The sequence below is a fragment of the Hyperolius riggenbachi genome, chromosome 3, assembly GCF_040937935.1.
Source record: "Hyperolius riggenbachi isolate aHypRig1 chromosome 3, aHypRig1.pri, whole genome shotgun sequence".
NCBI lineage: Eukaryota > Metazoa > Chordata > Amphibia > Anura > Hyperoliidae > Hyperolius > Hyperolius riggenbachi.
Genome location: NC_090648.1, coordinates 264,165,162 through 264,280,789, shown reverse-complemented (window position 1 = coordinate 264,280,789; position 115,628 = coordinate 264,165,162). Strand labels below are relative to the sequence as shown.

Here is a 115,628-nt window from a genome sequence, read left to right as displayed (position 1 = left end):
TGATTCATGTTTGTGGCAGTAATATGACAAAATGTGGAAAACTTCAAGTAGGCCGAATACCTTTGCAAACCACTGTAGCTAATCCTGGGGACGGCACTGGAATGACGGGCCAGAAAGAAGAATGGAAAGGCTCTTTGCTATTCAATGACTTCCCTCCACTTAGCTAAATATCAAATACTTCATGTCTAAATAATGGGGGGGGGGGGGGGGGGGAGCAAGTATCCAAGTAAAAATTCTTAACATTACACCATACTTTATATGCAACAATGGTAGCACAGATTAGAAGGAAACACACACTTATTGATGGAGAGGGAAATCCTCTTCACTGCTGCTGTCGATCGCCGGGACCCTCCAGAAGATACAGGACTTCCCTATTCTTCAGTATGTGTTTTCATACCCAAGGTTAGCCTCAGGTATACTTTAAATCACCCTCACTTCAACAGGGCTCAGTGTGATGTCAGGACCTCAGAGCTACTGAGCCTGCGCAGTACAGCCCGGAGGACGTCCAATGACGTCAGCGTGCCGGCATGGAACGCACAATAGAGCGCAGAAGAGGCCCGACCTGGCCGCCGGCCTGGCCAGGTCGGGTCGGCCACCGGGAGCCCGCGGAGCGGCACCGAGGGCACCTCCTGCCTGCCACGGGCTGGAGGAAGCCCAGGTAAGTGGATAAGGATTTTTTTTTTTTTTCATAGTCCCTGAACCTTCCCTTTAAGCTCAGAGAGCATGACCACATACTTGTACCCACTATTTATACAACTTGAGTCATCAAACATAGCAAGAATTAAACACCTTATCCCAGCTGTAGACCTACCAGCACTACTTCATGCATTTGTATCCTCTCGCCTGGACTACATTGCAATGCCCTATTCATCAGATCCAGATCCCCAGATAAGGTTCTGCATCCCTTACAACTGTTACAGGATGCAGCAGCCAGACTGCCAGCCAATGCCCCCCCCCCCCCCCCAGCTCACACATCTCCCCAGTAACGCAAACACTTTCCTGGTTGCCATTAAAATGCAGAATCCATTTTAAGATCTGCCAGCTGACATTTAAAGGACAACTGTAACGATTGGGATTTGGAAGCTGCCATATTTATTTCCTTTTAAACAATACCAGTTGCCTGGCTGGCTATCCTGCTGATCCTCTGCCTCGAATACTTTTAGCCACAGACCCTAAACAAGCATGCAGCATATCAGGGGTTTCTGACATTACTGTCAGATATGACAGAAATAGCTGTATGCTTATTTCTGGTGTGATCCAGACACTACTGCAGCCAAATAAACCAACAGGGCTGCCAGGCAACTGGTATTGTTTAAAAGGAAGTAAATGTGGCAGCCTCCATAATCGCTCTCATTACAGTTCTCCTTTAAGGCTCTAAACCACATGGGACCAAAGTACATAGCATATCTGTTGGAGCTATACGTCCCTCCACTCTGCCAATCAGATGAATCTGTTAATTCCCAGGCTCCAATTAAAAACATTTGCTTTTTCTATTCAGCCCCTACTCTATGGAACTGGGGGCATAGTTTCAGCGCGGTGAGAGCTGAATGACGGCTCTCATCGCCGCTGCTAAACTCCGAGGCGGTGTTAAAAACTATTCCCCCTCCGAGTTGTCGCAACTCGGAGGGAGATGTAATTCGGGGTCTGGCAGCCGCCAGAGCCCCGAATTACCGCTACGCGTCCTGCGCAGCATAGCTGCTATGGGGCGCCCGGTTTTGGCACTCTGCTCTGAGAGCCGCGCGCCGAAATAAGCTGATCCGATGGAACTCACTTCCACAATCCGTGAGAGAGGCTCCTTCTCCGGACAGTTTTAAGAAAAAGCTAAAAACCCACCTCTTTTCCCAAGCCTTTGAGACTGCATAATGCAGGTCACAGCGCTTTGAGTCCCCAGGGAGAAAAGCGCTATAAAATTATTATTATATTTAATGTTGCAAACTAACGAGGGTGATTTACTTCAGATGGCCATAAAACATGTATTTTTCTGCCTTGGTGATTTTTGACAGCTTTGTAAATTTTAAAAACTATTTTCCTTTCAGTCCATATGAGATACTGTCCCCAGATTTATTTTATACAGATGATAAAATGGACTAAGTTGTGTAAACAGGGTGTTAGGAGTTACGTTAATACAATCTATTTCGGGTGGAAAAAAAAATGTTGCTGCTTTGCTGCAGACTAAACAACTGTGTACTGTAATTTATATAGTTCCTGGAGCCAGAGTCACAGAATTTGAAAATGTATAGGGCTATGTAAGAGATGAAAAAGCCAATCAAACCGGACACTGAACAAAGTAAACTAGTTTTACAATTGGAACAGTTTTCGAAGTTCAAAAAAAAAGCCATGTTGTACCTGTACACCTATCCATAAAGGTTTCACAGCTCCAGAGCTCAAGTCATTTTTGCTCTAGATCATGATCTTATAAATGTTCATGTTTTCTGTGAACAAGTCTGTATCCCTGTGTAGATGACATATTTACCGTACTATGATAATCCCATGATGTGGATATGTAGTCTAGCAACCATAGCTCTTTTTATTTTAGGTGACACAAGGCTGGACACACCCAGCACCTGCAGACATGCAGTGCCATTTGGGAGGTATATGTGAATCACGGAACAGATATTCTGTCCACAACTTTTCTTCAATACAATGTTGATATTTGCATATAGTCCAAATTGCTTGATCAATTTTGGGTTCAGTTTGACTTTAAGACATTAAAAAAAAGGTTTAGTACCGCATGTGTATATGTGCACAAACAAAAATAGTTATAGGATTAGCGTCTCCTAATCAATGCAATGAAATAGCACAATATAATGCCTGTCCACTTCAAAGAGGAGTGAAAGCCAGCATTGCTGTAGCGTGCCAACGTGCACCAAATGCAGAAATGTATCATAATTTTGCAGACTCCAGTTGACAGAAGAACATTAGAAAAGATAATGGGTTACCAAGAATCCAAATATCTGGAATACAGCAAAAATTAAAGCGGATCAGAGATGAAAAACTATCTATAACAAGTAACTTGTCTATATATCTTATCTAAAGTTTAGATAGTTTACACAGCATACCTAGCTGCAAGCAGCTTCAAAAGTTTATGATTATGTATTCCTGTGATACAATGAGGGCAGCCATGTTCTGTTTGTCACAGGCTGGAGATGCTATAAGCTTGCCTGTGTGTAAATGCAGTCCCCTTTCCTCCTCCCCTCTGCAATCTCTGGCTAGTAACCTCCTCCTCCTCCTGCCCAGACTGAGCTCCCATAAGCCCTTGCTACAGTGCCAAGCCATAAATGGAGCGGTGGGCAAGGCTTGTTTAGTTTATAGGGAATTAGAGTATTAAAACAAAAAGGTATTTGGCTTGAGGAATGCCCTAAAAGTTATATGAAAGGAACACAATTATGCAATGAGTAAAAGTTTATCTCAGATTCACTTTAAATGCAATAAGTACATATTTTAACTTTAGCATATATCATTCCATCTTTACTTTCTAACAGGGGCTTTACAACTTAAATATGATATGAATTATTCCATTATCATTTAGTTGAAGTTATGGTACTTGAACTAAAACAAATGTGCAAAAGAGAGAAAACTCATAGGAATAGTTTTTATTTAACCCACTGGTAAAAATACCAGACTACGGTATATCAGTGATGTCTGCCTATTATTCACACTATCCTGGAGAGCAAAGGATACAACTGTACATCTAGACATACATTCATAAAAGCATCACAAAGGATACCTAATCGCGTGCTGTAACAAAACATAGGATTCTGAAGCAAAGTGGTAAAAGACGCTGAACTTTTAGTGCTATGCAATGAAATCACAAGAAAAAAAAAAATCACTTGGTATATATACAAAGGTATACTTAAGAAAGAATAGCAAATGTTATAGTATATGCACAGGAATCCTCAACAAAGTTACAATATCTCGATACAGATCAATGTAAGTTTGCAAACAAAGCATAAAAATAAACTTAACAAGTTCAATATACACGGATCATTGATAATATGGCCTGTACCGGGCCTGATCAGGATGGTGTGGTCCAGGAATAGGAGCTTGTGTGGGAGGACCCTGCATTCGTGGAGGTGGCGGAGGTCCTCTAGGTGCAGGCCAGATACCTGGGCTCATTCCACCAGGCTGTGCGAAAGGTGGGCTGAGAGTTCCTTGCTCTTCATTAAACTGCGGTAAAGTGTTTGGATTGTAATGATGTGGAGGAGGAGCACTTACAGGTGGTCCACCATGTTGGGGCGGTGGAGGTCCTGGTGGTGGATGATTCATGTATGGTGGCATCTGAGCTATTATATGCCCAGGTGGAGGGGTAATTGGTGGAGGAGCAGTCGTCATAGGTGGTGGGGGTCCTTGACTATATACCATATGAGGCGTACCAGCACCCTGAGGTGGATGCTGCATTGGATGATTAATAGGAGGAGGAGGTGGAGGAGGAGGGGCATAATGTTGCTGAGGAGGCATAATATGATGAGGGTGACCTACCACAGGTTGACCAGGATACTCAGGATGGTGTAGACCCGGACCAGGTCCTTGAGGAGCTTCCCTGGACCCAGCATTAGAGTCATCCTGAATAGGTACAGTTATTAAATTGCTATGTTTTCTAGTATTAATTCGGAAAGCATCTTGGCTAACAGGACGAGGAGGTGGTGGTGCCATAGACATTTCTGCAGGAGACGCCCGCATATCTTCATGCTGTTGATTAAAATGCTCATGAGGAACATGCTGAATTGGTGGTGGGGGCATCAGTATGTGCTGCTTAGGAGGCATATGAGTCAAATGGTGTTTGTCTGGGGGCATTATGAAACGGTCAGGCATTTCTGCAGGAGGCGGGGCCATTGGTGGATGGATTGGTTCAGGCTGTGGACGATTATTTGGTTTTGCAGCCCTCATGTGACGATGATTTATATGTGCCTGTAGGTCTCTCTGGGACAAATATGTTCTTTTGCATCCTTGCACAATGCTGCACATGAAGAGAGTTCCCCTTGCACATTGCTCGATTCGCTGTACAGGATCGTTGCAACTGCAAAGGAGACAAAAATATGTAAGAAAGTCAGCAATCTCTTTTGTGAATAAAAGCATGCATCTTACAATGGATCATTAAGTGATCTGGAAAAATATATTTTTTGCTCTAAAGCTTTAAACACAGCACAACAACAAGAAAAGTCGTTTAAAGGCATGTCTACACTTCACTCAAGTTAATTGGTTTGCAGGACAAATTATCGTCTTTTAATTAAGTAATTGTTGTGCAAACAAAGTAAAGAAAGTCCTCTGCTGCATTGTTTACCTTCTTAGACTAGCTCAAGTCAATCTGATCATTTTAGTACTCCGGTAACTTGGAAACCATTTACTGTATATATTTTTTGCTTTTACTTTTATGCTGTGTTTAATGCTTCAGACCATGTATGAGATTTGAGTTTCAAGCCCCTTTAAACTCATTTGGCATATTAAACCCCACTCCTGCAACAACTTGCCCCTGCTGCATCACTTCCCCTCCTGATAGGGTAGTAAAAGCAGGATAAATGTTCAAGAAAAAAAGGATAAATGCACAAATTTATTTTCCAGTGCTCCAGTGAGAAGTGTGATAGATCATGACCAAGCGGTCTGTCTCCATCTTTCAAATCGGGGCATGGGTTTGGGCATAGCTGCCACTCAACCTACCTCCCATTTGGATGAATTCATAAGGATAGTTTAGCGGGCAGGGGATTAGCAGCTGGGAGTATGAAGGGGGACCTGCCCCTAAAAGGGAGATATTTCTGCCTATTTTTAAACAGATATTCAGCATGGCAGACATGCTCAGAGGACATTTGTTCTCACAATGGATTCTCAGTCATGACTATAATACCACTTGTGGCCAGTACCTGATGAACCGATGTGCCCTCAGTCACTGTCTACTGCTGATGTGATAACCTACAGGGTGAATGGTTAGATAGCTGAGATTTCAAAATGAATAATTGCACTCTGTGCATGTTGCAAGTTCACTTCAGCAACAAAGGGAATATGTATTCTGATTTTCTCACTTTAAGTGCACCATATACTACAGTGCTGAGGAGGTTACCATACTGAACCCCTGCAAAAGTAAAAAAAAAAAAAAAAAAAGTGTATATACATATACACACTTTTTTTTTGGTTGAGACCTGGGGACTGAGTTTACTAAAGCCAGAGGTTTACTATATCAGATATTATTATGCGATTCTACTCTATTACAGATCACATCTGCATATTTCAATTGCACCTGACCTTTCTCAAGTCCCTGTAGATCTAGGTGGAGTCCCATGCCAAATGTAATCACAGGCCAGGGGCATTCCCCAGCCTGTGATACACTTATTTTTTATTTTTTTTAATACTTCTAATGCCATCTGGATCCCTCTCACAAAGCTTGAAAAGCTAGAAATGGTATCAGCAGTTCATTACATATGAATGGCATGTTATTAGGATGAGATACTAGAAATCAGGGCTGTGGAGTCGGTACAAAAATCTACCGACTCCAACTCCGACTCCTGAGTTTATGAAACCACGACTCCGGGTACCCAAAATTGCCCCGTTTCCGACTCCTTAATCTAATATTTAACAGGGCTGAGGATTTTGTACAAAAATCATCCGACTCCTCAGTTTATGAAATCAATGACTCCAACTCAGACTCCGGGTGCCCAAAATTGCCTCGACTCCAACTCCACAGCCCTGCTAGAAATTAAACTGAATGACTGCAGTATTTATCAAAAGTGGTTCTGTAACAGGAAACAAGACTGCAGCAGCAATAAAAAGTTGACATACAGTATATTCTGTCAACAGCTTGTTCTGGTTTTACTGCATGTATTCTGAAAAAGTACACCTTTATATACTTATTTTAGCTACTGTGCTGTAAACCGTTTATTTTTGTTGTGGGGGGCACTTAAGATGAGCAACCATAGCCTTTGCGATCATAAAAAGTACCAAGATTAAACTAAAAGAGCATGTAATGTAAGGATCTCTTTTACTGCTGCCAAGATCAGAAGGTGTCAGCGTCAATAACTCACCCACTCGCCTGTAATCATTACAGTTCTGAAACTATGCCTGCTTCATTCACAAAACTGATGTGGTAGAATTATTTTCTAAAGCCCTCCGAAGCTGTTGCCACCCCCACCGCTGTTGACTTGGCCTCCTCCCAGCCTGGCAGCCTAGGCCTAATAAGCTGCTGCCGATCTGGGGGCGAGCTGAGACAATGCAGGAGAGGATGGCCAACATATCGGAAGACTTCACATATAAATGGCCATAGTGGCCTTGCCAATGGAGGGGTGTGGGGTTTCAGACAAGCGAGTTATTGCTGTTCATACCCAACGATCCTGGCAGCTCTAACAAAGAGCTTTATATTAAGGACTCTTTTGCCCATATATATCTACACTCTTGTTCCTCTCTAATGCTGGATACACACGGTGCGTTCGTGCACTCGATTTTCCCGTCCATTCCCGTCGATTCGTTTATTTCCAACATGTCCGATTTGGATTTCGATGGATTGTTAGGTCGATTCGGCATACTTTGCATGCGAATCGACCTAACGATCCATCGAAATCCAAATCGGACATGTTGGAAATAAACGAATCGACGGGAATTCGACGGGAAAATCGAGTGCACGAACGCACCGTGTGTATCCAGCATTAAGGAAAGAATTTATTTATTCCAAAGACACCTCAAATTAACACTCCATTATGTATTGAAAGCCTAGGTAAAATGCCATTCTGGTTACTGGGGAGACCAATGACAGTCCATGGAAATTCTAGGTGAAAGAAACCTCATTCTCAACCTTTCCACTTATATCTAACCAAGGAGTGAAACAGTAGGAGCATCCAGATCCACCATAAGTGAGCAGCCAATTCCAGCAGAGAGAAACCAAGGACTCCACATGGATATAACTCCAAATGTAATGATGGTCTACCACAGATAAATGTCCACAGCAGAGTGCTAATAGAGTCCAGTGGTAGAAGACAAGTAAGCCAAATCTTTCTAATACAGAATTAAAGATATCAAAACTGTACTGGGAATAAAAAATCTTCACAAGTCCTTAATCACAGTCTATGATTAAGGACACATTGGGGCTGAAATGTATTCCCTGTTTAGGGAAACATGAACCGTCTATTTTAGGTTACAATTAAAAAAAAATATATGTTTCGAGTGTATCTTTACTTTAATCTAGTTTTACTGGAAATTATGCCTGTATTTTAATACAGTAGAACTCCTTTCTAGTAAACACCAAGGTACCTGGCCAAGTAGTTTACTGTATCAGGATTTGCCACACATTGTATAGTCATACAGGTGCATGGTTGAGACCTGGGGACTGAGTTTACTAAAGCCAGAGGTTTACTATATCAGATATTATTATGCGATTCTACTCTATTACAGATCACATCTGCACATTTCAATTGCACCTGACCTTTCTCAAGTCCCTGTAGATCTAGGTGGAGTCCCATGCCAAATGTAATCACAGGCCAGGGGCATTCCCCAGCCTGTGATGGTGTAATGGAGATGATAAATAGAAGTTTCTCTGTGAATCCAAAGAGAACCAAAATGTGCTTATTTTGTATTTTCTCTAAACTTTCATTGCAGTTCCATTTTAAAGCCTAAAGGCCCATACACACGTCGGATTTTTGCGAACGACCCGTCGTTTGAACGTTCCGCCGGGCGGATCGCTGAAAACCAGTCTTATCACCCGAACGATAGTCTGTACACACGCCGGATTTGACGTGCGGACGGAACGTTTAAATGACGGGTCGTTCGCAAAAATCCGACGTGTGTATGGGCCATAAATCACACTGCAATTTGAAAGGGACTTTCAGTGAGTGTTCCTGATGCTCACTGATTACAGAGAACTGAATTGAGGCTCAGTTCGTACTTCAGCAGCCTATTGGCTGTGCAAAGCAGCACAACTGACCAACAGATCTGCTTGCAGTGGATGTACATTTCCATTAATATCTAAACAAGCTAAAAGGTTAAAACTGGGTGAAGTAAAGGCATTTTTATTTATTTTTAATCTGAATCAAAAATCGGATCATAAAAAAAAAAAAAAACTCAATCACGTGTGCAAGAGGCCTTAGGGCCTTTTTCCACTACCCTGCAATTTGATTCTGATCGCAAATCGCAAGGTACATGAACCCTCCAGCGGCATCCCCCCAGCCTCCGGCGATCGGAGATCCCGTTCAAAGAACGGGATCTCCTGGAGGTCTTCCCCTGTTGACATGGCGACGGGCGGGATGACGTCACCGACGTCGTGACGTCAAAGGGGACTCCGATCCACCCCACAGCGCTGCCTGGCACCGATTGGCCAGGCAGCGCACGGGGTCTGGGGGGGGGGGGCCTGAGGCGCGACGAATTGGCGGGTAGCGGCGGCGATCGTCATGCACACGCAGCTAGCAAAGTGCTAGCTGCGTGTAGGGAAAAAAAAATTATGCAAATCGGCCCAGCGGGGCCTGAGCTGTGCCTTCCGGTGGCATAGCCCGTGCTCAGCACGGGCTTATCGCCAGGGAGGTTAAACTAATGGAAACTGCAGCAGCAATTTCCATTAGTGCGATCCGATTTTGGTCAAAACGCAATCGCCGTCCTGCCGCGTTTTGGGTGTGCGATTGATCTTTACTATAATGAGTATAGTAGCTCAATCACATGGTGGAAATTGAAACGCGGTTGCGATCGCAAACGCAATTGCATTTCATAGTGGAAAAGAGTCCTTAGAGCAGCGATAGGCAAATTTGCCTCTCCAGCTGTTAAGGAACTACAAGTCCCACAATGCATTGCAGGAGTCTGACAGCCACAGTCATGATTCATAAAGGCAAATGCATTGTGGGACTTGTAGTTCCTTAACAGCTGGAGAGCCAAGTTTGCCTATCTCTGCCTTAGAGTATCATGTTTTATTACCTGTCTTGCAAAATTAAAGTCCTGTGTGAGGTGCAGCTTGGTTAGATCATATAGCAGTCTGATCTGTCCACAACCCTCCCACAATATACCATGATAATCCTCATGAAACAACCAGGGAGGTGACAGGAGGGAAGACCAGCTTTCACTGATTCTTTCACTGTGAGAACAGGGCTGACACTGACAATCTCTCCTCAGTGCTGAAGGATTACCTCTTTGTGACCATCACAATACCAACAACTCTAAAGGGGCTCATCAACTCATGTCTAGTTCCTCCCTGTTCAGAGTGTAATAAACCATCTGCCCTTCCTACAGCATGCCCTGTGTGTTTACAAATATCTAGTGAGAAGTGGCTTGTACTGGAGAAATAGCAGGCATGCATGGATTTTATATAGACATCCGAAAGAGTTAAATGTGTTGTTACATACTGAGAATGAAGTAACTGCAGTGCTGACCACAAAGCATGCAGCAAAAGGAGGAGGGCTGGGTCAATTGATGTGCTTTAACATTGACAAGGAACTCCCTTGGCAATAAAAAGCTACTGGATATTTATTGCAAAATGTACAGACATGCAAAGCACAAAACTTTGTGCACTACTGATTAGTGCAAGTTTTCCAGCATTAGCATTACAAACATGGTAGACTGAACTAGAGCTTTTAGATAGAAGTGCAGACCAGGCTCTGCAAGCACACTGCTTAAAGAGACTCTGTATCAATTTTTTCAGCCTTAGTTCTTCTATCCTATAAGTTCCTATGCCTGTTCTAATCTGCTCTGGCTTACTGCAGTCTTTCCTAACTGCACTGTCTCTGTAATAAATCAATGTATCTTTCCTCTGTCCTGTTTGTCGGGCTAAAGCTTGATTGTGTGGAATGTGCAGGGCTGCTTGCGATTGGTAGAAGCGATACACACCCTCTGCAGGCCCCCTGCATACTATGAATGACTCATACACTATGCTTAGCTGAGCCTATTAGAAGCTGGTTAGTTTGTTTGTAAACACTGCCTAAAACTGTTAATTACAAGCCAGGATTGCAGCAGAGAGTGGCAGAAACAGCACAGAGGGGCACAGGAGAAAATAATGAATAGAATGGTATGCTTTTTATTGTAAGAATATTAGAGTACAGATTCTCTTTAAAGCTTAGTGGTATTAATGTAATCATGGCGGAAAGATGGCTAAGGATTGCTGAACTATATGAGAAATGCCAGCATAATACACAGTGGTACTGAAGCTAATCTGAAGTAACTGGAAATTTTTTCCTAGTGTGTCCACAAAAGTTGTGCCAAGGCTCCTCACAACTTTCAGTGATCAATGCACTCTTTTACCCATCATAAGACATAAGTGCAAAAGCAGCATAATACTTCAATATTATTTTAATAGCAGCTCTGTATAGATTTAGATAATTCATACATTTATTGATATAAACATTTACAAACAGCAGATTAGAAAATAAACAAAAGCATAAAAAAATTTGCTTATTCAAGAAAAAGACTTGATACATTTTATCATTTCAATTAAACAAACACTTAAAGGACTTACGAGGCGAAAATCAGAAAAAAATGTTAGTTACCTTATTGTAATATCACACCTCAGGGCAGACGATCAGTGCCTCCCCTGTCAGTTTCAGGCGTTCTGTTACCTAAATCCAGGATACATTACAGGCCCCGACCCTCTGCAGGGTCGCCTGAACTGATGAGCTAAGAATTGCCGCTTTAAACAGCAATGTGAGAGTTACTGGTGGCCGCCACATAGCGGCTCCCTCCCCCGCTGTGAGCCGCTGCTAGGAGGGAGCCGCTGCTATAGTAGGCAACCCTGTCCCTGCCGGTATCATCCAGTCACACGCCGCCGCCTCCCTTCCCCAACCCGCCGAGCAGCCAGCACATCTATTCTACCCCCTTTTGCGGAGGAATTGCACGCTGACATGCTGTCACTGAAGAGCCGCTGGCTCATGAGCAGAGAGTCACTGAGCCGGCTGGTGAGCCGGCTCACGTACGAGCGGTGTGCGGATAACAAAGAACCGCTGGTGAATCAGAATATTCTGATTCACCAGCGGTTCTTTGTTATCCGCACACCGCTCGTACGTGAGCCGGCTCACCAGCCGGCTCAGTGACTCTCTGCTCATGAGCCAGCGGCTCTTCAGTGACAGCATGTCAGCGTGCAATTCCTCCGCAAAAGGGGGTAGAATAGATGTGCTGGCTGCTCGGCGGGTTGGGGAAGGGAGGCGGCGGCGTGTGACTGGATGATACCGGCAGGGACAGGGTTGCCTACTATAGCAGCGGCTCCCTCCTAGCAGCGGCTCACAGCGGGGGAGGGAGCCGCTATGTGGCGGCCACCAGTAACTCTCACATTGCTGTTTAAAGCGGCAATTCTTAGCTCATCAGTTCAGGCGACCCTGCAGAGGGTCGGGGCCTGTAATGTATCCTGGATTTAGGTAACAGAACGCCTGAAACTGACAGGGGAGGCACTGATCGTCTGCCCTGAGGTGTGATATTACAATAAGGTAACTAACATTTTTTCTGATTTTCGCCTCGTAAGTCCTTTAAGGGCTCGTTTCCACTAGTGCGGTGCGATTCGCCGAGATTCCACCGCTGACGAAATCGCATGCGGATGCGATTCCGCATGCGTTTTTCTGCGATTTCGCATAGGTAGGGTATATGCGAATTTAACCATGTCACTGCCTGGTTCAATTTAGATTACTTTTGGTGTGAATTCACACGCAAAATCGTGGCAAAAACCGCATGTGCGATTTCCCCTATTAAATACATTGCCTGCGAAACGCCTGCATTCCACACGCAGGCGAATTCTGCAGGCTCTACCGTGCAGAAAAATCCTGCACAGAAAAACGCACCAAAAAAACTGACAAGTGGAAACAGGGCCATCCACTTGTATTTGTTATGCGAATCCGCATGCAGACAACGCATGCGGATTCGCTCTAGTGGAAACGGGCCCTAAAGGGAACCTTAAGGCCTATTTTCCACGGACTGTTGAGCTGTGTGCTCAGCAAGCAGTTACCAGGCAGCAGTGCGCAGTTTGTGAAAGACAAGAAGGGAGGGGGAGAGAGCGCTCCAATTGTGCATTAACTGGGATGACAATAAAAACACGCTATGTGTTGCACTTACTATTAGTATGTAAGATAAGAGCGCATCAGAGCCTCCGTCTGAGGTACTCCTCTTCATGTAGCAGCCTGGCCAGGGCTGACAGTATGATGGAATGGAGAGGGGAGCTTCTGCTGGCGGGGAGCGATGCGTGGTTGCCGTCTGACGTCACTACCGGTTTCGGAGCTTAGCCGTGCCTTCTTCTGGTTGACTCGTCACCAGAAGGCGTGGCCAAGCGCCGGGACCGGGAGTGACGTCAGACGGCAACCACACATCGCTCCCCGCCGGCAGAAGCTCCCCTCTCCATTCCATCATACAGTCAGCCTTGGCCAGGCTGCTACAGGAAGAGGAGTACCTCAGGCGGAGGCTCTGATGCGCTTTTACCTTACATACTAATAGTAAGTGCAACACATAGCGTGTTTTTATTGTCATCCCAGTTAACGCACAATTGGAGCGCTCTCTCCCCCTCCCTTCTTGTCTTTCACATATAGCTATTGTCACCACCCGTAGGGCTGCACGATTTTAGGGAAAAATTGAAATTGCGATTTTTCTCTCAGAAATTGCGATTTCGATTTTTTCACGATTTTTTTCAAAACAATCTTGAACACTAAATTCACAATGTACAGTAACATTTACAAACATGCACTGACAGAAAATGAAATCATATTATCAAACTGAGTGTAGTATGATGTCATTTTCTGTCATGTTTGTAAATGTCACTGCATTGCTAAATCGAATTTATCAAAACAAATAGATAATCTACTGCAAACAAAGATGAAAACTAAAGGCAAGAATTGGGTTGTAAATGTATTTTTATTAAACAGCAACATGCATGTCTTGCTCAAGAATTCTTGAAAGTTTTTAACAGCAGTTCTTGGAGAGATGCAGTGCAGTGCAGTCAGTGTGCAGTGCACCCCGTCAAATCAATGGCGATGTGCCTGGCTGGCTAATGGATAACCCAATCCAAACATAATAGAAAGAAGCAGCCGACAACTGGACAATGGCAACCAATGCACCATCCATGTATTCATTGCTCTAAGTTTTGCTTTATTTAGATCGGTCACATAGATGCACAATGTTTCAGAGTGACTGTCACTGCTCCTTTATCAAGTTATTAACAGACCGGTCAGTAGTGAGCAGTGCAGTAGCTCCGAAACATTGAGTATCTCTATGCGACAGATCTGAATAAGACAAACTTACAGCTATAAATACATGGATGCCAGTGCCGGCCGGTGACTGCTTCTTCCTATTAAAGCTTTTAACAATTACAAATTAAGAATTAAACAGAGCCATCCTCATTTTAACGCAGTAGTGCAAAAAATCCTTGTTTTCAGTTTAAATACAAAAGATGTACACCATGTTAAAAATCAGATACTCCTTCCTTATTTACCCTAAAGAGAGGGAAGCCTATTGAGGCTTCCCTTGCTACTCCATTGTCACCCATCACTGTGCACGCCTACCGCTGACCCCTCAGATAAGTGAAGGAAGACTCAATAGGATCCTGAGACTTCCCTCTCTTCAGGGTAAGTATCTGATTTTGAACCCGAGCTTCGGCTCAGGTTTACTTTACATATGTAAGAAATAGAAAGTGCAAAAATTCCTAAAAAAAATAATAATAAAGGGTCTTCTTGCCCAACAGTAATGCACACACTCATATAGAAACTTTTTTCCTGAAAAATAACAAATATACCTTATGTAACAAAGGCTGAGAGGCGCCAGCCTGAAACTAATTCGGAGTGAAATACAGAGAAGAACAACAAAAATCTCAAACATAACACAACTGACACTACATCATCATCACTCAAGATTTTTTGTCAAGAAAACCAGCATGTCAACCTTGGATGGTTTTAGACATGAGCGCTGACATGTGACAACATTGCCACTAGCACTAAACAGTCTCTCGGATGGTGAACTGGTGGCTGGTATGCACAGATATTTACAAGCCAGTTTGCTCAGCCGTGGAAAGTTAACTTTGTGCACTCTCCACCAGGCCAGTGGATCTTGCTCTCCATCAATAGTTGGACTCATCAGGTAGTTGTCCAGTTCAGCTTTAAGAGCATCCTCCAACTGCACAGTGAAGGAAGAAGGTATGGTCTGACACTTGCTCTTGAAGAAGCTGCCCAGTGACCGCTTTCCCTTCCCGGTGATGGATGGAGCTGCCTCTGCTGCACCCTGGGACATGGCATCTGTGGTGCTAAGACGAGCCCTCTTCTCCTTTCGTGCCACCTGCTCCATTTGCATCTGCATCTTTTCTTTGACGTCTGGGACATTTTCAGCACTTATGTAGTCAGTCTTGAATCTCGGATCAAGGAATGAAGTTATGTCCAGTAGCTCCTGTGTGGCTGGGTCACTGTATTTATCTTCAATGTATGCAAGAGCTCTGGACTTTATTTCCTTAGTAAGATCTGTGTCCTCATCATTTTCACATAGGGTGGATGTTCTCAGAAGATGGAGAACTGGCTTTACGTATGACACACTTACATATGCTTCACCAGAAAGTGCATCTGTAAATTCCTGCAGAGGTCCAATGGCATTGTTGATTGATTCAAGGACATCTGTGTCCTGCCAAGTGGGGACCAGGTGACGTGTCTTCTTGTCTTCAGATAGAACCTGCGACAATGCCTTGTTCTGTTCAAGCACCCTCTCTATCAATTTTTGCCTTGAACCCCATCTTGTCACGCATTCTGTAATTAGTGAGTGCTCAGGTAAATTTAATTCTTGCTGTGCCTTTTTCAGCACTGTCTTCTTTTTCCAGCTATGAGAGAAGACACCAACGATTTGTTTGCAAAGTCCAGTTGCCCGCTTGACTCTTGCATCATCTTTAACTGCATTTTCAATTGCAAGATGCAGCCTGTGTCCAAAACATTGAAGTCTGGTCCAGTCATTAAGTTCCACCGCTTTGATGACGTTTGCTGCATTGTCGGTTGTGATGCACGTTTGGTCCTCTTCTCTCAGATCCCAACTGGCCAGACACTCTCTCAAACCGTGTGCGATATTCTCTCCGGTGTGGTCAGTGGGAAAGTATGCGGTCTGCAGACAGCGACTTTTCATTTCAAAGTCGTCATTCACAAAATGCACAGTCAAACTCAGATATGGTTCGGTCGTTCTGCTTGACCACATGTCAGTAGTTGTGGCATAATACTGCACATTTTTCAGCTCTGTTACCACTTTTCCTCTACATTCTGCGTACAGCTGTGGGAGGGCAACCTGGCTGAAGTAGTTGCGGGAGGGTATCGCATATCTTTTGTCCAGCGTGCGGAGGAGGTTTGTAAATCCGCCTTTAGTGACCGTGTTAATAGGCACCATGTCCTTGGCAATGTAATGCGTTATTGCTCTTGTTATCTCCTGATGTCTTTTACTGCTGGACTCATACGGCGTCACACTAGCAAATGATTCGGTAATTGTAGATTGTTTACTACTGTGGGCCTAAGCACCACTTTCACTCGACTTTTCACTGGACTTTTTTACCATGCATTCCTCGTGCAAAAGCTTGTGATGATTTTTCAAGTGCCGGTATAAGTTGGTTGGGTTTCCGCTTGAAGTTGCAACTTTAGCACGACAAGTTCTGCACAGTACCTGCTTCTGTTGCACATCTGCGCTCTCAAACCCAAAATACTTCCAAATGACCAAAGTGCTTTTTTTCTTGCCGAGTAAATCTTGTAACTCCGGTTCTGGTTTTGCAGCAGAAGCCATGGCCCAAATGACAAGTTTTCAAAGCACAGGGAGCAGGAGCTATTAGTGAGCTTGGCAGGTGTAGGTCGCGTAATCACGTGATTGCCACAAAAAGACAGCCCCAGCCAGGCCCTAACACAACTGATCCTGGGTCGGTGTCGGTGAGGTGAGCAGCTTGCGGGTCAGTCCAGTCCTTCTCTGAAGCCTGCTGTGCTGTAGGACTGTGCAGTAATAAACTGCTAAGTAACACGATGGTGACCGTTACTCTTACCACTTCTGGACGTAGGGGCAGAGAACGGGTCAGTCAGTGTCAGTTCAGTGACAGTGCTTCCCCTGAAGCCCGCTGTGCAGTAATGGCTCGGCTCGCTGCTCTGTGAACAGTAGTCAGTGTGCCACGGGCCCTCACCACTCCCAGCAGCGGCTCTGCTCACTCTCTCCTTCTACTGCACCAGCCACAAGAATCAGTTTGTTAGCAACTTAGAGCCCTTCCTTAGCTCTCAAGAGTCTCTGCACTGCAGGCCTGTCAGTCAAGCTACAGCCAGTTATAAAGCCTGGCCCTTGAACCACGATTTTGGGATTACTCACAGCTCCTTTGCACAATGCCCAGCAGCAGCAGGCAAGCACACAACACCAGCTTTGCAGCTCACCACATCAAGCTGTGCCCTCATCCACACTGTCTGTGTTACAGGAGGCGGAGTTGTGTTTGTGATTAATCCTAAAAAAAAATGATGCTTACTTTCAGGCTTGATGACTGGCTGATTGGCTGAAGCTTGACTGTAATAACAGCTTGCGCTGCCCAGTCCCACCATTTAATTTGACATAATGTGATTTTTATACATTATAAACGGGGGGGGGGGTGATGATATAGTCATATATGCATGTATGAGGGTGGAGTCAGGGTCTGTCAGGTTGATGGCAGGGGCAGGGCTGAACCATCATGATCTGGACTGGAGCTTATGATGGCGGCGAAGGGGGGTGGAGCCTAGCTGTCAGTTCACACAGCAGGCTAATGTGCATTGCCTTGGTCTAAGATGACCCTGGGCTGGGGGCTTAACAATAAAAAACAATGTGCTTAGAGCCGGGGGGGCATTTCATGTAAAGACGATCTAGTGATCGTCAGTATCCGCACAGTTTTCAGAGTGCCCGCTGCGCTGTCTGTACGCTTTGGAGCCGGACACAGCTTCACCAATCGCTGGATATGAATGGAATGACGGCAGAGGGAGGCGGAGCTGTACTCTCTGTACAGCTCCGCCTACTGCTGCCGTCATTCCATTCATATCCAGCGATTGGTACAGCTGTGTCCAGCTCGCTCGCATGGATCCGCCCCCCGCTGCCCGGCTTATTAACACTAATAACTATTCACTGCTTCTGGCCAATCGGTGCAGCGGTAGGCGGACCAAAAGCGCAGACAGTCACAGCGGGCACTCTGAAAACCGAGGACACTGACGATCACCAGATCGTCTTTACACGAATCGCGGTTTCGGTTTAAAACCGAAAAACCATGCAGCCCTACCACCCAGTTAAGAGAGCAGCACCAAGGTTCAAAGGGACATTCTTTAAAGGGCCACACTGTTCAGCTTAGTGCAGGATTGCTTGCTTTTTTTCTTTCAGCAGAGCAGTTGTGAGAGTTTGAGAGGCATTTCACTGCCTATCAACAGTTCGTGGAAAAGAGGCCTAACAGAGAGATATGGATGTTTCCTTTCAAACAATACCAGCTGCTTGTCAGTCCTACTGATCTCTTTGGCTGCAGGAGTGGCTGAATCACACACCTGAAACAAGCATGCAGCTAATCCTGTCTGACTTCAGTCAGAGCACCTGATCTGCATGCTTGTTGAGGGGCGGTGGCTAAAAGTATTAGAGACACAGGATCAGCAGGAGAGTCAGGCAACTGGTATTATTTTAAAAGGAAAAATCCATATCCTTCTCAGTTTAGGTTCCCTTTAAGTAAGTTTACTCAGGGCAGACCTAGGGCCTATGTGGCATTTCAAAATGTGATCATACAATATTTTCACTGCCAACATACTGCATGCAAAATGCCTGGGCAAAAGTGGATATTTATGCGCTAAACAAACCCTTTATTAAACCGTACTGTCATCATCCTGCCAAGATTTGTTCTACACAAGAAATTCCACTTTCATGCAGATATTAAGCAAACTAAGATGTGCTTTTGTTAAAGCCAAGTGTACATGCAAAAAAGTCCCATAACTGACTTTGGCTCCAAACAGGCAAAAAGAAAAATCTAAATGTATGTAAAGGAACCATGAAGTTAAAGACACACTGAGGCTACAGGGTATTTAACCCTTCTTTAAAAAATGTCAACTTTCTGGCAGTTATGCTGGTCACTGGGTTTCAGTGGTTTTTGAGTGGCACTCCAGACATAGGAAAGCAGCCAGTGATCAGAACACCTGACCTGCATACTTGTTCTGGGTCAAAGATTTAGACCATAGGGATTGTCACAACAGCCAGGCAAGAAGCATTGTTTAAAACAAAATCGGCAATGTCTCCCTCCGTTGTCCCTTATTTCAGGTTTCCTTTAGGGCCCCGTTTTCCTTTTCCGTCCACCAGTCCCACCAAAAGCATCACATCGGCACAGGCGGGTTAATTAGCTTTAATTATTGTGGTTATCCACAAAATATGCACTGTTGGGTAGGACCAGAGGACAGGTTTGGAAAACACTTAAGAAATAAAGGAAAAGTCCATAAAGCAATTTGTCAGAAACCAGGAAAGTAAGTATTATTGAATTTAAGTAGAACTTAAACATAATTATTTCACTTAAAGTGAATTTGTGGTGAAAATAAACAGATACTCACCTAAAGGAAGGGGAGGCTCTGGGTCCTATAGAGCCTTCCCATTCTCCTCATGGTCCCCTCGTTACCCCCACATGCTTCACCGTTCAAAACTCCTGCCACGGGGGACTTCGGAAGCACTCTGGCTTTATACTGCACAAGTGCGTGAGAGAGGACCCTTGTGCAGTACGGAGCATCCAGTCTTCGGAAGCCTGAGTGCTTCTGAAGACTCCCAAAGCCAAACCCAATGAGGAAAAGAGCAGTCTCCGACCTATCGGAAACTGCTAATGGAGGGAGCCTGCGGGGACAGTGAGGAGACCGGGAAGGAGCTATAGGAGCCAGAGCCTTTCCTCTCAAGTGAGTATCTGTTTTTATTTTTATTTTCACTTCAGACTCCCCTTGAACACATACTGCATCCTCAAGAATAGCAATATCCAAACCATAATTGTTACATGTAAATTTCAACTTAGTACACCTGCAGTGTAAATGTCTTGTCAAACATTACTGCACTACCATAAATTCAGCCCAAGGCTCACACATATATAGTTGGTGGCCCCGTCCCTTTCTTGCTGTGGAAGGAAGTTTGCAAAGTTGCCTCCTTCCCTGCTACCTTGATACGGGCAGAGTTCTACAAGTATGGGGGGAGGGGGGGAACTACTCTGCCCATTATATTGATGCAGCTGTAAAGCATAAAAGAACAGTTCAACTGTAGATATCTTTTATGCAGCTAAATGCCTATTTTATATACTGAGCAGTCAACAGGAAATCTACTATCAATGGGCTATGCTACCTTTGATACTAGAGTTCTGATTTAATGTAGTTCCAGCTGTCTAAAGGAGTGGTGATTAAACACTGGATTGCCATAGGCTTTACTAATGGCTGAAAGAGTGTGAATGATGCTGCATCTTCTGGCCACAATCCTCAATTGTCTCCATTTATGGAACTCTATAAACCAGGAGGGTTCCACAGCAGTAGATCCACTGGCAGGAATCCAGCTTTACTGCTGCCAACATAAAATTTGGTATCTACCTTCCTGATATCTGAAGAACACACATATACGGACTTCTCCTTTAGGAGTTAAATATCACAGCAAGTCTACATTATTTCTGAGTAGACGTATTTGTGGTCTACCCTTTTAGTCAGTACAACATTTTTAAAGGACCACTATGGCGAAAAATTGTAAAATATATGTAAACATATACAAAGAAGTAGTATTTTTCTTCCAGTGTAAAAAGGAGCCATAAATTACGTTTCTCCTATGTTGCTGTCACTTACAGTAGGTAGAAGAAATCTAACAGAAACAACAGATTTTGGACTAGTCCATCTCATGGGGGATTCTCAGCAACGCTTGTATTCTTTATAAAGACATTCCCTGAAAAGGATTTATATAGTGATGCAAGCCAACCTCCCTGCTCACTTCACACTTTTTTTGGCAGTTGGACAGAGCAACTGCCATTCACTAAAGCTGGCCATAAACTAGGTAGATTCCCGCCAAATCGACAGCAGATTCGATCACTGGGATCGAATCTGCTATCACATCGTTCCCGCTACACACCGAATTTCGATCCATTTCATCCGATCCCGGTGATCGCTCCATGCAGAAAATTACTGTCGATCGCCCGCGGGTAGGGAGCGCGTCGCTAGCGGCGTTCGAGTGCCCGACGACCGACGCACTAGAGCGGCAATACATTACCTGCTCCGCCGGCGCAACTGCCCCCGGTCACCGCTGCTCCGTCTCCGCTCTGGTCTCCGGGTCCGGCATGCTTCACTTCCTCCTGCCCGGCAGGAAGTTTAAACAGTAGAGGGCGCTCTACTGTTTAAACTTCCTGCCGGGCAGGAAGAAGTAAAGCATGTCGGACCTGGAGACCAGAGCGAAGACGGAGCAGCGGTGACCAGGGCAGTCGCGCCGGCGGAGAAGTTAATGTATGGAGGGGGGGAGCTGCGGCGGCAGCACCACCACAACAGATTGTGAACGGTTTCAGGCTGAAATCGGTTCACAATCTGTTTGCAGTAACGGTAGCCATACGATCCCTCTCTGATCAGATTCGATCAAAGAGGGATCTATCTGTTGGTCGAATCTGATGGCAAATTGACCAGTGTATGGCTACCTTAAGTGATTTTGAAAATAAACAAAACCGTAAAAAAAACCCTATGAGGAGATGGTCAAACTTGAAAACCTGTCGGTTCTGTCAGATTTTTTTACTATTTACTGTAAGTGACAGCAACATAGGAGAAAGGTGATTTAAGGCTCATTTTACTCTGGAAGAAATGTACTTATCTGTATGGGTTTACATGTATTTTAAATACTAGGATTTTCACGGTAATGGTCCTTTAATGATTTGGAAATATGCAAACATTTCTACCACCAACCCTGTGACCTTAAAAGAAAAAAAAAAACAAAACACTAAGCTATAGATCACCTACCTCACACGTTTATAGGTCTCAGTACTTTCTTCAACAAGTGTTCTTTTGGGAAGGGGAAAGAGAGACATTACATGACAAAATAAAATAAAAATAAAATAATGATACAAACATTTTCAAGATCCACTGTTAAAGTGGCAAAACAAAAACCAGTAAATGTGGGTCACATCATTAAACTAACTAGTAAAGAAGTAACACCCACAATGTTTACATTTGGGTCATAATAGACATCTAAATTAATAAAACAGGAGTTTCTTGAAAAAGACTGATATTTAATGCACATAAAATGGGTGATAGATACTGCACATGTGATTTCATGACCAATGCCTCAATATGATTTCTGAACGTAATGTCTAGACATCTGTGAAAGTGAGGAAAATGCACTCAACATAAGATAATTGTTCAAAAACTTAACTTATATTGAGGCTTAGTGTATTTTGACATGACTTACCCTGGACACAGCTTATCTGCCTTTTTCTCATGCAGTAAAGCACAGTCGTAGCAGAAAACATGCTTGCAAGGAATCTGCAGTATAAAGAACACAATGCATTTTGGTCAAAAGAATTATGTTGTACCTTATTACCCAAGTGCTATACATATATCCCTTAACTAGAAATGTAATCATCTTAACCTTTTGGGGATGCACAGGCTCTAGCCCCTTAAAGTGTACCCGAGGTGCACCTTGGGTACGAAAAGACATACCTAAGTTGAGGAAAGCCTCTGGATCCCATAGAGCAGTGTTCCCTAACCCTGTCCTCAAGTCCCACCAACAGTGCATGTTTTGTGGAAATCCACAGAGGTAGTTAATCAGCTCTTCTGAGACACTAATAACCTCACCTGTGAGTGTTTGTGGATTTTTGCAAAACATGCACTGTTAGTGGGCCTTGAGGATAGGGTTGGGGAATTGTGCTATAGAGGCTTCCAACGCCATCCTCCAGTCCCATGTCGCTGAGAAAAGACTGCTGAAAATTAAGGGCTTATCAGTAATCACATCGGGGCCACACTCTTAAGGCACAAGCATGGCTGTACTGTGTCTGCTACAAGTCTCCTTTAAGTCACCTAAACCCAAGAAGAAACATCTTGGGACCTTTAACTTTAGAATCCAACCAAATCTATATACTCCAAAACGAGATTTTCAGTGGCAGGAAAGATCGTTTGTGGAATTACAGGTGTTCCGACACCATAGATGGCATAGTTAGTAATTCCACTGTAGTCCCTGCGGCGGGGCACCTAATTGATCATCCTCCTCTCTTTCCATACTACAGAACAGGCACTGAGTGGTGCATCTGTTCAGCACCCATTCTCAGAACTTTCCCATTTCTAAGTGACAATTATTGAAAGTGCACTTTTTGTAGACGTCAAGTGAAGTCCTAGGAAGTGAAAAACCTAAGAAAATCTGAGGCACCTCTCAAGGAAAACAGCTCCTCTTCATAGGCCGCTATCCCTCAGACATCACTGGTTATACTCCTCCCTATGTTATCAAGGTAGCTACAAGCAGAGTATGCAGCAACATAAATGATTTTGCTAATGTGATTTTATTTTTCGGCAAATGTAGTGCCTGCTGCACCATGTAATAAATAAAATTAAAAAAAATAACAAATAAAGCTAAAAGTAATATTAATGCTACATTTCTCCTGCATTTGCATGGGGTATAAGTCAATGGAAATGCAAGAAAATTGCATACCGAGTGCAGTGCAATTTTTCAGTTTTCATTTTTTTTATCTAATGAATCATCAGAAAAATGCAACTGCCCAATGAAAATAAACAAAAAGACAAAACAAAAAAAAAAACAAAAAACGAAAAATGCTTTTGAAATGTTGCACCATAAAAATGACTGATGTAAAATAGAAAAATCTTAGGGAGTTTGCAATCTTAACAGAAATGGGCCCTTACTCCTTTCGCCATTGCTGCCACCTTGTCTGCATAGGAAATGGAAAAGGTAAACTAAAATACAAAAAACAAAACATTGTAAATAACTCGTACCATACGTCCATATATCTTGATTGGCAAGCCACATTTGTCACAAAAGTGAACAGGGGTGTCATCCTTTTCTCCAATAAGGTTGAGCTGTGAAAACAAACATTTGTGACAATTGTACACAAAATAAGAGGATTAGGCTACAAGGTAATAAGAAAACGTAAGCCTTGTATACATGCTAGATGTCAAGGCCACTGTTAAAGAGACTCCGTAACAAAAATTGCATCCTTTTTTTTTTTATCATCCTACAAGTTCCAAAAGCTATTCTAATGTGTTCTGGCTAACTGCAGCACTTTCTACTAACACAGTCTCTGTAATAAATCAATGTATCTTTCCCCTGTCAGACTTGTCGGCCTGTGTCTGGAAGGCTGCCAAGTTCTTCAGTGTTGTGGTTCTGCTATGAACTCCCCTTTATGCACACTGCCTGTGTGTTATTTAGGATTAGAGCAGCTTCTCTCTTCTCTCTCTTATCTTTTACAAGCTGGATAAATCGTCCACTGAGCTGGCTGGGCTTTCACATACTGAGGAATTACAAACAAGGGCAAAGCTGTTTGGAGGAAGAAAAGAGCAGCCTAAAACTTCAGTGCATGGGGGAAAGAAACACACAAATGATCTCTTGAGATTCAAAAGGAAGGGTGTATACAGCCTGCTTGTGTATGGATGTATTTTCTATGTGTGGACATACTGTACATCAACCTACTTCCTGTTTTGGTGGCCATTTTGTTTGTTTACAAACAAACTTTTAAAAACTGTTTTTAACCACTTTTAATGCGGCGAGGAGCGGCGAAATTGTGACAGAGGGTAATAGGAGATGTCCCCTAACGCACTGGTATGTTTACTTTTGAGCGATTTTAACAATACAGATTCTCTTTAAGAATCTAGCAGGTACACAGTGACCCCCAATGTACCAGCCAGCGATCAGGCTGGCAGATTGACTTTGCCAAAAGTATTAACCCTGCCTGCTCTAACACGGTCCTCGCGTGCCGCTCTGCAGCCCCCCTCCTTCACATAGCAACAGACCGTTTTGCTAGCCGGCAGACTAGTGATGCGTCTGTATAATAGAAAATAACAGACAACACACAAAAGCTTGCAATTAAAGCAGGATGAGGTCATATAAGTTGGAGTGGTTTACCTGTGGGGGGGACACGGTACTGGGTAAACTGGGAGAATTTAAAGTAGTGGTGGTGAAAGTTGAGCAGTTCCTGAGTGAGGCTGCTGAAAAGTTAGTCAGCATTAATTGAAGACATACAGTGAGCTGGCTGTCCAAAACGTATTGAGGCCTTGTCTCTACAGATGTTTTGATCTAGTCGGTATCAGTCATTTGAGCATCGAGACAAATGCCTCTAGTGGTGCCCATACATGGTTCAATTTTTTTCATCCAATCTTATTTCTATGTAGTATAAGGGTAAATTAAGTGATTATACTGAAAGGATAATTTAGGCAGTTCCCTTATATTACATAGAAATGGTAAGATTGGATGAAAAAAAGTGTACCGTGTATGGGCACCATTAGTCGGAGTTCCCCAACCCTGTCCTCAAGGCCCACCAAAAGTGCATGTTTTATGGAAATCCACAGAGGCAGTTAATCAGCTCTGCTGAGACACTAATTACCTCACCTGTGCATGTTTGTGGTTTCCTGCAAAACATGCACTGTTGGTGGGCCTTGAGGACAGGGTTGGGGAGCTCTGATCTAGGTGATGTATCGTGGGGGACCTCAATCTGAATAATCACAAATACCTTCTGTTTTAACAAGGTAAATTTCTTTTTTTGGTCCTTTGTAGCCCCTTACACGCTCCTAGTTTTGGTTCACCATGAGCTTACTGGGCAATATGTAAATTGCAGTTCCCTTACCTTACAGCAATGCTCTATACATTTTGCTATGATACAAGCGAGGACAGTAAAAAATTAAACAATCTAATAGATCTTTTTAAACGTTCCAGTAAAATCTGATTTAACTCAACCCAAACATAATTTACCTTCAAATAATGTTATGTGCCAGAAATATATCTGGGCCATATTACAGTAGATCACAGTGAAGACTGCTGAAAGGTATGTGAATCACTGCTGCAACCCTATGACTGAATGCAGCAAAAGGTTTTAATAAATGCCAGATAGTCTCAGCTTATTAAACAAAATCTCACGGCATGAGACTACATCCACTATTTTAGCAATCTTTCAGCAACTATCACATGACCTATGTACCAGTACCAATCTTTACCCATAAAATACTGCCGTTATTGTTCTTAAATGTCTTCTATGTGCAATTACCTTTCAGAATTTACACTATGTTCTCCCTACTAGAGGGACAGACTAACCAGCAAGCTCATGGTGACCCAGAACTCATTGGAGTGTGTAAGGGACTACAATAGTCCTAAAAGCCCCCTTACTAAGATGTTAAGAAAAACAAAAGTTTGCTTCCTCTTACAATACAAGTTCCGTTTCAGGTACCAACGATATACGGGACTTCTGCTTTCTAGTTTTCTGCTGGACTTCTGCTTTCTAGTTTTCTGCTGTAAAACCTAGAATGCTTTTTCTTCTGTTCTAACATAGGACTACCATAGAAAAAGATATTTTGAAAGTGGGGTTCCATTCTAGTAAGGATAAGTGTAACAATGACAGTCCAAAGCTTCAAATAAACACACCGACACAGACCTAGAGCCTGTTTTTAAACGGGCTTAGATCTACTAGTCCAGTAATAAGAGGAAAGGAGTATTCGTAGCCAGCAGTTACGAATGTGGAATCGGGACTGGCTTGTTTAGGTTCTGTTTTACTGATTCCACCCAACTGTCATTTCACTGTAGTTGTAAAAAAAAAAAAAAAAAAACATAATGGCATTTGGCTTAAAAACATCAGGTACTTATCCGTCAGCCGGGCGCATCCGGCAGGTGGCGCTGTTGATGTTAATTCCAATCATAATTACTTCACGTCAACCTGTGAATGTAAACCACCGGATGCGCCCGGCTTAAACAGATCAAGCCGCCGGCTTGCTTCGTGTCTCGCTCTTCTCCCCCTCTTGCCCTCTCTCCTATAGAACACTGGGGAGGGGACATGCGTGTCCCCCCAGAGTCGTTCGTCGCAATGCCGCGACGAACGACTCTGGGGGGACACGCATGTCCCCTCCTCAAGGCTCATACGAGAGAGGGCAAGAGGGGGAGGAGAGCGAGACACTCACGAAGCAAGCCGGCGGCTAGATCTGTTTAAGCCGGGCGCATCCGGCGGTTTACATTCACAGGTTGACGTGAAGATTGGAATTAACATCAACAGCGCCACCTGCCGGATGCGCCCGGCTAACGGATAAGTACCAAACATCAAGCTGTGTGTCATCTATTTTAGTTATGAAAAAAGTAGAACTGAACGATTACCCTATGCAGGTTATTAAACCCAATACACATAAAAACACTCAGCAGGGTGATAGATTACTTTACCTTAAAATCCCAAAATATGTGTGCTGGAAATCTCCGCTGATTGCCAAACATGTCATTTGCTTTATTCTCATACCGCTCTTCTTCGTTATAATCAAAGCCTTCTTAAAATAAATAAAACACAAAATGTTTGTTTATATGGTACAGTCAAGTTACAAATTACTATTACAGTTAATGTGTCATGTGCATTTGTACACTGCATTAACAGAGCAGGAGCCAGTAAAATATTACATTTCCATCCTATAGTCATTATCTGCCCAGGTGAGAATAATCCCATGTCAGTGTTGTCAATAGTAGCTTTAGAGATACAATACGGTCCTTATGTATAAAATCTATTCTAGCAAACAGCTTACTTGTCTGTCAGTCTGCTTCCAACTTTAGGCTGGTTTCACAGTGGGACGATAAAGTCCCACGTTACAGCAGCCAGTAACGCAGCCTAACTCACAGCACTGTAAAATCAATGTGCTGTTCACAGTGCACACGTTGCGTTACATAGTAACGCAGCACGTTTAAACAAAGTGCTGCATGCTATACGTTATACTAGGCTAAGCCACATTAGACTGTTTGCACATGCTCAGTAATGTTGGAGGAGGAGGTCTCCCCTCCTCCTCAGTGGCCAGCCACATGGCTAATTAATATTCACTGCACTGTGGAGAATGGTGGTGGGACTGTAGTGCTGTCCGGATCATGAACGAATCGTTCATTTGAACCGGATCTTTTTTTGTGAGTCGAATCATCCGGATCACCACAATGAAAGATTCGGTTCACAGGATGTCTGTCTGGAAGAAACAGGAACATACAGAATGTACAGTGCAGGGAAAGTCCTGTCCTGCTAGTCATTTCACCCAGTCTGCTTCCCTAGTAAAATGATTCAAATGATTTGGTTCAAAGATCTGGATCTTTTCAATGATCCAATTCAAATGATCCGAATCCTTAAAAAGATCCGGACTTCCTATCACTAACCTGGAGCGGCTGCTTTGAGAGCTTCATAACGCAGCTTAATCTGACGTCCAACTTCAACACCACCATGCGTTGCGTTAGGGGCCCGTTATGCGACCATAACGTCCCCTAAAACGCAATGTCTTGGTGGGAAAGTAGCCTTAATGTAGCCAAGGATTGAAAGTCAAAAAAAGGAATTTGACTGCTATGTACTAACAGGAATATATTTTTATTTCAGACTCTTTCCAAATACAAGTTTCATTTTTAAGAGGAATACAGAGTTTAAATAATTACTATGTTCACTTTTGAAAACTACTTCTTTCCCTTGCAGTCAAATGTATCTGTCATATATGTGAATAAGGATGGTCAATAAGATGCAAATAGTTCCTACTTGATGCAGGATTTTGCTAATTTTGTGTACAAGTTAGGGGCTGGTTAACACGGGCATCCCACAACATTAGATAAGGGCCAGGGCACACATTGTTTAAACAATGTCCATTTAAATAAACGGATATCGCCGGTACCGTCGCTTGCACAGATGCCACATTTTATCCAGATTTTTCACGTCGTCTGCCCAGCGCTTAAGTGATGCTGGATCGCTTTTCCATGTCCCCCTGCAGGGGTGAAAATATAGTCTTTCTAAACAATTTATTTAATTGCTGCAGCTTAGAAGAACTTCAAGAAATGTTACACATGCAGGCTTTCTGATGTGAAATGTATCTGAAAACAGGTACCCAAGGGGTTGAAAAAAAAAAAACCACAGCCTTGGTATTCTGGGATGCATTTTTTGTTCTGCTCTCACTGCTGCTGCCTGGGAGGTCTGTCCACATTAGCTTGCCTGTTATCGCTGGCTTATCTCCTTTTCCAAACAGTCGGTGTTCTCCGTTCCCATTCCGCCTGCTCTAATCTTTATGAATTAACCTTCAGTGACATGTGTTGTGATAATCTCTGCACAAGACGGTAATTTCCCGCACTGCTCAGGAATTGTAGCTTTTCATGCGGAAACAGCTTTTATGAATGGACACTTTGCTAAATGGTTGGGAAAGTCAGCTGTTTTGAGCATTACCGCATGCGGGAATGCTTTATGAATAAAGGCCATTGTAATTGAAAATCAAATGCGGATCACCCAATTTAACCAGATCCGGACCACGCTAATTGAAATCTACGCCCTGTTTGGGACCCGTTATCCCTGCCAGGGCACAGATTTCAATTAGCTCACCCCATGCTCCCGCCGATCGCACCTATCTCCAGCCCTGCTGTCAATATAATTGGCGGTAGTGGCTTGCTGTCTCTGGTCCTGAAAGGACATGTCCAGGAAGAATAAAAAATCAATTTAACTGGGGCTTCCTCCAGCCCCTGGCAGCCATCCTGTCCCCTCACCACAACTCTGCTTCTCAACGGTGGCCCGAGGACCTCTGCGGTACAAGAGGCCTATTTACAAGAGCGGCTCACGTAGTCGTGCTGATGTCAGCCGGACGCAGGCGCAGTACAATCTGGATGACACGTATTAATGCTTATTGTGCATCCGCACCGGAGGGGACAGGGAGCCAACAGAGCTGTGGTGAGGGCACAGGACGGCTGCCAGGGGCTGGAGGAAGCCCCAGGTAAGTAATTTTTTATTTTTAGCGTTCCCGGACCTTCCCTATAAGTGTCCAGAGACCACTGGTACTGAAGTGGGTAAAGTAGATTTTACTTAGTGTATGGGTGGCAACTGACACAGCGCATTCATTGTAAACCAGCACTAAGGAATACATACTTTATACATGGGAGTACTATCTGAAGTATGTTTAAACACTAGTACAAAACACACACTCATATACCTTCTTCTCCCTGTTGAGTTTTAGCAGGGATTCTGTTCATATTCCTGGGGGGTCGCGGTGATGGCTTGCTTTTGTTTGGATGTTTTGAGATTAGTTTAATTGGTATTCGTCTCCGGACATCCAGCCCGCTCAAGGATCCCATACTGTTTGTGCCCTGTAAATCATTGTCTAAAATAAAATACAAAACATACAACTTAAAGAGTCCTAGTTGAGGCTTGCACTTTAATGCATACTGTGTAGAATACACAATAAGTTGCAGATAATTTTGTGCATTGCACATAAATCATTTTTGCATTCATTTTTTTTAGCAGTGTTCTCCCCAGTGATTGAGGAGTACCCTCAGCAGCAGCCTGGTGCACTTCTCTGGATCACCTCCTGGCTCCAGCCTGTGCTGCTCTTATGCCTTGTGCAGGGCGGGCAGGACATAATGTAAGTTTTGTTACTTTGTATTGAGCATGAAATTGGGCTAATCCAAAACAGCAGGTGTATTTGATTGACCCAATGTCAAGCTGCATATGATATAATCTGTAACAATCATTCAAACACCACTGCAGCCAAATAGATAAGCAGGGCTGCAAGGCAACTAGCAGGAAATAAATATGGCAGCCTCCTTATCCCTCTCTTACCACAGTCTAATGTCAGAAACAGACTGTGGTAAGAATTAGATTGAGAGGTCCTCTGTTGGACAGTCAGGGCTGGGACCCACTAGAGCATTTTTGGATTGCTTTCAATTGCTAGTTATTTTCCAAAAAGGTTTGCCAATGTAAGTGGATAGGACAGATTCTATGATAGCAATTGCAATGAGGGAATTCGCAGCATTTTGGGGAAGGTCCATCCTAATGTGTTGTATAGGAGCAGAGAAATAATTCCAAAATCACTTCCAACACGCTATCACAAATCACTAGAGATTGCTCTTTGTAGTGGTTCCCAGGTCTTAGCACTTCAGAACATTGCTAGTGGATTAGTGGATGACAACCTCCTGTCAGACGTCACATGCAAAGGTATTCAATTTCCTTCAATTGGAGTGATGTTGCCAATACTTGAGTGGTGAGTAGAACTCTCTGTAAGTTCTTACTTCCAATTCTTTCTGCCCAGAAGCAATACAGAGCCATGTTCAGTACATAATGTGTATACCGTAAAAACTCTAAAGTTATTATAATAATAATAAAGCTTGCCGCTCTTGGCACTAATTTGATCAGGTGTTTCTACTATGTGATTCCGTAGCACAGGAAAGGCAGAGCGGCTTCTGATTGCTCATTATTGGACAAAATATAAAGCACCGAGACAGAAGCAAGCACTGACATGGAGTACGTGCAAAGCTCTGCTCTCTCCCCGAGTGGGACAAGGCCCCAGTCACGCATTGCGTACAAGAAGCACACACAGCAGCGGACATCGGAAGTCACAATTGTCGCTGCTGAGAAGGACACAGCGGCAAAAGAACTAATCGTTTATAGTTCACGATGGAATATAAAGGTCCATTTCCAAACACCCCATCCGTTCCCCTTCTACTCACCGCTATGGTCCATGATGCAGCGCGGGGCACTACGGGAGCGGAAGTCATAGAACGTTCAGAGGAAAGGGAAGGAATTGGTGTTCTTGAAATGCGCATGCGCACTCTTCAGAACGATCACTAGGCTATCGGGAGCGCGTGTAGTACAAGGAGCACAAGATAGAACACATTTCGCGTGACGGCGAGAGCGCGCCGAACGCTGCTTCCACTAGTGTGGTGACAGGAGGAGGGTGCCTCTGCTGCTATTAGTAATACTAATAGCAGGCGCGAAGTCAGTAGAGATGGGAAGTCCGGATCTTTTCAATGATTCGAATCGGATCATTGAAATGATCCGGATCTTTGATTCGAATCATTTTGCTAGGGAAGCATTCGGGGGTGAAATGACTAGCAGGACAGGACTTTCCCTGCAGTGGAAAGAGAAGGGGAGGGGGTGGACAGAGAAGGGCAGGGAGTGGACAAGGAAGGGAGGAGGTGGACGAAGAGGGGTGAGCAGAGAGCAGAAATGTTTTTTGCGCACATTACCCACCTGTTGCAATCGTATGTTTTAAATATATTTCACCTATAAGTGCATCTGTATACTTGGAATGCAAACGTCTCACAGTGAAGGAAAGCATACCCCTTTTCTCACCTCCAACACTCATTATAAATGTAGGGAGAAGTTAAAGAGAACCTGTACTGAGTAAAAATATTTAAAATAAACACATGAGGTAACTTCAAATGAACATTGCATAGTTACCTTGCCATCAGTTCCTCTCAGAAGCTCACCATTTTCTTCTGACAATAATCCCTTCCAGATCTGACATTTTGTCAGATCTGCAATATATCAGTTGCTGTCAATAAAATATCAGTTGCTGTCAGTTATAGCTGAGAGGAAAACTGATGTACCAGGTAATGTCCATGTTTCCCTATGGCTCAAGTGGGCGATGTTACAGTTTAACTGTGTGCTGACCAGAAAGCTGTTATGGGTAATGGCCATTTTCAAAATGGAGGACTGAAAATTCCCTTGATCACAGTGGACAAAGAGGACTCGGGACAGGAGAAAGACACTGAGGAGTAGACTACATGGAAGGGAAGTATGACTTGTATATGCTTATTTTAACTTTTAATTCAGGTTTTCTTTAAAGAGAAACTCCAGTGAACATTTTAGTGTTGGCAGGTGATGTAGCTGCTGCATGATTTTTGGCAGTTGGAAACAGCTGTAACAGCTATTTTCCACAATGCAACAAGGTTCACAGATAGGAAACTGCCCAAAAAAGTACGTACTTCTCTTGTGGGAGGGATTTCACCACAATATCAGTCATACAGCGCCCCCTGATGGTCTGTTTGTGAAAAGAAATAGATTTCTCATATAAAAGGGGGTATCAGCTACTGATTGGGATAAAGTTCAATTTTTGGTCGGAGTTTCTCTTTAAGTGCAGCTGTTTAGAGCAGAGTGCATAAGGATCATATTGCACTGCAATCACAGTGCCTGCAATGTCATTCTAGCCCAGCACGCTGTCTGCAAAGTTACTGAGCTGTGCTTCTGAGCCAAAAGTTTCCCATTTGTTCACTATGCAGCACTACGGAACAGACAGCCTAAATCAGCAGCACATTCCAGCCAGTACGTGTGCTCTACACATATCTGGCAGTGGCATCCATGTCCCCTCTCTCATCTACCTGTCCCTGCAAGGCTGGCTGGCTCCCCTCCAACTGAGTGATCCATCTCTGTTCTGCTTCCAGGACTCCCCCTGCCCGCTGAGAGGGGGGTCGTGCCGCTCCTGGCTCCACCCCCTTTGTTATCCGAATAGTTCATTTTGATGATCCGGATGATTCGACTCACAAAGGAGATTTGGATCAAAGATCCGAATCGTTCATGATCCGGACAACACTAGGAGTCAGTTGAGGCGCCTTCCTGTCAGTGGGCCAGATTTATCAAGAGTGTCTGAGAGGACTGTGACCGCTGGCAGCATTGCAGGAGCGCGCCTCTACTGACGGCTTGCTTGTGTATTACAAGTAAATGAACTGCAAAAAAAAAATACAAAAATAATTCATTAAAATTTCTCCTGCTCCTCCTCCAAATTCGTTCAGTTTACTCAGACTATTCGTGACTATATATACTTCTGCACTCCAGATATCTCTGTCAATCACAGCTTCTTTCAGCTGTTGCATAGGCCTGTTCATAGCTTCATGTATGCTATCCCATAGCTCCTAACTGTCTCTCTTTTGGAGGGCCAGTCCCTCTTTGGAAACCTTGTCCTCTTGTCCCTCTTTCTCCCTCATCTGTCCCTCTTTCAGGATTGAAGTACAGATCTGTGTGAATGTACAGTATGTATTTTCTACTGAAAATGTGTTTACCGGTAATTGAAGTTTATTCCCATCCTTTAAATTGATATATTTCTTATTTTAAAATGTTAATATGAAGGAAAATAAGCCAGAATAGAAAGGGCCAGTGTGGTATAAATCAGGGCTGTGGAGTCGGAGTCGGAGCAATTTTGGGTGCCCGGAGTCGGGAAAAAATGCACCGACTCCGACTCCTAATGAATTTAAACTGTAATTAAAATAGAAAATATGATAAAATGTTTTATTTCTCAGATAATAGTCATCATAAATAATTTATATATACAGTAATAGCTGTGCTTAGTCCAAAAAAATTAAACAAACCAATCAAAATTAGTTACTTGTGCTGCTTCAATAAAGCAGTCTTTATGCTGATTTATGCAACTATATGCACTCTCTTTGCTCATGAAATCAAATAATTTGATATGTTGTTAAAATTTGGTTTGGTGATTACGAATTAAAGGGTACCTGAGACGGATGAAAAGAAAAGTGTTATACATACCTGGGCTTCCTCCAGCCCCCTTCAGGCTAATCAGTGCCTCGCTGTCCTCCGCCACCTGGATCTTCTGCTATGAGTCCCGGTAATTCAGTCAGTCAGCGCAGTCCGGCTGCATGCGGCATGCCGCTTCCACAGCCAGGAGCATTCTGCACCTGCGTAATAGTGCTGCGCAGGTGTAGTACGCTCCCAGCGGCGGAGTGTGTGCATGCAAACTAAGCAAGACTGGCTCAAGTACCTGGACTCATAGCAGAAGATCCAGGTGGCGGAGGAGGACAGCGAGGGACTGATTAGCCTGAAGGGGGCTAGAAGAAGCCCCAGGTATGTATAAAACTGTAATTTCATCTGTCTCAGGTTTACTTTGTTACACAGTAGTACTATACTCTACATATGCACTCCCCACAGAGCTGCAGGGAATCCACTGAGAATGTTGCGCACATTGAACACAGAGGTGTTGTCTATCGCCCATAAACCTGGTTCGGATTGTGCATGAAGAATGTGTAATAGAGGAAGAATCGCCTCATTCTCCTGCAGAGTACCTGCACATCACTCTTACATGTACCCACAGTTATATTGCCTATGGCCTGATAGATGTTTTTTGTTCCGGTCTGTGCCTTTTACAAATTCTCTTACCAAGGACTAGTTTTAGTCTATGACTAAAGGGAATAAATATGGCATATGTATGTCTACATATCCTTCTCACTTCAGTTGTCTTTTAAAATTCCTAAGCGTTGGCAGTTAAGAGATGATTTTTATGTTACATACTTTCAATCAACAAGATTGTAATATGCAAATTAGAGGAGTCGGTGGAATCCTAAATTGAGGAGTCGGAGTCGGTGGATTTTTGTACCGACTCCACAGCCCTGGTATAAATTATAAAACAACATAGTTTTCTTATGGAATCTTTATTTTATATGTAACCAGGGGGTGTAGTTAGAAGTGTGTCAGGGTTGTGGCTTAAGGGCCCATTTACACTAGAAGTATACATAGCCGCATCGCACCGTGAGTGTCCTGAACCCAATGCATGGCAATGGAACAGTTTCCATTGCGTGCAGAGCGATCCGAGAATCTGCAGCATGCTGCAGATTCTAGCACAGCCGCATCGGCAACGCATCCGCCCTTTGTCCCCTGCATACACTTCTGCATCGGGAGAAGTGACGCGGATGCCAGCGGAAGTGATTTGATGTGGCTAGGTAGCCCGTAGGGACCCTTAGGCCCCATTTACACTTAATCAGTTGCTCTCAGTTATAACTGAAAGGACAACTGCTTTTCAAAGTAATGTCCATGTTTTCCTATGGCACAGTTCACAGTATACGCGTTTTAACTGAAAGATTTTTCATAATGCACTGCTATGGAGAAGAAAATAACGCGTACCGACTGATTAAGTGTAAATGGGGCCTAAGTGTCCCTCTTTCTGATCTCAAAAAGTTAAGAGGTATGCTATCCATTTTAGCTTCTGTTCTCTACTTTGTTTGCCCTCATTAAAATTATTGCATAAAAACAATTCAATCTCCCAAGTGATCCTATTGAACATAAAAGATGTATTTAAAGCAGAACTGTATTGTTTTATAATGTTAAATAAGAAACATATTACCAGCATTTTCATATTGCAGTCTTCTCCACAGACTCTATTTTGCCACTCCCAGCTGCTCTGTACATTTCAAATTTTAAAGGACAACTGTAATGAGAGGAAAGTGGAGGCTGCCATATTTATTTTCCTTTTAAACAATTCAAGTCTCCTGGCAGCCCTGCTGATCTATTTGGCTGCAGTAGTGTCTGAATAACACCAGAAACAAGCATGCAGCTAATCTTGTCAGATCTGCCAATAATGTCAGAAACATCTGATCTGTAACATGCATGTTCAGGGTTTATGACTAAATGTTTTAGAGGCAGAGGATCAGCAGGATAGCCAGGTAACTTGTGTTGCTTAAAAGGAAATAAATGTGTGTTGCCTAAAAGGAAATAACTTCCACATCCCTCTCGTTACAGTTGCCCTTTAACTCTTAATTTGGGATTTACTCCTCAAGATGGCCGCAACCCAAGAAGTACTTTGGGTCATTGCGGTGTTCACAGAGCTTGTGCATTTCCTAATATGGTAGTGCACGAGAGGGCATCAGCCTTGGGCATGCGTTGTATGCCCTCTCGTACACAGTGCAGTCGCACTGCTAGTTGCAGATCCAGTGGACATTAAGTAAGTGGGCAGATCCAGTAGGCGGAGCAGGAGCGGAACAGCAGTAGCAGATCGGCCTTTTCATTTAAAATAGTTATTCTAACTATTGGACAAAAAAACTATCTGAGTGATCTGCGGCCCGTCTCATCCACCTCTCTTCTAGATCCTCTGAGGCAGCCCCTCTCTGCCAATCCCTCCACTGGTTACCAGTTGCCCAAAGGATCCAGTTTAAACTTCTCACACTTGCATACAAAGCTCTACACAAGCTGTCGCCTCCATACATTTCCTCTTTAATCTCCAGATACCTCCCCGCTCGGACCCTCCGTTCCTCACAGGAGACCCTTTTGTCCTCCAGCCTAGTCACCTCCTCTCACTCTCGCATCCAAGACTTCTCACGGGAGGTCCCTCTCCTTTGGAACTCTCTCCCTCAGCCGGTTCGTCATGCCACGAGTCTGGAAACCTTCAAACGTACTCTGAAAACACACCTGTTCAGAAAAGCCTATAATTTGCTATAGGCAGCACTGAAGGTACACTGGCTCACCCACTAATCCTGGTGTTTCCTTCCCCTTTGTTTCCTCCCCACTACCCTCTAGATTGTAAGCTCGCAAGGGCAGGGACCTCCTCCTAGTGTTTCTCATACTGCTGTAATTTTAACATATGTATATGTACCAACTACATATCAACTATGTATGTATCTGTATTTATTCTATTCAATGTCATGACTGTACAGTGTCTTGTATTTCTTATGTATATTTGTTCCCCATTATTTGTTTGTACTATGTACAGCGCTACGGAAGATGTTGGCGCTATATAAATAAAAAATAATAATAATAAATAATAATAATATGGGACATACCGACTGCAGGGACAAGACGTTCTAGGCAATTAGCGGTATCACTCAATTTGAGGTACATACCGATGTAAGCATTTTTATTTAAAAATCTGACTTTAGATCTCCTTTAAAGAATTAAGTGCTTATTTCTACTTAAACTTTTATTACTGCACTGACGCACAATTTATATTGCAATAATGTTCCATTGTTACAGCTGGTTGCTGAGTAAGTTGTGTGGAAAGTTTAAATAACAATTGAAGCATGCACATTTAAAAATCTATTCTTTGTTTGTGTGGTATTACATTGCACCAATATTTCCTTTATTGCAAGTTCACAGTGTGCAACCCTATGACCAGTTTTTGACACAGCCATATGCAAATAACTTTTTCACCTCGGTTTTCTCCTGGTAATTTTTCATTTTCTCTTTAAAATAACATTTTAGCACTTTTTTTGCTGATGCTTTAAAGGGCAGACAAAAAAACATTTCCCCCCTCTAGATTACCATTCCCCACCCAAGGACTGGAGCTCGTATTCGGGTGAATGTTTTTTGTACCTGCAATTCTGAAGGGGCTATTTAAATGCTCAAATGTCCTTGCGGTCTGGCCTATGTTAGCCAAGCCTTAACACAGGTCCTTGTACAGCTCAAAGAGCATAATTGTAATATGTGTTCCATACAAAGCCTTCTCACACCTACACAGGTGGTTAAGGGTAAGTTGTTTATGGAGGTGAGACTATCTGGGGGAGGGGAGGGGGGGGGGGGGCATGTCAGTCCAGCGCTGGGCAGTTCAGCACAGGAAGAGCCAAATTACAGCTCTCCCTGCTGCCACTAAACTCCCTGGCGGCGTTAAATACTATTCCCCCTCCGAGTTGCTGCAACTCGGAGGGAGATGTAATTCTGGATCTGACAACAGCCGAAGCCCTGAATTACCATTACGTGGGGCGCGCATAGCTGCTATGATGGCACCCAGCTTCAGCGCTCGCTGCCAGGCTCCCAAATAAATTGCTTCAGTCTGAGAAGACTAATCCCACCGGGGCACTACTTTAGACAGAAAGCTTCTGGCTAGAATGCTTCTGGATTTGAAGCCAAATGGTCTGAGTGACAAGTTCAGTTTGAAGTACTTTCTTGATTAATGTTAACCGTTCTCTATCATGCTGTATGTATGCACCTTTAATTAGAGACTTGTCTAGTTGAGGGGTGGTCCTAAGATCTGTTAAATTGTAGGCTTCTTCAGTTGGTGGCTGAGCACTTGATAAAGGGTAGGAGCCCAAAACATTGTGTCAGTCAATTGCTGTTATGACTTATGCTAATCTAGCAATAAAGCAGGAGGAATGCATCATAATTGGTTGAACCAAGGTGTTTGTTTCTTTGTACGCTTTGATAAGGTTTGGATGGATGGCTCTTTGTAATCTGGAGGCTCTCACTGAACACCTTGGCTAATTCATCTAAGTGAGCCTGCAGACACTTGTTGTTTGCTTTGCCATATTAACCATACCAGCCCACATAGGTAGTTACATGGAAGCGGCTCTGCAGGGAAGGTGCAGAAATTCTTCAGACATGCTTCAAACTTAACGAAACCTCCATAGGTTATTTACACCAAATTAAGAATTAGGTGCTGTACCTGTACATTGTGAAAGTAGGTTGCTACATTATCGCAGTGGCAATGAAATTCGTGGCAACAGGTCCAGGCCCAAGCAGGAGACCTAGCGGGATGCCGTCGTTTATCCCTATTCAGTGCCAGGTTGGACAGCTTCCACATCTTTTACCTCCTGCATGCGTAAGTGCAATTGTATGCGCAGTGTGAGAAGATTCCTGTATATATTATGCGCTATGGTGTTTTTATATTTTTGATTTTTAGTGGAAATAAAATGTGATGATCAAACTACAGAGGAGAAGCAGCCTTTACTTTGCAGGAGGGAATAATTGATTTCCATGTGCTAGATCCACCTGTTACCTGAGATGACAACTATCCGGACAGCCCCTGTACATCTGCATAGCCAGTACTCATTATAAGCTGACTTTTCAAATTCTAAAGAAACTAGTCTTTTGCTGGCCAGTTGTTGTATACACGTAGTTTCTATTGGCATGTGCTCTGTTGACCTTTCTCATATCACCTAGTCAATGATCTGTTCTAAACTGATTACATTTTGCAAGCCCTTACACTGAGACCCAATATTTGTAGATGTATGAACATATGATATGATAAATTCCTTCTAAATATCAAGGAGAACCCACAAAATATAATTGGAAAATATTTTTTCCTCAGATAAATGTGGATTAGGACCAAACCGTGGATAACGTGTCTTGTGTATACATTAGCCCACGGATTCTTATTTGCTAAAGTTAAGCTCCCTCAGCCTCCTGTGGGAAGTTTTTAAGAAATGATAAGTGGGCTTTCCTTTCTTCCTGGCAGAGAACCATTTCAGTGCCTAGTTCTGTCATGTGAGGGACTGCAGACTGTGATTTGGAGAATGGGGAGAAAGAACTTTGAGATTGGGAAGAATGTATTGACAAGCATGCTCTCTGTAACCACATCATTCATGAATTAATTATGCTTGTACTTGTTTTCTTGGATAATCTTATTATATTATTAATGTATTATATATGTCTGTAACTGTGTATGTCATTAGTTCTCAGTGTAACGATCGGTGTAACACAGAGAGGGTCTGATTACCGGTGATCTGCAGTATCACCGAGAATGCAGATATATACCCGATTATAGATGATCTGCAGTATCACCGATAATCAGATATACCTCTAACCTCTGGACACCTGAGTAATATATGAGTGTTTGGTGCAACAGTAATACTTTGAGGAGAGCACCCGTACAGTGGGTGCAAGGCAGTAGGAGGTACTGCCCAGAGAACAGATTCCTTCCAATGGCCTGTGGCTCCCCAAGGGGCGGAGCCAGGCTGAGAGTGGGAAGGACAGAACGTGAGTGAAACCAATGAGGAAGTGTCACTGACAGATCTGTGAACTATCTCTTAACAGGAGAGATAGTTCTCAAGGTCGGACAGGCCAGGTCGTTAACACACGGACAGATAAAGTACAGAGACAGTATACAGATGCAGAATCCTAAGACCAGCAGAGTTTGGCAACAGGGTATCAGAATGACAAAGGTACAGAATCAGAGATCAGAAGAATGGTCAGGAAAGCAGAAGGTCATAACAGATAATCAACAATGCCTAGGCTTGAGTGTGAGCTCCAAGATTCTCAACACTCCTGGAACTAGACTAGATAATAATACAGATGGTACAGAATTCCTACACTAAGGTGTGAGTTCCTTGATCATCAACACCCTGGAAACTGGTCTAGATAATAACACAGATAACAACAGAATTCCTAGACTAAGGTGTGAGCTCCATGATCATCAACACCTAAGAAACTGGTCTAATAAACACAGATACTGACATGGTCTGAGTGCTACCACGTAGTGATCGCAACGCCAGACGCCAGAGAAATGACCAGCACCCAGTATATATACACCAGCGCTCTCCAGCGCCTCCCCTAAGTGCTGGACCAATGAAAGCTGCTGAAATTGTCAGCTGACCGGCTTGGCAAGCTGACCCCCTTCTGATTGTCATAAAGGCCCTGCCTCTCTGCGCGCGTCCTCCTGAACCAGTGTGGACTATCAGTCCCAGCCACACCAGACATGTGTTGTAATGTTTCTGCTATGTTGGATGCGGAATCCGCCGCACCGCTGTCTGTGCGTGTGGCGTTTTCTCCGCATTCAGCATTACTGATAGGAGTAGGCCTATGCGTGCAACCTGCCGCGTCGGACGCGGAATCCGCCGCCCTGTTGTCTGGGCATGCGGCGGTTTCTCCGCGCTCCGACTGCGCGCCAGCTGCCATGTTGAACGCGGAATCAGCCGCCTTACTCTGAGTACTAGCGGCGGCTTTTCCGCGTTTCCTCACACTCAGACCATTACAGATCACAGCACACTTTATTTCTTGGTATTTTTCAAGGCATCCTTGGGCATTACCAAAAGTGGGTGTGGTCACACCATAAATTGCATTAGAGCATTTTCGGTGGTTACCATATGTCCCAACTTATTTTTGTGCTCCAAATTCTGCCAACAATAACAGTGTCCCCACTTCCTTTATAAAGTGTCTGGCTCCATCCCTTATTTAACCCCATCTCAATATAGTGCATCCCATGAATGCTCCCCTTATAGTGTCCTCTAATAATAGGGTCCTCCCTAGTGCTCCCTTTATTATAGTACCTCTCCTAATACTCCTTTCATTATTATGCCCCCATTAAGTGCTGCCCTTAACCACTTCCGTACCAGCAGTCTCTGCCCTCCTAAGCGATTCCCCAAAAATTGCCGCACATACCCGCCACTCTAGCCGGTCACGACGCTGCCCCACCGCTGCAGGCCCCTCTCTATGACGGCAAAGTGCTGTCAGGCGGTCAGGAGCCGCTTTCATTGGTTCCTGACGCTATTTATCAATGGGAGCCAATGTAATTGGCTCTCCGTGATCACGCTTTCATTGCCTCCTGACCTGCTTACAGAGCTCTGCCGTCTTATAGACGGCAGAGTGAGTGAATTGCGGCGGGTTGAGATTGGCGGTACTGGTGCTAACGGCGGGGAAGCATCGTTCATTATGAAGTTGAATCTACGTCCAGTCAGAGCAGCAGCAGCACCTGCTGAACGTAGATTCAAACTGCGTCGGTCCGGAAACAATTATGCTGCCCCTTTAGTTGTGCATATTGTTGGTGCTTCCTTCATCGCTCTGCCCTTTCTCAATAGCTCCCTTCATTATATTGCCCACCATAGTACTTCCCTCATTATAATTCCACCCATTAATGAGCCTTCTATTATAGTGCTCCCTTGTACTGCTGCTTTCATTATAGTACACCCAATACTGCTTCTCGTATTGTAACAGCACCAATAGTACTTTTGCATTATAATAATCCCATTAGCTTCCCTGTGTGTCCTCATTAGTGTTTTATCCCTGCCAATACCCCTGCTAGTGACCCCACCATACTAGAGCCGTCATTAATACCTCTTGTTTTACATTGCCTCCATTAATGCACTTTGTAATATATTGGCTCTACTAATGCCTCCTGTATTATAGTGCCCCATAAGTGCTTATTTCAGTTCAGCCTCTGACCTTAACCCCCCCCCCCCCCCCCCCCCCAAGTCCCTTGTGTATTACTGTTAGGAATCTGGTCGTGCCACTTTCTGCCTGCTGGTGGCATCATTGCGTTTAACTTGGATGAACTTCCATTATTCCACCAGCAGGTGGCTCTGGGGATTTTGTGTGTCCTGGACTTACGCTGTTCCACCATTAGGTGGCTCTATGCTGTTTGGAAACAGCTCTGCCATTGCAAAGGTTGCTCTATATCAGGGGTCTCAAACTCGCGGCCCGCGGGCCATTTGCGGCCCTCGATACAATATTTTGTGGCCCTCGCTGGCAAAAGCTTCCTTATAGTTCGCTTCAGTGCTCCCAAGTAATCCGCCGCATCCCCGCCGCTAAACGAGGGCTGCAGAGCCCCCAAATCGCCCGGGGGGCAATCCGCCGGCAGTTCCTGGAAGGGGCAGAGCTTTCAGCTTCAGCTCTGCCCCTCCTGACGTCAATCGCCGCACGGATCGCCGCCTCTCCCCACCCCTCTCTGTGAAGGAAGAATGAGAGGGGCGGGCAGAGGCGGCGATGCGCCGCGATTGTGAATTTCTTTATGCGGCCCAGCCTCATCCTGACTTTGCCTCCTGCGGCCCCCAGGTAAATTGAGATTGAGACCCCTGCTCTATATGGACTATGCATCTCAATTATGCAGCAGGTGTGTCCTCCTTATATTAGGGCCCTGCAAGATGTAACCTGGGCCAGAACTTTGTGCTCACAGATTTGAGTATCTGGACAATCCTGGTTCCTTGTTATCCTGTATTCCTGAATCTGTTATTTTGTTGCTGAACCTATATTCTGTCTGACCTTGATTCCTGCCTGCTCCTTCTGTACCGCGATTGATTTGTTGATTTATGCTTTGTCTGACCGTGATTTCTGCCTCCCTCTTTGTACTGTGATTGATATATATAGATTTATTCTGTGTATATATCCTGCATTTATTTAGTTTGATAGATAGATAGGGTTTTGGGGGTTTGCACTTTGCTTGCTTGTATGGTGTGTATGTATGTGGTGGTTGCAGCGTTGTACATATTTGTATTTCCTGATTGTTTGTATATAGTTTGTTATGCATGCAGTTGCATTGAATTTGCATAATATTGTATGCATAATTGTTAATAAACATTTTTGCACAGTATTTCCCTGCCTCTGTGTCTGTGTTGCTGCAACCTGTGATCAATCCCAGTTTCTCCATTCAGGCTTGTAACAATTACAAAGCCCCCTTTGTCTCCTGTATTACAGTATGTGCCCATTAGCCCCATCAGTGCTTATTTTATCACAGAGCCACCGGTGACGTAGCTAAGGAGCTATGGGCCCGATGCAAGTTTTACAGTGGGGCCTCCCAAGCACTTTACACTCTCACATAACAATTGATACGACCCACCAAAACCTGCCAAGGACAACACAGTGTCAGAGGTGCAAGAAGGGGATGGGGAACAGTGTGTTCATGATTACTACAATCAAAGCATCTATAGAAGTGATTATTACCAGCACAGGACCAATAAAGAGCTACTACTGCTGTTGAGGGAGGGCCCCGATGCTTATACAACCTCTGCACCTCCTATTGCTACACTACTGAGCCCCACCCTCCTTTTAGTCCACCTGTATTATGCCTAATACACGTGATGAGATTTTCTGGCAGATTTACTGCCAGATTGACTATTTCCAACATGTTCGATTTGATTTCCGATCGTTTTTCTATACAAGTGAATGGAAAATCGATCGAAAATTAGAACGGCATGCTGGAATTAGTCGATCTGGCAGTTAATCTGCCAGAAAATCTTGTGTGTATTAGGCATTACAGAGCCCCCTTGAGTACCTCCTGGATTATTGTCCCCATTAGTGCCGCTTTTATTAGTGCATATTAGTAGTTTTCTTAAAGTGTATTTTCCAGCCACAGAAAGACTATGTTGGAGCAAAATTGCTTCTTATTATTAGAAATTGTTTTTATTATATCTTGAAATTTTGATCTTTGCTAATTAGTGCCCTCTCTCTTTGTGATTGACATAATTGTTCTGCCTTGGCTCCTTCTGAAAAGAGCAATTTCAAATAAATGTACTGCTAGCTTCAGCTTTGATTACTTTTTTTATTATGCAAGCCAGAACAGGATTTACATATTTGTTTTTTTTTATCCCAAATATAAACTATTTGCCTTATGCAGTGGGGAGTTAAAGAAAACCTGAACTGAAAATTAAAAGTCAAAATAAGCATACACAAACAGGGACGGATCAAGACCAAGTTGCGCCTGGGGCAAGGTCAGGTTTTGGCACCTAAACTGCCATTCATTTTGCCACCTTTTTAAGAATTCAACAAACTGCGCCTGGGGCAAGATACCCGCTTGCCCCCTCCCTAGATCCGTCCCTGTACACAAGTCATACTTACCTACCATGTAGCTACTCCTCAGTCTCTTTCTCCTCTCCCGCGTCCTATTTGTTCACTGTGATCAAGTGAATTTTCCGTCCTCCATTTTGAAAATGGCCATTACCCATAACAGCTTTCTGGTCAGCACACAATTAAACTGTAACATCGCCCACTTGAACCATAGGGAAACATGGACATTACCTGGTACATCAGTTTTCCTCTCAGCTATAACTGACAGCAACAGAGAGGAACTGATGGCAAGGTAACTATGTAATGTTCATTTGAAGTTACCTCATGTGTTTGTTTTAAATATTTTTACTTAGTACAGGTTCTCTTTAAAAAATCTGCAAAACTGTCCCTATACCTTAACTGACAGTGAATCTGCAAAACTGTCCCTATACTGTCCCTATACCTTAACTGACAGTGAGGCACGTTTCAGAAGCGCTGAGCTTAAGCAATACAGTAGATAACCATATTAGATTCCATCCAGGTTAATTGGGAGCGGAGGATTGAAAAATTATACTAGTTAATAACAGAACGAAAAGCATACCAGTCTGGAAAAAGGAGAGATTTAGACCATTACAAATCTGTGGTTAGCGCTCTCGCCTTGCAGCGCTGGGTCCCCGGTTCAAAACCCAACCTGGTCAGCATCTGTAAGGAGTTTGTATGTTCTCACCGTGTCTTTGTGTGTTTTCTCCGGGTACTCTGATTTCCTCCCACATCCCAAAAAACATACAGATAAGTTAATTGGCTTCCCCCTAAATTGGTCCTAGACTATGATACATGCACTACACTATACATACATAGACATATAACTATGGTAGGTTCTAAATTGTGAGCCTCTTTGAGGGACAGTTATTGACAAGACAATATATGCTGTATAGCGCTATGTAATATGTCAGCGCTATATAAATACTTAAATGAATAAAATTACAAATGTAAATATCTGACATGTTTATTTGAAAACACTATACATCGTGTTCATGGGTAGACAATACTTTGGTGAACAGAAGTACTTTCTTAACCTATCATTTATCACTATTCCCCAAGGTAATGCCTCATCTACACGGGTAGATGAGGCTGCGATCCGGCGGCTCGATTAGCCGCCGGATCGCCTCTTTCGATTCCCCGCCGGCGCCGCTTATCTTCCGCTCGATTCCCTGCCATTGTCCCCTCGCGGGAAGCGAGCAGGGAATCGGCGGAAGCAAGATCCGTCCTGTCGGATCTTATCAATCGAGCCGCACTAGCGGCTCAATTGATAAGGAACATCGCGGCCGCATCTATGCGTGTAGATGCGGCTTAAGGCTGATTGAGGAGTTGTCTGATTTTATTGCAGAAAACACCACCTAAACAGGTACATTAAGAAATACTTATTTCACCACAGCTACACTTTAAAATGTTTATGTTTAAATACTTTTTATGCTGTATACGATTATATAGCTATATACATATTTTTTTTTATTAATGCATACATTTCGTTTTAGTAAATATAATTTCCCTGATGAACAAACATGTTTCCTTTATTAGAAATGGGCCAAATTCTTTAAAAGACCACTATCATGAACAATGTCTAAAATTTAAAATACATGTGTACACATGTCTAGTTGTGTCCGTTGTCACTTACAGAAGGTAGTACAAGTCAAGAGAGATTTGACAGGCTGTGGACTAGTCTTTTTTTCTCATGGGGGATTCTCAGGGCTTTCTTTGTTTTCAAAAGCACTTTCTCAGTCCAACTGCCAAAATAGTGTGCAGCGAGTAAGGCTGGCCTGCATCTTTGCATAGATCTTTACCAAGCAAAGCTCATGTAAAGAATAAAGGAAATACTAAGAATCCCCCATGAGAAGATGGACTAGTCCAAAATCTGTCAAATGTGTCAGAGTTTTACTGTCTACTGCAAGTGACAGGAACGTGAAGGAAAGTACTTTAAAGTGCATTTTAGTCTGGGGAAAATATACTTCTTATAAGCATGCGTACATATGAAATTTAATTTTATAATTCTTTCACAAAAATGGTCCTTTAAATGATGGTGAAAAGTGAAGCAAACAAGGAGCTATTTTATACAGCAGTTAATCTAAACCAGGGGTCTCAAACTCAATTTATCTGGGGGCCGCAGGAGGCAAAGTCAGGATGAGGCTGGGCCGCATAAGGAATTTCAAAATCGTGGCGCATCACCGCCTCTGCCCGCCCCTCTCACTCTTCTTTCACAGAGAGGGGCGGGGAGAGGCGGCGATCCGTGCGGCGATTGACGTCAGGAGGGGCAGAGCTGAAGCTGAAAGCTCTGCCCCTTCCAGGAAATGCCGGCGGATTGCCCCCCCCCAGGCGATTTGGGGTCTCTGCAGCCCTCGCTTAGCATCGGGTATGCGGCGGATTACTTGGGAGCACTGAAGCGAACTATAAGGAAGATTTTGCCGGCGAAGGCCACAAAATATTGTATCGAGGGCCGCAAATGGCCCGCGGGCCGCGAGTTTGAGACCCCTGATCTAAACCCTTCTCTATTTAAAAAATAATGCCTATTTGGCTGAAGAAATACAACTGCTCACTTCTGATTCAGCTTTCATTGTTTTACTTTTTTAATTTACTTTGGTATCTTTATTATTGAACTTGATTCAGACATGTAATCTGCCAAAGAGTATTTATAAGTACATAACATTAGCTATCAGAAATATTATAAGATATGACATTACCTAGGTATTTGCTTGCTCCATTTCCATCTGGCAGCAGTTCTGGCCTTTGTGTGTTGTGCATTTGCATATAAAAATTCAGGGTGTGTCTTTGATTATTTAGTCAATATTTATTATGTTTAGTGTGACGGGACCAGCCCAGTGATAACATGATGTTTTTAAGCAAACGTTTTGGCGTGGCATATCACAGCTTAAAAAAAAATATATACATATTTAACTAATTGATACCATTTATTGGCTAACTTAAAAGAAGAAGTTATATTGGTAGGTGAAAAGAGGCGCTAGAAGGATTTTTATTTTTTTTTAAAATTGCTGGGAGGAAGTGGTGGACTCGCCTCCGTTAAAGCAGACACCAAGGACTGTAAATAGATATACACATTTATTGAAAATACCCCAAAGATGCAACGCGTTTCGCGGGCACAGCCCACTTCTTCAGGCAATAAGCAGGGAACAACAGCAATTCAGTTATAGCAAGCAGAGCGCCTCTGTGTACACTCTGTGTTTACAGAGGCGCTCTGCTTGCTATAACTGAATTGCTGTTGTTTATCCCCTGCTTATTGCCTGAAGAAGTGGGCTTTGCCCGCGAAACGCGTTGCATCTTTGGGGTATTTTCAATAAATGAGTGTATCTATATATTTACAGTCCTTGGTGTCTGCTTTAACGGAGGCGAGTCCACCACTTCCTCCCAGCAATTTAAAAAAAAATGTATGTACTTTTATCCATCTGGCGCCTCTGTTCACCTACCAATATATTTGAGTCCACCCCAGGTGGAGGGGTGATCTACCCCCTTTCTTCCTATCTACAGAGAGCGACTTCTTAATCCTGAGTGAGGACAGGTCTAATCTCCTCACCTGCCTAATGAGTGGTTACCTAGGTGTAACCCGTGTTTGTGAGTATTACCATCTCACTGTTTCATTTATCCAATCAATTTTGACATACTACACCATATTGGGCTCTCGATTTCTCTTCAACTTTAAAAAAATAAGAGTAAGCTTTCGGCTGTGCTGCCTTCGTCAAACTCAATCCTGTTCTGACAAAGGCTGCACAGCCAAAAGCTGACTCTTAGACCTCGATTCACTAACCGCCGCTAAGCCGGTTAGGAGGCCTTAATAGTTTATGGGCGCAAATCACAGCGTTAGGTGGTTTGCGCCCACAGGGCCACTCGCATCACTTGCAGCGCGGCTGGACAGTAATAGTGCGCGGTGCGACATTATCGTCGCACCCACTGCCCTGTAAACGTCTCACCCGGTGTGACTTAAACGGCGCATCGGGTGGCCACTGAAGCGGCACACTGATGCGCCGTTTTGGGGGCACTTGATGTGCCGTTTTCAAGGCAGCGGGTGCGACGATACCGTTGCACCGTGCACTATTACTGTCCAGCCGTGCTGCGCGCGATGTGGGTGGTCTTGTGGGCGATGTAGCTTTGCGCTGCTATTAATGCACGCAAAGCTACATTTCGGGCACTAAGTGGCTGTTCACTCCTGCGCTAACACTTAGCGCCAGTTAGTGAATCAAGCCCTTATTCTTTTAAGTTAACCAATAAATGATATCAACCTGATTCAAAACTTCTTACTTTTACTGATAGCTAACATGGTACAATACACAACTGCTACTACTTAACTAATTACATCAGTATTGTCTTTAAATGCAGAATATTGTGTTCAGTGCAAAGCTATTACACTGATTAGCAATAGCCATTATAGCACATACTAATGGCACAATATCTGTTGGAAATGTGATGCTATGCTCATGTACATGGTCATGTGCTTGTGGAATATTGCATAGTGCTGGAGATTTATTAAAACTGTTGCATGCTCCACATCATAAAGCCTGATTAGTATGCCTCAGATTTACTGTAGTAGAGGTATTCGGTGCGCATATCTCCTACAAACCCTAACCCCTTCATGTTTTTACACCTGCTTCTGTCTCACATACATCACAGGAGTTTACCACAATATCACAGTTACTCTAAATGCAGCTGAAATATAACAACTTGATTTGCATTAAATTAATTCCACTGTCCTTGCATGATCTTGGAATGATAAAAATGTGTGCATCTTTGTGCCTCAGTAGATACCTTGACATCTGACAAAAGAATGACCGCTGTGCATGAACAGGGTTTGCAACACTTATCTGAATAGTGCATGTTCCTTCATTTAAACTGAGTTCAGGTATTGATTGAATAACATAGTACTATATGCAGTGGCATTCCCTTTACTCCCAAACAATATAAACTATGGCGATCAGTAAAATATTTCTGCATTTCAGTTAGCCATTGACTAGTAAATTCAGAGACCATAGTAAAAGAAGTGTCCATTTTAATAAAATTTGAGGAAGCAAATGCTGCTCCTTCCAAGTGAGATACTCCAACAGTCCTTTTCATGATGCAAGTCTTCTGAGAGCCTAAGGAGAGACACACAAAGTGACAAATCAGTTATTTTACCGTATATACTCACATATAAGTCGACCCGCATATAAGCCGAGGTACCAACTTTTCACTTAAAAAACAGGAAAAAGTGATTAACCCGCATATGAGCCCCCCCCCCCCCCCCAGTGAAGCCCCTTCACAATAAAAATGCCAGATGTTCCCCCAGTGTGAGGCATCCCTCTCCCCAATATAAATAGCCAAATGTTCCCCCAGTATTCGGCAGCTTTCCTTCCTATAGCCTGATGTTCCCCCCAGTATGGGGCAGCTCCCCTCCCTTCATGTCAGCAGTATGCAGACTTATGTGGCTCTATAGCCCCCAGCTGTATCTGTGGACCCCCTCGTGTGGAACATCATGAGAAAGGCACAGTGATAATATGACTGCTGACCTGCCGGTGGCTTTGGTGGATTGGAGAGCAGTGGCGTCACATGGAATCTAATCTTCTGGTGGCTTCGGTGGAGTGGAGCAGCGGCATCAGGGACAATGCTGATCTGCTGGTGGCTTTAATAGAGCAGAGGCGCCATGTGCTTTTCCGGGATCCATTTGCCTCTCTGTTCCGCATCACGTGCACTCCTGGGCATCAGGGACAATGCTGATCTGCTGGTGGGTTTGTTATAGCAGAGAGAGCAGTGCCGTCATGTACTATGCCAGGGATCCCCTTGCTCCTCTGTTCCGTGTCAGGTGCATTGCCATTGATCCCTTTGCATTTCTGTCTCGCTCGCTGTGTCTGCTTCAGTGCCAGGCCTTTCCTCGCGAGGCCACAGCAGGTCAGCATTGCCCATGATGCCGCTTCTCTCTCCGCTCCACCGAAGGCACCAGCAGGTCAGCAATCATACTATCACTGTGTCATATTCACAATGTTGCAAAGGAGGGGGCACGGAAACAATGGAGGGCATGGACGCAGCACCTGGATGAAGATGACTCACATACAAGCCGAGACCCCCACTTGTGGGCCACTTTTTTTGGGTCAAAAATGTGGCTTGTATGCGAGTATATACGGTACATCCCTTCTTATAAATAATAGCTCATCGGCTTTAACTCCTAGCCAGTTACCATACCAACATGCTAAACATAAAAGCTGTATACAGTATAGTAAGGCTCTTGTTGGATTGGGTAACACTCAGGATATTTGGAAGAATAATTCTATTTAGTGTTCATAGCAGTTTTTTACAATCTGCTCCTCAGTATTTAGCACTGCACTGGGAGGAATAAAAGGGGAAGCTGCTAGGTTTCCATGAGCAACAAAAGTACTCTCAGACAATTCTATATACATTTATAACTAGTGTTTTGACTCACTGTTTGTTATGTTTTCTTTAGGCCCTTTTCATGACATTTATGAGATAATAACACCTAACAACATCCAATCATTAATATGGTAGATGTACGAGTGTTTAGGCTACCATCCTTACAATGCCTGCAAAGAGGCTATTTGCTGTATTCACAATTATGAAATGTAGCATACAACAGTTTGAAATATGATCAATAAAAAGCTTGGAGGAACGACTTGAAGGGTACCTGAAGCCAAAAAAACAGTAGCACGGGGCCACTTCCTCCACTAGCTTTTTCCTCTGTGCACGAATGTGACTGCATACACAGAGGGGAGTGCGATTGGAATGAAGAAGGGGGTCCTGGCTGGAAGCAAAAGGTTCTTGGAGGATTGGGAAAACCCCTGGAGCATCCCAAAGCTTCCCTCAGCCTTAATAAGTATATAACTTATTTTTTTTTTTTGGGGGGGGGGGGTGTTGCTTCAGGTTTACTTTAAAGTAGTTGAAGTACGCCGTTCATGAAAAAAAAAATGAAAACTGTCATTGCTGTTTGCCTTCAAAAAATGGGAATTTTCGAAGGCAAAAAAATATTGCTGCTCCACTGACTACAATACTTACTACATTTCCTGGAACAATTATGCATGTCAGGTGACTGATTTGCAAATTTATTCTGAGACTCCAAAAGGAACCAACATTACATCTAAACATATAGCACTTTCAGAAGGAGAAAAGTAATGGTAGCTTCTATGTTTCTTTCATGACAGATATTCTTTCACTGCCTGAACAAAATACTGTGAGCTTTGCTATTGTAGTCAGGTGTCTATATTCTGCCATGTGTAAACTACAAATGTACATATGGTACAGCTGAACATTCCTATGATGATAATAAAAATGGAAACAGTATCTCACCTCCTCTTGTGCATCCAGCTCTTGGTTTATTGGCTCCGGGAAATCATATGGTTCTTTAGACTCTTGCATTAATGAAATCTAAGGGTAATAGAAAATACATGTATATTTAATGAATGAGCCAGTATTACTCCCAAGTTAGTTGTTATAAATATTTCAAAATAGATGACAATCAGACTGGTTTTTGCAATGGAAACCAACAGATAATTGGACATGTAGACGGATCCTACGTTATCTATAAGATCAATTCCGACATGTCCATTTTGAACATGTCTGTTGCATCCATTGCGGTAGCACAACACAAAGCCCTGCATGAGTTTTCTGGATAACGCACAGAAAGGGGACATGTCATAAATGGTATCACTTACTGACTATTACAATAGACACAGTGGCGGACATACGGCTGTGCAGGCCGTGCCGCCGCACGAGGGCCCCTGAAGTTCCGTTGCTTCAGGGGCCCATTAAGTATTGCTGTTTTTTTTTTATTACTATTTTTTTTTATTTTTTTCCTGGGGGGCCCCGACTCCAATCCCCCCCCCCCCTCACCTCGGGCCCCCCCCCTCATGCGGCGGGAGAGCGGCAAATACAGGAAGTCTCCGGGGCTCCAGGCAGGCGCTAGAAGCTCAGCGGCCGCTTGGTCTCCGATGTCTCCAACTCTGTATACTGCTCGCTACTAAACCAGGAAGTAGCGAGCAGTATACAGAGTTGGAGACATCGGAGTCCAAGCAGCTGAGCCTCTAGTGCCTGCCGGAGCCCCGGAGACTTCCTGTATGTGCCGCTCTCCCGACGCGCATACCGGGAGGGGGGCCCACGGCTCGAGGTAAGGGAGGGAGGATAGGAGTCGGGCCCCCCACCCGGATAGCTACCCACCCACCCGGCTACCTACCTACCCACCCACCCGTTTACCTAACCACCCACCCACCCGGCTACCTACCCACCCAGCTATCTACCTACCTACCCACCCGGCTACCTACCTACCCACCCACCCGGCTACCTACCCACCCACCAGGCTAACCACCCACCCGGCTACCTAACCACCCACCCGGCTACTTACCTAACCACCCACCCACCTGGCTACCTACCTACCTACCGGGCTAGTTACCAACCCACCCACCAGGCTACCTAACCACCCGGCTACCTACCCACCCACCAGGCTACCTACCCACCAGGCTACCTGCCTACCCACCCGGCTACCTAACCACCCACCCGGCTACCTACCCACCCACCAGGCTACCTACCTACCTACCCACCCACCAGGCTACCTACCTACCCACCCACCAGGCTACCTACCTACCCACCCACCAGGCGACCTACCTACCCACCAGGCTGCCTACCTAACCACCCAGCTACCTACCTACCGGGCTAGTTACCAACTCCGCCACTGGATAGACACTACCAAAAGTACAGTGGACAGACATTATAGAAAAATTCATAACTTAGTACAGAGAAGTGTAAATATGCCTTTACTATTATTTACCAGCTGTGAGATCGGGCAGCTTGGGGGCATAGCGCAAGGCTTTTTGTACCTATAGTCTGTTCCAGTATGTAAATCCATTTCTGGATCTTTCTGCATATTTTCCACTTCAGTGAATAACATGTAATTGATGGATTCTTCTAGTGAATTTCATCCAATTAATAGGTTAAGCACCAAAAATCTGGCTTACTCTTGGGTGCATGCAAAAATCACTTTAATTACTCAAATTGCATAAAATTGTACATAAACAACACATAGGCACATCACATATATTTCTAAAAGGCCGCAAAAAGAACCCAGAGGTACTCAGAGGCTGCACTCCTGCACGTGCAAAGTACAGTACTGCTGTTAATTAGCATGCTGCTAATTAACAGCAGTACTGTACTTTACACGTTCAAGTTGGCTTCTTTAACAGAGGACTGCAGCCTCTGAGTACCTCTGGATTATTTTTGCGGCCTTTTAGAAATATATGTGATGTGTCTATGTGTTGTTTATGTACAATTTTATGCAATTTGAGTAATTAAAGTGAATTTTGCATGAACCCAAGAGTCGGAGATCTGTATAAACAAATTATTTGATTATGATTATATTTACTTGTTTAGTTTTTTGGTTTATTTTGTTTGGGTGTTTCTCTCTGCCTTGGCTCCCTATTATTCCATATTTATCCCCTTTCATCCAATTAATTGGTGTGTTGGCTGATTTCTTTTGTATTTGCATATTTATTGTATATTTATAGCGTATTTGTTTGGGAGTTTAATTGATGAATAGGGCCACGTTCACAGTGGGAAGTTGCACTGTATTCCCTGTATAATAGGAACAAAAAGATTGTACTGCCACATTAGGGGCGCGTTGTGTTTGTATACAATGGGCTTTATTCACAAAGATGACAAAACACAAAAAATGTTACCGAAAAATTTCCGCCAGCGGTAAACACCGCATTTCTCCACATTCACTAATGTTTTCCGCATGCGGGAAAAAATATGCGGTAACAGCCATTATTCATGCGGAAATCATGCAGTAAAAAGGTCGCATGAAAAAGCGTTTAAAAAAAAATGTTAAAGTCCAGCAAGCACAGCCCATAAGCCTCCGGACTTCATTAAAGTCAATGGGATGCGGAATATATCACCTACTACTTGTAGGTGATAAAAAAAATCGGTAAATAACGACAAAATGATGCGCCTGAACATTTTTGAGAATTGATTTTTTTATTGCGGAAAATATCGACTTTTGCGGAAATTTTTCTGCTTGAATCCAAGCATAAGTTCGTAGCGATCGCTATGCTACTCTTATAAGGTGCGCTAACTCTGATAAGGCACATTAACTCTGTTAAGGCATGTTAACTCTGATAATGCATGTTAACTGTGATAAGACACACTATTTGTTATAGTGAATCAACCCCACATGTGCTATTTTCATGGACTTCCCTGCTGAGGATTGCCTAATCACACCACAAACCTTGTTTGAATAAGGAAGGGCAGATTCATAAACCAAGTGTGTTAATATGGACAAAACATTATTTTTTTTCCACAGCGGCTAATGTAAAAAATAAGAGTAAAACTGCAGTATCCTAAAATATGCAACAGGTTGTCAGTTTTTCACCACATGGCAAATATTCAGATTATATGTGGACAAGCACATTGACTTCCATGTAATGTCGGGTGTAATGCACATTCATATTGGGGAAAATGATATGCGAGCCTGTCAAGTGTGAACCCTGGCTTAAGCAACTGTTGCTACTACTGCTCTTACAACTTTTACTTAGTACTCTCATTTCATTTTTTTACCTTCTCAAGTAACGGATCATGTCCATCGCTGAACTTCTTCACTTGCTCTGAATATAGCACAGCATCATGAACAGTTAAGAAGAAAATATCTGGCTTGATCTGGTCATCAAAAAATAAGCATTCCACCATTTTTTTGTAAACATGGTCTGAAAATATAAAATAATAAAAAAAACACATTAAAGCCCATGTGCACATGTACAGTACATTTGTGTCCCTCCCTACCATCTCCTCTATCTAAAATAACCTCCTTTATACTCCTTTATGGAGATCCTTAACTCTGGGCATCACATGATTCACCATTCAGACCATGCTGCTCCATTTTACACCTGACCTAGCTTTCAGCCCTCTAGGTCACTGCCCTGTAATTGTGCTATATCTCCCTCTCATAGGGAAGAACAGAACATAGTTTGGCTGGTATGATATTTTGACCCCCTTTCACAATGCTCTGCTCCTCAACCCAGAAACCTTGGTGCTGTGACCCACAATACTGCACCCCAAGCCATTTTCTAGACTGTGCTAATTAGCTGTAACAGCCAACCCCACCCTCTAAAGGCAGCAAAGGGGTTTTCCATTCCCGGAAAGGATTTCAGGGAGCCAAGCCACTAGTGTGGAACAATGGCCCTATTCCAGAATACATATGGAAGCTTTCAGGGGGCTTTTGTGTGTTTTAGTAGGTGTTTTAAGGGGTGTGGGCCCTCCCTGGTGTATTTTTTGTTGTATTAAATTAAAGGGCTTTTGATGGCATTTCTTTTTTTAATATACTCCGTATTAGATGACTATAACTATTGCTTACAGTTTTAATTATGTTAGTACTGTATTATACATTAAAAAAAAAACTCTTAAAACTCATTACCATCACACGCTGCAATATACAGATCTACATCAATCCTCTTGAATTCTTTATATATCTGAAAAGAAGAATTTCATAAACGTATTATTATCAGAATTGTTATTATTACTTATTTATAAAGTACTGACACGTTTTCCACAGCACTTTTACAGGGTATATTGAACAAGACATGCCACTAACTGTTTCTCAAAGTGTCGCACAATCTAATTTCCAAACTATGGCTACACACAAAAGAGTTTCACCCAGGAGAAACTTGTCATCACAGTAAACATGTTCAACTTTTTTTCCAACAGCATGGAAGGTAGTAAAAAAAATGCTATTACAATAAAGGAGGGCTCAGGTCCAGCTTTGGATCAGGTATATTGATGACATTGATAGTATGGTCAGGAGGTCAGTCATACGTTTTATTATGGGTACAATCCTTGAATTAGTACAGCATTAACCTGCATTTTTCCTCCAATTGGGGAGAAGAATCAATAGAGTTTTTGAACTTAGAAATTGTATTAATTATTAACGAAATTGTAACAGAAATGTATAGGAAAACTACAGCCTCAGAAATGATGTTACTTGCTACTAGTTATCACCGGGGATCCCTTAAAGCAGAGGTCCCCAACCCCCGGTCCGCAGCCCACTAGTGGTCCGCAGGACATTTTACGGTGGGCCGCGGCTTCAGACTAACTTTTAAGCTTCAAAGTGTCATTTTGTTTCTATGCACATCATAGGTCTCCAGTCCCGCCCCTCAATTTGTGTGGCCAATCACCCCCTTCCTGAAGCGGCGGCAAAGACGTGAATATCGGAGGCGCCAGTCCTGTCTCCTCCATGTGAGGCTAATCATCGCTGCTGCTGTGGCCGTTTATCTCGGAGGCCTTCAGTCACGCCTCCTGCATAAGTGTGGCCAATCACCCCCTTCCTCAAGCGGCGGCGAATACAGGTACATCGGAGGTGCCAGTCCCACCATCTCCATCAGTGGGGCCAATCAGCATTGCCCCTTCTTAAAGTGCCAACCTCTAGTCCCGCCTCCTCCATTAATCTGGCCAATGAATGGCTGCATTTATTGCATCACTGCAGCGACTGTTGTCACAGTGTATACAGACAGAGCAGCGTTTGGGCGCCATTAGAAAGAGGAGGTGTGAGCTGACGCTGGGAGCCTGACACAGAGAGCCGGACACTGGAAGCCTGCCAGTACAATTTTCCGCATTACACCCATAACGCGTAAAAATGTACTTGTTAACCACTTCCCGACCGCCTAACGCACAGGGGCGGCCGGGAAGTGGAGCCTGCAAGGAACAGCTCACTCACAGAGGCGGCGGTCCTTGTAAGGGCATGGGCGGAGCGATCGAGTCATCTGTGACGCGATCCTCCGCCGTCGCCTGTCACCGCTCACCCGCCGCAACATCCCGCCGGCCATACGGAAGCGCCGGCGGGATGTTAACCCCGCGATCGCCGCATACAAAGTGTATAATACACTTTGTAATGTTTACAAAGTGTATTATACAGGCTGCCTCCTGCCCTGGTGGTCCCAATGTCCGAGGGACCACCAGGGCAGGCTGCAGCCACCCTATGTCGCACCCAAGCACACTGATTTCTCCCCCCAACTGCCCCAGATCGCCCACAGCACCCCTCAGACCCCCCCACCCCTGCCCACCCCCAGACCCCTGTTTGCACCCAATCACCTCCCTAATCACCCATCAATCACTCCCTGTCACTATCTGTAAATGCTATTTTTTTTATCTGCCCCCTGCCCCCTCCTGATCACCCCCCCCCCCACCCCTCAGATTCTCCCCAGACCCCCCCCCCCTCCCTGTGTACTGTATGCATCTATCCCCCTGATCACCTGTCAATCACCCATCAATCACCCCCTGTCACTGCCACCCATCAATCAGCCCCTAACCTGCCCCTTGCGGGCAATCTGATCACCCACCCACACCAATAGATCGCCCGCAGATCCGACGTCAGATCACCTCCCAAGTGCAGTGTTTACATCTGTTATCTACCCTAAACACCCACTAATTACCCATCAATCACCCATCAATCACCCCCTATCACCACCTGTCACTGTTACCCATCAGATCAGACCCTAATCTGCCCCTTGCGGGCACCCAATCTCCCGCCTACACGCTCAGATTGCCCTCAGACCCCCCTTATCAATTCGCCAGTGCAATATTTACATCTGTGCTTCCCTGTAATAACCCACTGATCACCTGTCAATCACCCATCAATCACCCCCTGTCACTGCCACCCATCAATCACCCCCTGGCACTGCCACCCATCAATCTGCCCCTAACCTGCCCCTTGCGGGCAATCTGATCACCCACCCACACCAATAGATCGCCCGCAGATCCGACGTCAGATCACCTCCCAAGTGCAGTGTTTCCATCTGTTATCTACCCTAAACACCCACTAATTACCCATCAATCACCCCCTATCACCACCTGTCACTGTTACCCATCAGATCAGACCCTAATCTGCCCCTTGCGGGCACCCAATCACCCGCCTACACGCTCAGATTGCCCTCAGACCCCCCTTATCAATTCGCCAGTGCAATATTTACATCTGTGCTTCCCTGTAATAACCCACTGATCACCTGTCAATCACCTGTCAATCACCCATCAATCACCCCCTGTCACTGCCACCCATCAATCACCCCCTGGCACTGCCACCCATCAATCTGCCAGTAACCTGCCCCTTGCGGGCAATCTGATCACCCACCCACACCAATAGATCGCCCGCAGATCCGACGTCAGATCACCTCCCAAGTGCAGTGTTTACATCTGTTATCTACCCTAAACACCCACTAATTACCCATCAATCACCCCCTATCACCACCTGTCACTGTTACCCATCAGATCAGACCCTAATCTGCCCCTTGCGGGCACCCAATCACCCGCCTACACGCTCAGATTGCCCTCAGACCCCCCCTTATCAATTCGCCAGTGCATTAGTTACATCTGTTCTTCCCTGTAATAACCCACTGATCACCTGTCAATCACCTGTCAATCACCCATCAATCACCCCCTGTCACTGCCACCCATCAATCACCCCCTGGCACTGCCACCCATCAATCACCCCTTGTCACTGCCACTCATCAATCAGCCCCTAACCTGCCCCTTGCAGGCAATCTGATCACCCACCCACACCAATAGTTCGCCCGCAGATCCGACGTCAGATCACCTCCCAAGTGCAGTGTTTATATCTGTTCTCTACCCTAAACACCCACTAATTACCCATCAATCACCCCCTGTCACTGCTACCTATCAGATTAGACCCCTATCTGCCCCTAGGGCACTCAATCTCCCGCCCACACCCTCAGAATGCCCTCAGGCCCCAGCCCTGATCACCTCGCCAGTGCATTGCTTGCATCTATTCCCCTCGCTAATCACACCTTGAGACACCCATCAATCACCTCCTGTCACCCCCTAGCACACCTACCCATCAGATCAGGCCCTAATTTGCCCCGTGTGGGCTCCTGATCACTCGGCCATACCCTCAGATCCCCCTCAGACCCCCTTCCGATCACCTCCCCAGTGCATTGATTGCATCTATTTTCCCCTCTAACCACCCCCTGAGACACCCATCAATCACCTCCTGTCACCCCCCTAGCACTCCTATCCATCAGATCAGGCCCAATACAACCTGTCATCTAAAAGGCCACCCTGCATATGACCGGTTCCACAAAATTCGCCCCCTCATAGACCACCTGTCATCAAAATTTGCAGATGCTTATACCCCTGAACAGTCATTTTGAGACATTTGGTTTCCAGACTACTCACGGTTTTGGGCCCGTAAAATGCCAGGGTGGTATAGGAACCCCACAAACTGACCCCATTTTAGAAAAAAGACACCCCAATGTATTCTGTTAGGTGTATGACGAGTTCATAGAAGATTTTATTTTTTGTCAAAAGTTAGCGGAAATTGATTTTTTTTTTTTTCACAAAGTGTCATTTTTCACTAACTTGTGACAAAAAATAAAATCTTCTATGAACTCGCCATACACCTAACGGAATACCTTGGGGTGTCTCCTTTCTAAAATGGGGTCACTTGTGGGGTTCCTATACTGCCCTGGCATTTTAGGGGCCCTAAACCGTGAGGAGTAGTCTAGAAAACAAATGCCTCAAAATGACCTGTGATTAGGACGTTGGGCCCCTTAGCGCACCTAGGCTGCAAAAAAGTGTCACACATGTGGTATCGCCGTACTCAGGAGAAGTAGTATAATGTGTTTTGGGGTGTATTTTTACACATACCCATGCTGGGTGGGAGAAATCTCTCTGTAAATGGACAATTGTGTGTAAAAAAAATCAAACAATTGTCATTTACAGAGATATTTCTCCAACCCAGCATGGGTATGTGTAAAAATACACCCCAAAACACATTATACTACTTCTACACATATGTGGCACTTTATTACACCATAAGTACGCTAAGGGGCCCAAAGTCCAATGAGTACCTTTAGGATTTCACAGGTCATTTTGCGACATTTGGTTTCAAGACTACTCCTCACGGTTTAGGGCCCCTAAAATGCCAGGGCAGTATAGGAACCCCACAAATGACCCCATTCTAGAAAGAAGACACCCAAACGTATTCCGTTAGGAGTATGGTGAGTTCATAGAAGATTTTATTTTTTGTCACAAGTTAGCGGAAAATGACACTTTGTGAAAAAAAAACAATTAAAATCAATTTCCGCTAATTTGTGACAAAAAAATAAAAACTTCTATGAACTCACCATACTCCTAACGGAATACCTTGGGGTGTCTTCTTTCTAAAATGGGGTCATTAGTGGGGTTCCTATACTGCCCTGGCATTTTAGGGGCCCTAAACTGTGAGGAGTAGTCTTGAAACAAAAATGACCTGTGAAATCCTAAAGGTACTCATTGGACTTTGGGCCCCTTAGCGCAGTTAGGCTGCAAAAAAGTGCCAATCATGTGGTATCGCCGTACTCGGGAGAAGTAGTATAATGTGTTTTGGGGTGTATTTTTACACATACCCATGCTGGGTGGGAGAAATACCTCTGTAAATGACAATCTTTTGATTTTTTTACACACAATTGTCCATTTACATGTGTGGCACTTTTTTGCACCCTAACTGCGCTAAGGGGCCCAAAGTCCAATGAGTACCTTTAGGATTTCACAGGTCATTTTGAGAAATTTTGTTTCAAGACTACTCCTCACGGTTTAGGGCCCCTGAAATGCCAGGACAGTATAGGAACCCCACAAATGACTCCATTTTAGAAAGAAGACACCCCAAGGTATTCTGTTAGTAGTACGGTGAGTTCATAGAAGATTTTATTTTTTGTCACAAGTTAGCGGAAATTGATTTTTATTGTTTTTTTTTCACAAAGTGTCATTTTCCGCTAACTTGTGACAAAAAATAAAATCTTCTATGACCTCACCGTACTACTAACGGAATACCTTGGGGTGTCTTCTTTCTAAAATGGGGTCATTTGTGGCGTTCCTATACTGTCCTGGCATTTTAGGGGCCCTAAACCGTGAGGAGTAGTCTTGAAACGAAATTTCTCAAAATGACCTGTGAAATCCTAAAGGTACTCATTGGACTTTGGGCCCCTTAGTGCAGTTAGGGTGCAAAAAAGTGCCACACATGTGGTATCGCCGTACTTAGGAGAAGTAGTATAATGTGTTTTGGGGTGTATTTTTACACATACCCATGCTGAGTGGGAGAAAGATCTCTGTAAATGGACAATTGTGTGTAAAAAAAATTAAAAAATTGTCATTTACAGATATATTTTTCCCACCCAGCATCGGTATGTGTAAAAATACACCCCAAAACACATTATACTACTTCTCCTGAGTACGGCAATACCACATGTGTGGCACTTTTTTGCAGCCTAACTGCGCTAATTGGCCCAAAGTCCAATGAGCACCTTTAGGCTTTACAGGGGTGCTTACAAATTAGCACCCGCCAAAATGCGAGGACAGTAAACACACCCCACAAATGACCCCATTTTGGAAAGTAGACACTTCAAGGTATTCAGAGAGGGGCATGGTGAGTCTGTGGCAGATTTCATTTTTTTTTGTCGCAAGTTAGAAGAAATGGAAACTTTTTTTTTTTGTCACAAAGTGTCATTTTCCGCTTACTTGTGACAAAAATTAATATCTTCTATGAACTCACTATGCCTCTCAGTGAATACTTTGGGATGTCTTCTTTCCAAAATGGGGTCATTTGGGGGGTATTTATACTATCCTGGAATTCTAGCCCCTCATGAAACATGTCAGGTGGTCAGAAAAGTCACAGATGCTTGAAAATGGGAAAATTCACTTTTTGCACCATAGTTTGTAAACGCGATAACTTTTACCCAAACCAATAAATATACACTGAATGTTTTTTTTTTTTAATCAAAAACATGTTTGTCCACATTTTTCGCGCTGCATGTATACAGAAATTTTACTTTATTTGAAAAATGTCAGCACAGAAAGTTAAAAAAAATCATTTTTTTGCCAAAATTCATGTCTTTTTTGATGAATATAATAAAAAGTAAAAATCGCAGGAGCAATCAAATAGCACCAAAAGAAAGCTTTATTAGTGACAAGAAAAGGAGCCAAAATTCATTTAGGTGGTAGGTTGTATGAGCGAGCAATAAACCGTGAAACTGCAGTGGTCTGAATGGAAAAAAAGTGGCCGGTCCTTAACCTCCTGAGCGGTATGGACGAGCTCAGCTCGTCCATCACCGCCAGAGGCTGCCGCTCAGGCCCTGCTGGGCCGATTTTCTTCAAATAAAAAGCAGCACACGCAGCCGGCACTTTGCCAGCCGCGTGTGCTGCCTGATCGCCGCCGCTCTGCGGCGGTCCGCCGCGAGCAGCGGTGAAAGAGGGTCCCCCCAGCCGCCCGAGCCCTGCGCAGCCGGACCAATCAGTTCCGGCCAGCGCTAAGGGCTGGATCGGAGGTGGCTGACGTCAGGACATCCATGACGTCACTCCGCTCGTCGCCATGGCGACGAGGAAAGCCAAACAAGGAAGGCTGCTCATTGCGGCCTTCCTTGTTTATTGTGGGCGCCGGAGGCGATCGGAAGAACGCCTCCGGAGCGCCCTCTAGTGGGCTTTCATGCAGCCAACTTTCAGTTGGCTGCATGAAATAGTTTTTTTTTAATTAAAAAAAAACCCTCCCGCAGCCTCCCTGGCGATCTCAATAGAACGCCGGGGAGGTTAAGGGGGGGTAAAGCCCACGGTCCTCAAGTGGTTAATGTCTGCATTAGTTTCCTGCACCAGCAGGGATGCGTAAAAATGTACGCATGGCGGCCGGCCGACTCCTAGTCGGCAAAAATGAAGTGAAACTAGCTGGCAGCGGGGGACCAGCGGAGCCATGAGTGACTGCAAGGGCACAGGATGGCCGCAGGGGGCTGGTAGATGCCCCAGGTAAGTAGAGTTAAAGTTCTCTTTAAAGGATACCCGAAGTGACATGTGACATGATGAGATAGACATGTGTATGTATAGTGCCTAGCACACAAATAACTATGCTGTGTTCCTTTTTTTTCTTTCTCTGTCAGAAAGAATAAAATATCAGGTATGTAAGTGGACTCAGTCCTGACTCAGACAGGAAGTGACTACTGTGTGACCCTCACTGATAAGAAATTCCCCTTTTTATCTCTTTCTTGCCCTCAAAAGCCATTTTCTGCTAGGATACTGTTTTACAGTTGGAATTTCTTATCAGTGAGGGTCACACTGTATACACTTCCTGTCTGAGTCAGGACTGAGTCAGCCACTTACGTACCTGATATTTAACTCTTTCAGACAGAGAAAGAAAAAAAAGGAACACAGCATAGTTATTTGTGTGCTAGGCACTGTACATACACATGTCTAGCTCATCATGTCACTTCGTGCATCCTTTAACCACTTTGTCCTCCTTGACGTATAAAAACGTCAAGGAAGACAGGCGCGCTCCCGCGCGCGTGCACGGGCACTCCCGGCCGCGGAGTCGGTAGCCACGGAATCAATGTATCGGGCTACGGAGCCCGATCATTGATTCCTCTCCCCCGCTGAAAAAGCGACAGCTTCTCTCGGAAGCTTCGCTCTTTCTGAAGCTGTGTCCCTCTAAGCGTACATTGTACGCTTAGAGTGACGTCATGTAAAAAAAATCGAGATTGCCATCTTGTGGCCAAAAAGTAAAACTACAAGTAAATGCCCAAAAACATTACAATACACCAATATTTCTCCAAATAAAACACTTTTATATCCCACCCTCCCAAAAATGCCCACATAAAATGTTTAATAAAAAAAAACAAAAAAAAACATTACTATAAAAAAAAAAAACACATAAATATTTACCTAAGGGTCTAAACTTTTTAAATATCTATGTAAAGATGAAATATTTCTCTCTTTTTTTTTTTTATAAGCTTGTAAATAGTGATGTATGCAAAACGGAAAAAATGCTCTTTTATTTCCAAATAAAATATTGTCGCGATACATTGTGATAGGGACATAATTTAAATGGTGAAATAACCGTGACAAATGGGCAATAACAATACGTGGGTTTTAACTATGGAGGCATGTATTATTTTAAAACTATAATGGCCGAAAACTGACAAATAATGAATTTTTTCATTTTTTTTCTTATTCTTCCTGTTAAAATGCATTTACAGTAAAGTGGCTCTTAGCAAAATGTACCCCCCAAAGAAAGCCTAATTGGTGGCGGAAAAAACAAGATATAGATCAGTTCATTGTGATAAGTAGTGATAAAGTTATAGGCTAATGAATGGGAGGTGAACATTGCTCGGATGCATAAGCTGAAAAAGACTGAGCTGTTAAGTGGTTAAAGAGAGTCTGAAGTGAGAATAAATCTCGCTTCAGACCTCATAGATAGCAGGGGCATGTGTGCCCCTGCTAAAACGCCGCTAACGCCGCTTAACGGGGGTCCCTTCACCCCCAAATCCCCTACGTACAGCGGGGGAGCGCTTCTGCATTGGGGCAGGGCTAACCGCCATAGCCCTGCCCCACACGCATCTGTCAGACGCGTATCTCCGCCTCTCCCCCGCCCCTCTCAGTGAAGGAAGACTGCGATGCGCGTCTGATAGACGGTGCTGAGAGGCAGGGCTGCAGCCATTAGCCCTGCCTCTAGGAAGAGGATTTTACGACCAAGTTTGCGACCAACTTTTGCGGGGGTGGGTTTGGGGGTGAAGGGACCCCCGTTAAGCCGCGGGATAGCGGTGTTTTAGCAGGGGCACACATGCCCCTGCTAACTATGAGCTCTGAAGCGAGATTTATTCTCGCTTCAGAGTCTCTTTAACCCTCCTGGCGGTTTGTCAAAATCCGCCAGGGGGCAGCAAATACGTTTTTGTTTTTCTTTTTGTTTTTTTTCGAGGTCTCGCTACATGATAGCCGCAGTTCATCCCCCCAGTTCAGCAGCATCCCCCCAGTTCAAAGAACGGGATCTCCTGGAGGGCTTCCCCCGTCGCCATGGCAACGGGGTGGGATGACGTCATCGACGTCGTGACATCAAAGGGGACTCTGATCCACCCCACAGCGCTGCCTGGCACTGATTGGCCAGGCAGCGCACGGGGTCTGGGGGGGGGGCGGCTGCGGCGACGCGTATAGCGGTGGATCGGCGGGTAGCGACGGCGATCGGGCACTGCACGCAGCTAGCAAAGTGCTAGCTGCGTGCAGCAAAAAAAAATTATGCAAATCGGCCCAGCGGGGCCTGAGCGGTGCCTCCCGGCGGCATAGCCCGTGCTCAGCACGGGCTTACCGCCAGGGAGGTTAAGGAAATTCTTCCTTATAGCCAGATGATTAGGATAGGTAGAAATAATGCTACTGAGACCACCAGTGAATTACTACTAGGGGAATTGAAATATAGACTTATTAAAAGAGGTAATAAGGAAAAAAAACATTAAACAAAGTGCTCAGCTTTTATGAGGTAGTGAACGCTAATGTGGATATTGGGAATGCTGTAGATGTGATATACTTGGACTTTGCAAAGGCCTTCGACACTGTTCCTCACAAAAGTCTAGTGCAAAAGTTGAGGATGCAAGGACTGGGGAAGAGTCTGTGTGCATGGATAGGGAACTGGCTAATGGACAGAAAACAAAGAGTTGTGGTCAATGGATCATACTCAAAATGGGAGACTGTTAGCAGTGGGTCCGTACTGGGTCCAGTGCTCTTTAATTTATTTATTAATGACCTAGTAGATGCAGTAGTGAGCAATGTTGCTATTTTTGCAGATGATACAAAATTGTGCAGAATCATCAACTCTCAGGAAGATAGTGTCATATTAAAACAGGATCTGGATAGGATGGCTATATGGGCACATACATGGCAGATGAAATTTAATGTTGAAAAATGTAAAGTCATGCATTTTGGTCGTACCAATGGTCTAGCAACATACAAAATAAATGGGATACAGTTGGGGATATCAAACTTGGAGAAGGACTTAGGAGTACTCATCGACAAAAAGTTAAATAATCGTACTCAATGCCAAGCAGCTGCAGCTAAAGCTAACAAAATTTTGGGATGCATTAAAAGGGAAATAAAAACCTGAGATGCTAGCATAATATTGCCTCTGTTTAACTCTCTAGTAAGGCCACATCTGGAATATGGAATTCAGTTCTGGGCACCACATTACAAAAAAGATATTGCAGTTTTAGAGCAGGTGCAGAGACGAGCAACAAAATTGATACGAGGGATGGCATCATAATAGAAATAATTGTGAGATAAAATAAACATAATAGCTTCCTTTGTTGTTCTACCAGATCCGTCGTCTCTTTCAAAAAATATTCTACCGCTTGTATCCCCAATTTATGATCTCTAAACAGTATATAAGGAACTTATGTCCGCTATTATGTTTATTTTATCTCACAATTATTTCTATTATGATGCCAGGTATTATTTGCAGAAGGTGGGTACAGCCATGGGGACGAGATTCGCTCTGGGGTTCGCAAATTTATTTATGGCATATTGGGAGGAATTTGTATTGGGGGGACCCGAGGGCCCCGTTGCGGATCTCGTCCTGTGGAAAAGGTTTATAGATGACACTCTATTTATATGGAAAGGGGGGGATGCGAAGCTGAAGATTTTTCTGGACTGGTTGAACATTAAGAATGAATATAACTTGACATTTATTTGTGAATATAGTGAGAAAGAGGTAAATTATCTGGATTTGAATATTTTTATCGAAAATATGACAGTAAAGACCAAAACTTATTTTAAAAAAGTGGATACTAATAGTTATATTTATTTAGACAGTTGCCATCTTTTGAAGTGGTTGACCAACATCCCTAAAAATCAATTCACGTGGGTCAGGCGCAACTGCACAGAACTGACAGATTATGAAGCACAAGTAGGAATTTTGAAAACTAGATTTTTTGAAAAAAAGTATGATGTGTGTGAATTAGAGCGCACAATGGAAACTGTGAAAAATTGTCCGAGAGAAAATTTACTGGTAGAGAAGGAGAGAAGTAAAGAGATTCCACCACTTTGCATTAAAATGCAATACAACCAGCAGACGAAGTGTATACGTAATATTGTGGAAAAATACTGGCATATACTACAGCAGAATAAGACCCTAAACGGCATTTTAACGGATAAACCAAAATTTATTTTTAAAAAAGCATCTAACATTAAAAATATGATCGCACCTACAGTTGTGGACTGTAAAAAGGTTTTAAAAAAAGGGCAAGGGCGCTTTAAGGGATGTGGATTTTGTGTGCCCTGCAGGAATATTAAATATGAGGCTCCTATTTCTAACTTTGTATCTACAGCTACCAAGCTGCGTGTGCAATGCGATCGCCGACGCTATCCGTCGCGCCGGTGCGCTGCCTGGCCAATTAGTGCCAGGCAGCGCTGTGGGGTGGATCGGAGTCCCCTTTGACGTCACAACGTCAGTGACGTCATCCCGCCCGTCGCCATGGCGATGGGGGAGGCCCTCCAAGAGATCCCGTTCTTTGAACGGGTTCTCCTGATCTCCGATCACCGGAGGGCTGGGAGGATGCCGCTGAGCAGGGGCTATCATGTAGCGAGACCTTGTTGTTTTTTTAAAAAATGGCTTTGCTGCCCCCTGGCGGATTTTGATAAACCGCCAGGAGGGTTAAGAGGTGCAAAAAAACACTATCTTGTTAAAAGTGAATTTCAAGACCCTTTAAGGGCAAATTGGTTAAAAAAACTGCTTTAATTTGCAATTTCAGATGTGTACATTATACATAATGTGATAAGTTGAGAACAGGGAAGGATTTTGTGTGATTTGGAAATGGTGGATTATGCTATAATCTGTCCTTGTGAGATTGCATATGTAGGGGAGACTACTAGAGCCATGAAAGAGGGGTCTTATGAACAGGTGAAATCAATGAAATCTGGCAAAGGGTTGAAAAGACTTAACCTTCCTGGCGGTAACCCCGAACGTAGTTCGGGGTAAACCGCGCAGGAGGTTTTCTCAGGCCCTGCTGGGCCGATTTGTTTAATTTTTATTTTGCTGAACGCAGCTAGCAATTTGCTAGCTGTGTCAGCACACCGATCGCCGCCGGCCCGCGCTCAATCGCCGCTATCCGCTCCGCCGCGCCGCCCCCCCCCCCGACCCCATGCGCTGCCTGGCCAATCAGTGCCAGGCAGCGCTGAGGGGTGGATCGTGACTCCCATGGCGACGGGGGAAGCCCTCCAGGAAATCCCGTTCTTTGAACGGGATTTCCTGATCGGAGATCACCGAAGGCGATCGAATCGGGCAGGGGGATGCCGCTGAGGCTCGCTACATGATTTAAAAAAAAAAAAAACTGCTGCGCTGCCTCCTGGCGGAAAACATTAGACCACCAGGAGGGTTAAGGTCCGTACACAAAGGCAACGACGGGTCCGTTGTCACCTCCTGCTGGGCGTGTTTTCAGCAGACTGTACAGCGTGTGTACAGTCTGTCGGTGGACTGATAAGGCTGTTTCTGAGCCGGGCGGATCGCTCAGAAACAGCCTTATCAGTCCACCGACAGACTGTATACACGCTGTACTGTCTGCTGAAAACACGCCCAGCAGGAGGTGACGACTGACCCGTCGTTGCCTTTGATCAGGCGTGTATACGGACCTTAATAGTTTCTTTGGGATTGATAAAAGTAGAAATGATATACTGCTACAGATAGAATCCAACTGTTGGATTGGCTTCTTATCAGTCTTATCAGCTGTTTGAACAATAGCAAAATACTTTTTTAGTTGTTTCAACTTGTTTCACAACAAAAGTTGTTTGACAATTGTGTTGCATAAAAGACTGCTGTTGAGCGTGTGTATGGGGCTTTAGATTAGAAGTGTAGTGGCCCCTGGGGTTTAATGATAGAATAGATATGGGTTTATCTAGAAGATGTTGGTCTGTTAATTATCCTGGTATTGTCTACCTGCAATTAGTAAGACTGGCCCCTTCCCTTGCTGTTGCTTACCCTCTCCAAATAAAGTATATTAGATAATGGTTTCCCTTAATTTTGTGTAAAACTACTACTCCACATGTATCAACAAACAGCCAGTATATTTAGTGAGATATTAGTATACAACTGTAACAGGACAGTGTTATTCATATGGGGAGAAAGTATTGCAAGTTGGACCCCTCCTGATTCTTAAGGCATCCTATCTCTTTTTCTTTTCTACCTTTTATTTTCTGCTGTGTTCACCTTCTAAGCTTGAAAAAATATAATTGGGTTTGTTACAAATTGCTTTTAAGCTCAAGTGTGTCTATTGACTGCACTGCATTGGATGCATGGACCACCTGTAGTTAAAGCGGACCTAAACCAAACATTTTTTTAATTAAAAATATTTAGTTGCACCACTCTGACACATACAAAGACAAATAAACACTCCTTCAAACCTATGATCATTTCAGTGCATGCTTTTCACCCTTCTCTTTGTATAGCTAGGGTTATACTGGGGGCAGCCATTAGCAATTCCTCCATTGCCAGACACCATCTACTCCACCAGTTTGCCGGAAAAATCCCGGCAATTTGAAAGGAAGGGAGGGGTTCCTCCAATAAATGTAAAATATTTTATATTTGTCATCATGCAGCTGAAAAAAGGCTGCTATTTATTATTATAATTTAGAAAAAAGATTTTATTTCTGAAATCTTGTATTTTTAATTTGGGTCCACTTTAAGTAAAACATCCACAAGTTGGCATACTGTTAATCATATGTCCTGAAATAGAATGTGGAAGTATTTTGTAGGGAATGCGTTCCAGAATGAGCAGCCTCCCTTTCCTTTGATGTGATCGGCACAACAGAGATAGAGTACGTGGAATTATCTTTCCTGGAGCCATGCAGAATGGCGGGACTAGGTCTGCTTACACTTGAGTCGCTTATTTGCATAATTGTAAGTGGTGTGTTCTGCACTTTTTCTATTTACTTATGTTCCTACTAAAGTACAATTTGGGAAAGAGGTGTATAAAAGCTTTTAGAGGCACCAGGGCGCCTCTTGCCCAAATTGTGCATATAAGACCCCTCTACATATCTTGTTTGAGGGGTGGAGACAGGACACTCGTGGTTCCTTCCACGGTGGACACCTGTCCCCATTTTTTCCAGGAGTGCGACCAAAACCAGGTCCGAAAGGGCCACCCCGAGTGGAGACGGGTTTAAGATCTCTATCTGCTTCCTGTGAGCGGTTGCCCCTCCCTTTGTGAGCAGTACTTCAATTATTACTATTATATTTTTACTCTACATACCACACTATTGGGCTCCCGCTTTTGTTTTCTGTGTCTCTTTTTATAAGGTGTCAAGACACCTCCACCACACTTCCTACGAAAGTAATCCAATCTGAGTGAAAGACTATTAACTTAGCAATATGATTTTGAAATTTGAGAACCTGGGAGAAAATAAAAATACCCAGAGGAAACACATACAAGCCTGATATCTTACTTTTGACCCAACAGTGAACATAAATGTACAGAAAATTGTTCTTTTCTAAACAATAAACTGTTTAAGGGCCATTATTGTGAAAAAATACAAATTAATATGCACTCTCATCACTTTTCTCCTACGTTGCTGTCCTTTTCAGTATGCATCAAAAAGCTGTCAGATCTGACAGATTTTGGACTAGTCTATCTCCTCATGAGGGATTCCCAGGGGCTAAAACATCCCGGGCCCGTCCCTATCTGCCCTGGCAGGAAAAATCTTAGAATCCCTAACTAGTTTTTATTGCTGTACTTTCCTGTCCCAGAACTACCAGTTTTCATAGTAAAGCTGCAAAGCTCCGCAGAGGTCCGAGGGACGGCGGAGAGGATTTTTTTTTTCTTTGGAGACACAGACAGAAGATATATCTTGGCATATCCTAAAAATACAAAGTTTACTCTCCTGCAATCAACACATTGTTTAAATAGTGCTATAACTACATTTATCTGGGGAAATATTTGTGTATTGTAATGTTTTTTTACTTTTACTTGTAGTTTTACTTTTTGCCCAAAAGATGGCAATCTTGATTTTGTTTACATGACGTCACTCTAAGCGTACAATGTACGCTTAGAGGGACATAGCTTCAGAAAAAGCGTAGCTTCCGAGAGAAGCTGTCGCTTTTTCAGCGGGGGAGAGGAATCAGTGATCGGGCACCATAGCCCGATACATTGATTCCTGGGCTACTGAATCCGCGGCCGGGAGTGCGCGGGAGCGCGCATGTCCTCCTTGACGTTTTTATACGTCAAGGAGGACAAAGTGGTTAATCATAGCTTACATAATGTTATATAGCACTGGTTTAATTAGTCTAGTGCCGTCCCCTAAAAAGGGGTGTGTGGTCAATATTCTTAAGGTAACACACACACATATCGATATAAAATGGCTAGGTCAATATACAAAGTTATGTCTATTAAAACCAAAACACAGGAACAATGCCAGGTTACACTTGTATACAAAAACATGTATCCAAATCACAGATGTTTGAAGATAATGCATATAATAATATCAATCAAAAACAGACAAAAGCTTAGATGGAAATCTAATTATAGTGCAGCATTGATTGAGATTAAACTCCAGTGTCATAAATTAAGCTAATATCCAGTCTTGAGTTTAAACCCGCGGGCATGCGCGTGCCCAGCCTCCATATCCAGAAAGCCTGTATGTATCACCCCCTCTGATAGATTGTGTGATTCTCTCTACCCCTTGGAAAACAAAGCCCCTCATGTCACCCTGATGTACATTTAAAAAGTGTTTGGAAACATGGGACACATAGGCTTCATTCCTAAGACACCTAGAGGGCCTGTTGTAGTGTTCAGAGATAAGTTTTCGTAAGGGGCGTGTGGTACAACCTACATACTGGAGTCTACAAATGGCGCAACTAACGAGATATACCACATTGCTTGAATTACAATTAATGTATTGAATTACAATTAATGTACTGTTTGATCTGAAATTTCTTGTTTTTAGAAGTGGATATTATCTCACGGGTTGGGCCATGGACACAACAATATCTGCAGGTGTTGTACCCATACTTAAAAGAACCTTTATAGGTCAGCCAAGTGGGGACCTGTCTATCTGAACTAGAGAAAAGACTGGGGGAAAGTTGGGACCCCAGGGTGGGGGCTCGGCGTGCAGAGAATCTGCAGCCTTCTTCCAGGATTTTGCGGAGTTTAGGAACTGAGTGCAGAATGGGCAAGTATTTTTTAACAATGCTGACAATTTTGTTATATTCCAGGCTATAGGGAATCGTGAAAGTCAACCCCCTATTGTTTCTCGGTCTGCAGCCAGCATCCTTGTGTAACAACTCTTGTTGATTTTTGCACAACACTTGCTCTTTGGCTCTTTTAATAATAGAGTTGCCATAGCCCCGATCCTGGAGCCTCTTTTCCACCAAGTTCAGCTCTCGTTCCATATCATTGGAGTGAGAGCAGTTTCTGGCCGCTCTTAACAATTCTCCATAAGGAATCGCCCTCAGAGTATGTCTTGGGTGGCAACTAGAGGCTAAAAGAAGTGAATTCCCAGTACAGGCCTTGCGAATGGTTCTGGTGACTATCCTATTTAATGCTTGTGAACCACTTAAAGTCAGATCCAAATAATTGATCTCAGTAGGGTCATGGTAACTGGTAAATGACAAATTAAGGTTATTGTCATTACAATAGGATAGAAAATCCAACACAGAGTCCATGGAACCCCCCCATATCAGCAGCAGATCATCTATGTAGCGACCATACCAAAAAAATGTAATTCCTAAAGGGGTTCTCCAGTCCAAAGATGTGGAGCTCCTCCCATCATCCCATTTATAAGTTTTCCAGGGATGGGGAGAATTTGGCTCCTATCGAAGCTCCGCACCTTTGGAGATTTTGAACACCACCTAAAATACATCAGTTATACCAAATAGAGTAGGGTTTAAAAGAGTAGGATTTATAAGATATAGGTAAATATGATGAGTTAGATTTCTTACCACTTTTAGAGATCTTACTGCAACCACATCAACAAATGTTACTTGGCCAAAGTCCAAAATTAGGCTGTGATTGCTGACTTTGGGGATGTTGACTTTTATTGGTAGGTCTGAGTTCCAGTCAACTTTGATCTCAACTTCTCTCACTTGAACTTCCTCATTCTGTTCTGCCTCTGGTTCTTCTGGTTCATCATCTGGCTCAAATGCTTCATTATGAATTCCTGGCTCACTGAGGACACCATTCTATAACAAACAATTTAAATAGTAGTTTAAAATGTCTTAGTGTCTTCTTGTACGGATGACAGCGGATTCAAGATGTTTTAAATTACTTTAAATATCAGGTTATTGGAAGACAGGTAACTTAATTAAGTCTTAAAACCTCTAGGTAGAATCATAGAAAGGCAATTATTAAAAAAAATATTGACATAGTTTTCAATATAAACAGAAAGTTAAAAGCTGCAAGCTGTCATCACTCAATACAGTCACTAAAACTGCTGTGTATTCAGTTGCCCATGAAGGGGTGGGGCAAGGGAGAATCCTAAATTATAAGTAGGGAAGCCCCTGTCATCCGAAGGAGTAATTCCTTTATACCATATTTGGCGACGGGATGGGGAGGCAAAGATAGGTAAACTGCTGGGCTTGTAATGACAATAGAACCTGTCAAATCAAACGGGACTATTCTAACAATGAAGCCAGGAAGTACGCTAAATGTTTTATCATTTAGGCCCAAAAGCCACATTGCTTTACTTTATATTATCACTAATGCTGTCCTTTGTAAGCATATCTGTTTCCTATCTCCACCATTTCCAATTTCTGTATGTGTTCCAAGCCTGTGAAACAGACAGTTGGAGTAACCTCCATAGAAGGACCTGAAAGGCTTAATCAGCCTGGGACAACTGTTGCCGGTCTCAAGTGAACTAATGTGTTCCTGTACCCTTAGTCTGATCTGCCTAATGGGCTTCTCTATGTAATAGTGTGAGAAGGTGCACCACAATACATATACCATGTGTGGTCCTGCATGAGCTCTTCACCCAAAAATAGCAGCTCTGAAACTTTAGCAACAAACACTGTGTACATTGGCTAATGGTTACTGCAACATTAAATAGAGAGTTTTTTTGCATTCACCATGTTTTCATTTGTTCTTCTATATGTAAAGGTCCGTATCCACGCCGGACTGGAGGCAACGACGGGTCCATCGTCACCTCCCGCTGGGTGGGCGTTCCAGCGACAGTCCGGCGTGTGTACAGTCTGTCTGCAGACTGATACGGCTGTTTCTGAGCGATCCGCCCGGCGGATCACTCAGAAACAGCCGTATCAGTCCGCCGACAGACTGTACACACGCCGGACTGTCGCTGGAACGCCCACCCAGCGGGAGGTGACGACGGACCCGTCGTTGCCTCCAGTCCGGCGTGTGTACGGACCTTAAAGGTCAACACACAGAGTGGAGTTACCAAAGGATGGACATAAAACCCTAAACCTAAAATAACCTGGAAACGAGGAGCTGACCGCTACAACCCACCACGATATTCCAGGAGGGAGAAAGGCCACCAGAATCCTCTACAACTTAAGCATGATATTTGGGTACACCATATAAAAACATACAAACATATGCACACATTTCGGAAATAAGTATTTACCTTAGTTGCTGATAGCTGTCCTTTCTTTATCAGCTTGTGTATTTTCCGCAGTGCTTTGGTCCTCTTGTTAAAAACTCTGACGGAATCATAGCCAACCTGTGATGAAATAGGATGTTTTTGCCAGATGCAGAGTTGTTTCCATGACCATCTTTGTGCTAAATAAAATAACTCTTACATCTTAAATGGTAATATACTCACAGCCTTGTTGATACCACTTTTAAGACCATCAATATTTCCATAGAAGATACCACTAGTAAACCGAACTATTTTAACTCCTTCCACTTCCACAGCCTGCAGTGAAATAAAAGTAAATAATTCCAACATTTTATAACATGCAAGAGATGCTTAATATTTTTATACTAAAACCTCAGGTCCACAAAGGAAGCAATGGCAAGCAGTTCATGCTGCTCATCAATGCATATAAAATGCTGCCCATTTATAGCACTCACAAGGTGTCACCATGAACTATTTAGATATTCTTTAGTAGTACTGGTCCGAGCCCTATCCCATAGAGCCATATCAGTCCCTGCCATGCACTGATGAGGTCCAGAAAGTCTGAAACAGGCTGTCTACATGTGGGGTTGATGTGGCTCTGTAAAATTTAAAGCTATAGGGTCACTATACACCAGTGGTTCTGGATGCAAGCCTGGTATCAGGGGCATAAAGAGATAATTTTCATATTGTGAACTGCAATACTTACTAAACATATATTGAATAATAAATCAAGAACTAATAAATGATTATTGTAATAATGTGTCACTCACTAATATGCACATAATGCTAGAATACAGTGATAAAGCTAATCAGTATATTGTAATCACTTCTACCTAATGTATAATCTGTCCCTGTCTTTCATAACAGCATGAAAACTCAGCAGACTGACAACACCCCCCCCCCCCCCTCTTCTCCCTCCTTATAAAGGCCTGTGTTTGGATTTAGGCTGTAATATTATACTGGTTCTTACTGAAAACCACCCACATGGTGAATACAGCTGCCAAATTAGAGGAAATATTTTTACTGCATCACATAGGGGGAGTGGCACCTGTACAATGTCTTTCTGCTGTGTGCAGGTGCAAAGAGTCACTTGGGGGGGCTCTGCCCCCAATGCACATGTGCCAACGTAATGCTTTATTACACAGTGTGGTGCCAAAGATGGTCAAACTCTCTCACTTAGAACAACACTTTGGTCAGAGGGACCGGCATGTCAGGTTAGCATTGAAAATAGTACCATAATTAGGTGAAAAAGTACTTTCAAAATATAACCAATACCAGTATATTCTTATTTGTTGGTGGCTTTAAAGGCATTTCATTTATGAAAAAGGGCCGATGTATCTTATGTGCTACATTAGTGCTACATTTCAAAGAAAATCATTAATAATTATAACATGCTACTCTTTTTCCCTAAAGATTTTCTACTTACAGTTTTGTACACTTTAAGCTCCTTGTAGAGCTCTGTTCCGGGGATGTTTCCAAGACTACCGCATGATGGGCTGAAACAATAAAAAGGATAAATGTAAATGATCAAAGCTCACTTTACCCTATTTTTTGATGAATAAAGATATCCCGGTTACTGATTTTCCTCCAGTAGTAGATATCAGGGCAGCAGCAGTATTTTGTGAAGCAGGCCATCTATCCAGCCCATACTCTGCTGTTACTGGTGCCTTGTTTATGGGTGTTGTACTCCAGGCTGGATTTATGCTCTTTGTGCTCCTAGTCCAAGGATGTTGTTGCTCCCCTTTCTTGTGCAGTAGCGCTCCTTCCATTTTATGTGCTGCCCCCTCTTCCATGTGTCTCATCCCTCTACAGCAGGGGTGCCCACAATATTTCGGCTCGCGAGCTACTTTAAATTTTGCCAAATCCAGGAGATCTACCAACTTTTAGGTAGCTAGGTAAAGGTGCCTTCAGTATAGATAGTTAGGTATAGGGGCCTTCAGTATAGGTAGCTAGGTGTAGGTGCCTTCAGTATAGGTAGCCAGGTATAGATAGCTAGGTGTATCGGGCCTTCTGTATAGGTAGTCAGGTATAGATAGCTAGGTGTAGGGGCCTTCAGTATAGTTAGCCAGGTATAGTGTAGTTAGGTGTAGGTGCCTTCTGTATAGGTAGCCAGGTATAGTGTAGTTAGGTGTAGGGGCCTTCTGTATATGTAGCCAGGTATAGTGTAGTTAGGTGTAGGGGCTTTCTGTATACGTAGCCAGGTATAGTGTAGTTAGGTGTAGGGGCCTTCTGTATAGGTAGCAAGGTATAGTGTAGTTAGGTGTAGGTGCCTTCTGCATAGGTAGCCAGGTATAGTGTAGTTAGGTGTAGGGGCCTTCTGTATACGTAGCCAGGTATAGTGCAGTTAGGTGTAGGGGCCTTCTGTATAGGTAGCAAGGTGTAGTGTAGTTAGGTGTAGGGGCCTTCTGTATAGGTAGCCAGGTATAGTGTAGTTAGGTGTAGGGGTCTTCTGTATAGGTAGCCAGGTATAGTGTAGTTAGGTGTAGGGGCCTTCAGTATATGTAGCCAGGTATAGTGTAGTTGGTGTAGGGGCCTTCAGTATATGTAGCCAGGTATAGTGTAGTTAGGTGTAGGGGACTTCTGTATAGGTAGCCAGGTATAGTGTAGTTAGGTGTAGGGGCCTTCTGTATAGGTAGCCAGGTATAGTGTAGTTAGGTGTAGGGGCCTTCTGTATAGGTAGCCAGGTATAGTGTAGTTAGGTGTAGGGGCCCTCTGTATAGGTAGCCAGGTATAGTGTAGTTAGGTGTAGGGGTCTTCTGTATAGGTAGCCAGGTATAGTGTAGTTAGGTGTAGGGGCCTTCAGTATAGGTAGCCAGGTATAGTGTAGTTAGGTGTAGGGACCTTCAGTATAGGTAGCCAGGTATAGTGTAGTTAGGTGTAGGGGCCTTCTGTATAGGTAGCCAGGTATAGTGTAGTTAGGTGTAGGGGCCTTCTGTATAGGTAGCCGGGTATAGTGTAGTTATGTGTACGGGCCTTCAGTATAGGTAGCCAGGTATAGTGTAGTTAGGTGTAGGGGCCTTTTGTATAGGTAGCCAGGTATAGTGTAGTTAGGTGTAGGGGCCTTCAGTATATGTAGCCAGGTATAGTGTAGTTAGGTGTAGGGGCCTTCAGTATATGTCGCCAGGTATAGTGTAGTTAGGTGTAGGGGCCTTCTGTATAGGTAGCCAGGTATAGTGTAGTTAGGTGTAGGGGCCTTCTGTATAGGTATCCAGGTATAGTGTAGTTAGGTGTAGGGGCCTTCAGTATATGTAGCCAGGTATAGTGTAGTTAGGTGTAGGGGCCTTCTGTATAGGTAGCCAGGTATAGTGTAGTTAGGTGTAGGGGCCTTCTGTATAGGTAGCCAGGTATAGTGTAGTTAGGTGTAGGGGCCTTCAGTATAGGTAGCTAGGTGTAGTGTAGTTAGGTGTAGGGGCCTTCTGTATAGGTAGCCAGGTATAGTGAAGTTAAGTGTAGGGGCCTTCAGTATAGTTAGCCAGGTATAGTGTAGTTAGGTGTAGGGGCCTTCAGTATATGCAGCCAGGTATAATGTAGTTAGGTGTAGGGGCCTTCTGTATAGGGAGCCAGGTTAGGTGCCTTCAGTATATATTGCTATGAGTAGAGGCCTGGGCCACTTACCTCCCTCCAGTTCCAGCAGCGGTGTCCGGGGCTCATTCTAGTTTCCCCCTCCTTCAGCCACGGCTGGCTGGAGTGCAGATGGGTGAACGCTCCAGCGGACGAAGGGGGGGGGGGGGGTTCAGGCAGCATGCGTGCGTGCATGCATTGTGCCCGGTGCCACCCCCAGCTATGACGTCGCGGCTTCTGCCTCCTCAACTGCACCGCCTCTCTCCTCCCCTGCCTTCTGATTCGCCAGCGTCCGGCAGCATAATCTGATAGCTGCCGGCTACAAACACAAAATTTAATGTGACGTGGCCACCTGGCCGCGATCTACCAAATAGGCGGTCGCGATCTACCGGTAGATTGCGATCGACCTATTGGGCACCCCGCTCTACAGCATCCCCTCTCTTTTATGAACAGCTTCCTTGATCATCATCGGTTTAAATGTTTCATATGTTGTTCCCCATTTCAGCCTCTTCTTTCATATGTAATAACCCCTCTTTCATGCCCAGGTGCCTCCTTGGGCAGCAGCCACCCAAGGCCTGGGCCTTTGTGGCCTTTCCAGAAATCTGGCCCTGAAACCTGTATTATATAATGCTGACCAGTCTGACTCCTGTATCCTCACTGTGTTGCCTATACTTTACTTTCCTACGCTTCTGGTAAAATGTATACGCTATGGGCTTGCTATACACCAGTGGTTCTGGATATGTGCAGTCTTGCTTTCAGGGATTTAAAGAGATGATTTGCATATTCAGCAGTGACGCATCATGGGAGATCTCTCTTATTCACTTAAAGCTGAATTATCACAAATACCTTCTGTTTTAAGAAGGCAGATTCATAATGTTTACATGATAGAAGTCAATACTGGCACTACTTTATTACAGGCAGCAATGCTGTGTGGTCAGATTGTGTGCTGTGACAGCTGCTGCCATGTGAACAAATCACCTCCGTCAGCTCCTAAATCTCAAGTAAAATATTGTTGGGCTAATTCATAGGGTTTGAGGGGGGTACTGATTTTTTTTGGTTAGGGCCCATTTACACTGAGGCCCCATTTACACTTACATAGTTACATAGTTGCATAGTTATTTACATAGTTACATAGTTATTTTGGTTGAAAAAAGACATACGTCCATCGAGTTCAACCAGTATAAAGTACAACACCAGCCCGCCCCCCACATACCCCTGTTGATCCAGATGACTTAATCAGTTGCTCTCAGTTATAACTGAAAGAAAACTGATTTTCAAAGTAATGCTATGGCACCTTTCACACTTAAAGAGAACCTGTACTGAGTAAAAATATTTAAAATAAACACATGAGGTAACTTCAAATGAACATTACATAGTTACCTTGCCATCAGTTCCGTTCAGAAGCTCACCATTTTCTTCTGACAATAATCCCTTCCAGTTCTGACAACATTTTGTCAGATCTGAAATATATCAGTTGCTGTCAGTAAAATATCAGTTGCTGTCAGTTATAGCTGAGAGGAAAACTGATGTACCAGGTAATGTCCATGTTTCCCTATGGCTCAAGTGGGCGATGTTACAGTTTAACTGTGTGTTGACCAGAAAGCTGTTATGGGTAATGGCCATTTTCAAAATGGAGGTCGGAAAATTCCGTTGATCACAGTGGACAAATAGGACTCTGCTTATTTTGACTTTTAATTTTCAGTTCAGGTTTTCTTTAATGCATTTGAACTGAAATCCTCTTTCCAATGCACGGGGCCTTAATCAGTTGGTGTATTAGTGTGCGTTAGTATGCGTTAGTGTGCGTTAGTATGCGTTTTTTCCATAGCAGTGCATTGTGAAAAAGATTTCAGTTAAAACGTGTTAAGTGTGAAAGGTGCCGTAGGAAAACATGAGCATTACTTTGAAAATCTGTTTTCTTTCAGTTATAACTGAGAGCAACTGATTAAGTGTAAAAGGACCCTAAGGGCCGGTTTCCACTGCAAAGTGATGCGAATGCGGCTACCTAGCCACATTGCATCACTTCCGCTGCCGCCCGCATCACGTCAAGGGAGCAGATGGGACGCAGCTGCGGGCGGATGCGGCCGTGCGAGAATCTGCAGCATGCTGCAGATTCTCGGATCCACATAACATGCACACAGTGGAAACTCTTCCATTGCCGTGCATGTGTTTCAGGACACCTGCGGTGCGATGCGGCTACATAGCCTTCTTGTCGAAACGGGCCCTCAAGCTTCTGCTCCTATACATTGACTCTTTCATGTCAGTTTCAAGGTCAGTCTCAGATTATTACTAGCACCTTTTACTCTTTAAGTGAGGGACAAAAGTTGAAAGGGCAACACTATTTCCTACCTTCCAATCAATCCAATGTGTAGAAAAATGCCTTACTAAAACACCACATAAGCATTTTTATATTAGAGAATATACTCACAACTGAACACGAAGTATCACAGTGAGTAGTCCAAACAGTAATCCAGCCAGGAGACCCAAGTCAAGTCCCAGAAGAATGGATGCAATACAGGTAAACACCCAAAGGACCTAAAATGCAAAATATATATCTCATAAAATGGCAGATTGGGGTGTGGAGGTATGCAGGTTGTCATTTACTTCATAGTTTCTTTTTTTGCCACTTTTAAATGTCACCACATCTAAAGCTTTCAGTACTTACTGAGTCCCACTTGTTTTGTCTCCATAAGCGCGGTACATCAAACACTTGCCAGAACATTCCCTTAAGATTCGCTATAACAATAGCAGCCAGGACAGACTGTGATGAAGCATACATAATACAGTTAATGATCTTCATATAGAAGACTAATACAGTAAATCAGTTTTGAACCATTTCCTTACAAAGTGCAACTTTGCAATACCACATAGCCCTAGATGTTATATAAGGAAAGCAGTCATTTTCTCCTCTAGAGTAAGAAGAAAGATAGTAACCAGGAAATGTTTATCCTGTACATCTTTTTAACTTCCATTTCCATAACCATTAAGATGCATAAATGAGAACACAGGAAAGTGGTTAATGACATACAGGAAGAGGCTCAGCAACTAATCCTTTCCCAGATGGTACTTTATGGCCTATTCCGTAACATTAATGGAAAACTACAGTAATTGTGAAAGGTGGCAGAATCTATGTCATCTAACATTTTTAAAGGAGAAGGTTTGGCCATTTAAAAATTAGATTCAAAACTTCAAGGAACACAGATTCCTTTACAACTTTCAATGAAAAACACAACACAAAAAACATTGTCTTGGAAGGAATTAAGAAGGAATTGTGAGTAAGAAGTATGAGTTTTTTTTTAAATGATACATATTTGCAAATCCATAAAAAAATATACCTTCTGCAGTGGTTCAAGGAGTCTTCCGAGTGCCACGATGGCGATGAACACAATGAAGGCTGAAATAATACCAGCGATCTGCAAGATATCGTTCATTTGAGGTCACACATGTAATAACAGTATTGAGCTCACAGTAAAGTACATAACCAGAAATGCCTGATGGTGGCCAGTAAAGATCCAATCTTTTGTGTCCAATCTTCACAAAACTATGTAGATTATACATAGATTTGTGAAGATTAGATGAAAAAGATTGGATCAATAGTGGCCACCAAGACATATTAATTTACATATTTTCATATTTTTATCTTAAGGACCATTGTGAAGAAAAACTGTGTACATACATGTAAGGTGTATTAGGGGTCAGTAAAAATAGACAGAGCAAAACTAAACAGTACTGGTAACCACTTAGTGTAGGACTAATACTCACAAAATTAGGTCAGCTGACTAAGCAACCACTGCGCAGGCTGGTTGTGTAAGGGACCCTTTAAGAGATGCTCACACGCTCATGTTGCTGGTATTCTTACTTGAAGGAGGGATTCGTTCTGCATAACATGTTTTATTTGCTCTATCATTCGAGTTTCTGTCCATAACACAGTTTTGTTTTACTTTGGGTGTAAGTATGCAGTGATTTGCACTCCTTTTTATCACTAAATCATTTTATTGCCGGGCGGGGCGGGGACATTCTTTCTACTTCCATATACAGTATAAGATGTATATGTGTCTCAGAGCAAAATGCACTGTAAATTACTTTTTCTTATGTAGATATCACATACAGTGGGTATTATTAATTTGACTGCTCTGAACCATTTATGGTCATGTTTTAGATTATTACATTTCCTCATGGAGGATTCTCATTTAGTTTTTTAAAAGCATTTCCTAGCAAGGACCTATACAAAAGCGTTGGTTGGGATTCCTACTATTCCCACTGTTCTTGCAGTTGGACTGTGCTACTGCCATTCAGGGAGTAGTTTTGAAAAAAAAACAAAACAAAAAAACAACCTTGTCAATACCCCCAGAAACAACTTATATGAATGTGTACACACATATTTTGAATTATTTGTCATAGTAGTCCTTAGTCTACAGCTGTTTAGCATTACATGTACTGAGCATCCCTAAACCGTGAAAGCAACAATTAGACAGCTGTGGTTTGAATAAGTCCAATGTTACACTAGTTATGCCTATAGAAAACAAAGAAGTGGGGTCCCGCAGAATGTTCCAAAATAATGTCATCCTTTATTGAATCAGAGAAAACCTAAAACACCACGCTTTATCTGATTCAGTAAAGGTTTATATTCTCTTGGAACATTGGGCTTGATTCACTAAGACAAATAGCATGCCTTATCAAAGTTAACTCACCTTATCAAAGTTAACACGCCTTATCAGAGTAGCATAGGAACCCGCAGGGGCTCAGGGCAGGATGAGTGGAGCTCTGGTCATTGCCAATTAGCAGGCATAAATTCGTAGTCCTCGCTATGCTACTCTGATAAGGCGTGTTAACTTTAAAGGTTTATAACCTTTTGGAACATTGGGCTTGATTCACTAATAAAAATAGCATGCCTTATCAAAGTTAACACGCCTTATCAAAGTTAACATGCCTTATCAGAGCAGCATACGAACCCGCACGGGCTCAGGGCAGGACGAGTGGAACTCTCGTCTTTGCCAATTAGCAGACATAAGTTTGTAGCGATCGCTATGCTACTCTGATAAGGCGTGTTAACTTTGATAAGGCGTGTTAAGTTTGATAAGGCATGCTATTTGTCTTAGTGAATCAAGCCCATTTGGTGGAATCCTTGTTTTCTGCTGCTTCTGGGGCTGAGTTACCTGGTTCCTGCACTGATCCAACCAAGCAGGGTTGAGCGGATTTTATCTCAAACTTCAGCTATTCCTATACTAGTGACAAGATTCCTAATCGGGAATCACTCAAGTAAGTTCTCCATATATTAACTAGTGCTAACAATGGGTCAATGTACTGCTCTGTCAGTAACTAAAATGCTGCTGATATTTAGCCTCAAGAAATGAAGCATGTACATTATGAAAATACTGGTGGTGGAAGTTCAGGCAGTTCCATGCTGTGACTGTGTGATATAAACCTAACAATGCTTGTGTGTGTGTCAGCAGCTGTCTTTTGTAAAGTGTTGCTGAGCTTTCATTACTCACTTGGGTTTTTCCTCCTGTACTTTCCTGGACAGCAGTACGTGACAAGGCAGTAGTGGCACAAAAGCCAGAGAAAGCCCCATTAAACAAGTTGCTAATCCCAAATGCAATGAACTCCTGGAAATGGGAAGAATAATGAACACATTACACATGTTTTTATCAATCACTTCTGAAACAAATTTAGCTGAAAGGTAATTTTGAGTTCATTTAGTGAAAATATAAAACCTACCAAAAAGCCATATAAGACCCCCAAATGAAAGTAAAATTGCCTGTTTTCTGAATCCTGAATGTCTTAAAGGACCTGATTACTGTTTTCACTTTATATAGTATAAATATTAGAGTATTGGGGATGCTATCCTTAAATCTCCACACTGGCACCAACTCCACCAGTGCCAACTTCAGGACAAGGGAAGGCTAGTATACTGCAAAGCAGCACACCTAGCTATGAAGATCTAATTGTCTCCTTATCGTAATGCAAGATTATATATTCAACGGACAAGGGAAGAAGATTATTAAGAGGCATATAAAACCATTGTACCAGTGCTTTATTATAACCTAAAATTGCTAATTTACTTTGAAACTACACAAGCATTTTTACAGCTAAACTCCGGGTATGTAAATACGGTATATCACCTGATAACTTAGTAAGCAGAATAGCCATATAACAACCTTTTTGTGTGAAATGAGGCATTTGCAGGGAAAAAAAATCAGTTTTTGGTTACATGGCATGAAGCTGCATAGCTGCAGTAAGTGGCAGCTACTGTAGGTGGGAGCATTACATACTGTTCAAATTGCAGGGGCTTGGGGCACAGAGAAATACCTAAAGGTGTGTACATACCCTTTGACTGATGTCGTACTTCAGGGATTGGGACCCGATCCCCTTGAGTGACATTGCTGGGTCAGGTTGACAGATGCAAATTCAGCTGTATAGCTGACGTGCTCTATTGCTATGCTGGGGGAGGGGCAAGGCCCTTTGGAGCTGTACATACATGACATCATGTGATGGGAGGGTGAGTGGGGTGCACAATGAAGTTGGCAGTTTCTCCCTGATTGAAGAGAAATTGTCAATGGCAATCCTGATGCTACACTATTAACGGGACACATGGTACATGTTTATCACAACAATTTCAACGATAAATTGCCTTACGCTAGCTGCTAACATGCGTAACCATAGTAACATTCACTTTAATCATGGTAAGGTAATATTGCCATGCTCTGCCTGCGCAAACCAATATTACCGGCGGTTAGTGCATAAACCACAAGCCACATGTTAACGTGAGTACACTTTAAAGCGCCCAGAAATACAAATGCAAGAATAAAACATGTTAACAGTATGTTCATAAATTCCAGGCACACCCAGCCCATAATTCCATGGATTGGTTAGGTTGTCATGTAATATGTAAGCAAGAGTGCAGCTTAACTCCCACAAACAGGAAGCTTCTGTCTCTATAGTAACTGCCATTTGATTAAAGTCCATGGGTCTTTTTTGCAATAATAAACACTGTAAACCAGATCTACCAATGTCAAATGAAGGAACATTCATTAATGCTCCATGTAAGATTGTTTTGGAAATGAGGCTGATTCATTCCATGAATTTGAGCTTTTCTTTCAGAAGATGTATTTTCTACACTAAATTAATCAAAATGTGTTTATTCATCTATTTGTGCAAATAAAAATATATTAAAATAATAATGGTAAATAAGTAAGAGTTGATAAACCATGTTGCACGTAAAGGGGGTAATAGAATCAGAATGAGCTTTATTCGCCAAGTATGCCAGAGACATACCCGGAATTGTTTTTGGAGCGCATGGCATTTGTACATACATACATAAGACCTGCGTACATATGGCGTAGGGAGGGCTACATAAACATGAACATAGACATATGTACATAGACATGAACATAGTGAGAGGCATTCAGTCAAACTGGGGTTATATGCAGAAAGGAAAAAACACAAGCTGCCAAGTGGGGTTTGAGTTCAGTTGGAGTACCGCTTGGGGGAAAAAGGTACTCCAGCGTCTGGTTTTTCTGGTGGGGACAGCCCTGTAGCGGCGGCCCAGTGGAAGGAGCTTGAAGAACCGACTGACCGGGGGGGAGGGGTCGGTCGAGATCTTGGTGGCCATCGTCCTCATTCTGGCCGTGTGGAGGAGATCAAGGGGTGGCAGTGGCAGTCCGATGATCTTTTCTGCAGTGCTGATTACTCTGTGGAGTTTTTACTAGTCGCTAGCAGATGCCCCTGCGTACCAGACGATAAGGGATGAGCAAAGGATGGACTCCATGGTGGCAGTGTAGAAGCTCCTAAGCAGCTCGCGTGGGATGCCAAATTTTTTCAGTTGGCGCAAGAAAAATAGCCTCTGCTGTACCTTTTTCTGGGTTATGGTGGTGTTCTCCACCCATTTTAGGTCCTTAGTGATGGTTGTGCCAAGGAACCGAACACAGGGGACCCTGGAGACTTCGGTATCCCTTATGAGAATTGGGTGGAGAGGGGGTGGGCATCTCCTGAAGTCCACAACCAGTTCCACTGTCTTTGCTGCATTGAGGACTAGGCTATTATCTGTGCACCAGTTGCAGATCCTGTCTATCTTGCTGCGGTAGGCATCCTCACTGTTACCACTGATGAGTCTGATGATTGTGGTGTCATCCGCAAACTTGATGACCTTGACAGAGTCGTCAGTTGAGGTACAGCTGTTGGTGTACAGGGAGAACAGGACAGGGGACAAGACACATCCTTGCGGAGCACCTATGTTAGTAGTTCTCACCTTGGAGTAGCAGTTGCCTAGCTTGACCCTCTGCGTTCTGTTGAAAAGGAAGTCCCCGATCCACCTGCAGAGGGGGGGCAGCTTCTCCCAGCTGTGCGAGGTTGGCAAGCAGGATGTCAGGGAAGATGGTGTTGAAGGCAGAACTGAAGTCCAAGAACAGTAGCCTGGCGTGGGAGTTGGGCCTGTAGAGGTGCTCCATGATGTACGCCAGGCTGATGTTGGTGGTATCCTCCACCGACCGGTTTGCCCTATATGCGAATTGATGTGAGTCAAGGAGGGCATTAGTGGAGTGCTTCAGGGAGGCAAGGACCAGCCGTTCAAAGATCTTCATGATGGTGGGGGTTAGGGCCACTGGTCTGTAATTGTTGAGGTCAGTGTTACCCGTCTTTTTGGAGACTGGGATAATCGTGGACCTCTTGAAGCAGGAGGGGACCTTGCCCTCCATAAGAGATCTGTTGTATATGGAGGTGAGGACAGGGGCCAGCTGGTCTGCACATGTCCTCAGACAGATCAACGTCACGCCATCCGGGCCTGGAGCTTTCCTAGGGTCAAGCTTGCGTAGGTGTTGTAGTACTTCCTCCTCACAGACTGCGATCAGTGTGTCACCGCCATCTCCTGGGACAGGTAGAGGGAAGTGCGCCCCATTGTCCGTGGCCGTTGTCGTGCCAGGCTACTTGGGTAGCTTTTCGAACCTGCAATAAAACTTGTTGAGTTCGTCGGCCAGTTTAGTGCTGGGGGCTGCTTGCTGGTGTGGGGGCTTGAGGTTTGTAGCTGCCATCAGGCCTTTCCATACCTCTCGTGAGTTGTTGGACTGGAAGCTCAGGCTCAACTTGTCCGAGAAGGCCCTCTTTGTGTTTTTTAGTTCCCGATTTAAGGCATTTCTGGCAGCTCTAAACTCCTCCAGGGAACCAGACTTATGATGATATAATTATTATATGGAGACCTGTATTTCAGTACTGATCCTTCTTAAGGTTCGTACACATGTTCAAACAATCTGCCCAACTATCATCTAAACTTGGTCTAGTGAAAGACAGTTGGGTGTGTGTACGCAGGCAAACAACAAGACGACCAACTAATAACAGGTGGTTTGCCAGATCCATTTGGTGGATCAACCTGCACAACTATCTTGCAGGTTGGCTTGTGTGTACAAGTCGTTTCAACAACTTTGTTGTTTTTGTATTTAAGTGAGTTGTTTAGTTGGTTGGCGTGTGTGTACGTACTTGTCAGGTAAACAACTTGTCATGCAGTTGGTCATGTTGTGCGGTTGGTTTTGCATTGTGTTGGACATGTGTATGAGGCTTTATTAGTGACATTGGGGCTGATTCACAAAGATTTCAAGTTGAATTACCTCACCTTAATTATTAACTCACAATTTACCTATCCTTAAATGGCTTAATTTATGATAAGTAACTCATGATTACTCGGATTTTTGTAGCCTTATTTGACTTAACTCATGAGTTCTCTCTCCTTCTCTGTTTATCTCATGAATGATCTCTCCTCATTTGTCTATTAGCTCGCCTTAAAGACTCATCCACACACTCAACAAAAGTCTTTTAAATGCATGATTATCAAACAACTTTTGTCAAGTAAAAGACGTTCAAATGACAAGGCCTTATCACTGAAAAGAGGCCACCAACCACTGATAAGACGCATCTCAAGTCAGTTGGATTGATTTTAGCTTCCTCTTATCATATCAGTGATAATGCCTTGTTGTTTGCATGTCAAGTTGTCCAACTTTTTCAAGTTGTTTGATAATCGTGCATTTAAAAGACTTTTGTTGAGCACGTGTATGTGGCTTATTACAGTTAAGGTGAAAAATAAGTAAGCTTTGTGATTCAACCCTCTGGAGTGGGGTTTCTCTCTTGGAAGTATCAGATTTTACAAGCAGATTGAATTAAATTTGACAGTGTTGATTGCTTCTAAAATCTGCTATGGTACCACATGCCATTGAACATATAGTATTATGTTATGGTTTTAACAGGACTATATTTATTTTTCAGGAGCCTACAGGCAGAGAAGTTCTGGAGACTTAAACACAAAGGACAAATCATGCTGAAATAAATTAACTTTCTAGTAATAGAGGTAATAGAGGTAACAGTGCTATACCTAAAAGCCATTGCAAGTCTACCGTTATGTCCTCCAGCTGCTGCCATCTTATTTACCATGAAAACAATGCATTTATTATACCCCATGTAACAAGTGTGGCGTGAAAATGGTTATTGCATTGACTGGACTAATTATGCAAATGAGAAAGCTGCTTACCTGGTTGCCATTAATTGAGTAGCTGTGTTTGGTGGCATACACTTTGCCCACTGACACAGCAACAGCATAGGCTACTATTCCAATGGAAAAAGCTGAGCCAATCATTTGAGAAAACATGCTTATATCTGGCTGCATGGGTGGTATAAAACTAAAGAAAAAACAGAGAGGTTATCTTTCTGTATACCATGATGTAGAAGTGTTAACATTGTACGCAAAATAAACAGAAGTAAGCTGGCTAGCACCTTATGTTTCATTTTGGAGCATTTTAAATGTCTTTTAAAGTGCGTACACACGAACTACTAAAGAGAACCACGGGTCCGTTAGACCCTCCCGCTGGGCGGTCGTTCTCTCGACAGTAGTGCGTGTGTACAGTCTATCTGCAGACTTATAAGGCTGTTTCTGAACGATCCGCTGAGCGGATCGTTCAGAAACAGCCTTATCAGTGTGCAGATAGGCTGTACACACACACTACTGTCGGGAGAACGACCGCCCAGCGGGAGGGTCTGAAGGACCCATCGTTCTCTTTAGTAGTTCGTGTGTACGCACCTTTAGTACAGAACATACATATATACAGTATACATACTTCATTAAAATCCCCTGTGCATCTGATTATTCATGAACTTATCTAATCAGCCAATCGTGTGGTAGCAGTGCAATGCATGCACTCATGCAGATACAAGTCAGGTCTGCAATGGGGGAAATGTGTGAATTTGTTTGTAACGTGATTGTAATTGACAGATAAGTGGGTTTGAGCATTATTTAACTTCTTGTTACTTGTGTTTCTTAGAATGATGTAAACAATTATCGACCCGTACACATGCCTAAGATGGCGATAACGACCACTTCAGCAGATAGTCAGACGTGTGTACAGTGACCCCCGACCCGCGAGTGATCCACCATCACCCCTATCTGCTGCATGACTTCACGCACACACCGCTTTGTCATTCCCAAGCCCCCCCCCCTGCATAGCTACAAAACACATTGTCAGCTACACACTATTGTGTGATACAAACATAGATAAGAAAAGTTTCAGACATTCTTGTGGAAGAAATGTCACGAATAAGTAAAGCTAGGTACACATGCTAGAGGACACTCAGTTGATGCTGCTATTCAGGACCATCACCATTCAGGACCATCTTGGCCAAGAACCTAGCAGGTATAGTTATCTCCAAGTCGGATAAAGATCCAGCACACTGTCTCTAGCAACAGTAATGCCCAACCAATTCCAAGGCCTATAGTTTCTCTCCTCACTCCACCCCACTGGAGGGCACTTTATTGTCCGCTGCACCATCATGCCTCCTCCCCATCCACTGTAACAAGGCTGTAGCCTTGCATCAAATTGGTATGGCACTTAGATCTGAACTGTTGCTTGGCTGGAGAGATCAAATACTGATCCCTGCAGGTGACAAACTTTGCACATGTGAATGCAACTTTAGGCTGTTTTCAAGGCAATTGAGGACATTCTGGGTATTAGTATAATGTTCCTAGTAAAGTGATCAGTGAGTGTTAAATAATTTACAAGATATCTTACATTCATTTAGCATTTACCTAAAGGTCTGCAGTGGTATAGCAACACGATATCAATGCAGAATGTAAGTAAAAGTGGAAGTACAGTAAAGTCCCTAATATCTGGCACATGCATGCATTGCCTGATGCTGGATATGTGTTCTTGCCATTTACTTTAAGAAGTCAAGCAACTGGTCCTAAAATGAAAACTAACCTCTCCCTACAGATTAATTGCAGATTGGTGCGCAGTGGAAACTACTTACAAATCCTCCTAGAACCTGCTCTGTTGCATCCTGCGATGTGCATGTGACCCAATGCGGGGGTCCCCCCCTCCCCCGGCATTCTGCTTGGCAGTTGAGACTGTCAAATTCCTGAGTTCTGGATAAATGGGACTTAACTGTACATCTGATGTAACCGCATAACATCTACACACTGAATACAATATTTGTAGTAACTATGCTTGGAAAGGCTAATTATACTCAGGCATAAGATATCTTGGGCAGCATGATGGCCTTTACTATTATCCATTCATATTTCTTATCACTAGGGCAACACTACACTCATTTATTTTATACAAACTGCAAAAATTATTGTTGTAATGGATTAATGTATTAAGAGCGCCCCAGATCTGAATCCTGTATTACTGGAACCTGGTCTTCTATTGAAGGAGTGGTGGACAATGCACAGTTCAATTAATTAAAAAAATAGAGCTATACTTACCCACTGGGAATTGTTTTTACAATCCCTGCATTATATTTCTGTGCTAGATTGGCTCCATATGAAATTCCCGTAGCCACTATAGCCTGCATTCAAGAAATAACACATTAAGTGTCATGCATGTAAGTTTGTTTTTGCAAGCCATTTATAGTTTTCACACTATACAGTAACTAAAAATGAAGGTTGTTTCTATGGATGAACTAGCTGGAAAACAGCTGGTCAGCAGTTTATCAAAGGAACAATAGACTTATGGTAGGGATTGGATTATTATTATTATTATTATTTATTGTATTTATAAAGCGCCAACGCTGGACATTAATTTAGGTTACAGACAATATTTAGGGGTGACAAACAGCAATATGACAATACATGAATACAAGAAAACCAGATCATGCAGCACAGTATGAGTAGAAGGTAATGCTTAGTCAGTCACTGGAGGGGAGCATGGAGATTAGGTAAGTTAGGTTCACTCAAATGCATAGCATGGGTGCACAGTAATGGAGGTGCATGATCAGGTAGGACACAAAAGGAGGAGGACCCTGCCCAAAGGCTTACAATCTAGAGGGAGAGGTAGGAACACGAGAGGTAGGGGACCAGAGTTCAGCTGTGGGCTTAGAGCACTTGTGAGGGGTAGTAGGCCAGAGTGAAAAGGTGAGTTTTGAGGGCCTTCTTGAAGGTGTTGAAGGAGGAGGCTGCCCTAATGGGTGGAGGTAGTGAGTTCCATAGTGTTGGAGCGGCTCTTGAGAAGTCTTGGAGGCGTGCATGGGACTGGGTGATGCGGGGGACGGTCAGGCGAAGTTCATTGGAGGAGCGAAGTGAGTGGCTTGGTGTGTATCTCTGAGTAAGATCAGAAATGTAGGTTGGACAGGTTTTGTGGACGGATTTGTAGGTCAGACACAATATCTTGAATCTGATTCTGGACTGGATAGGAAGCCAGTGGAGGGATTCACGGAGGGGAGCCGCCCTGGTGGAGCGATGGGAGGAGTGGATAGTTCTGGCTGCCGCATTCATGATGGACTGCAGTGGGGCTATTCGGTTCAGAGGGAGACCAGACAGAAGGGCATTGCAGTAGTCGAGGCGGGAAATTATGAGGGCATGGATGAGGAGTTTGGTGGTGGCAGAGGTCAGGAAAGGACGAATCTTACAGATGTTGCAAAGGTGGAAGTTGCATGACTTTGTGAGGTTTTGGATGTGGGGAGTAAAGGAGAGTGCGGAGTCCAGGGTGACACCCAGACAGCGGGCTTGAGAGGTAGGGCGAATGGTAGTGTGGTTAACAGTGACCTGCACATCTGGGAGGTCCAGGGATGACCGGGGTGGGAAGATCATAAATTCCGTTTTGTCTAGATTTAGTTTCAGGAACCTAGCGGACATCCAGGAGGAGATGGCAGATAGGCAGGAGGAGACCTTGTCCATGGTAGTGGTGGATATGTCAGGGGTGTGGAGGTAGATTTGGGTGTCATCTGCATACAGATAATAGTTAAAACCCATGGAGGAGATAACCTTGCCAATGGAGGATGTGTATAGGGAGAACAGTAGGGGGCCAGGGAGGTGGTTGGTGGCGAACACGGTAAATCCAGCGCTGGAGACTTGGGCGCAGCAGCGCAGGAGACTTGGGCGCAGCCGGCGCCACCATAGGCCATAATAGGAACTACGGCTATCGCAGGCACAGGGAGTAACTTCAGCGCCGTCAGAAGACGGACCTGAAGTTGCTTTTAAAACAATAATTCGGATTCCAGCGATTGCTGGAAGCCGAATTATTTCATTCCCCCACTATCCATGTCGGCCTGGAGGGGGAATAGTAATTAACACGGCCCGGACTTGTGCGGCAGCAGGATCAGCCATATACTGGCTGTGTCCTGCGCCCAAGTCTCCGGCGCCGTTCTCTCTCGTACGCGGTTGGTGGTGGACGAGGACTCATTGAAGGAGGTCATGAAGGAGCGGTTGGAGAGGTAGGATGAAAGCCAGGTCAGAGCTGCTGAAAGGTCAAGGAGGAGGAGGATGGAGTATTTACCTTCAGCTTTAGCTAAGGCAAGGTCATTGACCACTTTGGTGAGCGCTGTTTCGGTTGAGTGGGCAGGCCGAAATCCAGATTGCAGTGGGTCTAGTAGTGAGTTGGCATTGAGGTACTGGGTCAGGCGTTTGAGAACCAGACGCTCAAGGAGTTTTGAGGCGAAGGGGAGGAGGGAGATCGGGCGGTAGTTGGAGGGTAGCGAGGGGTCAAGGGAGGGTTTATTGAGCAGGGGCAGTACTGTGGCCTGCTTGAAGTCTGATGGGAAGGCGCCTGTGGATAGGGAGAGGTTAAACGGGGTAGTGAGGACTGGGGCCAGATCTGTGAAGTGAGGCTGAAGTAGATCAGAAGGGATAGGGTCAAGGGGGGAGGTAGTGGTATGGGAAGTCTGCAGTAGGTGGTTGACTTCCTCAGTGGTAGTAGGAGTGAAGAAGGTGAGGGGAGGATAGGGTGGAGGAGGAGTTGGTTGTGAGCGGGTGGGAGGTGAAGATTGAAAATTGGATATTTCCTGACGGATGGAGACTATTTTGTTGGTGAAGTGGGTGGCTAAATCTGTGGCAGAGAGGGAGGAAACAGAAGGTGGGGGGTGGGTTTAAGCAGAGAGTCGAAGGTACCAAAAAGACGCCGGGGATTGGAAGCTTGAGCTTGGTAAAGTATTCCTGCTTCGCATGAGCAAGGGCAGTGTGGAACTGCATCAGGTTAGTCTTGTACTGTAAGAAATCCTGGTTTAGTTGAGTTTTCCTCCATTTTCGTTCAGTGACACGTGTTTCCCTCTGGAGGTTGAGAGTATGGGTAGTGTGCCAGGGCTGGGGGTTAAGGGGTCGGTTGCGGTGGAATATTGGTGGAGCAGCTTTCTCTAGGGCTGATGAGAGAGTTTGGTGATACTGAGCTGCAGCAAGATTAGGACAGGTTAGGGTGGGGAGAGTGGAGCAGAGGCCATGGAGGGAGTCAGCAAGGACGCCAGGGTTGAGCTAGCGTAGGTCTTGCTGCCATCAACCAGGTGGGTGGGCGGGTCGTTTGGAGGTGCCTTCCATGAGGAGGTTGAAGGTGAGAAAGTAATAATCTGAGGGTGGAAATGGTGTGATGTCAAGGTCTGCAATGGTGGTGGATTTAGTGAATATAAGGTCGAGAGTGTGACGTGCAGTGTGAGTGGGGGCGTTGGTGTGTTGTACTAGGCCATGTGAGTTGGCTATGGTGAGTAGCCGGGTCACAACAGAGTTCTTGGGTTCATTGATGGGAATATTGAAATCCCCGAGGATGATGGTGGGGAGGTCAGAGGAGAGTATGTGTGGGAGCCAGGAGGCAAGGTTGTCGAGAAATTGTCATGTGGAGCCCGGAGGGCGGTATAAGACTGCAACAATGGCTGGGAGGGGATTGTAGAGGCGGCTAGTGTGGGCCTCAAATGATGTGAATTGTAGGGAGGAAGGTGGAGTGAGGACATGGAATGTGCAGAATGGGGAGAGGAGCAGACCCACCTCTCCCCCTGGCCTGTTGACTGGTATGGGGGTGTGACTGAGGTGAAGCCCCCAGTAGGAGAGGGCAGCCTCTGCGGCAGAGTCAGAGGGGGTGAGCCATATCTCAGTGAGTGCGAGGATGGTGAGGGATTTGGAGAGGAAGAGGTCGTAGACCGCTGTAAGTTTATTGCGGACGGATCTGGCATTCCAGAGACCGCAGGGTAGGGGGAGCATGTGTTTGTGAGTGGGATGGATGGAAATAAGGTTAGGGCGAGGATGGATGTTGAGGTTATTTGTGGACAGAGAGCTGTAAAGCGGGTCAGCAGGGGATGCTTGTCTGGCAGCAGGCTGTGGGCCTGGGTTAGGTGATATATCACCGGCTGCAAGTAAGAGCAGGAGGGAGCAAATGTGAATGGGATTTAAATGTTTGTGAGGTTTTTGAGCTGCTGGAGGGAGAGAGAGATTTCAGGAGAGCAGTTCATGAGAAGCTGAGTAAGGTGAGGAAAGCTGAGTAAGGTGAAATGAATATGGAGTGTGGTACACTGGGAGGATGCATATTGCAATGCAACTTGTAGATGTTTGCAGACAGGCAGAACATAAGAAAAAGTGCAGTAAACATGGTAAGTGTCAATGATTATCAGCAGGAAATTTCCAACCCCTAAACAGTTTATATGAGTATGCAGTTAGTGCAAGCAAACCTGTGTACATAAAGAGTCTACTTGGTAGTGCAACATATGTCCAGCAGTGGCATTTTGAGCAACAGCATTGGAGGCAGTTCTGGATGCAGGGTAGTAGTTTCCAGCAGAGTCCTTTGGCTGTTAAATCCTGTTTGAATTCCTGGGTGAATTCTTGGTAAATTCTTGGTAAGTTGTTGCAAAGCACTTTGTAATAAATGGCACTTAGGAATTAAATGGCACCAAATGACCTAGGCCACAAGTGACCTTCTTGCAGCGTTTAAATAGGTATGATAGCTGCCATGGCTGAAATGGAAGTGATTCTCAATTAGAAATTGAGAAAACAGTTTAGCTGGGGATGGGAGTGGCTACCAAAAAACAGGCCTGTAATAAATAATTGGTGGTCACTGGGCTGGAACACAAGGATTCACAGGATGTAATATGGGAATTTACAAACATTCCTGAACTACTTACATTTATATTAAACAATCTTAGTAGCAATGTATGCAGCAAGCGTACCAATTAAACGTGAAGATAATGATTGCAGTCACAAATTGTAAGGCAGACTTTTGCAAGGGAGCAGCAAGCGTACCAATTAAATAGTGATTACCTATGAGGGACAGTTAGTAATATAACTCTATACCATGTAAAATGCTGCAAAATATGTCACCCCTACATAAATATACCATAATAATGATAAAAGTGATGTGCTATCTTGACTGCCTTGCGCAGCTGAGCAGGGATGCTCATTTCCTCTTCTACCCAACCATGACCTGAGGAAAAAATACTTCAGAATCAGAAATGGATGACAGCAATGCTAGGTACACTCGATTTAATCTCCCATCCGATCAACGGGTAATCTGACGGGACGTTGTATCATGTAAACATGTCCAAACTGCTCCCGATCGATGACGGATTCAATTTTTCTAATAATAACTTTGTAAAATCGATCCCGTTATCAAACGGAAACAGATCGGACATGTTGGAAATAATCGTCTGATTCCTGAAATCAGACAGGAAATTGCATCGTGTGTACTTAGCATAAGGAAGAGAAGCTGTGCAGCTTTGCTTTAGTACTAGATAAGCTTATTATATAAGACTCCCACTTTAAATAACACGGCAGAGTCTTATTTACACAGGACACTTTCACTGGGCACCATCTATTTCACTGCACAGTCTCTTACTTAGTAGTGTCACTGACATACAGTAATCTCTGTCACTGCTCAATCTGTGGCCTTTTTCACTTGACATTCTCTTTACATGGAGGTACAGACTTACCAGCAAGCTCATGGTGACCCAGAACTCATTGGAGTGTGTAAGGGACTACAATGGTCCTAAAAGCCCCCTTACTAAAATGCTAAGAAAAACAAAAGTTTGCTTTCTTAAAACAGAAAGAATTTGCGATAATTCAGGTTGGAGTGAGCTTGAGATGTCTCCCAGGACATCACTGCTGAATATATGCAAATTAACCATTGTTACCCTTAGAAGCTAAACACACCTCCAGAACCGCTGGAATGCAATGATGTGTTATCTTGTTAATTTGTACAGAACCATAATAATCCAACATGCATACAGACTGTTTCGGATTGTTTGATCCTCATCAGTGCATGGCATGGATTAATTTGGCTCTATGGAGTAGGGCTTGTAACACCGAGAGGTACAGACTAACCACTGACTAAGCACTGACTCTCTTTGGGAAAAACCTAAACTAGGCAGTTCCTTTTTCCTTTCTGTCTCGCTGAATACTTCCTCCCAAATGGGAACCTTGACACGGAGCTCTCTCATAGGTGGCAAGCACTCTGACTAACCAGTCTTGCTCTCACCTGAGGCACACTCTCTCTCACATACATTTAATTATGGTATCAATCAATTACTAAACTGATGACTTTGCTGTTTAGATATTGTGATGGTCAGAGCAGATGTCTGCTTGGTTCTGACCTGGATGTGAAGGAAAAGGTCCTGGATAATGACTTTTGTTGCAATTTGGCAACAACATTATCTGGTAGATTAGTTTGGGATCCAGGGCTGGCGTGTATTAGGAGAAGGGTGGGCCTTACACGCCACTCCTCCAAGTCCAGGCCTGAGTTTGGCAGAGAGGGTGTTAATGGATTCACCTGTGTGAATATGGATAAGTACCTGCATCAGGCAGGATGCAGTGGACTGTATGTGGAGCAAGCAGGCTCCGGAAAGGCTGTGTAGCTGAGAGGGCTGCCAGGCCTGTAGCAGCAGGGAAGCTGCTGATGCGGAAGTGCTGGAGGGGAGTTGGACTCCAGTACTGGAAAACCAGGAGAAGCCTGGGAAAAGGTGAGTGGCACCAGGACTGTCATTAGGCCCGTGGCAGGGTGTCACTGGAAAGCCAGTGTGGCTGAAGAAGGCTGTATAATTTTGTGCTGTGCCGACAGTGTGATTACTGCATACTCAGAGTGGTTTATTTTGTTGCTGTTTATGGACATTGTTTGACTGACAATAAAGCGGAATTGTTTTATTTTTTACCCTAAAAAGACTCACTGGCTGGTGTGTTATGACCCTTGATGCTGCTGACCTACTCTACCATTGAGTTAAAAACCCCCAGAATATCACAATATGTTATTCAATTATTAGAGTATTATTATTACTCATTTTTGTACTAACTGAGTTGTCATCATTTCGGCATATTGGGGTGGGGGATGCCATGTTATTACATTTTACTGTAGGAGCTCTGTCTCCTAGGAAATATATTAATAAAAGTTAAAATACATACCACCATGACTTCTATAGGTATAGGCACACGAAGGATGTGTTTATAGCGATCATTTATTTCTTTCACAACCACACAAACAACCAGAGTTAAAAGTCCAGCGATAAGATCAGCAATATTGGTCTGTGCGATGTTCTTAAAAATATCTATAATGGTCTGTGGAAGAATTACAAGAATACTTTTAGTGGAACAGAAAACGTGGGATTCCTTTTGATAATTCATTGCTAAAATGTCACTTTATATTTTACTTTTGGCATGGCATCACATTGCAAAAATGCATCTTTAGCTCATTTAAAAAAAACGAAGTTCTTTTGATGGAAAAAATAGCACCCCCCTCCTAGGTAGGGGGTTAGTATTAGTAGTATTAGATATCAGGAAGGGAGGGGAGAGTAAGGGCTCGTTTCCACTAGAGCGAATTCGCATGCGTTATCTGCATGCGGATTCGCATAACCAATACAAGTGGATGGCCCTGTTTCCACTTGTCAGTTTTTTTCTGCATTTTTCTGTGCAGGATTTTTCTGCACGGTAGAGCCTGCAGAATTCGCCTGCGTGAGGAATGCAGGCGATTCGCAGGCTATGTATTTAATAGGGAAAACGCGCATGCGTTTTTTGCCGCGATTTCACGTGCGAATTCGCATGAAAACTAATGTAAATTGAACCAGGCAGTGACATGGTTAAATTCGCATATACCCTGCCTATGCGAAATCGCAGCAAAAATCGCATCCGCATGCGACTTCATCAGCGGTGGAATCCCGGCGATTCGCACCGCACTAGTGGAAACGAGCCCTTAGGCATTAGAACAAAGGGTTTGTGTTGATTTAGGTGCTGGGTAAGTCGATAGTAAAGTATTGGTAATATTATATTATATTATGTAGGGGGTTAGTGTTAGGCATTAGGAGGGAGGGTTCGTTTCTAAATTACCAGTAGGTACTGGGTAAGTCAATAGTAAAATATTGGTAATATTATATTATAGTAGGTGGGGGGTTAGGTATCAGGAGGCAAGGTTAGTGTTCGGGATTAGGAGAGAGGGCTAGTGTTGAATTAAGTACAGAGTAAGTCAATAGTAAAATATCAGTAATAATATGTCACCAATATTGTAACTAACAGCATTAACCATGTTCAAATTAACAGTAATGTCACAAAATGTATGCTATGCTGTTTGTTTGACGCCCGGGCAACATGTATGTACAGTATTTTCTACACTGCTGTGTGAAAGTGGACCTGAACTCTTGCACAGGACAGAAGGAAAACATATAGAAATACACCTTGTATGCCTGTCTAAATCCACCTCATATGTGACTACGCACAAGTTGTAATTTGATGCCTCAGCTGTGTCAGCGGCCTGCCACGGCAATAGGCTTAGTTGGTAAATACAGGATGTTAACAATAGCTCTGCTTCCATGAGAACAGGAAGAAGACACACTGCAGATTTATTGAAGGATTTGTATCAGCCGTAACAAAGATGTTTTTCTGTATAGGTCATGTTGCTGAGTTCAGGTCCACTTTAAATAATCATAAATGTTGTTGTCTAAGCTTACAATCCCATTACCCAACATTTAAAAAAAAAATGGGATGCTTGGTAAAATAAAACTTAAAACAGAATGCAATGTTGTTGGAAATCACATAAACACTGTATTAAACTGAAAGAAGTGCAAAATCAACAAGTACAGGAGCAAAATAAATGACTGAACAACATAATAAAAGTCGTCTCACAACCAATTAAATGAGTTGGAAGCAGATTAGAAATAAGATTGATTATAAATAAAACATCTTAGAACATAAACTTACATATATAATAGAAAGCACTCCATTGTAGTTTTTGGTGGGTACATTGAGCAAGGTCTTGACCTGGGAGACAAATACTTGAAAAGCTGCTGCAGTGGTGAAGCCACCAACCAGAGGATCCGCCAAGTACCTGACAATGAAGCCAATTTGAAAGATTCCAAAGGCAAGCTGGAAATAAAACATACTGATTAATATTTTTTATTTTAAGATTGTTGATTGGTAAACAGACTCAAAAAAACATGAGCATGCACTCAAACATGGAGATGCTGTCCAGAAAAGCTAGTAGTAGCAAAGTAAAAAGCTTTAACCCATTAGCAGCTTCAATAGAGTTATCTGGTTTGAGATAAGTGCACTGCTTTTGACTACAGTTGGCACAACTCATTGTGCTGTAAATTCTTGGAATGCATTGATCTCTCCCTGCTAACAGAAAATACAGAAACTGAAAGCAGAAGTCCTCTGTTATTGTCTCACACTGTCACCCAGTGACAAGTGACCATAAATACACATTACAGCAGTACTATTTAGTAGCAAGCAAATGTAATAAATAAGAAATAAAACATGTGCTAAAATAAATAAATTGACCTAGAGAACTTGCAAACCTCTTAATAAATTGGCTACTAAAGGGGTAAAACTGACCACATATATGGCAGTCTAAATTAACAGGTTCTGGGAAGGTGAAAACCTCGTACACATACATAAGAAGTGACGCCCGTTGGAGTTGCGACTCAATCCCTCTGGCAACAGTTTGGGACCGATTCCTGTCAAGAGGCCAGCAATGCATAATTTACGGTTCCTTCACACTGCACAATGCATGCACAAATGCAATTTCGTACATGCATTGTCAGCATACAGAATGTGCTTTGCAGCAAGCTATAACGCTACAATGTTCCTGGTGCAACACGTCGGAACACACACACACTGGGAACATTGACATGAAGGTCTAAGGACTTTCATGTTACCATGTGTATTGTACACTATGTGCAGTGTGTCTTGACTGACAGCGACGAACATAGTGTGAATGAGCCCTGAGCCCTTGCTATGAAGCAGGGAGGAGGGACGACACAGCATGCAAGATGGGCAGCATTGGGGGGCTTCCGTATGCACACTAGACTGTTACCTGAGGTGGTTCTTATCGGCAGCCCCAGCCTAGTTTAATCCAGCATGTGTACATAGTTTTCCCAAAATAGCATAGAAGGAGATCACCCTGTCAGGATATAATTTAGGTTTCTTTGGCCTCGATTCATAAAGCATTACCTCATGCGGTAATGCTGAAAACAGCAGACTTTACCGACCACTTAGCAAAATGTCAATTCATAAAGGCTGTTACCGCATGAAAAGCTGACATTACCGACCAGGGAGGTAAATTACCGACTTGGCTGCAGTTACCGACAACACATGTCAGTAAATTGTCAGCAAATGTCAATTCATAAAGCCTTCAACATGCGGTAAGCCTGGCGGTAGTTACCGACACCTCTGGTGAGGTCTTAACAAGTTACCGACTGCTCTGACAGCTCTGATTAATGCAAAGTGCAGAGATCCGAAAGTCTGTTTGATTCATCTGTGGAGAGAGCCAGAAAGCCCTCTGTGTGAATCATTTCAGCAGGCAGGGAAAGACTGTGTGACTCATCTGTCTGAGTCATCAGTGGAAAGAGCCGTCTGTGTGAGTAATTTCTGCAGGCAGGGAAAGACTGTGTGACTCATCTGTCTGAGTCATCAGTGGAAAGAGCCGGCTGTGTGAGTAATTTCTGCAGGCAGGGAAAGACTGTGTGACTCATCTGTCTGAGTCATCAGTGGAAAGAGCCGGCTGTGTGAGTAATTTCTGCAGGCAGGGAAAGACTGTGTGACTCATCTGTCTGAGTCATCAGTGGCAGAGCCAGAGAGAGCCGTCTGTGTGATTCATTTCTGCAGAGCAAAGAGGGAATCGGGACACTGCTTTACTCTACCGCTCAATAGGCTGCGGTAATTTACCGACCTCCAAGGGCAGCTGGGGAAATCTTTATGAATTAGCACACAGACCGGGAAAATACCGAGTGCGGTATTTTCCCGACAAGATTTTTGTTATCGCACTGCTGTTTATGAATCGAGGCCTTTATAGGAGGATCGATTTAAATCAAGTGAAGCCACAAAATAGCGAAATTTTTAGTTTCACACTTTATTATATTCACAAAAAAATATTTTTCTTCTTCAAAAAGGTAGAAAAATTATTTGTAAAGCAGCAGAAGAATTTGTGGTACAGACATATAAAAAAGCAATACAAAAAGCAGATCATAGACACTGTGCTTTGTTTGATGAAAAAAGGTAATTTTAGTTCAGGCGACGACACTAGTCCGTTTCGGGTTATTGACCCTTCGTCAGGCCTTTACAAAGCATAGAGAATTATCTTAACCAGAGAACATGTACAGTCATAAAAGACCAAAAATGAATTTGATTAGTAAAGAGGTATCTGTTCCAACCAGACACAACACGGCACCTGACTGATGGCTGATATAGGGAAACTCAGCTGCAAACACAGATATAATTTAAACAGATGCTTCACTATGTACTGCAGTTGTTGTCTAGAGGATACAATGCTGAATACAAGGATTGTACCTGTAGTCAGCATTAGGAACATTGTGTAAAAGCGATACAAATTAACATACAGTAAAGTGTGGAAGACTTAAAGTGGAACTTTACTAAATATAATATAATTAATAAAGTTGCTTATTTTTTACAATATTACCTTACAAACTATTTAGTCAGTGTTTCACCATTGTAAAATCTTTCCTTAGCCTGATTTACATTCTGAGAGTTATCACACATGGCGACATCTTGACTACTGGCAAGTGCATCACTGCCCAATGTTTGTTTACTAGCGGTTCTGATGTCAGTAGAAATAATACCTGGTCCCCCAGAGTGCTCTGCGAGGAGAATACTGCACAGCAAAACAGCCTAGGCTAAACGTCACTGGGAGGGTGGGGTTACATATTAATATACAGAAATATATAAATTTAGAAAGTGCTTCTCACACTGAAACCAGGATAATTAACATAAAGGTGGGTATCCTGAATAATAATTACTGTATTTTTTGGACTATAAGACTCACTTTTTCATCCCGAAAAGTTGGGGAAAAAATTCACTGTGTCTTATAGTCCAAATGCAGGGAGTTCCTGACTTTGCCAATACAAACCTCCAACCCGCTGCAATATCAGGTACTTTCTGTACTGTGCCCATGGACACAGGGGGCCACAAAGGGGCATAGAGGAGGACACAAGCGGGACACAAAGGAGCATAGAGGAGAACACAAGAAGGACAGAGGCGGAACACATAGGGGACAGAGGAGGACACAAGGAGACACAAGAGGTACAAGGGGGCATAATCCACAAGATGCCCTTTTACCATGGATGCACCAGGTTTAGTAATTATATTTTTCCCCTAGTTTTTGTCCTCTAAACCTAGGTGCGTCTTATGGTCAGGAGCATCTTATAGTCTGAAAAATACGGTAAGTACATTCTACTATAAGTCACTGGAGTCCCTCTTTAACCACTTCCCGACTGCCCATAGGAGATGGGAAGTGGCTGTGTCTGTGTGCATGCATGCACGGACCCCCATGCGGGTGCACTCCAATCCTCTTCCCTGCAAAACAGATCATTTTCAAATGTCTGTTTTACACTGAAAAGTGCAAAAACTGGTTTAAATGTCTATTTGGCTGGAAGAAGTTAAGATATGTACACACTTTAGATTTTTTCTTGGACAAAACAATCATTCCTGACCATATCAGCCAAAAAAGTGAAGTGTGTATAGATGTCCACAGATGTTGTCATTGGCCTCCTCTTCAGTGATCCAGTCAGACATACTGGTGACCCCTGACTGCTGTTTTACTTCCTATTTAGTTCCTGGGTGCTGCTCTCTTGCCTTCACATCTTCACGATAGAACAGAACAGAATACACTTCACATCCAGGAACCAAGGAACAAGTGTGTACTGATCTTATTGCTACAGTGCCTCCCCAAACCATCACTAACAGTTGTTTCTGTCAAGAAATATTTAAGTACTATGCACGTATCTTTATAGGTGTATTATGACAAACTGAAAATTGCAGGCCACATCAGAACATTGATGTATAAACGTGGGACAAAACAACTGTGAGGCTTGAACTGAAAAAATAAACCTATGTAAGTCCTGTGAAAAACCCTACACAACCATTGGCTTCCTTATATAGGAGTCCAGGCAACTACTAGCCACATCTTATCCCCTGCAACCATGCGACAGCCTGGGGACGGAAGCTGGCTTATAATAAGGTGCAGCCATAGGTTGTGGTCATGCTCCTGAATGCCCATCTGGTCATTCATACACTTGTACTCCCAAAGTGTGATGTCACTGCCATGGTCCTGACAGTTTCCTGTCTGTAAACCTTGCTGCATCATGGAAGATGTTGAGAGTATATATATATATATATATATATATATATATATATATATATATATATATATATATATATATATATATATATATATACACACACACACACTTTAACCACTTCCCGACCGCCCACTACACAGGGGCGGCGGGGAAGTGGAGCCCTGCAGGACGGCCTCACCCACAGAGGCGGCGGTCCATTTAAGGGCATGGGCGGAGCGATCGCGTCATCCGTGACGCGATCCTCCGCCGGCGCCTGTCACCGCTCGCTCGCCGCAACATCCCGCCGGCTATACGGAAGCGCCGGCGGGATGTTAACCCCGCGATCGCCGCATACAAAGTGTATAATACACTTTGTAATGTTTACAAAGTGTATTATACAGGCTGCCTCCTGCCCTGGTGGTCCCAGTGTCCGAGGGACCACCAGGGCAGGCTGCAGCCACCCTAGTCTGCACCCAAACACACTGATTTCTCCCCCCCCTGCCCCAGATCGCCCACAGCACCCATCAGACCCCCCCCTGCCCACCCCCCAGACCCCTGTTTGCACCCAATCACCCCCCTAATCACCCATCAATCACTCCCTGTCACTATCTGTCAACGCTATTTTTTTTTTTTATCCCCCCCCCCTGCTCCCTGCCCCCTCCTGATCACCCCCCACCCCTCAGATTCTCCCCAGACCCCCCCCCAGACCACCCCCCCCTGTTTACTGTATGCATCTATCCCCCTGATCACCTGTCAATCACCTGTCAATCACCTGTCAATCACCCGTCAATCACCCATCAATCACCCGTCAATCACCCCCTGTCACTGCCACCCATCAATCAGCCCCTAACCTGCCCCTTGCGGGCAATCTGATCACCCACCCACACCAATAGATCGCCCACAGATCCGACATCAGATCACCTCCCAAATCCATTGTTTACATCTATTCTCTCCTCTAAACACCCACTAATTACCCATCAATCACCCATCAATCACCCCCTATCACCACTTGTCACTTTTACCTATCAGATCAGACCCTAATCTGCCCCTTGCGGGCACCCAATCACCCGCCCACACGCTCAGATTGCCCTCTGACCCCCCCTTATCAATTCACCAGTGCATTAATTACATCTGTTCTTCCCTGTAATAACCCACTGATCACCTGTCAATCACCTGCCAATCACCTATCACCCATCAATCACCCCCTGTCACCCCCTGTCACTGCCACCCATCAATCAGCCCCTAACCTGCCCCTTGCGGGCAATCTGATCACCCACCCACACCATTAGATCGCCCGCAAACCCGCCGTCAGATTACCTCCCAAATGTATCGTTTACATCTGTTATCTTCTCTAAACACCCACTAATTACCCATCAATCACCCCCTGTCACTGTTACCTATCAGATCAGACCCTAATCTGCCCCTTGCGGGCACCCAATCACCCGCCCACACGCTCAGATTGCCCTCAGACCCCCCCCCCCCCCCCTTATCAATTCGCCAGTGCATTAATTACATCTGTCCTTCCCTGTAATAACCCACTGATCACCTGTCAATCACCTATCACCCATCAATCACCCCCTGTCACTGCCACCCAACAATCAGCCCCTAACCTGCCCCTTGCGGGCAATCTGATCACCCACCCACACCAATAGATCGCCCGCAGATCCGACATCAGATCACCACCCAAGCGCAGTGTTTCCATCTATTCTCTCCTCTAAACACCCACTAATTACCCATCAATCACCCATCAATCACTCCCTATCACCACCTGTCACTGTTACCTATCAGATCAGACCCTAATCTGCCCCTTGCGGGCACCCAATCGACCGCCTACACGCTCAGATTGCCCTCAGACCCCCCCTTATCAATTCGCCAGTGCAATATTTACATCTGTTCTCCCCTGTAATAACCCACTGATTACCTGTCAATCACCTATCAATCACCCATCAATCACCCCCTGTCACTGCCACCCATCAATCACCCCCTGTCACTGCCACCCATCAATCACCCGCTGTCACTGCCACCCATCAATCAGCCCCTAACCTGCCCCTTGCGGGCAAACTGATCACCCACCCACACCAATAGATCGCCCGCAGATCCGACATCAGATCACCACCCAAGCGCAGTGTTTCCATCTATTCTCTACCCTAAACACCCACTAATTACCCATCAATCACCCCCTGTCACTGCTACCTATCAGATTAGACCCCTATCTGCCCCTAGGGCACTCAATCACCCGCCCACACCCTCAGAATGCCCTCAGACCCCAGCCCTGATCACCTCGCCAGTGCATTGCTTGCATCCATTCCCCCCTCTAATCACACCTTGAGACACCCATCAATCACCTCCTGTCACCCCCTAGCACACCTACCCATCAGATCAGGCCCCAATTTGCCCCGTGTGGGCTCCTGATCACTCGGCCAAACCCTCAGACCCCCTTCCGATCACCTCCCCAGTGCATGGATTGCATCTATTTTCCCCTCTAACCACCCCCTGAGACACCCATCAATCACCTCCTGTCACCCCCCTAGCACTCCTATCCATCAGATCAGGCCCAATACAACCTGTCATCTAAAAGGCCACCCTGCTTATGACCGGTTCCACAAAATTCGCCCCCTCATAGACCACCTGTCATCAAAATTTGCAGATGCTTATACCCCTGAACAGTCATTTTGAGACATTTGGTTTCCAGACTACTCACGGTTTTGGGCCTGTAAAATGCCAGGGCGGTATAGGAACCCCACAAGTGACCCCATTTTAGAAAAAAAAGACACCCCAAGGTATTATGTTAGGTGTATGACGAGTTCATAGAAGATTTAATTTTTTGTCAAAAGTTAGCGGAAATTAATTTTAATTGTTTTTTTTTCACAAAGTGTCATTTTTCACTAACTTGTGACAAAAAATAAAATCTTCTATGAACTCGCCATACACCTAACGGAATACCTTGGGGTGTCTTCTTTCTAAAATGGGGTCACTTGTGGGGTTCCTATACTGCCCTGGCATTTTAGGGGCCCTAAACCGCGAGGAGTAGTCTAGAAAACAAATGCTTCAAAATGACCTGTGAATAGGACGTTGGGCCCCTTAGCGCACCTAGGCTGCAAAAAAGTGTCACACATGTGGTACCGCCGTACTCAGGAAAAGTAGTATAATGTGTTTTGGGGTGTATTTTTACACATACCCATGCTGGGTGGGAGAAATTTCTATGTAAATGGACAATTGTGTGTAAAAAAATCAAACAATTGTCATTTACAGAGATATTTCTCCCACTTAGCATGGGTATGTGTAAAAATACACCCCAAAACGCATTATACTACTTCTCCTGAGTACAGCGGTACCACATGTGTGGCACTTTTTTACACCCTAAGTACGCTAAGGGGCCCAAAGTCCAATGAGTACCTTTAGGATTTCACAGGTCATTTTGCGACATTTGGTTTCAAGACTACTCCTCACGGTTTAGGGCCCCTAAAATGCCAGGGCAGTATAGGAACCCCACAAATGACCCCATTCTAGAAAGAAGACACCCAAAGGTATTCCGTACGGAGTATGGTGAGTTCATAGAAGATTTTATTTTTTGTCACAAGTTAGCGGAAAATGACACTTTGTGAAAAAAAACTATTAAAATCAATTTCCGCTAACTTGTGACAAAAAAATAAAAACTTCTATGAACTCACCATACTCCTAACGGAATACCTTGGGGTGTCTTCTTTCTAAAATGGGGTCATTAGTGGGGTTCCTATACTGCCCTGGCATTTTAGGGGCCCTAAACCGTGAGGAGTAGTCTTGAAACAAAAATGACCTGTGAAATCCTAAAGGTACTCATTGGACTTTGGGCCCCTTAGTGCAGTTAGGGTGCAAAAAAGTGCCACACATGTGGTATCGCCGTACTCGGGAGAAGTAGTACAATGTGTTTTGGGGTGTATTTTTACACATACCCATGCTGGGTGGGAGAAATACCTCTGTAAATGACAATCTTTTGATTTTTTTACACACAATTGTCCATTTACAGAGGTATTTCTCCCACCCAGCATGGGTATGTGTAAAAATACACCCCAAAACACATTGTACTACTTCTCCCGAGTATGGCGATACCACATGTGTGGCACTTTTTTGCACCCTAACTGCGCTAAAGGGCCCAAAGTCCAATGAGTACCTTTAGGATTTCACAGGTCATTTTGAGAAATTTCGTTTCAAGACTACTCCTCACGGTTTAGGGCCCCTAAAATGCCAGGGCAGTATAGGAACCCCACAAATGACCCCATTTTAGAAAGAAGACACCCCAAGGTATTCCGTTAGGAGTATGGTGAGTTCATAGAAGATTTTATTTTTTGTCAAAAGTTAGCGGAAATTGATTTTAATTGTGTTTTTTCACAAAGTGTCATTTTCCGCTAACTTGTGACAAAAAATAAAATCTTCTATGAACTCGCCATACTACTAACGGAATACCTTGGGGTGTCTTCTTTCTAAAATGGGGTCATTTGTGGGGTTCCTATACTGCCCTGGCATTTTAGGGGCCCTAAACCGTGAGGAGTAGTCTTGAAACGAAATTTCTCAAAATGACCTGTGAAATCCTAAAGGTACTCATTGGACTTTGGGCCCTTTAGCGCAGTTAGGGTGCAAAAAAGTGCCACACATGTGGTATCGCCGTACTCAGGAGAAGTAGTATAATGTGTTTTGTGGTGTATTTTTACACATACCCATGCTGAGTGGGAGAAATATCTCTGTAAATGGACAATTGTGTGTAAAAAAAATTAACAAATTGTCATTTACAGAGATATTTCTCCCACCCAGCATGGGTATGTGTAAAAATACACCCCAAAACACATTATACTACTTCTCCTGAGTACGGCAATACCACATGTGTGGCACTTTTTTGCAGCCTAACTGCGCTAAGGGGTCCAAAGTCCAATGAGCACCTTTAGGCTTTACAGGGGTGCTTACAATTTAGCACCCCCCAAAATGTCAGGACAGTAAACACACCCCACAAATGATCCCATTTTGGAAAGTAGACCCTTCAAGGTATTCAGAGAGGGGCATGGTGAGTCCGTGGCAGATTTCATTTTTTTTTTGTCGCAAGTTAGAAGAAATGGAAAGTTTTTTTTTTTTTTTTTTTTCTCACAAAGTGTCATTTTCCGCTTACTTGTGACAAAAAATAATATCTTCTATGAACTCACTATGCCTCTCAGTGAATACTTTGGGATGTCTTCTTTCCAAAATGGGGTCATTTGGGGGGTATTTATACTATCCTGGAATTCTAGCCCCTCATGAAACATGACAGGGGGTCAGAAAAGTCAGAGATGCTTGAAAATGGGAAAATTCACTTTTGGCACCATAGTTTGTAAACGCTATAACTTTTACCCAAACCAATAAATATACACTGAATGGGGTTTTTTTTATCAAAAACATGTTTGTCCACATTTTTCGCGCTGCATGTATACAGAAATTTTACTTTATTTGAAAAATGTCAGCACAGAAAGTTAAAAAAATCATTTTTTTGCCAAAATTCATGTCTTTTTTGATGAATATAATAAAAAGTAAAAATCGCAGGAGCAATCAAATAGCATCAAAAGAAAGCTTTATTAGTGACAAGAAAAGGAGCCAAAATTCATTTAGGTGGTAGGTTGTATGAGCGAGCAATAAACCGTGAAAGCTGCAGTGGTCTGAATGGAAAAAAAGTGGCCGGTCCTTAAGGGGTAGAAAGCCCTAGGTCCTCAAGTGGTTAAACCTGTGACATTCTTAGTGGAAGTGTTTATAGATGCAGTTGGTGAAGTTTTTTCTTTTGCATGTATGCCAGAAGTGTAGATGCTGACCTGCAGGCTCACGGTGGATCAAGCAACATGAATGAATTACATGGCAAGTATAAATCATTTCTTGATCTATCTTCTATTTTTTAACTTCTTGCTTTACTATGTCTTGAATAATTTTTTACCCTACTGGTAAAGTTCCTCATTAAACTGACTCACCGTAAAGTGAAATAAAATATGGTTCTGAACAAGTATCATTTATACAATACAAGAAGAAAGGACAGTTTATCAGAAACAAAAATAAATAGTTCGTTGCTGGTTGAGTTGCATGGGTTATTAACCAAGATGTATTACCTGGATGATTCCAATTAGGAAACTAAGTGTCCCTGAGACCATAACTCTGGCTGCATCTCTCGCCACTGTGTCTATCACTGTCTTGTTCAGCCCAGTTACGTTACTTTTCATGATAAAGTTTTCATCAGGTGCCATGGACAGAACAACTGACCCCACCATCAGGCTGACTACAGGGAAGGGACCTGGTAATAGAAACAGATTGGATCATATATCATAAATGACAAATCATTAAAGTTTACAAACAATGCACGTTCCTATAGTCTCTGTACAAAGTGATTGTTCCTGCATTACAATAATAATATTTGTCACTATGGGCTTGATTCACTAAGAAAAATAGTATGTCTTATCAGAGTTAACACACCTTATCAGAGTTAGCACGCCTCATCAGAGTTAACACGTCTTATAAAAGTTAACACGCCCAATAGGCTGCCTGTCACTTGACAGGAAACTTGACGGGCAGCCTATTGGGCCAATCAAAGTGCGGGGATAATGTCCTTTAAAGTGATTGGACCCCAAGGGGCTCAGGGCAGTACGTGTGGAGCTCTCGTCATTGCCAATTAGCAGGCATAAGTTTGTAGCGCTCACAATGCTACTCGGATAAGGCGTGTTACATCTGATATGCCGTGTTAACTCACTCTGGTAAGACGTGTCAACTCTGATAAGGCATGCTCTTTGTCTTAGTGAATAAAGCCCTATATGTTTACCTCAACGGGTAATGTGATATTAAAGGTATGTAGCCTTGTAGTATACTGTCTATTTATTGTATCTTTTCAGGCTCCTTATCTGGATCCATCTTCTACCCATGGTGGATCCATTATTGATTTATATAGTGCCTTTACACTGTACAATATAATATAATTAGTACATACACTTGAATTTCCAATTAAGGAGACAGTAGTTCACAATCGATTGAAGAATCAGTACACTAAAAAAATGCTTGCAAATATTAATGCACAGTTCTTTCTTAATTTTATTAACTTTAAAACAGACCCTGATTTACTAAATTTAAAGAACAGTGGGCACTGGCTAACAGTGGGCAATTTATATGATCCAGGAAACCTGGACTGGATTTCTTTAAAATTCTTTGCTACTGGGTGGCAGTAGTTTACAACCCACACTTGTAACATATTAGGTCATACTGAGGACTGCTTAGTAAATAAAAGCCATAGAAATAAATCAAATAGTTTATGTGGCATGTGCAAACTTTAATCGCAATTTCACGTGTCTAATGATAAAGGCACTACAGTGGCATAGTGGGCAGTTCAAATCCCAGCCAGGGCACTATCTGCATGGAGTTTGTATGTTCTCACATATCTGCTTAGGTTTCCTCTGGGCACTCCCGTTTTCTCCCACACCCCAAGAACAAACATACGTTAATTGGCTCCCCCCTAAAATTGTCTCTAGACAGCGAATGGACATATGACTATGGTAGGGATTAGATTGTGTGCCCCTCTGAGGGACAGTTAGTGACAAGACTATATACTTTGTACAGCACTGCAGAAAGAGTTGGCACTCTCAATAATAATCAATTCAATTTACCTAAATTTACCTAAAGACATGCACCTAAATAACGGAATTCTCTGACACTCTATTATTACATCTATTATTACAACTTACCAACTGAGATGTGTTTTGATGTTCCCAAGAAGAAGTATGTAAGAATAGGAAAGAAAGACGAGTACAGGCCATATCCGACAGGAACCGAAGCAAGCAATGCAAAAGCCAGACCTAAAAACATATATTATTCATCAGGTTTTTGCTGAGGTAAGTATATTTTCCATATTGATAATGTTGCACAGAATGAAATTTACATACAAGTTGTTGATTAAGCAACGGCTTTATTCTATCCATAGCACTAAAAGCCACTTTATTGTGCTGACCATATCCACATAAAGCCTGGGTAGCACTGGATGGTCTTCTTATATGTCCCTGCAAGATTTACGTTGTCAATTTACTGTTACATTACCACAAATATTTGCATCTATGGAGTGCTAAATGCCTGGAAGACACGTGGATTTATTTTGTACGTAAATGAGGAAAGATCTCACTTGGTGGTTTTCCTAAAGATGGTAAAATCTACTACCAGCTATAGGTGATGTATATACAAAAATGTTTATTCTAAACAGACTATCTTGCTAGGTTGACAATGCAGTGCCGTACTGTGTACGTAATAATATTCAGTATTCGACAGACTTAAACAGTGAATACAATGGGCCAGATGCAATTAACTTTTTCTCCTTGGAGATAATTTTTCATCTTCGATTTAAAATAAGTTTTCAGCACTTTACAATGGAAAAAGTACCAAAAAGTAAGTAAAAAAGTACATTCAAAATTATTTTTGAGTATTTTTTTGCTCACTGGCAGTGTAAAAGGCATTTTATCGACAAGTTTGAAAATATCACCCAGGAGAAAACTCAGGAGAAAAAGTGAATTGCATATGGGCCCTTGTCCAAAAAATTCCCTTTAATCCACCAGCAAGCAAGAAAATACTCAAAATAATTTTGATAGCACTGTTTCACCAACTTTTTGGTATTTTTCAAATTGTACAGTTCTGAAAAGTTATTTTAAAAAGAAGATGATAAAATATCTCCTTGGAGAAAACTCAGGAGAAAAAGTCATTTGCATATGGAACAATTGATCTGTTTTAGAAATCGTTAAACAGGCTTTTGACTTGAGTTTGACTTCTGTTCTAATTCAGCTTGAGATCAGTTCAACTTCATTCCAATTTCAATTATCAGTTTATCTTCATTTTGTTTTCACTTTTTATTTAATGTGGCCTCAATTTCCTATTCAGCAGTATATCTTGAACACCAATTGATGGTGAACTGAACAGAAAATGGATGAAATGAGTCCTATCTATCAGTGCCAGTAATGCCATTAGTGCTCTGGTTTGCTGCAATCTATATATTTATTTTGCTGAATATCAACAGATAATTCCCAATTTACACAACAGCTGTATATACCCAAAAGAATAGGTATAAGTCTCACTTATTAAGAGTTTAACAATGGTCAATGATACAATTGCTTTCTCAGGAATTAGCCTCAAGAAGTGCAACATGAATCAGCAATGTGATATATTGGGACCAGCATATTATTTCAGAAAACACGTGCAGAGTTTGAGAATCCCCTGTATGTATTTTATAGAAGCATCACAGTTAAGAATCTTCTGTAAAAATACCCAATCCAAATCTAAATCCAAAAAGCTTTATTGGCAGGACCAAATACAGTTAGCAGTGCCAAAGCAAAATAAAGCATTAACATAGGGAAAGGGGGGTGGGTGTGTTGGTAATAAGGGAGGGTTATAGGGGGCTGGGGTATATAGTCCATAGGGGTGTGAAGATTGTAAGGGAAAGTATTGGGGGCTGGGATATACTTAACATTGCCTAGTGTCATTTGAAAAGCAAACATATGAACAAAAAGGAATAGACATGTTCAAATATCCACTAAGCTAATTTTATACATACTGCTATGACTAAACTGCATGCAATGCATTCGTTCCATGTAACAAGATCCCTTTCGTGGCTTAGAATTAGATGTTATGTACTATTCTCCTAAATACAAAAAAAAAAAAAAACTGTAAACACACACACAGAGACTCACCTTGCAGTGTGCCGACCAGCCCTGTGCTGACTCCAGAAATGATGTCATTAACAATCCATTCCTTCCACCTATATTGCGGTAACCAGTCCAACACTGGGAAGAGTGACTTGACAAACAAATAAGCCCTTCTGGAGGTACAGCTGTAAGACAAAAACATATATAAGCTAAAATAGTACTGTACATAGCTTTGGCAATATGTTTGCAAACATATAGAAGCTAAAATAGTACTGTACATAGTTATGGCAATATGTTTGCAAACATATAGAAGCTAAAATAGTACTGTACATAGTTATGGCAATATGTTTGCAAGATATAGAAGCTAAAATAGTACTGTACATAGTTATGGCAATGTATTTGCTGCAATTGCAACTAATCAAACTAGTAATGAAAAAGATTACAACAGAAATTTTACATTATTTTAACATTTGTCTAGTCAGGTAAATAAGACCTACTGGTAATAATCGATAGCCTACTCGATTGTGATTGTTCAATATATAGGAAACAAATCTAGTTACAGTATTAAGTAAATTATTTTTTTATACTTCTCAGTCAATTAGCTGTAACAACTCAATACCAGTTCAATTTATCTCTGTAGGTAACATTATTAAATTACAATAATGTCCTGCTGGCTGGAATAGGGTGCATTGATATTCATGACCAAACCTCAACTTCATAAGATTATGAGCAATATGTTTGATGGTCTTCAATATTATTTTAAAATACTTGAAACAAGACTATGTAGTATTCTATGTCAGCTTGGTCACTACATTACTTCCCAGTACTAATTGCACTGTATACAATTGTATCACATCCAAAGTCCAAAGTAACCGTAACAATAACAACCTGCAGTTCTTTTGCAGCCGCTCCTTCATGGTTTTCTTAATAACTTCCTTCTTTTCATTTTCCTGTTGGAAAGTTGGATCGGATAACACTGAGCGTGCCACCAGGTACCCAGGACTGTGCATATCGACGTCCATCCTTCCTGCTGCCACCTGAGGAACACACACACATAGATTTCATATCCGCACAACTGGAAGTGTTCACAACAATGTAATGCATTGTTTCATGATTGTGGAGGTAAAACGAGTTACTACCGTATTGAATATTAACTGCTTTGACGCCTTATTTTGTCTTTTGACACTGTGCAATTGTTTCAGAGCTATGCAGCAAAGCCATGGAGATGTAATTTATGTATATGTAAATAGAAGTATTCCTCTGTAACATAGTCATGCAAGTAAGTCAAAGTGTATACCTGTAAAAGCAGCAGCCCCCAGAATCCTTGAATATAATACTATGGCATCACATTATATAGTCCTTGCAGCCCAAGGGAAGGTCTATTTATGGGAAAACAGAGACTCCCATCACCAGTTTGAGTGAGAACAAACTTGCCATCCAGCACACATATTAACCCTTGTGCTCTAAGAGGAATGTAATGCTTCTGTGCTGCATTCATAGAATTGCTTGTGTGACACCTTATTATCACATCAACTAATTGT

The 115,628-nt window shown here is 43.4% G+C and overlaps 2 protein-coding genes across 4 annotated transcripts; both read right to left on the bottom strand.

The window, feature by feature from the left end:
- Window positions 1–3,578: 3,578 nt before the first annotated feature.
- On the bottom strand, window positions 3,579–31,612 carry CBLL1 (Cbl proto-oncogene like 1). 3 transcript variants are annotated; one of them, XM_068276286.1, is made up of 7 exons: window positions 31,513–31,612; window positions 30,000–30,167; window positions 27,244–27,344; window positions 23,826–23,909; window positions 22,294–22,367; window positions 21,846–21,887; window positions 3,579–5,017 (listed from the first exon to the last, which is right to left on the bottom strand). In XM_068276286.1, the coding sequence occupies exons 1-7, from the start codon at window positions 31,523–31,525 to the stop codon at window positions 3,985–3,987; spliced, it is 1,515 nt and encodes a 504-aa protein (XP_068132387.1). In that variant the 5' UTR covers window positions 31,526–31,612; the 3' UTR covers window positions 3,579–3,984. The 3 variants fall into 3 exon arrangements, with proteins under 3 accessions (XP_068132387.1, XP_068132389.1, XP_068132390.1); XM_068276288.1 differs by having other exon boundaries at window positions 27,244–27,341; XM_068276289.1 differs by lacking the exon at window positions 31,513–31,612 and adding an exon at window positions 30,976–31,502.
- Window positions 31,613–48,864: 17,252 nt separating this feature from the next.
- SLC26A4 (solute carrier family 26 member 4) lies at window positions 48,865–115,399 on the bottom strand. Its single transcript, XM_068272685.1, has 21 exons — window positions 115,385–115,399; window positions 114,976–115,124; window positions 114,133–114,272; window positions 112,150–112,260; window positions 110,533–110,714; window positions 100,065–100,229; window positions 98,280–98,432; window positions 91,407–91,489; window positions 89,181–89,328; window positions 84,163–84,276; window positions 82,006–82,083; window positions 81,336–81,431; window positions 81,099–81,205; window positions 76,539–76,608; window positions 75,317–75,409; window positions 75,119–75,214; window positions 73,485–73,724; window positions 56,193–56,247; window positions 55,340–55,485; window positions 52,085–52,162; window positions 48,865–49,887 (listed from the first exon to the last, which is right to left on the bottom strand). Exons 2-21 carry the CDS (start codon window positions 115,107–115,109, stop codon window positions 49,864–49,866), a joined length of 2,313 nt encoding a protein of 770 aa, XP_068128786.1. The 5' UTR covers window positions 115,110–115,124; window positions 115,385–115,399; the 3' UTR covers window positions 48,865–49,863.
- Window positions 115,400–115,628: the final 229 nt, after the last annotated feature.

Coding starts and splice junctions, on each gene's coding strand:
- CBLL1 (XM_068276286.1), bottom strand. Junction 23,910..27,243: donor ACATATTTTGGGATTTTAAG/GTAAAGTAATCT, acceptor TTGTTTTCACAG/CTCAACCTTATTGGAGAAAA. Junction 21,888..22,293: donor GCAGATAAGCTGTGTCCAGG/GTAAGTCATGTC, acceptor CCTTCCCAAAAG/AACACTTGTTGAAGAAAGTA.
- SLC26A4 (XM_068272685.1), bottom strand. CDS start 115,109: ATGGACGTCGATATGCACAGTCCTGGGTACCTGGTGGCACGCTCAGTG. Junction 81,206..81,335: donor GACAAAACAAGTGGGACTCA/GTAAGTACTGAA, acceptor TTTGCATTTTAG/GTCCTTTGGGTGTTTACCTG. Junction 75,215..75,316: donor AAAGTGGTATCAACAAGGCT/GTGAGTATATTA, acceptor ATTTCATCACAG/GTTGGCTATGATTCCGTCAG.